This window comes from Zingiber officinale, chromosome 4B (genome assembly GCF_018446385.1).
Source record: "Zingiber officinale cultivar Zhangliang chromosome 4B, Zo_v1.1, whole genome shotgun sequence".
Taxonomy (NCBI): Eukaryota; Viridiplantae; Streptophyta; class Magnoliopsida; order Zingiberales; family Zingiberaceae; genus Zingiber; species Zingiber officinale.
In genome coordinates this window covers 72,882,589-73,026,767 of record NC_055993.1, presented here as the reverse complement: position 1 = coordinate 73,026,767, position 144,179 = coordinate 72,882,589, and the positions used below count along the sequence as shown (strand labels likewise).

General features: G+C 37.5%; 1 protein-coding gene and 1 long non-coding RNA gene across 3 annotated transcripts; one reads left to right on the top strand and one right to left on the bottom strand.

Annotated features, from left to right (window-relative positions):
• Window positions 1-33,859: 33,859 nt before the first annotated feature.
• Window positions 33,860-88,931, top strand: LOC121975144 (acyl-CoA thioesterase 2-like). Of its 2 annotated transcripts, none has more exons than XM_042526583.1 (17): window positions 33,860-34,002; window positions 34,079-34,171; window positions 34,825-34,892; window positions 35,223-35,298; window positions 35,859-35,905; window positions 36,027-36,152; window positions 64,669-64,746; window positions 67,808-67,895; window positions 78,831-78,943; window positions 80,652-80,714; window positions 80,780-80,835; window positions 83,100-83,198; window positions 83,306-83,362; window positions 86,428-86,529; window positions 88,296-88,344; window positions 88,424-88,492; window positions 88,582-88,931. In XM_042526583.1, exons 1-17 carry the CDS (start codon window positions 33,987-33,989, stop codon window positions 88,657-88,659), a joined length of 1,278 nt encoding a protein of 425 aa, XP_042382517.1. In that variant the 5' UTR covers window positions 33,860-33,986; the 3' UTR covers window positions 88,660-88,931. The 2 variants fall into 2 exon arrangements, with proteins under 2 accessions (XP_042382517.1, XP_042382516.1); XM_042526582.1 differs by having other exon boundaries at window positions 35,223-35,304.
• Window positions 88,932-105,690: 16,759 nt separating this feature from the next.
• LOC121977612 lies at window positions 105,691-106,908 on the bottom strand. Its single transcript, XR_006110970.1, has 3 exons — window positions 106,211-106,908; window positions 106,020-106,066; window positions 105,691-105,750 (listed from the first exon to the last, which is right to left on the bottom strand). It is a non-coding gene; the product is annotated as an uncharacterized LOC121977612 (long non-coding RNA).
• Window positions 106,909-144,179: the final 37,271 nt, after the last annotated feature.

The window sequence follows — 144,179 nt, the reverse complement described above, 5'->3', positions numbered from 1 at the left end:
TTGGAGAGGGCTCGATAGCTCGTTCTCCGGACTAGGTCAGAGAGGGCTCGGTAGCTCGTTCTCTGGATCGGATGAAGTCGGAGAGGGCTCGGTAGCTCGTTCTCCGGACTAGGTCAGAGAGGGCTCGGTAGCTCATTCTCCGGATTAGGTCAGAGAGGGCTCGGTAGCTCGTTCTCTAGACTAGGTCAGAGAGGGCTCGGTAGCTCGTTCTCTGGACCGGACGTGGAAGTCGGAGAGGGCTCGGTAGCTCGTTCTCCGGACTAGGTCAGAGAGGGCTCGGTAGCTCGTTCTCTGGACCGGACATGGAAGTCGGAGAGGGCTCGGTAGCTCGTTTCTCCAGACTAGGTCAGAGAGGGCTCGGTAGCTCGTTCTCTAGACCGGGAAGGCTTTAGGATTTAGGGCTGGGAAGCTCTAAGGCATTGGATCGGTCTGGTGACCGATCCAGTGATACTCAGGTTTATCTGATCGGTCTGGTGACCGATCAGTAACCAAACAGTGGTTCGCTGTAGGTTATCTGATCGGTCCACAGACCGATCAGAAAATGATCAGGAAGCTACTGATCGTTGCCTGATCGGTCCACAGACCGATCAGGCTTTAAAGCCAACCCTCACAGAGATGGTTGACCGGTCTGGGGACCGATCAGCCTAGGGCCTGATCGGTCCACAGACCGATCAGATGGCTCCCAGACCGATCAGGGTGGAGCCTGATCGGTCCAGGCCTAGCCGTTGCGACACAACGGCTAGATTTCTGTGTTGCTCTTTGTCTTCTTCACAGGTGCAGCAGGTGCAGGATATATATCGAGGTCGAGGGCCTCTACAGAAACAGTTCTTGCTCTTCCTCCTTACTGCGATTTGAGCTTTGCTGAGCTCCTCTTTGCTGAAGCTTCGTGTGAGCTTCCCTCGACTGGTTGATCAGCTGCTGTTGGCATCATCCGTGAAGTTGCTGCTTCATCAACGGACTCCAGTCGATGAGAAGAAGGCAAGCAAACTTGGTAGAGTGTATTTACATTCATATTATCCATTGTTTCTTGCTTTATTTCTTGTACTCCTTTATTGCTGTTGCAAAAGAGATTGTGGCGAGGTTTTCCACCCAGAAGGAGTTTTTATTAGCCGGTTCTCCGGGGTCTCATCCACCGACGGATTGATAGGATTTGTCCACCTTACGGACACGCCGAGGAGTAGGAGTATCATCTCCGAACCTCGTTATATCATCACGTTTGAGGTTTGATCTTCTCCATTTTCGTTTCTACTTTTTATTTCCGCTGCGCTAACTCAAATTGTAGGAAGAAATGAGAATTTGGGGTCAGCTATTCACACCCCCCCTCTCTAGCCGCTATCCGAAGGTCCTAACACTTGGTTGTAACCAAGTCAATTGCTGAGTTCTTTTTCCTTCTTTTCTGTTATTGTTGCTATTTTTAAAGGTTGAAAGCACGAGGAGGGTAATTTTCTCTTGCAGGCAATTCACTCCTCCCCTCTTGTCGGCCCCGCTGCACCAACAATTCCTAACTTTGATTCTGCTACTCTACATGACTCTTCTAGTTTTTTATACCGTGATATTATAGTTGATTCTGATATTATTGCTGTTGATAATATTATTGTTCCAGATATTCTTGATGTTACAGGTGTTATTGATGATGATGAAAGTGTAAGGGAAACCCAAGAATCGCTTCCTTTGACTATTCTATCACCTGAGTCAGCTAAGCCAGTTAAGCCTGTTATTCTACTTAGTGATGATGGAAGTGTAGGGACAACTCAAGAATCACTTCCATTGATTGTACCTGATCCAAGGCCAGAGGCTTCACTAGTCCAAGAGAATGCCACATTCACTGTTTTACATCTTCCAGGTACCTATCAGGATGGTAAGGTCAATATTTCTTCTGAATTTTTAGGAAATTCCATGGAGGTAACTCATTTTGATTGTCTTGAATGTGATACATCTTTTGACTCGTGCTATGTTAATATTAATATTATTTTTAGTTCATCTTACTCAGCATGTGTGCAGGAATTGCATTATTCTCTTTTTAGCGTGTAGGATATTTATAGGCAGCTCATTTGCAGTCAATCATGTAAGGATGCATTCTACCATTTGAAAAAGGCCCTAACTCTGTATGCAATAATGAAGCTTCTGGAGTGGACACTCCAACTGAACCGTCTTCGGCCGCCAGCGAAAATTTTTTAGGAGACGATGGTGAAGGAAGAGAGCCTTACTTCACCTACAACCATTCCACTTCTAGATTGGCTTATAGAACTGCATTGACTCCAACCACCAGCAATTCAGGAGAGTCTGTTCCATTTCACATTCTCTTTTTGTCTTTTGCTTGTATATATCTTTTTACTTTCTTTGCTTTGTTTGCTTTTGCTTGGTTGCTCATTTTAGTTGTCTTGTCGGTTTTCATAATAAATTCCCTATGCATTCTTTTTATAATCTTAGAAATTATGAAAGCTAGTTAAATTTGATTATCAAGTTTGATGATTTATTATCATGATTAGATTCTTGGATCACATATGGTTACAACTTGATAATGGATTCTATATGGATAGATTGGGATGATAATTTTTTTGTATACCTAGTGAGAATATTTTTAAGCCTATTATTCTCATTTATGTGTGATGTACTTATAGTTAATGTTACTCTAGAACTTTCTTGATTATTTTGAGATCACATTATCATAGAATTGCATGATTTTTATGAATACTATCTCACTTACTTTTATTTATTCCTTTTGTTATCACATGTTTCTTTAATAAATTCATATCATCCGTCATATCATTTATTTCTCTTTCATTTACTTCTCTCTATTCTTCTTTTGGATGTAGATAGTTTTGGATGTTGCATGATGAGTATTTTGTCCGGGACGGACAAAAGTTTAAGTGTGGGGAGAGAAATAGCTTAGTAGAATTTAGGGAAAGCATAGGTGAATCATGCTTGATCACCATTGGTGAGTCATACTATTTATCTTTTTATTTCAGCTACTGATGATGATGTATAGGGAAGATGCACAACATGTTGTAAGAATTAAAAAAATAAAAAAAATAGAAAATGAAAAAAAATCAGAAACAAAAAAAACAAAGAAAAAGAAAAAAAGAGTTTTAACATGTTGTGCCATTTTATATTCATGTGATAGAACTTTTTGAGAGTGATAATTTTTATTATAGCAATATTTAGATTTTATTGTATATCATGAATGATACTTTTATTAAAAGGCTATAGTAGAGGTTGTCTACATGTTTATTGGATTTGTGGAAAGCTAGCTTCGAAGTTTGGATGAGATATCTTTTAGGCATTAGTTTCTTGTACTCATCTATTTAACACTCCATTATGTCCATGCCTTCCTCCTTTACTCTGCTTTATCTTCCTCATTTATTTTCTTACCACTATCATTTGCTGTGATTATGTTTTTCTTACCTCATAAATAAGTCTTCATTATTTTATTGTGCACTCTTATGTATATAGTGGTAGAATTAAAAGCAAAGCAAGCATATGGTAGTGTGTAAATCATGAGTAGCTTGAGTGAGCTTCATTATTACATATATATGAGAGGAGAGCCACCATCACTTTCCTTATGAGGTTATTTTATTATCATTCTCAGTTTATCAATTATGGATTGAAGTTATCATGTTTGTTAATTATTATATGAATTGAATCCATGAATACTTTGGTCATATGAATTGGGCAATCCTAGGTAACTTTCTTTCACTATTTTCTAAGCATGATTGAGAATTGCCAGGGGAATGCATTTTAGTTATTTTCTTCTTTTATTGATTTGCTCGAGACGAGCAAGAATAAGTGTGGGAGAGATGATAATGAGTATTTTAGTGCATTATTTTGGCTATTATACTTAGCATTTTTACCTTCTCGCATGCTTAATTTTGTTTTTATATTATGTTTTATGAGTATGATCGATTTTGAACTTAATTGTAACTTTTCTATAATTATGACGTTATCTCTTATATTTTGAATTTGATTTTATAGGAAATCCAAAGAGTCATGGATTAGGGTCGAGCCGGATCGAATCTGGCTTCATTTAGAGGTCAAACAGAGGAGATCAAGCAGAATCAGTGTGAACCGTTAATCTAGGTCAAGAGAGATCTTATTCCTTCATCCAGATCAAAGCATCTAGCCCTTGATCCAGATTTGAAATGATATGCACCATTGGATCCAAGCAAAAAGGCAACTTGATCCAGACCACTCATCTCTTCATCAGCTAGATCAAATGGCCACATCTTCATCCATCTCCTTCAAATAGATCTGACGACCAGATCTTCATCTATCTTCCTCATCAAAATCAATGGCCTAGATTAAAGGAGGAAAAAACCCTCCCCTATACTCTTGACACGGACGAATAGAGAGTTGTCCACTCTTCTTCGCGTTTGTTTCTTCTTCGCTAGGTTTCATAATAAACCCATACCAGCGCAGCTCTTCTTCTTTTTTTTTCCCCCACCGGCCGGTGGCTCTACCCTTACCTTTACTGCCATCCGCCGGCCATCCACAATCCATATCTCTTCTTCTAGATTTCAATCGGAGACAACAGTAAGCATCCTTAGCGGAAGCTGTGAGTGACGGCAATGATAATTTGTAAAATACCGAAAAAATGACGAATAATCATAAGGGAATTTTCCAGAATTTTTAAAAAAAATTCTGGAATTTTTTGGAGCTCGTATGGATGAAGTTACGGGGATAAAATTTGGGCCCCGGAAAAGCCTGTTTAGGCTACCCCATTTTAACGAGGAAAAGTTAGATTTTTCTTTTCCTTTTTATTTCCTTTTTCTATTTCTTCACGCCGATCTTCCCTAACTATTTTTTTTTTCTCTAATCGACGCCTCACCTCTTCCCAATTCTTCTTCTTTCCCCGAGAGCTGCTTCTCCATGACACATTCCCTCTCTCCCTCCTCGCCAACACCGGAGCAAGAGCCGGCTGACTCCCTCTTCTCCCGGAGCACGCGACACGCCAACCCTTTTTCCCCTTTCTTCACTCTGCAGTGCCCTAGATTTGCAGCGTGCCGTCGTTGCACGAAACGCCAGAACGACGCCGACCGTCGCGGGAGTGCTCGAGCCTTTCCTCTCTCTGTGCCCCTAGTTCCTCTTGCGTCGCCTGCCCCTGATGTCACCTCCGCCGTCAACCCAGCAGTCGCGAGGCCTTCTTGCCCTTTTCCGGCTGCAGATCCAATCCAGACTTGACCTTGCTGTTGAGTGTCCTATTCTTCTTCTCCGATCTAATCTGAGCAACCGTGGCAATTGCTGTGATTTGCATTGCTTCTATTGGGCGTCGCTCGATCACATCAGTGACCTCCTCCTTGATCCGATGGTTAACAGTGAGGTAAGATTAGGTTGTAAGATGGGTTGTTGATTGTTTTGTGATCTCATTTATTGAACTCAAATTGATTTGATCAATATGAAGGATTTCAGCAGGGAGTTTCGGTTCTATGGGGTTGTCTTGGTTCCGGCAGCATGCCTTCCAGCAGCATCTCTTTGGCTGCGAATCAAGAGCAGAGATTTGAGATTGAGGTATGGTGTAAGGTAATGGATCCTTGTTGTAGATTGGTTTGGTTTAAAATTAATCTAATGGAACGATTAGGGTTAAGACAATTAACCCTAGTCAGTTGTTGGATTTAATATAGGTAGGCAAATGGTTATGTTGATTAGGGTTTTTCCTAATTTAATCTCGTGGATTTTATTTAGCTATTTAAATTCTTATGAATTTTAGCTAAATAAAAATATATATTGATTGGTACAGGACTTTGATTCGAGGCGGTGTATCGACGAGGGATCTATTTCAGATTTGGACCTTTCTATTGGAGGCAGGTACCTCTTGACTTATCTTTTATGATATTGTCAATTGGATATGCATAGTATTTTATAGCTACAAGCAATGATCATGTTTGCCTTTGGTATGTCACTGTTTGATACCCATAGCATGTTCTGTTTATCGCTGGTTATGTATCCATGTTTACGCCTTGTGATCATTGCCATGAGTACCTTAGTTCCTAGAGTAAGTGGCATACCATGCTTTACTGATGTAGGACTAGATTCTGGATTTTCATTATCTGATATGTGTACCTATATTTTTATATCATATCTGATCTGTATACCTAGACCCTTTTGTTTTGATCCATGTACATTGTTGGTACATATTTTATGGAGGTGGATATGTTCAGGACCTAGGTTGTTATACCATAGAGGACCTGTATACCCTAGATCTGTGGATTCGACTTACTGGTACTAGGGTACACATTTATATATATATATATATATATATATATATGGATTGGTTCAGGATATGGTCATGCTTAGTGTCATGCACCATTCGCATGATTGCATACTACGTGATAGTCTGCTCCATTATTGTAGAGCATATCGCCAGTTTCATCACTGTTTGGTGCTCCGTTGGTCCGCTCATGGGTAGCGTGACGCAGCGTGGCACCACGTCAGTTTTACTCTGTTCGGTGCTCCGTTGGTCCGCTCATGGGTAGTGTGATGCAGCGTGGTAGCACGTCAGGGATCCCTCCCCGTCATGGTGTACCGGGAGTTGAGAGCATTGCGCTCCCCCCATTTATGATTTGGGATAGGAGTATGTGTGTACTCCGACAGCATCCCGTCCATTCGGTCACTTATCAGGAGCAGTGACGTCAGAGTGCACGGTTGTCACAGCCCTACCCGCTCAATCTCACCATTGTGTGTGAGATGACTGACTGGCGTCAGTGGTGACCATGTCATTGGCGACTATGTCATTGGCATCATATGCATTTATTGCATTTATTTGCTTGTGTTTGCTGCACTTATATGCTGCATTTTGGTGAATGCATTTGTTTGACATGCATACAGGAGGCATATTGTGTATCTGGTTTGATGACCCTTTTTGTTCTGGATAGGAGTTCCTGGTGAGTACAGCTTCCTTAGTCATCTTTCAGTTTTTTTTGCATATTTCCTATATATGATTAAGAAGTTGTATTCCATGTTTATTGTTGTTAGATATATCTTACTAGGCATGTCTATTGGTATTCGCTGAGTTGTTGAACTCACCCCCGTTGACACTATCTTTTTCAGGTACAGGTTGTTTATGGTGTCGCTTGGAGTATCCTGTCTGCTAGTCCCCACGTCACCTCAGAAGATCTGTCTCCGCTTGTAATTATTTTGTTTTGATATACGAAATTTGTGTATTTGGCTTTATGTTCCGGTGTTGTGCCTGGAGTGTTTGTGTTATTGTGTGGTGTAAGCCTAGCCGGCTAGCAGTAATGTATTTTGGATTTCTATCATTTTTCTGCCGTGTTTTGGTTTTAGTACAGCCGAGTGGGTTGTAAAATATATATATAACTGCGTGGTTGTTGTATATTTTGTTCCAGCCGAGTGGGCTGATGATATATATAACTGCGTGGTTGTGTGTATATTCCAGCCGCCTGTGGCTGATGTATATTGTGTATGTAGAAATGCTTCAGATTATCACCCGTACAGGGGAGATGTTGTCAAAATTTCTTCGGACAGAGACTCCCCCAGGGCATGACAATTTAGTGGTATCAGAGCAGGTATACGATGTTGGAGCAATCCCAATGGTCCGCGGGACCATGTGTTTTGGTGTTTGGGCAAAGGGTTTAAGTTAGGTTCACCCTTGTATTTGATATGTGTATTTGAGTTGTGCAGGTTTGCAGGATACACATATGACTCAGGTTGATGGCTTCGGGTCCGGTGAAGGATGGAGCATCCGAGGGACCGTGGACAAGGCAGCGAGGACAAGGGCCGAGGGAAGCGACTTCGAGGCATACGCGAAGGATGGCATTGGGTACGAGCCGCGGGCTTGAATGCATCCGAGGGACGAGAGCCAAAGGAAGTAGGCTTGAAGGCAAAAGGTCAAAGCTGCAAAGGAAGAATCAAGTGAGTCATAAGGGTGAGGGAACGAGTGCACGAGAGATTGTACTGGAGTAAAATCCTAGTTTTAGGGTTTCTTGTGGCGATCTTGTAAGCGCCATCGTAGCGATCTTGTAGCGATCATTGCATGTTTTAGCGATCGTGCGATCGGGCGATGGCGTGAGCAGAATGTGTGGAATCGGCCGTTGGGATGTAGCGGTCGAATTTCCACAGAGGGCGATCGATTGCATGTTTTAGCAATCGACTGGTAGGCGGGTTTCCAACCCGTGGCCTATAAAACCAAAGCTTGGGAGCTTGGTTTGAGTTGACGAAATAGAGGTGGTTAATCTCTATTAGTAGTCTACTTGTGCCCTAGCATCAAAAGAGTTCTTGTGAGGGTTGTGGTGAGGTTTCTCCACCCACAAGGAGCTACGTGAGCTAGCCGGAGTTTGCCGGGGAGTAATCCACCGAAGGATCGGGATCGTCCACCTCAAGGACAAGCCGTGGAGTAGGAGCCCTAATCTCCGAACCACGTTAAACGAACGTGTCATTGGTTTGCTTGTTCTTTCCTTGTCTTTAGATTAGCTTTAGTATTCGTATTTGTATTCTTTGTATTCCGCTGTGCTAACGAATACGTAGGAAGCAACGATTTGGGGGCGCCGTCTATCCAACCCCCCTTCAAGCCGGCCGTCCGATCCCCAACAAGTGGTATCAGAGCGAGGACGCTCTCCGTTGGACTAACCGCCAAGGAAGCACAAGATGACCGGCTTGATAGAACCGCCAAAATTTGAAGGAGGAAGCCTTGGGGAGATCACGTATTGGATGATGAAGATGGAGATCTTCTTTAATACAGATTGGGACATCATGATGATTATCAAGGACCCATTCGAAGCCCCAAGAGACAAGAAGGGAAAAAGACTCCGACCACAACATTGGACGGAAGAGCAAACCTCACGATCGGAGGCAAACTCAAAGGTAATATCAATCTTAATAGATATATTGCCGTTTAATGTGATAAATGGTGTAGGTGAGTATAAGAACGCTCACGAGTTGTGGAGCAAAATAAAGAAGGTTCAATGGGAAGAACTCATGCCTACACAAGAAGAAGAAGAAAAAGAAAAATCCGAAGAAATGGATGTAGAAGCTCAAGTAGAGGAAGATCAACAAGAAGTTGAGAAATGTTCAACATCCGAGGAGGAGAAGATAGATGAAGTGGTCCAAGAGGAGAAGAATGACCATTTGGATGTGGAGACCAATTCAACATCAAAAGAGGAAGAGGAAGTGAATTCTATCACATCCAAGGAGAAGGAGGATGAAGAAAGGCCATCCACAAGTGTGGATAAGGAAGATGAGGCATCATCAACATCCTCAAGAAGTGAAGAAAAATCCAAGACAAGTGAAGAGGATGAAGAAGAGGTCTTGGAAGTGGCCAATATAGCAAGCACCTCCACCGAAGTGAAGTCAAAGAATAGCATAATTTGCTTCGGTTGCAATAAGAAGGGACACTACAAGAGTAGATGTCCAATGAGTAAGAAGAAGGTATCTCCTAAACTCAATTCAATTCCTTTAGAATCTAATTTGAGTTGTAGGAAGAAGAAGGAGAAGAAGCACATTAGATGCTTCACGTGTGGAGAACTTGGACACTACCACACAAGATGCTCAAGGAAGGGAGAGTTCAAGAAGTTGGAGCATCTAAGGATGTGGGAAAAGAAGTGGAGGAAGAATGGAGGCTCATGTCAAGGGGGAGCTCCAAAGGTAAAGGGTAAGGTAAACCCTAATTTAAATTTGAAGTCAAATTTAAATTCTTCCATGCATGTTAGGAAAAATAATGTTAATCATTATATACCCATGCAAAATTTTGGTTTTAAATATCATGATAGGAGTAGGGTAATTGTAGATCAAACCCTTAGGAGACCCTTTCATGATAAACCTAGAAATGGTAGACCTAAGGAGACCCAAGGCATTAATCCCAAGAAGGGGAGACACATGCCTAAAAAGGGTAGGTCTAGGAATGTCCAAGGTGGACATGTTGACTCTAGGGTTAGGAACTTAGAAAGGGAAAATCAAGCTTTGAAGTCAAAGCTTGATAATTTGGAGAAATTCCTTAAGAGATTCACTATTGGATCTAAGGGATTAAATATGGTGTTGGGTAGTCAAAGACCCAACAATGATAGATCGGGCTTGGGATACCGATCTAGTCCCTCCAAGGTTAAAAGAAGATCATGTGCTAGGGTGGCACATGATAAGTGCAAGAGAGAGTCCTCCAAAGCTAAGGGAAAGTCTTATGCTAGGGTTGCATATGACTATAGCAAGGAGAAACCAATAAATGACAAGGGAAAACCATTTAATGGTAAGGAGAAATTAACCAAGGACAAAGTGTCCAAGGTTAAGAAAGTTAGATTTGTAGGCCAAGTTTCACCGGGGGTGGACCGATGTGGCCTAGCCATTGTGGATGAGTCACCTAGGGAGGTGACTAAGGTTAAGAGCTCTAGGGGGAGCTCAAAGAGTCAATTTGGGACCCATGGCCAATGGATCTCAAGGGGGTTTTACTTGGGAGTCTAGACAAGCCATGGAATGTGCCAAGTGGTTTGGAGACGGACTTGAGTCTCAAACCTAGGGTTTTGGCACAATTAGTTTATGTTTCATGCAACAAATATGACAATTGGGGTCATATAGCATGAAAATTGGTTTTGGATGTATAAATGCCATATAAACCAATGCTAGGGATGCATTGTGGGTTAATATGGGCAAATACATCAAGAGGAAGCCAAAACTAGGACTTTAGGTCAAGGTTCAATTGAACTTTTTAGCTAGTTTTGTGTTTTGTGTCAATCTTGGGATTGGTGATAGATATATTTTTATATATATTTTTCCCAAGTAGATATTGATATAATAAACCTCTCCACAAAATTTGGGGATTTTTGGAGGTCTGTGGAATTTCTGGCGCATTTCTGAAGTTGGCCAGAAAAGGCTGATTTTTTCATGAATAGTGTACCAGTCGACTGGTACAGTTACCAGTCGACTGGTAACACTGTTCACGAGCACAGAATGTCTCTGTAAGCTCGTTTTCATGGGGTCAGTCGACTGGTACTTCTTGCAGTCGACTGATATCAGTCTGAAAGTGTTTTCAGCACTAGATTTTGACCGGGTCAGCTCATATAGATGTATGGGATCCATGGGTGATACATACATGAGTTTAGGGTCATTTGGATGACAAGGTTTCAATAATTGGGATATTGTTGGAGAACTTTTTGGATGTTAGGCAAAGGGGGAGAAGTAAGGTTTAGTTAGGAAAACCTGAAAGTACCTTTGTGTAGGGGGAGCCTTGGGATAGGTTCTTAAAAAGCCCGTTGTAAAAATCCTAGCTCAATGGAGAGCTTAGGTAAAGGGGGAGCCTTGGGATAAGTCCTTCAAAAGCCTTATGTGGAAAATCCTAGCTCAATGGGAGCTTAGGTGTAGGGGGAGCCTTGGGATAGGTTCTTAAAAAGCCCTGTGCATTGTTACGGCGGTTGCCAAGTGTGTAGCCTTGGCAACGTAAGTCCATTCGGCAGTGTAAGTCCAAGTGTGTAGCCTTGGCATCGTAAGACCATTCGGCGGAGTAAGTCCAAGTGTGTAGCCTTGGCATCGTAAGTCCATTGTATGTATTAGCATGTTTATTTGCTATTTGTTTTCCCTAACTTAAACGTATTGCCAAACACCAAAAAGGGGGAGATTGTTGGAGCAATCCCAATGGTCCGCGGGACCATGTGTTTTGGTGTTTGGGCAAAGGGTTTAAGTTAGGTTCACCCTTGTATTTGATATGTGTATTTGAGTTGTGCAGGTTTGCAGGATACATATGACTCAGGTTGATGGCTTCTGGTCCGGTGAAGGATGGAGCATCCGAGGGACCGTGAGCGAGGACAAGGGCCGAGGGAAGCGACTTCGAGGCATACGCGAAGGATGGCATTGGGCGGGCTTGAATGCATCGAGGGACGAGAGCCAAAGGAAGTAGGCTTGAAGGCAAAGGTCAAAGCTGCAAGGAAGAATCAAGTGAGTCATAAGGGTGAGGGTATGAGTGTGCAGAGATTGTACTCGGAGTAAAATCCTAGTTTTAGGGTTTTGTGGCGATCTTGAAGCGCCATCAGTAGCGATCTGTAGCGCCTCGTAGCAAGATCTTATGCGATCATTGCATGTTTTAGCGATCGTGGTGCGATCGCGCCGATCGGGCGTGACGAATGTGTGGAATCGAGCCGTTGGGATGTAGCGGTGAATTTCCTGAGAGCGATCGCATGTTTTAGTCGACTGGTAGGCGGGTTTTCCAACCGTGGCCTATAAAACCAAAGCTTGGGAGCTTGGTTTGAGTTGACGAAATAGAGGTGGTTAATCTCTATTAGTAGTCTACTTGTGCCCTAGCATCAAAAGAGTTCTTGTGAGGGTTGTGGTGAGGTTTCTCCACCCACAAGGAGCTACGTGAGCTAGCCGGAGTTTGCCGGGGAGTAATCCACCGAAGGATCGGGATCGTCCACCTCAAGGACAAGCCGTGGAGTAGGAGCCCTAATCTCCGAACCACGTTAAACGAACGTGTCATTGGTTTGCTTGTTCTTTCCTTGTCTTTAGATTAGCTTTAGTATTCGTATTTGTATTCTTTGTATTCCGCTGTGCTAACGAATACGTAGGAAGCAACGATTTGGGGGCGCCGTCTATCCAACCCCCCTTCAAGCCGGCCGTCCGATCCCCAACATACGATACTTGCATTATGTCTGAATTTTTGAGATTTATCTGATACCAATTTATTTAGTATCAAAGATCGGCTTACGAGTTTTATTTTCCCTGTGTTTCGGATTTCGTGTTTTGGTCTTCTCGATGTGACTTTTTTGGTTTTGGGACCTGGCAACAGCAGGACATCTCCAAGCTATAGGAGGTATGTTGGTATACTGTTATCCTACTATGTTGTTAGTGTATGCATTATTGACTGCGATGGTTATGACATGTAATAGCACTTTGTATCTGGTATCTGTCTGATGTTGTAGTCATATTACATTAGATGGGTTAGCCATTGATGATGATCGACCGTAATAGAGATTAAGGGTTACAGTTTCTGGTGATTTTTCATATCATACACCAGTAGTTTTTAGCTTCTAGTACTACTAGTAGGAGATGGAGGCACATACCTGTCTCTGCTATTATTAGCTGTGTAGTGGATAGTATACCATGTTATCGTGGTTAATTTCATCAGTAAATATTGGTTTACTCTTGTTATATCGGTCAGTAGGAGTCTGATTTACACTTGTTGATTTGGGTAGTCGTATATTGATATACCTTAGTTGCTTGTGGAGGATTAAGGTATACTTGATTAGTTAGTAGATAGCTGATTTAGCTTTGTTGGTTTGATCAATAGAGGACAGTCATACTCTATTTTTAGATGTTCGAATCTTTTGATGATTTGTGCTTAGTTAGGTATCTAGAGTACATTTGAGTACATGACTCGTACTGACGTGGAAAAGACTGAATTAGCCGTATACCATTGTCGGCTTGGTCAGTCTATTGAGGATCGATGTATCCTATTCCATGTGGACTTTAATTTTTAACTGTATGTACCTAGTTGGATTATCTATGATTGCATTTTCCTGTATGATCTTTATGTTTGATTTTATTTAGTTATACCCCTAAACCATGTGAGTAGGTAGCATAGGGTTTGTGTGGTAGATTGGATTAAATATGCTGACTATACATATCTGTGTAGTTTATACACTTGATTATTATGTGTTGTAGGAGTTCTATGATAGACGGTCAAAATTACATGTAGTGGGTTGATACTTTTCCAGTTATGATGGTTGTGGGTTTCTAGTAAATTATACCCGAGTTGTTTGATTTATTTATTGGAGGTATTTTGTTGATTAAATTTATGTTGTGAAATGTGCACATGTGTTTGAGTGTTTTATTAGAGGTATCTTATCGACTTAATCTGAGTTGTGCTATGTGCAGATGTGTTCGTGTAATATTTGAGGTATCTTGTTTATTATATGATTGTTCTAAGTGTACACTCGTGTCGATTAGCATTTGTTGGAAGTATTACGTTGATTATACTCTTGGCATAGGTGTATATATGTCATGTGAGTGTTGTTTGAGGTGTATTGTTGATTATACCTATGTTGATATATGCACGCGGGTTCGGTATGCATTGTTAGAGGTATCACGATAAATTATACCTAGGTTGTGAGTATGTTTGGTGTGTACTAATTGTAGGATTATGTCGATCATACATATGTTGTGTATGCACGTGTGCCAGGTGTATGGTTGGTGGCATCATGATGATTCTACTTATGTTGAATGTAGAATGTTAAATGTCTACATTATGACATTGTTTGTATTACCTTGTCAACTAATTCTCCTATTAGTGGGTGACTGACCCACTAGGATGTTGATAGAGTTGACGATGACTTTGATTTGATTACTGGATTGTGATACCCTAGGCTACCCACAGTGATCTGTGGTAGAGCGACCCCATGCAGTCTCTGGCTAGATAGGTAGGTGCCTTGGGCACTTAGGTTTGTTTGTGGTAGAGCGTAGCTCCCACATATTTTGGATAGTTGTGGTGGAGCGTTGCTCCCACAGGTTATGGATCATTTGTGGTGGAGCGTAGCTCCCACATATTATTGTTTGATGTGGTAGAGCGTGGTTCTCACATATTAGGAATTGTTTTGTGGTGGAGCGTTGCTCCCATATATTGCGGATTGCTTGTAGTGGAGCATTGCTCCCATATTTATTGCAGATACATATTTCGGAGTATTTGTGGTGGAGCGTTGCTCCCACATATTGAGGATTTCTTGTGGTAGAGCGTTGCTCCCATATATGTGGTATTTCGTGTGATGGAGCGTTGCTCTCACACTAGAGGATCTATTCTTTGGTGATTTATATCGTTGGTGATCAGATTTCCTGACTTGCTGTCGGGAATCTTATGGTTAGGAATGTCTGTGATACAAACATTATGTGTCTTGGTTTTACCATTAGGACTTGCAGAGCCTTAGATGTTTTCAGGGGCTCGATGATTCTGGTATTTCGAGGACTACGAGACCAGCTTCCAGGAGCTGAAGCGGAGATTAGTGTCGGCTCCTGTTTTGATTTTACCTTCTGGAGAGGATGGATTCGTACTCTATACCGACGCTTCTCTACAGGGTTTGAGCACTGTTTTGATACAGCACGACAGGGTAGTCTCCCACTTCTCGGCAGTTGAATGAGCATGAGGAGAACTACCCAGTACATGACTTGTCGTTGATCGCCATTATTTTTGCCTTGAAGATTTGACGGCATTATATGTACGGCATTACATTTGAGATTCTCACTGACCATAAGAGTCTCAAATATCTGTTCACTTAGAAAGAAACTAAATCTCCGACTGAGGAGAAGACTGAAATTCCTGAAAGATTACGATTTGTACCATTAGCTATTACCCGGGGAAAGCTAATATGGTTGCCGATGCACTCAGCAGAAAGTCCAGAGGGACTTTGGCTTGCCACCGAGTTACAGACTTGGTTCAGGGTTTCTCTGAGTTAGACCTTGAGGAGCAGGGACAGACAGAGTAGGGTATTCTGGTTACCATGGTTGCTCAGTCGTCAATCAGGACGAGGATCCGAGAGGCCAGGCTGGTGATCAGCATTTGCAATTTATAGGCAGCCAGATAGCTTCCGGGCAGCAGACCGAGTTCACACGAGACAAGGAGGGTATTATATACTTTCAAGGCAGATTATGCATACCTCAGTCTCATCCGGTCTTATAGGAGCTACTTCAGCAGGCTCATCGCTCACGACTTGCCATCCACCTAGGCGGGAGCCGCATGTACCGAGATTTGAGGCATTCCTATTGGTAGAACGGTGCGAAGGAAGACATAGCGGATTTTGTAACTAGATGTCTTGTCTGTCAGCAGGTGAAGGCTGAGCACTAGATACCTGCCGGATTATTTCAGCGGATTCCTATTCCTGAGTGGAGATGGGAACACATTACCATGGACTTTAAGGTGGATTTTCCTAGGACACGACGAGGTTATGACACGATTTGGGTACTCGTTGATTGATTAACCAAATTCACGCACTTCTTAGCGATCCGGAGGACAGATTCCCTGGATCGATTGGCAGATCTGTATTGCCGAGAGATCATCAGATTTCATGGTGTCCCTTTGAGTATCATTTCGGACAGAGATCCTCGGTTCACGTCTCAATTCTAACAGAGTCTACAGCAGACCTTGGGCACTTTGCTCCAGTTTTCCATCCGCAGGCCGATGGACAGTCATAGCAGACCATTCAGACTCTAGAGGACTTGTTGAGGTCAGGTGTATGAGATTTTTAGGGGTAGTTGGGAGGACCACTTGCCATCGGTAGAGTTCGCCTACAATAACGGTCTGCATTCGGCTATCCAAATGCCACCGTTGAAGCGTTGTATGGTAGGCCTTGTCGGACACCCACCCTCTGGGATGAGGTTGGGGAGGCCTAGTTGTTGGAACCTCATAGAGCTCAGCATGAGGCAGAGTTGGTCTGTACTATCAGACGAAGGATGTCTGAGGTGTAGGACCGCTAGAAGGGTTATGCAGACCGGAGTCGGAGACTCTTAGAGTTCTCTGCAGGCGACCATGTATTTCTGCGAGTTTCACCCACGAAAGGGGTGAAGAGATTCGGCCTCATCGGTAAGCTGGCTCCGCGATACATTGGACCTTTCTAGATCTCGGAAAGGATTGGAGCAGTAGCTTACCGGTTGGCACTATCGCCATCCTTGGCAGGCGTCCACGATGTATTCCACGTATCCATGCTGAGGAGATACGTAGCCGACCCAGCATATGTGCTGACAAATATCTCAGTTCCTATTCAAGCTAACGTCACTTATAAGGAGGTTCCGGTACGAATTTTGACCGGAAAGAGCGTCAGCTGCGGAACAAGACAATCCGACTGATTAAAGTCGGATATCAGCGTTATTTAGACGAGGAGGCTACCTGGAAGCTCAAGGATACTATCCGAGCTCGATATCCCCATCTTTTCACTTGATATATATGATTTTATTTACCGTTCAGCATTTATACTCTTTACATGTTATTAGTACTTGCTGATGGTAGATAACAAAATTTGGGGACCAAATTTTTTATTAGTGGGGGAGAATGTAAAATACCGAAAAAAAATGACGAATAATCATAAGGGAATTTTCCAGAATTTTTAGAAATTTTTCTGGAATTTTTTGGAGCTCGTATGGACGAAGTTACGGGGATAAAATTTGGGCCCCAGAAAAGCCTGTTTAGGCTACCCCATTTTAACGAGGAAAAGTTAGATTTTTCTTTTCCTTTTTATTTCCTTTTTCTATTTCTTCACGCCGATCTGCCCTAACTATTTTTTTTTTCTCTAACCGGTGCCGCACCTCTTCCCAATTCTTCTTCTTTCCCTGAGAGCTGCTTCTCCCCGACGCATTCCCTCTCTCCCTCCTTGCCAACACTGGAGCAAGAGCCGGCCGACTCCCTCTTCTCCCGGAGCACGCGACACGCCGACACTTTTTCCCCTTTCTTCACTCTGCGGTGCCCTAGATCTGCAGCGTGCCGCCGTTGCACGAAACGCCAGAACAGCGCCGACCATCGCGGGAGTGCTCGAGCCTTTCCTCTCTCTGTGCCCTAGTTCCTCTTGCGTCGCCTGTCCCTGATGTCACCGCCGCCGTCAACCCAGCAGTCGCGAGGCCTTCTTGCCCTTTTCCGGCTGCAGATCCAATCCAGACTTGACCTTACCGTCGAGTGTCCTATTCTTCTTCTCCGATCTGATCTGAGCAACCGTGGCAATTGCTGTGATTTGCCTTGCTTCTGTTGGGCGTCGCTCGATCACATCAGTGACCTCCTGCTTGATCCGATGGTTAATAGTGAGGTAAGATTAGGTTGTAAGATGGGTTGTTGCTTGTTTTGTGATCTCATTTATTGAACTCAAATTGATTTGATCAATATGAAGGATTTCAGCAGGGAGTTTCGGTTCTGTGGGGTTGTCTTGGTTCCGGCAGCATGCCTTCCAGCAGCATCTCTTTGGCTGCGAATCAAGAGCAGAGATTTGAGATTGAGGTATGGTGTAAGGTAATGGATCCTTGTTGTAGATTGGTTTGGTTTAAAATTAATCTAATGGGACGATTAGGGTTAAGACAATTAACCCTAGTCAGTTGTTGGATTTAATATAGGTAGGCAAATGGTTATGTTGATTAGGGTTTTCCCTAATTTAATCTCGTGGATTTTATTTAGCTATTTAAATTCTTATGAATTTTAGCTAAATAAAAATATATATTGATTAGTACAGGACTTTGATTCAGGGCGATGTCTCGACGAGGGATCTATTTCGGATTTGGACCTTTCTATTGGAGGCGGGTACCTCTTGACTTATCTTTTATGATATTATCAATTGGATATGCATAGTATTTTATAGCTACAAGCAATGATCATGTTTGCCTTTGGTATGTCACTGTTTGATACCCATAGCATGTTCTGTTTGTCGCTGGTTATGTATCCATGTTTACGCCTTGTGATCATTGCCATGAGTACCTTAGTTCCTAGAGTAAGTGACATACCATGCTTTACTGATGTAGGACTAGATTCTGGATTTTCATTATCTGATATGTGTACCTATATTTTTATATCATATCTGATCTGTATACCTAGACCCTTTTGTTTTGATCCATGTACATTGTTGGTACATATTTTATGGAGGTGGATATGTTCAGGACCTAGGTTGTTATACCATAGAAGACTTGTATACCCTAGATCTGTGGATTCGACTTACTGGTACTAGGGTACACACACACACACACACATATATATATATATATATATATATATATATATATATATATATATATATATATATATATATATATATATATATATATATATGGATTGGTTCAGGATATGGTCATGCTTAGTTTCATGCACCATTCGCATGATTGCATGCTGCGTGATAGTCTGCTCCATTATTGTAGAGCATATCGCCAGTTTCATCACTGTTCGGTGCTTCGTTGGTCCGCTCATGGGTAGCGTGACGCAGCGTGGTAGCACATCAGTTTTGCTCTGTTCGGTGCTCCGTTGGTCCTCTCATGGGTAGTGTGATGCAGCGTGGTAGCACGTCAGGGATCCCTCTCCGTCATGGTGTACCGGGAGTTGAGAGCATTGCGCTCCCCCCATTTATGATTTGGGGTAGGAGTATGTGTGTACTCCGATAGCATCCCGTCCATTCGGTCACTTATCAGGAGCAGTGACGTCAGAGTGCACGGTTGTCACAGCCCTACCTGCTCAGTCTCACCATTGTGTGTGAGATGACTAACTGGCGTCAGGGGTGACCATGTCATTGGCATCATATGCATTTATTTGCTTGTGTTTGCTGCACTTATATGCTGCATTTGGTGGATGCATTTGTTTGACATGCATACAGGAGGCATATTGTGTATCTGGTTTGATGACCCTTTTTGTTCTGGATAGGAGTTCCTGGTGAGTACAGCTTCCTTAGTTATCTTTCAGTTTTTTTTGCATATTTCCTATATATGATTAGGAAGCTGTATTCCATGTTTATTGTTGTTAGATATATCTTACTAGGCATGTCTATTGGTATTCGCTGAGTTGTTGAACTCACCCCCGTGGACACTATCTTTTTCAGGTACAGGTTGTTTATGGTGTCGCTTGGAGTATCTTGTCTGCTAGTCCCCACGTCACCTCAGAAGATCTGTCTCCGCTTGCAATTATTTTGTTTTGATATACGAAATTTGTGTATTTGGCTTTGTGTTTCGGTGGTGTGCCTGGAGTGTTTGTGTTATTGTGTGGTGTAAGCCTAGCCGGCTAGCAGTAATGTATTTTGTATTTCTATCATTTTTCTGCCATGTTTTGGTTTTAGTACAGCCGAGTGGGTTGTAAAATATATATATAACTGCGTGGTTGTTGTATATTTTGTTCCAGCCGAGTGGGCTGATGATATATATAACTGCGTGGTTGTGTGTATATTCCAGCCGCCTGTGGCTGATGTATATTGTGTATGTAGAAATGCTTCAGATTGTCACCCGTACAGGGGAGATGTTGCCAAAATTTCTTCGGACAGAGACTCCCCCGGGGCGTGACATAACAAGCATTCACCTTGCCAGAGGGGTTCTCCGGTAAGATCCTTCACCTTCCGACATTCTTCCTTCACTCCTGCCTTCTGGGGTTCAGGCGGTAGAGCAATGAGAAGCACCGGCAATCCATTTCACAACCCAGTCAACTTCCATCCGAGGGGGTTCTTCGATGGAAGATTCGTATCCATCGTTGTTGTCAAAGTGTGCAGCAACCAGTAGAGTACTATTGTTCACTAGAGTTCGAGGTTCAATTGTCGGGTCCTTGTGTGACGACGAGGGTAGTCATTGGAATTAAAGTGGATGTGTGGATTGTGACTTGGATTACTTAGTTTTATTCATGTTATATTAATTAATTGTGTCAATTTGCTTGTGTTGAAGTTTCTTATTGAATAAAAATATGGAACCGCTACATCAGCGGCCTTCCTGTAATTGGTCCCATGGATATGGAGGGAGGTAAATACAGGTACACAGCTGAAAGGGCATGACCGGGATGCTAACCCCTGGTAATGAAACCCCGACGATCAAACCCTGGACCTCTCGGCCATGAAACAATGGGCCATAGCTATGCTATGCCCTGGGGGCACGAAGTTTCTTATTAAATGCTTGTATTGAACTTGATTTTCCATGTTTGAATTGCACACATTTAGTTCAACTTAATTCATGTCTATGATGTGTTCGATGAATTGCTTCAATCAATAGTTAGGTCCAATTTGATGCATTTTAGTTTGTTTAATTCTTGCTTTGCATTTTTCTTTCAATTTCGTTAAGTTCTAGTTTTGATTGAATTCAATTAGAATAGATTAGTTTAGGCTTTGTTTCATGCTTTAGGTTTCATTATATGCTAGTTTTGTTAAGGTTTTACTTCATATTGCCCTTTTAATTTCTGTGATTGTAGTTAGGTTAAACTTAGCTTCCATTATTTGCATTGTCTTTCATTTACTATATTAGACTTCATTTAATACTTTGTCATTTCAATCCTTATAAGTTTAGTTGTATTGATAGTGAAATCCATAGCGTAGAGTGACAATGCATTGTGGATTATTTATTGGCACTTAGTTAGATTTCATTCCAGCATTAGATTAGTTTCCTACTTGCTTCACTTTTCATTTGTTAGAATTAGAATTAAAATCCAAAACCCCCATTTCCATATTAAAAACCTCAAAAATAGGAATAACAAACAATCCTAGATTACCATCCTATCGTTGCATTCGTTGGAAGATGACCTGAGTTAATTCTATACTGCATTAGTGTAGTTAGAGGGGATTCATAACAAAAATTCTTTTGATATCATTTTCACGATAATCAATATTCTAGTGCTTTTGACATGACAAGTAAGTGGCTACCAATTGGGCAGCGTCAACTTGCAAGGTGGGCCAAAAATACCCAAATAATAATATCTTTCGAGCAAGTGTTCGACTACCTATATGACTTCTATAAGAACATTGATGCACCTCTTATAAAATATATTGTACGTCATCTGGTCCAATGCACTTAAGTAAAGGGCAAAAAAAGCCTGTTTGTAGACATTATCCCCGATTAATGTGAACTAGCCGGTTCTCTTCTTGATTATGCGTGCTTGTTCTCGATCGGCTAGTAAATTGCCCTGTTGAAGAAATGTAATCAACGATACTCGACAATCACTTTATAGCTTCAGGTCAGCCTGTCTCTCAATGTGATCTACTAGTAGTGTTTGTTCCACCGGCTTGTCCAGGGTCCATGGAACTATAGAGGAGGTCAGTTTAGCTAGATCATCTACTATTTGATTTTCTATCCGCGGGATCTTTTGTATAGTTACCTCCTGGAATTTGACTTTTATCTTTTCAAATGCTTCCGCATAGAGTTTGAGTCATTCATTATTAATCTTAAAATTTTCTGCTAATTGCTGAGCGACTAATTGGGAGTTCGAATAAATTAAGACTCGGGTGGTTCCCACATGTCTTACGGGCCTGCAGACCAGCTATCAAAGTTTCATATTTTACTTCATTATTGATAGTTTGATAATTCAACCAAACGGACAACTACATTCTGTCCTCATGGGGTGATAATATAAGAATTCCTATTTCATTACCCTACCAGGTACATGATCAATCTACATATAATTTACAAGTTTCTTTTGGCTCAGAATTTTATATTTCTATTATAAAATCAGCTAAAACTTGAGTCTTGATGGCTACTCAAGGTTGATATTGTATATCATACTCACTAAGCTTCGTGGTCTACTTGATCAACCTCTCTGCATCCTAGGGGCTGACAAGAACTCGACCCAGGGTACTGTTGGTTAGTATAATGATTAGGTGAGATAAAAAAATAAGGATGCAATCTCCAAATGGCTAAAACTAGTCCATATGCTAATTTTTCGGGTATGGTGTATCAACACTCGACCCCCTTTAATAAATGACTTAAAAAATATACAGGTTGCTGCTCTTTTTCCTCTTGCCTCACTAACATTGACTTGGCAACATATTCATTTGTAGATAGGTAAACCCACAAAGGTTCACCTATTATTGGCTTAACAAGTATAGGCAGGATATATAAATAACTTTTTAACTCCTCGAACACTTTGTCACAGTCAGCATCTCATTCAAATTTGTCGTCCGACGAACAATTTTGAAGAAAGGCAAACTCCAATCTGTCGATCTTGATATGAAGTGAGATAATGTCGTGATCTGCCTGATCAGCCTTTGTGCTTCCTTCAAATTGTGCGGGGGCACCATGTCTTGGAGAGCCCACACCTTGCTCGAGTTGGCCTCTATTCTCCACTCGGTGACAATGTAACCAACAAAACGCCCGCTCTTAGCTCCAAACAGACATTTGATAGGATTGAGCTTCAATCCGTACTGTCTTAAAGTGTGGCAAGTCTCCTCGATGTTGGCACAGAGATCAATTACTCAGAGAGATTTGATAAGAATATTATATACATAAACCTCCATATTACATCCAATTTGCTCCCGGAATACTTTATTAATAAGTCATTGGTAAGTTGTATGTACATTCTTTAATACGAACGACATAATATTATAGTAGTAAGTTCCTTCAATGATTATGAAACTAACTTTTTCTCAATCTTCCTTGGTGAGTGGGACTTGGTAATATCCCTGATATGCATCCAGTATGCATATTAGTTCACATCTAAAGGTAGAATCCACGGCCTGGTTGATGCGAGGTAGGGGATAGAAGTTCTTGGGGCATGCCTTATTGAGATCTCTGAAGTCGATACAGACCCTCTATTTATTTCCTGGCTTAGCCATAGGACCACATTTGCTAGCCAGCTCAGGAACTGTACCTCCCGAATATAACTGACTTCTAGTAATTTGTGTTGGGGTTTTTCGGGCCGCAAAAACCGCTTTTTGCATTGCAGAAACCCTGAAATACCCATGCCACTAGATCCGTGCGAAGATTAAAATTTCGTAAAAACTTTCACGTACGAGTTTTCTAAGCCTAGATCTACTTTAGATCTACAAGATAAGAATTTACCCTTGATGCGAAGCCCTTCGTTTAATCCCGCTCGTCCAAGGTTCGCCGGATCTCGAAAGTGTCAAAGTAGATACTCCTCTATGTGTATCCACACAAGCAAGAGATGGAGAAACCAAACAAAAAGGTGTGCTAGCACCTTTGAATGGTTCGGCCAAAGAGGAGGAGAGGGAGAGAAGAAATCTAGAGAGGAAGAAGAAGGAGTGAATGAGAATCAATTCTCACTAGTAACTCCCAAAAAGTGGTCGGCCACCTTCAAGTAAGAGGTTATATACTCCATGGGATTTCAAGAGTCAAAAACTCTTGATCTCCCTCATGAGGTGGCACGCCATGAAGTGGTCTTGATGATGTGGAGCATCATCATTGGCCCACTCTTTGCCAACTCACCAATAAGATGGCAAATGGTCAAGTCAAATTTGACCCTTCATCTTTCTCTCAAGTCAAGTCAAACTTGATCACTTCTCTCCCTTGGTTGATCTAATCTAACCATTGGTTCAAGTCAATTTTAATTTAATGAATCTCTATTCATTGAATTAAATTAATTAAATGAGTCTAAGTCCAAATTAGACTCACTTAACACATGAACCAAATTGAGTCCAACTCAATTAGCTTAATTTAGATTACTCTTAATCCAATTTGGTTCATCACATGAACCTAATCCTTTAGTTTCATCAAATGAACCTAATCTCCATCTAATTGTCCTTTGTGTGTGACCCTATAAGTTCTTATAATATTGGCAACGCTCCTAAACTCATTTAGAAGCATAAGTAATGAGCGGTATCTAGCAACACATCATTACTACCCAAGTTATAAGAATGTTGAGATCCAACATCACCTTGTGACTACTAATTGTGACTCTTCACAATATATGACATTGTCCTTCTATCCTAGACATCTAGATTGATCAATATGAGGCATAGACTGTGTCATCCTCTAATCAATCTAAATCTTGAACTCCAAGTAGACTCACTCAATCAAATGAGCTCAATATCTCATATTGACTCATTTGGGCATGGTCATGCACTTAGTGGTATCACTCTATCAAGAATATCGATGTCACTCCCGTTATATAGGAGGGATAGATCTCATCTACATCACTCACATCCCTCCGCATAATTTGTTACATACCCAGTAATCGCCTTTATAGTCCACCCAGTTACGGGTGACGTTTGACGAAGCCAAAGTACGTAACTCCTTATGCAGGGAACCATTGTGACTTCAGGTCCAAGGACTAGTAGTCATACTAATAGCCACATGAGAAAGTATATGACACTCATATAACGATCCATGATACTTTCTCATTGCGAGTCATTCGGTATACATTCTCCAATGCATACCCATATGTCAACTTGATATCTCCATATCCATGACTTGTGATATCAAGTCATCGAGTTGACCTACATGCTAGTCTTGTCGCATTAACATTGTCCCTGAATGTTAATACTTGACTAGGAATGATTAAGAGTAGTGTTCCCTATATCATCTCACTATCGATTCAACCAATCGATTGATATAGGTAAGAACCTTCTACTCAAGGACGCTATTATACTTAGTTATTTGGCACCAATACAAGTAAGTATAATAACCAAAAATAAATTCCTTTATTTATATACAAGATTATGATACAACGAGTCCATACAACAATCATCAAATGATTGGCTCTAAGGCTCTAACTAACAATTTGTTCACCTCCGCCTAGATTATTTTATTCTGTTCGATCTTAAAATTTCATTTTCTTTGCTTGACTGGCTGGGAATCTAGATAGACATGGAGTACATGTTCCATGATTGTAGGTGAGATGCCTGTGATTTCCTTGGGTTCCTAGGCAAAGACATCATTATTATGCGTTAGACATCCAACGAGTTTTGCTTTAAGCTCCGAGGATAGATCAGCCGCCACTTGCGTAGTAGCCTCCAGTCGGCCTGGTCGAATTTGCACCTCTTGTTTTTCTTCATAGATGAGTGTAGGAGGAGCTTCACGGATAGTGTTGACCTCCGTCCACTGAATCTTTCAAGCGGCGTTGGCCTCCGTCTTGACAATATCAACGTAGCACTTGTGAGCTACCAGTTGATCTCCTTTAGCTTCTCTGACCTGATCATCCATGGGGAACTTTATTTTTTAGTAGAAGGTTGACACAACTGCTCGAAAAGTTGATCGATGCATTTTCATTAAAGGCTCCTCCCCTAAGAATATTGTCAGCTTTATTTGGCCGTGCGACTAGGCCTTATTGCCCGTGAATCTATATAACATAGTCATCATAGGCTAGAGCTCACTTCATTGATCTGCAGCTGTTTGAATTTTTGTTTGAAGATGATGTTTAACGAGCAAATTGTATCAACAAAGATGTGATAAATGTTATAATTGACTATAACAACCTTATTTATTAAAGTATCGTCGTGGAGTACTTCGACCCCTTCCAATCTTTAGGTTCGAAGCTTATTTCAAGTCTCCTTGCATGCTCTTGACTACAACCAACCGTGTGGATCTCCAGTCGGCGGGCCTGTAACTTTCTCGCCTGATTGGAGTCTCTATCAGTCGGGCCTCCTGCGATCATGCCAAAATCCCCCCCCCCCCCCCCCCCCGAGTGGTGTTATTGCGATTCTCCCCTTATCGTGTTAGGGGAGGTGCTCCTGTTGGACCTGGGTAGGAGCCTGGGCCCGGTCTCCTTATAATTGGGGTGTTCTTTGACGTCATTATGTGCCTTGGTAGTCTCTTCAGGATGGTCCATTTGGTCGCTAATAACAACAATGAGTGGGCGACGGTGAGCGCTGATGGAACCCTTGGTTGGCTATCTGCTGATTCCCCATATCATGATAATCCTGGTGATCATGGGTATCCGACCAGTGATATGTGCAAAACCTTCACAGAGCCCATCTAGGGGGATTGGGGTATCTTGCTCGCTTGACCTCCACGTGTTGTACGTCATAGGGTCGCAATACTTGATGATGAGGCTAAGGGCATGTTCGGGTCCTTTATGTGGAAGAGAAGGTGGTGCTTCGCGTTTGGGAGGTGAGGCCTGCGCAGACATGGAAATTTCCTTCTTTCGGGCAGATTACGCCTCTTCGATATTAATATACTTAGTCGTTTGACCGAGTAGATGGTCGAAGTCTCTGAGAGCCTCCTGATAAGGAAGCGAAAGAAATCATTATCTCCGAGCCCTTGAGAAAATGCACTCATAAGAATTTTCGGGATGGATGAGAGGACATCCATGACTACTTGATTAAATTTCTTGATGTATGTCCTGAGCGTCTCTTTGGCCCTTGTTTGAGTGAAAAGAGACTCAGGAGGGTTTTGTGGTAACTGCGATCGCTAACGAAATGATGAAGGAAAGTCTTGAGGAAATCCTTAAAACAACAGATAGATTCAGCCGGAAATCTCTTGAATCACCTCTGTGCTGAGCCAGAGAGTGCAGTGAGGAACACTAGGCACTTCACGTCGTCCGTGTATTAATGAAGGAGGGCGGCGTTTTCAAACTTGAGAAAGTGATCTTCAGGGTCAGTTGACCCTCCATATTCCCCTATCATCAGGGGTTGATAGTATTTTGGCAGTTTGTCTCCTAATATTTCCTGGGAGAACAACATACTTGCTTCTTCGGGAGAGTCGTTGACTCTTGGGGATTTCCCTTGTGTACATCCCGCACGGGCACATCCTCAATAGGCAATATTTAGGGCCTTTCCTCTCGGCCCATTTCCCCAATCGAAGTGTAGAATAGTACCCAGTGGCGTGCTATTGGGGAGGGTGGCACAGGCGGTAGGTTAACCCGCTAAATAAGTGGTTGTGCAAACCTCATCGCTGGTGGAGGAACTGGATGAAACTCAACCGAGCCTTCTACTTGAGTCCTTTCAGTATGAGGACATGTCTTGGATGTAGCCAGATCGTGTGACAACGTGCCAACGATGGCTGCTTGCTATTGTTGTATCATCTTTTGAGCCCGGGTTGTGACCAGCAGCTCAAAATCTTCTTGAGACAAGGTGATGGTAGTGAATCGTCCAGCTTCTTCCATCTCTACACTTTAGATTCAGGTAAAAGTTACCACAGACGATGCTAAATTTGATCATGTCTGAAAACTAGATAGATGACGCGCTGGGTAGGTGTCTGCGCTGTTGACTGTGTGAAGACTTTGAATTGGAGAAAAAAGGGGCTTCCTCTTCCTCTCTGCACACACTAAAAAGGGAAGATAAGATGTATGTTCCCAAAAATCAGGGATGAGATCCCTAGTGAAGGTCCTTTGACACTCAAGTTAGTATGATGTCCGAGCAAGAAAAAATAGAGAGAAGAATAGTAGAATGCATGCATGTAAGTAAGAATATTATAAGGCGTGTACCTTGCCAACGGAGAAGATCCCTTTTTGTATACCACCTCTCATAATCTCCATAATTAAGAGGTAGCAAAGAATGTTAGAGGTTGCTGAGTAAGGGAAGACATATAACCTAGATGATGTACAATAACCTTTCGATGAATCTTCCGTTACCCATATGTGCACTTCTTTTATCTTTTATAACTTACGCCAATAATAAGACGATTAAAGGAATATGCTGTCATAAGTTGTCGGCCGATGAGAAGTGCAATCACCTTCGAAGAAAGTTCTAGTGACTCATATTATAATAGAGAAATATTCTCTAACAAATAGTTGTTATTCTGACAGGTTATTGTGATTCTCTAACCATATTGTCTGCTAAGTGTATCTCGGCCGAATCTATAAATCAGCTGATTATATATCCTTCCTTCCCTTAAGTTTCTCAGTTATGTATTGGGTGGTGCTGGAGATCTGATATGGAAGTAATATGAAGCTAACTCCCTTAGATCTGATCTGTTCTTTAGCCGACCGGCCACGTACTGAGATACTTGTCTAAGGAATTGGGAATTGAGTCCTTTGAAATTCAATCAGTACTTTAAGTCGATCACCCCATATGAGAGAAGATTTGCCTTTGAAATAAGAACCTGAGATATGAAAGTTCAACCAAGTTTCTAAGGAGAATTGGTTTCCTGTATGTATAAGAGACGAGAATGCTGAGTTGTCTAAATCTGATCGTAGTTATTACCGACCGACTTTATGAAGAAGAACTGACATGTGAAAAAATCTATAGGGTCGACCGATTATATGATGAAAAATTTGTACTGAGTGAGAAGTTGGGTCTCCTTATTCTGACTAGACATATGACCGGTCGGATCTGTGATAGGTCAGACATCCCTTAAACTCGGTCGACTATCAACTACTCGAATATATAGTCATCTCTATACTAAAAGTCTTAGTGTTTGATGAATAACAAAGTCTCATAACAAAAATAACACGCTGAATATTATCTTCGTTTGACTTTAATTAATACATTATCTTAACTTTGATTTACTATATTATGTCTAATATTCCATATCAATATGTGTTTAGTTTCTTGAACATCTGCTTGCTTTGAGTGTCGGTTAGAAATGGCAAGATGTTGATGTTTTGTTTTTTTGGGAGGAGGAGGATTGATGCACAAATGGATAATGTTCAGATCGTAAATGTCTTATGTATGGTTAACATTTTTCACCGATATATTTTTTTATTGATGTTTTTTTTATATTTTTCAGTACATATATACTTAGAGGATTAAAATAATATTTCAAGTCAAATTTTCTTTTAATATTGATATTGTGATCACGAATTCAGTCATATAATTTTGGCTTAAAAGAATAAATTAAATTAATTTTATAAAATTACAAGTATTTTTATCAATAAAAAAAGAATATTTAAGACATAATGCATCAAAGTGTTTTACTTCTTACTATTTTATTAAAAAATCTTCCCTCTTTACTAACTAACTTTGGTGAAACCTAAAATATATTTACGTTAATATTCTTTTTTCTATTTACACTAAAAATAATTCCAAGATTTATTAGTAATTCCACAAGCGAAACAATCAGTGATCAAGAGTTCGAGACTCAGCTACAGCGTATTATTATGAATTTTTTTCATCATTAATTTTTTTTCTGGTTGTTTTATATAAAAAATATAGTTCTCTTTAATCCCATATCTTAAAATTGACAACACTATGTTCAAAGAAGTTTCTATAAATATTTTAGACTAACGATGTTAAAAAATATATTTTTCTTAATTTTTTTACTAAAACAAGTATAATATTAAATTAAAATAATTTTTTGCATAGGGAAGCCTGTTATAGTAGTTTGTTGCTGAGATTCTTTAGTGTCCTTGTTTTTTGCATCAAAGTGTTTTTGCATAGGGAAGCCCATTATTATATTACACACGCAACGCGTATAAATTTGCCCTTGTTTTTTTTTTCGGCGTTTTATCACACGGCACATTAAAAGTTTGGAATTTTCAAAAGGTGTTATTTATTCTATTTAAGATCAATTAAATATTCATGTAAATTACTATATCCTACTCCATAAAAATTTTCTATTAATTATTAAGATAAATTAAAAAGTATAATGATGAGTGATCCGTATCATTTAATTGTATATTTTATTTAAAGAAATTTTTTTTATAAATTCGTCATATCTGAAATCGTGGGTATCTGAATGATAATTTGAATGCCCTATCGTTGTACAATAGTCACAGAGATAAAAAATAATAAATCCAACTGGCCTTAGGATGACAGGCCCGACCCTATAGAATTTTCAAAAAAATAGTATTTACTCCCTTTTAAGATCAATTAAATATTCATGTAAATTACTATTATGTTATCCACAGTGATTTATCTATATGATAAATCTAGTTAGCATAGATGATGGATCCGACTCCATAAAAATTTTCTATCAATTATTAAACTAAATTAAAAAGTACTAATGGCAGGTGGTTCAAAAGTCTAACATCCTTTAGTTGCTTATTCTATTTGAAAGAAAAATTTCTACAAATTTACCATGCCTGAAGATCGAACTGCGGATGCCTGAGCGATAATCTGGATGTCCTATCATTGTATCATAGTCCCGGAGATAAAAAATGATACACCCTGCTAGCCCTGGGGTGACTGGCCCTACTCTATAGAATTTTTCCATTTGCCGCCAGAATAAATCAGAAAGTGCTAGTAGCGAGCAGCCAAAAGTCCAACATCTTTTGATTGCATGTCCCATTTGAAGAAAAAATTCTTACAAATTCACCATACCCGAGATAAAATCGCGGGTGCCTAAATGATAATCTGAATACCCTGTCGTTGTATCATAACCTTAGGGGCATAAGAATTTATCTATATGTATCTTACTATGGGGTCGATAATACTAAATCATTTAGGAGGAACGATACCACATTTTACTCTACCTTAATTTCCAAAGGCACTTCATTTCAATTTTTTCCAAAGAACCCATTTAATTTTAAAAATATTTTTTTCCAGCTTTTAACAGTAAATTAATGTAAAAAACTAAATTTATTTATTTAAATCGAATCAAATTAAATCGGATCGAAACAAATTAAAAATAAAAAATTAATTTTTATACAAAAGTAAAAAACTATGTATATATCTTAATTTTAAAGTTTTAATAAAAAACGAAGGTTAATAAAAAATTATAAAATAAAAAAACATTAATAAAAGCAATAAATAAATATCTTTTTAATGTTATTGCTATCTATTTTAATAGCTAATTACAAAAGAAAAAAAATGAAATAAAATTTAAAAAGGAAAAAAAAGGAAAATTAAATAACTAAAAATATAAAAATTTACTTTAGTGTGATTTTGGTTAAAGCATCATCATTTTAGTATTGTTTTAGTCAAAATATCACCATCTTGATATTGATTTCGTTAAAACAATACTTTGATACTAATTTCTTCAAAGCATTACCATTTTTGTGATGATTTGGTCAAAGCATCACTACCTACGGAACCATGTTGAATTTTTGAAAATAGGTTGTGTAAGGCTATGAAGTCTTTGAATCTGAGATTTTAAGATACGTTGACATTAAGGAGCACTGGAGAAATCTACTTAGATTGAGTTTTATCAAGCTATCTAAGATCATCAATAAATTTTGTAAATTCATTGATGGATATAGAAGATTTATAATTCTAAAATCTTGACGTGGAGTGGAAGAGAAGAATGTAGAAAAGATAGATATTATATATAATTTGTTGGTGCAAGGTGTACCAGAATCAAATCTGAGTTTTGATATTGTTAAAGATTCAAGTTAAGTCATGTTGTAATATGATGATTTGACTAAGTGTGTAGGCTATTTACTCAAACAGGAAAGCCTTGATCACGAGTAGGCAGTAAAGTCCAAACATGTTTGGAGGACTTGAAGCTTGGCATGTAGGTTGAGGTAAGCAACTGGAGTGGAGCGACGGGAAGGTCGTGTTCCGAGAAGGGGCAAATCTTAGGTCGCTGATCCAACTGAAGAAACCAATGGAGGTTTCTAAGTTGAGATTAATACAGTTCTAACTATCATGCTCATGCATATTTAATATCTATTATCTAACTTTGTTTTGTAAGATCAATATCCATTATCTAACTTTGTGTTACAAGATCATATGACCCCTTGAACTTTAAAGGGTCATAATTTTTGACTTAGAATCAGAATCAGGCTCTATCAGTGGCCACGTGTCCATAACTCAAATATCTTCATTTTCACAAGGGTTCGATCGACTGAAGGGAGGTTCAGTAGATTGATCAGAGCATTTTATCAGTCGATCGAACAAAGGTTTGGTCTACTGAACAAGCAAAAATAGAGAAATAGATCAGGCTCGCAAACATGGTATCACAACATGATCGATCAACCAAACCTAAGGATTGGTCAACAGAACAATAAAATCATTAATGACAAAAAAGGTTCAGATCGAAGCGAAGAAAGGCAATTTGAGGGATCGGTCAACCAAATAAGCTGATTAGTCAACCGAACAATTAATGTACTTAATGCAACAAAGATCGGATCTCGGCAAAGAAGGAAATCCAGGTGTTTAGTTGATCGTTAAAGAGATCGGTCGACCGAAAAGATTAGTCAACCGAACGTCTTTTCGGTTGACCGAACATGGCTTATAAAAGAACAGCTCGAGGTTTGAGCCATGTCAACTTTTCTGATCTACTCTCTGCTCGTTGTCTGTGCTACTACTACTCTACTACGCTTCAACCTTATGTACAAGCTACGACACCAAAAAGTCTCTGACGATCTACACCTTCTATTCTTTGTCGGTATATTTATTTTAGCTTACATTATTATTATTATAACAAGATAATAGTGTGTTACTATCGTTCCTACTCTTTGTACGAATTATATCTTTTCTGAAGATTTCAGAAAGAGAAATCCTAGTATATTAAGGATCGCGGGTCTTAGAGTATGAGTCGACACAGACTCTGAACTAAGTAAATAATTGTCTCTTTTGTACTGCTTTTATTTTATTATTTCCACTGCTTACTTTGATTCAGTTTTACGATAAAGAAAAGATTTTTAACTGACGAGATTTACCACTCCTCTCTCTCGTCTATCCGATCCTTCATAATTCTAGTTTTGAGCCTCTTACATAAAGTTATGGGTCCGTGCCAATTGACACACCAATTGAATTTTTGTAAACACATTGTGCACAGCTAGGAAGACCTTGAATTTGAGACTTTAGGGTATAATGAGACTGAGGAGCACTACAAAGACCTACATGACTTAGATTGGGTCATATCAGAGATGGCTAAGAGTATCAATAGGTTTTGGTTGAAACTCATTGATAGACATAAAAAATTTGGAATTCTAAAACCTGAACATGAAGTGGAAGAGGAAAGTATAGAGAAGGTAGCTAGATATGGTGTGCAACCCTGGTTCTGAGTCTCCTGCACGAAGTTATGGGGTTGGTGCCAATTGACACGCCGACTGAATGTTTGAAGACAAATTGTGCACTACTAGAAAGATCTTGAATATGAGACTATAGAGCACATAAGATTGAGGAACACTTTTGTCCCATCAGAGCTGACTAAGACCATCAATTGATTTTGGTCGAAACTTATTAATGAACCTAGCTAGAAGATTTGGAAATTTCAAACTTGGCCATGGAGTGGAAGAGGAGAATATAGAGAAGGCATAGATGATATTTAATTAAAACTTTAGTGCTATTTAATTAAAATAGCACTAAAGTATTTTTTTTTATTTTTTAGTTTTTTATCTTTTCTATAATTAACTATTAAAAAATAACAATAATAAAAATTATTTTTTAATTTTTATTAACCCTATTTTAATTTTATATTTTTTTATTAATCTTCTTTTATATTTTTAATTTTTTATTAAAATTTTAAAATTAAAAAATATGGATAAATTTAGAAGATTATTGTGAATTTAATCATATATATATATTTTTAAAACAAGTTATTTAAGGGTATCAATTAAAACTTTTTGATGAAATAATAAAGTTTTAATTTTTATTTTCTTAATTCGTTTCGAATCGGTTCAATTTGATTCTATTTAAATAAAAAATTACTTTTTTTTTTACTTTAATTAAGTGGAACGGCGAGAAAGATATTTTTGAAATTAAGTGTGTCTTTTAAAAAATTAAAATTATGATGGGAGGAATTTCAGAATTTTGCGCCTTTAGTAAAACGCCGTTTGTTTCCCCACGACTTCTTGATCTCTTTTTCCCGTACTAGCGCAAAGCGAGAGCGACAAAACTGCTCCGATCCAGCCTCTGCTCCTGGATATCTTCATGGATCAGGAAACATGTACGCCTCCTTGGCTTCCTTTTTGTTAATTTTGGATTCTTGATGCGAAATTTCTTGGCCTCCGATCTCGTTTCAGTGATAGAGTTCCTGGGGCAAGTTCCTTTATTGCAGCGGCTCCCTAGCTCGTCGCTTCGCAAGATCGCAGACGTCATCCAAGTTAGGCGTTATGGTAGTCTCATTTATGCTATCTTACAATTTGGATTGACAAGGCCCTTTGTGGGACTGTTTTACCCAAGCATACTGTGGATACAACTTCATGATGGAGAATTAGTGTTGTTTGAGCCTTATTTTATGCTGCAATTTCGATAATTCTAGTTCTCTTTTTGAGCGTTTCTTTTGTGCACCCCAATTCTCTTTTCTTTGGAGTCGAAACTTAAAAATTCCTTCTCTTTGAATGTTGTTGCAACTTTTGATGACATTTTGATAGTTATGGGATTCTGTTCAAGTACTTTGTTTGGACAATCTTCTCTTGTTTTTAGTAAACGTAGTCTTATACTCTTGCAAATTTCAGTAATTTTAGATTGATTCTATTTGAGCACCACTTTGGAATCCTTTTTGAGTTAAAGCATAAGGTTTAGCGCTCTGTTAATATTATGACGTATTTTGATAATTCTAGTGTTTTTTCTTAACGAGTCTTTGGCATTTGAAATCTAAAAAACTACAAATTTCTGCAAAATTCTCTTGAACTTTGGAGCTCTTAAAGTCTCAGTTTACTAGATTTTGTGCATTCAAGTGTACTCTGGCTAGAGGATCTTTTCCTGTGAGTAGAAAACAATGCTCTTTATGGGTATTTTGACAATTTCATACCTCATTTCCTTGTAGAACCTGGTGACTATGTTGTTCGTGAGGGGGAATGTGGATTGGGCCTTTACTTTATCTGGGATGGTCAGGTATATCTTTGTCATTTGAATTATTTTGAATTCTAAGTTTCCTATTTGCTTGGTGAGCTTGCTCTTATGAATTGCAAAATTCATTAATTTCCAGTTACATGTTATAATCCACACATCCTTTCAGTTAAAATACCTTCATTGTTTCACAACATATGTTTTCTTGTGGCTTATGATCATTCTGCTATGGAAATCAACTCAATTCCTTTTTCTTACCTGTTTCTGCTTCTTATCATATCTAGAATTTCTTAGTATTCTTTTGAAATAATTGCCTTGAAACTGTATGGTTCCAGTGTAATAAGAAATTTGCACATCAATCTTTTCTTCTATCAGGCTGAGGTTTCTAGATCTAGTACTTCTGAGGAAGGAAATCGTTCAGACCTTCAGTTGAAGCAATATGATTACTTTGGTAATGGTATGCTACCTATTTTAATGCATATATGACTCAGTCACTGTATTAGCTGATCCATTTGTATAACAGACTGCATAGTTTTCCATATCAAGGTAGCAAAGCACAGTTCCATTGTTATTTAGAAGCTGCAAAAAACAGATACAAGACAATTTGATGCAGGACGCTGTATTATTTGATTCATTTATTTGACACATTACATAATTATACATATTGAGGTAGTGAAGCACTTCTCTATTGTTGTTTTTGGTAGTTGTTAAAACTGCTATGCAATCAACTATACTGTCACTTAAGGATGTCATGAACATATTTCCATACAATATACCTTCACAAACTTACTGAATATTGTTAGCTAAACTAATTCATTTCCTTCATCATTTCCCCATAAACATTAAATAAGACATATTTTCCAGATGATAGGAACTACATGCTGTTTCAAAAGCATTCTTCTATAAATGATCTCTCTTTAATGAACTAATAGTTGCTCGTGCTATTATAAATTTGATGCTTATAGTGCTTCTATTAAATTTTTATCTCCAAATTCTAACTTCATGTTTTAGGTATTGGTGGTTCCATTAATCAAGCTAATGTGGTCGCATTGTCTAAGGTATTTCCAATTTTAAAAGGCTTGATCAAAATTTCTAGCCTTTTCCAAAGAGAGTTTTTCCTCCCTTTTTATGTGGCATACAAGTTCTAGGCTTGATTTGCTGATTGCTAGAGAATTGCAGCTGATCTGCTTAGTACTGCCAGATGGATATAGTAATTTGTTGCAACCAAAATCAATTTGGAATGCCGAGGGTACCCCTAAAGATTTCTCTCTAGTTGAGCATATATTGCAACTGGAGCCATTAGATGTAAGCCTAAAATTACATATCTCTTACAGTTTCAACAAGTTTTATGCTGTATTCCAATAGACTCTTGCTTATCTCTTCTTAGCTGTTCTTTGAAATTTATGTAATCCCTGTCCCCTCTATTGATATAATAACCTAGCAGACTAGCATTACTGCATATTCCATGTCCATAAGCATTTGTTGAGAGCTTGTTGTAAAGCCTTGTGAATTATTGGGGAAGAATCATGAAATCTATTTTCTAAGTAGTCCCCTCTAAGTCTCTATATACCTTTTTTTTTGGATAAGTAAAAATTGTATAGCATGTATCAAAATGTAGAAAATGAGGCTTTAGGAGCTATTCACGTCTCACTAACTCTCTCTTTATCTTTTTTTTTTTTGGATACGTAAAAATTGTATAGCATGTATCAAAATGTACAAAATGAGGCTTTAAGAGCTATTATGTCTGATAAAGTATCATATCTGAATAGACACCTAAAAACCTGTATACATGGATTTGCACACGCTGTATATCCTCTTAACATCTAACCGTTCCTCACCAAAGAAACTACAATTACGGGCCCTCTATACATAATGGATCATAAAAGACAAGGCAAGATGACGTGTCTTTGTCAAAGTCCTACTCCCACGGTAATACTGCCCGAAGACTCGCATCGTCTGTCGGTAGGTGGACATCTCCTAACTCATGTTAAGCCAATCTCTGATCCTCCTCCACAACTCCACGATAGGGGGGGGGGGGGCACATGAAGGATAGGTGCTTCTGTGTATCCATCATCTGATCGCAAAAAGTGCACTGCTTGTCTTCCAGGTAATCTTGCCAATCTCTAGTGGAGAGTCAACCATGATTGGGCTGTAAGTAAGCTCTCCACATTATCTGGGCCCACACCTTCTTAGGACTAGACTGCCCAAAGAAGTCGTAAGCTCGAGCCACTCCATCATCATGTACCAACCAATCTGTCGGTGCGAGCAGCCTATAGTGACTCGACACCCACTAATATGAGATCCTGTATCCATAGTAGTCTCTTAATCAGAGGGGAATCCAAATTAGCTACTTGCCATGCCCAAGTCTAGATGTGACTCAAATAGGTATGATGTACCCACTTGATTTGGAGGACGTCCTCCTCCCGTATGCACATTAATACCTTTGCTAAGAGAACTAGATTCCAGGCTTGCAAGTCCCAAAACCCCAATCTGCCTTCGTCCTTTGGTTTGCATCTGCCCATAATAGAGGAGGATGCTTGGGCGGTCCACATGAAAGACTTACATATATTGTAAATGCAATCAATGATGCCCTGAGGTAAAGGCAGAATGGATAACTAGAAGCATTCAACGTCCTGAAGTTCAGATGTGATAAACTGCGCCTTGCCCGTGCGTATGATGTCTCCCTGGCCAGGCGTTGATCCAATGGATCAGGGAGTTCGACAGAGGGGTGTAATATGATATCCGAAGATGCATTGCAGCTAGCGGAATCCACGGATATCGAAAAAGTATGGTACCCTCTAGAAATCCAATGATGGAGATAAGCCTCTAGCGCTTCGTGTCATCAACTCTCGCCAGATAGATGCTTGACTTCAGGCGATTAACATGAACTCCAACAGTCTCCCTAAAGTCCTGCAAGCATGTGATTAGGGTCCCAACGGATGTAGCATCTCCTCTGCTAAAAAGTAGCAAGTCATTCGGATACGCCAAGTGGGCTAATATGAGGTGGGCACACTGTGGATGATAGCCAAAACCTGGCTGGGATGTGTGCTGTTGCAGCTGCTTACTAAAGATCTCAATACATATACCAAATAGATAGGGCGATAGTGGACCTTGTTGTAGCCCCCTAGCTCCTCGAAAATGTCCACAAGATCCACCATTGATAGCCAATGAGAAAGAGGTAGTGGTGACACACTCCATAATCCATCCAATAAAACGCTCCACGAAGTTCAATCCAAGGAGAGCCTCATGTAGAAATGCCTAATGCGCCGAGTCAAAAGCCTTTTGTAGGTCGATCTTCAAAATATTGTGTGGTGAGATGCGCTTATGACCATATTTCCTGAAAATCTCTTATGCTAAGTGAATATTTCCAGTAATAAGTCTACTTGTACAAACACGAAGACTAATGGAGAAGGTGACCCAACATGTCAGAAAGTCGTCTAATATCTTAGAGATAACTTTATATAACACTATACAATAGAAAATGGAATGATAATTAGTCACCTTACTAGCATGGGCGAACTTGGGGATGAGGGCTATAAGTGTATGATTCCATTGGCAAAGTAGTCTTCCATGATGGCAGCAATAAAATCTGCACTAACTATATCCCATGTATGCTTGAAGAACTTCGACTCATAACCATTTGAACTGGGTGGCCGTTGATCCCCAATGTCGAATAAATCATCCTTGATTTCTTCAGCGGTAGGTAAGTGGGTAAGTTGTTCAATTTGATTTGGAATGATGGTCCGGCCATATTGGAATAGCTGCTGTGAGAGGTTGCTGGCAACTCTCTATATACCTGTATGTACATATATATGCGTGGGGGCGTGTGCATTAGATTAATAAAAAAAATACATTTAGGCCCTATATATTTTTTGTACACCTTGATACTCGCCTTTAATCTAGCTCAAGGATATTATAAAATCTTAACCTATTACACATATGTTCAATTCTAAGATCTCTTATGGACTTAATTAATTTGCCAATCCATTGTTGACACTAAGAATAGATATGATGAACTCCTTAGATTGCACATACTGAAACAAAATGTCAATTTATTTCTATGTTCTTTCCTCTTATAAAAGATTTGTTAGAGGCCATTTCAGAATATAACTAGTGGTTAAATAGGATAAATATCCACCTTCAATATTAATTGCTTAGAGCCGAACAAGCTTTTCTATGGCAGTTGTGGTGGTGGTAATGGTCTTATATTCTGCCTTTGCACTTCTCTGCCTTTTATTTTTCAAAGATACTAAATTTCCTCCCACAAGAACAACAACAACAATCGAGCCTTATCCCACTCGGTGGGATCGACTATATGGATCCTTTTACGCCATTGATCTCTATCTCCCGCTATATCATCATCTATGCTTAAATAAATTTTATCTTGTTTTATTGTTGCTAACCAAGTCTTTTTTGGTCTTCCACATTTGATATGCATATTTGCCATAATTTCACATCGCCTAACTAGAACATTTATTGGTCGTCTAAGTACATGCTCGTATCGTCTTAAACGTGTCTTTCGGAGTTTTCCCTCAATAGATGCAACTCTGACTCTCTCTAATGTTCTTATTTCTTATTTTGTCCATTCTTGTATGTCCACACATCCTCCTTAACATCCTCATTTCGGCAACTCTCATCTTTGCTCATGTACTTGAGTCATAACAGCTCTATATAACATAGCAAGTCTAATTGCGATTTTGTAGAATTTTCCTTTAAGTTTTAGAGGTACTTTACTATCACATAAAACACCTGACACTCTTCAACATTTCAACCATCCTGCTTGTATTCTATGTAAAATATCTCTCTCAATCTCTCTATCATTTTGTAAAAATGATCTTAAATATATAAAGCTTTCGGTTCCGGGTAACTCGTCATCTCCTATCTTAACAATTGTCTCATTATGTCTAACATTGCTAAATTTAAATTCCATATATTCTATCTTTTTATTCTATTAAGCCTAAAACCTTTCCCTTCTAGTGTTTCCTGCCAAAATTCTAGTTTATTATTTACTCTTTCACATGTTTCATCTACCAAAACAATATCATCTGCAAACAACATGCAATATGTATAGTGAGTTCGTCTATAATTAGTATAAAAAGATACGGATTTAGAGTTGATCCTTGATGTAACCTTATTTTTATTGGAAATGCTTCAGTTACTTCCTCTCACAAAAACACAATACTTAAATAGATCATCTATGAAGGGGGGAAAGTGCCTAATTGCATTATATTGTGTAATTTGAAAATGATCTTAACAAAATAAAGGGGGCCCTTGTCTAGAGCAATCTCTAAATCATGGTTGATCTTGTATCGCGTTTACTAGGCAACACGATCCAAACATATCATTCTAATAGATTATAAATCTCAATATTACTTGACACAAACAATGTTTCTCGTGTTGCTATATCAATCATGTTGATGACAATTGTTCATGCCGACACTTGACATCCCTTAGTATGCTATAAAATATATCAAGATGAATTAAGATATTATCTTTATTTTTTTAGCTTGTGTTGTCAAAACTATAATATTCTAGATGAAACACAGATTGAATTTAAGTATATAGTTTTGTTATCTTTTTTTTTTTCTGGTTCATCTCTTTACTCCTTTCACTCCCAATTCGTCACTAACACCATACATCAAAATGTCAGCACAATATTAAAACAAAATATAATTTCAGTTTGAGATAAATATCAAAGAATCTTAGTGTTGCCATCCAATGATCTCGATAAAGAGACTCAAGGAACTATTAACCACACTCGTTATGTCTAGTAATTGTGAAATAATTCAATTTTTGAACTAATATATAATTTCTCAGATTAGATAATGACTAATCTTTTGTGTTTGTCCAATGCTTAAATGTATAAGAGTGTTATTGAGTTTGGTGTAGCATATCCATATCTTTGAGCATATCAGTACATATTTTTCATATGATACATAAATGTCTCTCCTTGATTGTGCAATTGCAATGCTCATAAAAAACCTTAGGCTTTCCAAGTCCTTAGTCTAAATTTGTTGATTGAGATAAGATTTCAACCTTTTGATTCTTATGGTGTCACCTTATGTGACAATAATGTCATCTAAGTCAACAATGAGAATTCACTTCTCAAACTAAGGTAATTCGTAATATTGAATCATTAATATTTTGATTCTATTAGATTGAATAATACGGAACTGAAATTACTAAAACATGCTCTAGGAGACAAGACTGCTTTAGTTGATATCAAGGTTTGAAATCTTGAGTTGTGATGGTGTTGGTTTTTGACTTATCTTGAGCTGTGCTGGTGTTTTGGTTTTTGATTGACATGATACTATTGTTGTATCGTGCTGGTGTTTCAATGTTTGGTGTCAGTGGTAAATTAGGAGTGGAAAGAGGAAAGAGGAAAGAGGAAAGAGTTGAAGAAGAAAAGAAAAAAGATAAGATAACTATATATAGCAAAGTTTAATGTTTATTTTTTATCTGTAATGCTATGATTTTGACATTATCTTATATGGAGACAAGCTACTTAATAATAACAATATTATCTGAATTTTTGAATGTCAAGGAGAGTGTTGACATGAAATGATACTTGTCGACATGATTAATGTCTCTCGGTGCCGAGTAATATCAAATTTTGATAATTTATGAGAATGATACGTTTCGACCATTTCACCCGGAACGGTATGAGATTTCAAACCATGATTGATATATTGATTTTTTCAATTTACATATAAGGTGATGTAGATCTCCTAATAAGATCTCCATGGAGGAAAACCTTTTGATATCCAAATTGAAGCAATCTTACAAATAGGAGGAGAATATGCCCTTTTAGTCAATCCGATGTATCTGCTTATACCCTTTTACCACTATTGAATTTTAGACTAGTCAATCAAACCATTAGGGGCTGCATACTATTTGCATTCAGTTGTAGATTTTTCTAGAATGAAAATTCTATTTCCAATATATCATTGGAGTGCAATAGTGCCATTCCATCAAGCATAGTTTGCCTCTATCTTGGATAAAAAAAAACAGAATTTTTTAGTTATAAGCATGGTTTAAAGTACCATACTGAGACGGTCGAAACGGGTGATCACTAGACCTGCAATAGCAACGACATGTTGTGCGACCCCGTGGCCGCAGCGGAGAGGTCGCATAACCCTTCCGCTGCGCTCGACCCTGCGGCCGTTGCAAAGGGACCATCGTGGTCATGCCAGAGGAGTCACGCAATTTCCGCGACTATGGTTGAGGGGTCATGTAATCCTGCGGCAGCGCCAAAATCGCGCGAGCTCGCGAGTGGTGTCGGATTTCGGATTTTTTTTAATTAAACTTAGGTTAATTATTTTAATCAACTCCTAGCTACGATGGAGATAATCTAAAAAGACTTTATTAAACCCTAATAACATTATCTAATTAATTTTATTTTTTTATTTTAATTTAAAAATTATAATAAAATATTTATTTATCTATTTTCATATCTTTTTCTTTTTTAAAAGATTATTTTTTATATTATTTATTTTTTAAATATTTCTGTTAAATATTTTATTTTTTAATTAATATATTTTATATTTAGAAAATACTGAAACTATATCAGCACGACACAATATGGTACCGAAATCGTTTCATTCCGGTCCAAAATCGAAACCTCGGCACGGGTCGAAATTTTAAACCTTGGTTATAAGAAAACATATAATATGTGATGGGAAAGATGATCTAAGGTGGTGTGTGCGCTTTTCCTTATAACAATAAGGATGTATGGTTTGAGATCTTGGAGGGTTTTGGTAGGTCAGCAAAGTCTTGCAGAATTGCTATATTAGGCTTGGATTGTGTTTTGTCCATCGTGAATGGGAGCCTTGGTGTAATTGTAAAGTTGCTGCCGTGTGACCTTGTGATCATGGGTTCGAGTCGTGGAAACAACATCTTGCAATATAGGGTAAGATTACGTACTATAGACCCAATGTGGTCCAACTCTTCCTTGAGACCAGCATTAGCTGGAGCTTCATGCACTGAGCTGCCTTTTATTGTGTATTGTCCATTGTAGGTCGACATTGATAAAGCTTTTGTTGAGTCGTTCTGAATTATAGATCGTGGGATAGGCAATGGAATAGGATATAAAGTAGCTTAACTACTTAAGCATGAAAAGTGAGGTGGAGAAAAAGGAGGTAGATTAAAAAAATGCCACCTTGGTTAAAACAAATGTTTATGTAATTTCGGAGAATAATAACACACACCTTTTAGAGACAATCATCTTTAAGAAACACACAATATATTTATGAGACAATCATCTTTTATGGTGATAAGATTTGGACAAAACAACTAAACCTAAACATATGATGTTTAAGATTGAAAATGGCATAACATGTAAAAGATAAGACAGAAGGAAGTTGACCATGAAAAACAAAGGAAAGCATGCAATTATAAGATAACATTTTGTGAGAAGTACATCATCCTAAAATAGTAGAGGAACTCCCAATAGAGAAATAAAGTTCGTGCAGTCTCAATCAAATATTTATTCTTTCATTTAACAATACTATTTTATTGAGGTGTATAAGAACAAAATAATTGATAAAGAGTACCTTACAGAGGTGGAACCAATGTATGGAACGATAAGACATGTGTGCTATTGTAATTTTTAAACATATAAGAGAACCACTATAAATATATGCAATTCCTCATTTCACAAAAATTTTTATTGACTTTTGTGTAAAAATGAAAAAGTTTTGTTCTCTAGTTTTCCTTGATCACAAAACAACTTCCCATTATTTTGCAACCATCTCCATTTCTCTACAACACCAATATCTAGCGGACCAACAACCCTTCCCCCCTCACATAGGGCACCTCCTACACTTGGAACCTCTCACCTGCACTCCTTTATTTCCTCTCAAATACTCCTCTCGGGCATCTAAAAGCCTGACATCCTGCGACCCACTCCATCCTTGCATGTCTCCCCTCAATCTTCTTCCAATTGTAGCCCCTCTTCTCTTCTCTCCTCTCCTCCTCTCAGACCTCTCCGTTATTGGTGTTTCGTGAACACCCTCTTGCAATCCCCTTCATGGCCCCACATTTTTTTCCCAAGTACAACCCCCTTAAGCGAATACAATCTCTTTTATTTCCTAACTCCCTAAACCTTGCATCCTCCTTTTCAACAATTTATTTCCCTTCGGTCTTCTTCAAAGGCGACCACCATTGATATGCAAACAATCTTTCCTCTCTTTCCCATTTTTTTATTTGTATATTAAGAAGTAGTGATTTTAATCCATAAAAAAATTGTCATACATAAATATAGACTAGTGTTAGCATAATTTACTTTTTTATTCACATAAGATATAGAAAGATAAATCTCAAAATCAATCTTTAGTGGTGGTTGCATATCAATTTGAGATGATGAAAATACACAACTAAAGTTTATGATACTAAGAAACAATAAGAATAACCAAGTCTTATCCCACTAGGTGGGTTCGACTGTATGGATCATTATGTGTCATTGGCTCTATCCTTTGTATTTAGATAAATTTGATCTCTTTTTATTGTTGCAAACCAAGTCTTTTTTGTTCACCTCCTCCTCGTCTTATATGCACATTTGTCATAGTTTCACATCGTCTAACTGAAACATTTATTGGTCGTGTAAGTACATGTCTGTATCATCTTCAACGTGTCTCCTGGAGTTTTCTCTTAACAGATGTAATTTTCTCTAATATTTTCATTTATTATCCTGTCCATCTTTGTATGTCTGCACATTCACCTTAATATTGTTATCTTTACAACTCTCATTTTCTGCTCATTTGCTCTAGTTATAGCCCAATATTTAATTCCATATAATATAGCAGGTCTAATTGTCATTTTGTAAACTTTCCTTTAAGTCTTAGTTAATGCTTTGTTAGACCCTTTGTTAATGCTAGCAATTTCAAGTTACAATATGAATGCTCAAATTCTAATAAGAAGACATTACTTATGGGAGGGTCATTGCCAATCTATTGGTCAAATTCTCACCAACTAAAATTGAAAAGAAACATTGCCATTTTAGATTTCAGTTGTAGTCACATGAGATCATAAATTTGCATCATTATAGGTTTAAATTATCTAATATAATTACTAATTGGGTATTGGATAAGTTGAATATGGCTTAAAATGAAATCAATATTGAGCTGTTGGTATGTTTCACTTTTGTTAAGTGAGAAGCTTGCTTCATTTAATCAACAGAAGTTGTTATGGTTGTTATATATTGCTGGTTAAAGAAGTTACAAACTGGGAATTCATGGTGGCACATGCTGAGGAGTCTGCTATAGAAGTAATCATAGACAATCAGAATACTAATTTAGTTCATCTTTGTAAGTAGCGATCCTCCCTATTATTATAATACGAAAGTGACAAGTAGTTGATTTGAATAATGTGGATCAGGATTAATATCAGATGATGGAAGTCCTTGTTCGAGAAGGAGATTGTGGATATGATGTCTCTGTTGCTTGGGGAGAGACACTAACTACAATCAAAGGAATTTTGTATGTTATAGAGGGAAACTCCCACATATAAGAATACTTTGTTACTCTGACTCGGTACATACACCACCTGTACATCTATCAACATGACACAGCATGGGCATAAGTATGAAAAATGTGTTTGTTGTTACTCATCTACAAGAGGAAGAGGAAGAAGAAAGAGACCTAGGAGTGGATTATAAAATGGGACTAGTAATGTAAAACAATGATGGAGATTGACTTAGATAATGGACAGGAACTATAGATGGATAATACCAAGGTTTAAACTTTCTAGCCGTGTTGAAATTTTGATTTGTGACCAAAACGATGTGATTTCGGTATCATATTGTGTCGTGTCAATACAATTTTGATACTTTTTTAAATATAAATATATTAATTAAAAAATATTTTTATTAATATTTGATTGTTATTGATACTTATCATTGAGTTATATTTGAGATGTTTAATGTTGAGTTCAAATTTTGATATTATCTAAATATTGGATGCTTATCGAGTAAAAGTCAATTTAAAATTAGTTGAAGTCCAAGTAGGCATGGTAGGATTAAGTAGGTTTAAACTAAATTTAAGTTTAAATTTATATATACAATAATTAAATTCATAGTTGTATATTTTATAAGGTTAGAAATTATATTATATATATATTTTTGTTTTCCTAAGAATCTATTTTCTCCATTTTATGAGGGTTTTTTTTTTCTCTATTTACCTTATGAACTGATGAAGGAGGGAAAAAAATTAACCACCCTTTAAGAGTTTTTGGTTGACTATTTATCTCGTGGATGGATGTAGTGAAAAAATTAATCATTATATTATTAAAGAGGTAAGGAATATTTCTCTCTGTTTACCCACGTGGACGGATGAAGGGAAAAAAAATTAATGATGTAGGAGGAAAAAGAAAAAAAACAATGTAGGAGGACAGATGAAGGAAGGAAAAAAATTAATGATATATGAGGATACACATTAATGATGTTAGAGGAAAAAATTAACGAAAGAGAAAAAGTTAAGAGATGGAAAGGACTTTGATAGGAATTGAAATTACCGTTGACAAAACAAATTGATAATTAAAAAAAAGACAAGACCTCCTACTGCTTGCGAGGTCGTGAAGCAGCGACCTTGTGGTGGCTTGGCAAGGTTGCCAAGGTAGCTGTGAACCTGCATCCTATTGTTGGCGAGCAGAATAGTAAATTCCACCTGTACTGATCTGCACGACTTGGTATTGTATACCATATATAATACTAAATAAAAAGGGATAGAGAATGTCACTGCGTGTGATAATGCCAAAGACAGACTCAAAGATACTTGTAGAAGTTGAGATGGCACACTCGAGGATTTTTTGCCACACTCGAGTAACAGGTGATAAGAACGAGAGTTTGAGATGAACTCAAGAAGTTGACAAGCGACATTTGCATTCAACATGATTTTACAATTAGTGCAAGCTTCTTGAATAGAATGGAAAAACTGAAAAGTCATGGGGTAGATTAATTTTGAACATTAATAAGGAACAAAACAAAGGCGGCCAAGACGCAAAATTGACTTCCCAAGTATAGGAAAATTGAGAACCTTAGGCAACGTTTGGTTTGTAAATTTTTTATTTTCATTTTCTAAGAAAATAAAAAATATTATTTGGTTAGCAATTTCCACATTTGTTTTCTAGAAAAGGAGATATCATTTTATGGAAAAATAAAAAATGTTTAAAAGTCATTTTCTAAGAAAAAAAACGCTTGTTTTTCAAAAAATGAAAATATAAACCAAACGCTCCGAGATTCTCCTATTTCCAATGTTTGCATCATCTACTTTCCAATGTGTGCTTGTTGACTAAGTTCACTTTCTTTTAAAATTATATGTTGAACTAGAATAAAGTAGTTGTAAAGTTTACGTTAAAAGCCTTAGACCTTCCAAAAGCTTAATAGTTTGTTATCTCTCAAGAAAAGAATTAAAACAACGTTGGTAATTGTATCCAATTAATAATTGTAATTAGATGGGTTGTTGGCTGTTGACTCAAGTTTCTTTCACAGATCTGAATCATTCAAGTGTCATAATCTCCTCTAATGTTGAAATTGGAATTTTCTTTCATAATTCTTGAGCTAAACCAACCGTATATGCATCAATTAACTTGTTAAATACACTTTATAATGATAATGATCCATTGGTTAGGGTGACATTGGCAATAAGTTACTAGTGTAAGTTTAGAAAAATAGCAAATACGATTAGATATATGCTTAAAGACACTCAAATCTAAAATCTTAGTTTTTTCCTTATTGGTATACATTAAATATGCGATCGAGGGTTCACTATAAACTAAAAAAATCACAAATTTCGAATGTTACACATTGAGGAGTCTTCTATAAAAGGAATCATACACACTCCTTAATTGGTACACTAATTTGATACATCTTGGTATGTAGAGACCTACCCTTTTCTTATATGATGAAGGTGATTAGCGATTAATTTGGAACAATGCAGATCAAGATTTGTAGCATATAATGGAAATCCTCGTTCATGGATATAGTGAATTTCTTTGCTGCTTGAGAAGAGGCACCAATTGTAAATGTTGGAAAAATTTTGTAGGTTATGCTGGGAAACCCATACATTGGAATGTGTTGTTACTCCTTAACTTGGCAATATACACGTCTAGGAACTATGTTGACATGACATGACATGACAAATGAGTACAAATGTGAAAAAGAGTCTGAGCAATTAAACTTGTCTATGAGAGAAGAGGAAGCCTAGCTTGGGCTTTGTAGGTTGCTCATGTCAAAGGGAGAGAAAAAGGAAATTTAATGGCTTTGTGTGTGGGGAGGGAGAGAAATTTGACAGTTTCAAGGAGAAGAGTCTAGCTCACGTCGTTGGAAAAGGAAGATCGAAACAACCTTGAGGTTGCGCACATCAGCAGATAAGGAGGGGGCTCAAATTGGGGGCATGGGGAAGAGGAAACACTATGTGGTTGTATCTATTAGTGTCAATTGGTTCGGGCCTTGACCTAGCATAGTCTAGGCTATGCCCAAAAAATAGAACCATGCTGTGCCAAACTTGGCCTAGACTGTCAAACTAGTTGGTAGAGTCTCAGCCTATGTGCTAGGTTAAGCTAGACCCCATGCCGAACTGGGCCCACGCCAGGATTAGGATAAGGTTACTTGCAAAAAGACTAAAATAACCCTTGATCTTAAATAAAAATGACTATTTTAGGGCTTTTTGATTAACGTTAGCCTAAAATACCATATTAACCTCACAACATTCTAAATATTTCCTAAAATTGCCCAATAAATACTCTCGAATCACACCCCTCACCCCTTGTGCAAAGAACTCGCATTCTCTCAATTCGCAATTCATCATGCCTCATTCTCTCAACTCATTCTCTTTAGTTTTCTTACTAATATCTCAATTTTATTGTTTTATTATTTAATTTATAATAATCTCCCTATTTAATGCTCATAATTGCTCATAGGGGTGCCACTAACGTTGTAAGCATTTCTCCACCTCGACAATGCATCTTTTCACATCAAGATAAAAATCATTTTTTAAAATTTTTTTATTATTGCATTAAATTTATTAAAAATATCTTTCATTAACCTTTTTTAAAATTTATATTAGGATATAATGAAAAATTGTAGTTGTGGTTCTCATGCATCACCTGTGAAAATTATAATTGTAGGACAACATGAACCATCTTGCTCTAGGGCTAGAACTGTTGGGTCTTCTTAGGTCTACAAGTACACATCTCAACTTATTTTGTATTTGTATCATTTAGAGATCCAACAAACTTTACCTAGTGGCTAGGTCGGTGTATCCCCTTTGATGTTGCTACTCAAGTTGGCATGGGGGCATGACCTGAAGGCTACAATTACCAATAGCTCCCATAGAGTCAATGACAACCTTATCCTCATCATCATGTCGAAGGAATTGTCGCAAGCGTCAAAGTGAGAGATGAGCTTGAGGCTACTCACAGAGCATATGAAGATAGGAGCCTCTTCAAATAACGTTAACATAAACTGTAATTATAAGCTTTACACCCAACTTTTGGATCAATGCAACATCATCTTTAGGATGGTGAAGAAAGAGCATAGTGCAATAGTTATAAGAAGGTTCTTACTTGCAAATCTTCTAGTGGAATTGACCTCCTTAATCACCACATAAAGTTACAAGGTTCTAGGATAACTGAAGGTCATTACTAGTGGAGAGCATGCATACCTCATATTTTCAAATGAGGAAGTGAGAAAAGATATTATAAAATTTATTATGGCATTTGCATCACCATTTTCATTGGCCGACTCAAGTCACTTTTGAATATTTTTGTGAGACATTAACAACCTCAATGTAGAATAGTATCTAGGAACATAGCGAAACCTGATGTAATAAAAATATTCCATGAGGTAAATTTAATTAATATTTTTGTATCTTAAAAATATAAAATAACACTAACTTCTAATATTTGGATTAGTTGTCATAATACAGTTATATATATATATATATATGTATCTTTGGGTGTGTTGTGTTGCACATTGGATAGATGACAATTGGTCCATTGAAAAATAATAAATTTTAAAGGTTTTGAATTTTCTTATATTGACCTTATTTTTATCCATCTCTCATGTTGCCCATTGTTATGGCATAATTGAAAAGAAAGAATTGATCATATTTTACGATGCATTAAATAAGAATTAGATTTAATGTTATCATGGAAGCTTGATTTTTCCACATTCATTGTGTTTGTTACATTTTATTTACATCTTGAATCTTTGTATACCAGCTGAGCTTAGAATAATATATGAAAATATTGTACAAATTATGAGCCAGATAGATTTATTTAGTTATCACTCTCTAACGCATAATTAAAAAAATTAGATGATTAAATTTTAAAAGATCATATGTACTAAGGAATTGCATAGGTTGAATTCAGCATACTTTATGGTAAAATAATGTTCAGTATTGACTCATTAGAACATAATGATCGATGTATATTGGGAATCCGTGTAACATATTATAATTTTTTTATTCTTATACAAACAAACTTTTGGTAACTAATGCTTCATGCATTATGCACCATTATTGATTTATTTAAAAATTATACACATATCACCTATTTCATAAAATTATCATTGTAGAAATTTTTTAAAAATATTATTATAATGTTTCTGATATTATTTATAAAACCATTATTTTAGAGCATACAATTAAATATATAGGTTATAATACTATAAATGAATACTATGAAAATTTAGAATTAGAAAATTCATAAAAAAAAATAAAAATGAGATATATTTTAAACGAAATGTATTCAATGAGAAATATGATCACTGACCAATACCACAACCTTCGGTAACATCTTATTGAGGAAGTTAGGGCACAATGCTTATATTTTGTAGGAGCTTTTGTTGTGCTAGTGCTATTTCAAATCAACCAGTTGGAGTTTCAGAAGTTGAACTTCACATTGAGGTAAACAAACTTAATTTCTACCTACCTAGCTTATTTAAATAGTTTGGAAAATTACAAAGATTTAATTTATTAAAGTGGCGAGAAAGACATGCATTTATATAGCTTAGCTTAGCTGAACTTGTTTGTGATGTACTAACATGAATATACCTAAAAATTAAGCTGAAAATATTCCATAAATCATGGTATCATAATTCTATAAATTATGGGATATGAAAGCGTAGCCAGTTTCCGTAGAAAGGTTGGTTGTTTATTTTTTAATGAAGTTTATTGAGTTTTTTTATAAGGGGTTAGGATCCCATGTATTCGATATGTTTTTGAGTTAGTATTTTTTTTCAATTTTTGACATGGTATCAAAGCCAAAACTTTGTGATTTGGTATTAGTACTAGTTATCCTTTCATTTTCCATCATCCTTAAGTTTCAGTACTGCCTTCATTGACAAATCTTTTGTATTTCGCAACTTGGTTTGGTTCCGTGCATCTTTTTTTATCACCACTCTTTATTGTGATTTCCCTCTCTTTTCATCATTACACATTGTTTCTTTTATTGCATCCTCCGTACATCTATTTTCATCTCTTTCATCATTTTGTTCCACCACCACCATTACTCTTAGAACCTAACTGTTTTATTTTACCATCATCACCTATCACTCATTATTTCCTTCATCACATCCTTTGCACCTCTATTGTCATCTCCATCGCTTCCCAATTTCCTTATACCGACTTTCGTAGTTGGATTATTTTCTCTAGTCTTCATTGGTGGTTTATCTTTGTTGTTCGTTTTCATTGTCTATTTTCCCTTTTACTAACCTTTATAACCGGATTCCTTTTTCTTGTCTTCATTAGTTAGACATCATTGTTAATTTCTCTTACCAATTTTTTAGTTAGTTTTGATTTATAAAAATATTAGAAGTTGTGGAAACAATTGCTACAACATAGTCAACAAAATCAAGAAGTTAAGATCTCTTATTGGTAACCTTAACAAGCTTTTAAGTACTTGTTCATTGGTTTACTTGGGACAAAGGTTTGGGGAAGATGACTAGACTGGCCTAAAGAACATATGAGCTTTTTTATCTTGAAACATCGGGTTATTCCACAACTCAAAAAGGATATAGGTGTTATTATCCTCCATTAAATAAGTTTTATGTGTTTGTGGACATTACTTCACCATTCCTTATTTTTAGTGGTGAATTCAAATACTAGAAGATGGGTATTTCTTGCATTATCTATCATTACTTCAAATGTCTAAGTCAATATTTGGGGCATTGCCAAATCTTTGTTATTTCTAATTATATCAATAGAAAGTTATAAGTCAAGGTTGATAGCTAAGGGCTACACTACAACAACAACAACAACCAAGCCTTTTCCCACTAGGTGGGGTTGGCTGTATGAATCCTTTTACGCCATTTAGCTCTATCTCCTATTATATCATCATCTATATTTAAATAAATTTTATCTTATTTTATTGTTGCTAACGAAGTCTTTTTTGGTTTTCCTCTTCCTCATTTGATATGCATGTTTATCATAGTTTCACATCGCCTAACTGGAGCATTTATTGGTCGTCTAAGTACATGTCCGTACCATTTTAAACGTGTCTCTCGGAGTTTGTCCTCAATAGATGCAATTCCGACTTTCTCTCTAATGCTTTCATTTCTTATTTTGTCCATCTTCGTATGTCCACACATCCACCTTAACATCCTCATCTCTGCAACTCATCATTTGCTTGTGTGCTTGCTAATACCCAACATTCAGCCATATAATATATCAAGTCTAACTGCGGTTTTATAGAACTTACCTTTAAGTTTAAGAGGTACTTTATGTCACATAAAACACTTGGCTCCCTCCATTTCACCCATCCCGCTTATATTCTATGTAAGACATCTCTCTTAACCTCGTCATCCTTTTGTAAGAATGATCCTAAATACTTAAAGATTATAGCTAACTCGTCCTCTCCTATCTTAATATTTTGTTTCATTCTTCTAATATTGCTAAACTTAAATTCCATATATTTCGTCTTTAATCTACTAAGCTTAAAACCTTTTCCTCTAGTGTTTTCCTCCAAGATTCTAGCTTAGCATTTACTCCTTCACGTGTCTCATCTACCAAAATAATATCATCTGTTAACAACATGTACCATGGTCATCTCTTGAATGTGTCCGGTGAGTTCGTCCATAATTAGTGTAAAAAGATATGAACTTTGATCCTTGATGTAACCTTATCTTTACATAAAACGCTTCAGGCGAGAGTTTTTACTCTTATCATTATATTGCCATACATATCCTTAATTTCAATATATGCTTTGTTAACTCCTTTCTTTTCTAGAATTCTCCATATAATATCTTTCAGGTCTCTATCATGAACTTTTTTTAGTCAATGAATATCATATGTAAGCCTTGCTTCTTTTCTCAATATTTTTGAATTAGTTGTTTGAAAAGATATATAGCTTATATCATTAATCTTTCAGGTATATCATGATTTTCAGTCATCGTTGTCTCCTTCCTTAATGCTTTTTCTATTACTCTTTTCCAAAGTTTCATAATATGACTCATTAGTTTAATACCCTATAGTTTGCACAATTTTGTATTTCTTTTTATATAAGGAAACTAGAGTACTTATCCTCCATTGATCAAGCATTCTTTTCGTTTTCAATATCATGTTAAATAATTTTGTAAGCCATTCAATACCTTGTTTCCCTAAGCACTTCCATACCTCTATCGAAATATCATCTGGTCCAACAACTTTTCCATTGTGCATCTCATTTAAAGTTTGTTTTACTTCTGAAGTTTGAATTCTACGATAAAAATTAAAATTTCTATTCTCATTTGACCTAATTAAATTACCTAAGTTAAGTTGGTCACCTAAACCTTCATTAAAAAGTTGATGAAAATACCTCTTCCACCGCTCTTTTATTTCTCCATCATTTACTAATACCCTATTACATTCATCTTTAATACATTTTATTTGGCTAAGATCTATTGTTTTCCTTTCTCTCACTTTAGCTATTCTATAAATGTCTCTTTCCCTTTCTTTTGTATCCAATTTTTGATATAACCGTTCCAAAGTTTCATTTTTTGCTTCACTCACTACTTTCTTAGCTTCTTTCTTGGCTATTGTATATTTTTTTAAGTTTTCCTCGTTCTTACAAATATATAATTCCTTATAAACTATTCGTTTTTCCTTCACTTTCTCTTGTACTTTCTCATTCCACCACCAAGATTCTTTACTTAGTGGTGTATGTCCCTTTGACTCACCAAGTACACTCTTAGCTACTATTTTTAACTTTGATATCATCTTATCCCATGTTGTATTAGAGTCATCGTATATTTCACCTAATGCTTGTATTTCTACCTTCTCCTTAAATATATTTTGTTTCTCATCCTTTAACTTCCACCACTTAATTATAGGAATTGTATATATTTTCTTTCTATTGATACTATGTTTAAGGCGTATATCCAACACTACTACCCTATGTTGGGTAGTTAAGCTTTCTCCAGGGATGACTTTGCAATCTTTACAAATCTTTCTATCCTTCTTCCTAACCATAAGAAAGTTAATTTGTGATTTATTATTCCCACTTTTGAATGTGACTAAGTGTTATTCTCTTTTCTTAAAAAACATATTAGCTAATATAAGGTCATATGCTATCGCAAAATCTAATATAGTTTTCCCTTCCTCATTCCTCGTTCCAAACCCATAACTCCCATGTACTCTCTCATATTCCTCATTTTTTACTCCGACATGCCCATTTAGATCACCTCCTATTAAAATCATTTCATTTAGTGGAATATTTTGTAATATTTCATCTAAGTCCTCCCAAAACCTTGATTTGGTAGCTTCATCTAATCCTACTTGTGGTGCATATACGCTAATTATGTTCATAGTTTCTTTTGCCACTGTTATCTTAAGGGCTATAATTCTATCCCCTTTTCTAACTACTCCTACAACTTCATCCTTTAACAAACTATCTACAATGATACCCACTCCATTTCTTGCTTTACTCTTTCCAGTGTACTATAACTTAAAACCCGATTTCTCTATCATCTTTGCCTTCTCGCCTGTCCATTTTGTCTCTTGTACACACAAAATATTAATTTTTCTCCTAATCATCATATCTACTACCTCTATTGATTTACCAGTGAGAGTTCCTATATTCCATGTTCCAAATCTTAGATTATTAGTGTTCCTATCATATTTGTTCTTATCTAACCTATGGTGTGAGAACTCTTGCCTATTTAACTCTACACCCAAGTTCTCATAGAGATGTAGCGGTTCTTGCTGAGACGTTACAGTCGGACCCTGTAACGCGAACTCTTGCATATTTATCACTACACCCGAGTTCTGGAGATGTAGCGGTCCTTGTCGAGACGTTACAGTCGGACCTTGCAACGCGTTCCTTCCGGGGAACAACCTAGTATTAGCACAATAGTTTAATGGATTCATTCATTGAATATTTGTCATAGTTTGACGCTGGCTGACAACCTAATGCAACCCTCCTTTATCCGGGCTTGGGACCGGCCATGACCGGTCATCATGAGCGGAGTTTCTAAGGGCTACACTCAATGTTGTAAATAGCGGTAGGCGGTGACAGGGCTGCCACCGCTTACCACCTCGGCCTCTGGGCACCAGGCAATGCTTAGGCAGCTGAATTTTTTTACTATTTTTTTGTACATAATAATATAAATAATCATTATTGTTTATAATATTTACTTTTAATAAAATATATTAATTAAAATTAAATATTTTAAAATAAAAATATAATTTTTAAAAAATATATATATATTAAATTAATGGGATAATTTCATTAGACTTTGATTAAGTCTATTTAAATTATCTCAATTATATCTAGAAGTTAATTAAAATTATTAACTTAAAATTATTTAATTAAACCCTAACTTACAACTTACTCGTGTGCCCTATTTTGGCTTGGCGACGAGTCTAAAGTGTGGTCGAGACCAGGTGATGAGTCCGACACATCGCCGAGACTGCGTGATGCCTCTTGACCCGTCGCCGGACCCGGGCAATGACTTCGGCCCGTGGCCGGGCTTACACAACATTTCTGGATGCTTTGCCGGGCTCGCGTAACGCATATGGATACGTTGTTGGGCCCGGACGACGCATCCGGGGCAGTGGCTGGGCTCGGCCGACACTTTGGGCTTGTATGACGGGTTTGGACTCGTCATTGGACCCAAGCGACACGTTCGGACGCTTCGTGGTGGCGAAACGACAATAGCCAGCACCCCCTATTTCGGTTGGGCGATGAGTCTGACACGTTATCGAGATTGCGAGACGAGGTTAGATTCTTCGTCAGGACTGTGAGACATGTCAGGGCCGTCGTCGGGCTCGGGTGATGCCTTCGGGCCCGTCACTGGGCTCGTGTGACGTGTCCGAGCTCACGCGATGCGTCTAGACACGTAGCCTAGCCCAGGAGACAGCCCGGGTGATGCGTCCGAGCCCGTTGCTGGGCTCGGGCGATACTTCTGGACCGTTGCCGGGCTCGCGCGATGCGTTCGGACTCGTTGCCGTGCCCAGGTGATGCTTCTAAACATGTTGCAATGGTTAAACGGCCACAACAGAGGTTCCAGGTGTGGCGGTGGTGGAAGGAGGTGAGCTACTGCCTAAAGTACTGCCTAAAGCAAAGATGGTGCGGTTGATGCCCGCCTCCCACCTAGGCGGCTGTCTCGACTGCCATTTAGAACATTAGCTACACTCAAACCTATGAAATTAATATGTAGTGTTTTTTTTACTCCAGTTGCAAAAGCGAGTACTTTTAGAATTCTACTATCATTAGGAGTTCATAATAGTTAGAAGTCACAATAGTTTAATGTCAAAAATAGATATTTTTACAAAAAACTAGAGGTTAATTTATTTGCTCATACTTTATATAAATTGAAAAAGACTTTTATGGATTTAACTTTAAGCACTCACCATAGGTATGGATTGATAGATTTGCAAGAATTATAATTGGCATGGGGTATAAACAAAATCAAGGGGATCACACATTGTTTATTAGATACTTTTCTTCACAGGTAGCGACAATGCTCTTAGCATGTATTTGATAATATAATTGTGATAGGAAATGATGATAAGGAGAGAACTTTAAAGTTCTAAATCAATGTTTGGTGAAGGAGTTTAAAACGAAAGTATTAGGATGATTGAAATACTTTCTTGAGATTGAGGTGGCTCATTTTAAGAAGAGTATTTTTATTTTTTAACAAAAATTTATTACAGATCTAAAAAATAGGCAAGACATCATGCAAACCAGTAGCTACTTCAATAGACCCAAATCTCAGACTTAGAATGACAAAGGAAGATATTGCAGTAGATAAGACAATGTATCAATTTCTGGTAGGAAAACTTTATTTATTTTACGATCGGATGTAGCATATGTAGTTAGTGTGATTAGTCAATTTATGCATCACCCTAAAGAAGCTCATTTACAAGCAACTTACCAAGTATTATAGTATCTTAAAAACTACTAGAAATGAAAAGTATATTCTGTTTAAAAGAAATAGAAGTTTGGTGCTATAGGCATATACGCTGGGATTAATGGTCGATAGGAAGTCAACTACTAGATATTGCACCTTTCTTGGTGGTAACTTTGGGACATAAAGAGCAAGAAACAAGATATGGTAGCATAGTCTAGTGCAGAGGCAATATTCCAAGCAATGATTGAAGGTGTTTGTCAACTACTTTGCTTTGAAGATCATCTTAAAAGTGGGATAACCTGATGAGACTTTGTTGTGATAATAAATCAACAATTAACATAGCTCACAATTTGATACAACATGATTGAATGAAACACATTGTAATTTTCAGACACTTTGTCAAGGAGAAGCTAGAGAGTGAGAGTAGGTTGATTTGTACTTCTTACGTATCTACACTTGGACAACTTGTAGTTATATTGACTAAAAGAGGGTTAAGTAGTCCAGTATTTTATTGTATTCAAGCTGGGATCTATTCACCATCTTGAGGGTGATTGTGGGAAAACATATTTTGTAAATATAAATATCCCTAAAAATTAGGCTGAAAATATTCCATAAACAATGAGATCATGATTCCATAAATTATGAGATATGATAGCATAGCTAGTCTCTATAAACAAAAATTGCCCAAAGGACGCACCCAAAGTTTGGAATTAACCAAAAGGCATCCCTAGGTTTGAAAATGCCCAAAAGGTGCACCATTTTCCCGTTTTACTCCTATGCCAAATTGGACTATTTTTCTCTCTCTCTTCTCTTTCCTCTCTCCTATGCATGCATCTTCTCTTTCCTCTCCTCTCTCTTTTGCATGCATGCATAACTATTATGGTGTTAATTTTTAAAAATTAGCACTACAACTTAATTACATTAACACGATGGTGCTGATTTGCACTATCACGAGCTGGTCTAATTCAAATTAGGCCCAATGTGGGTCTTATTTCCCGGAGACCAGGACCATGCTCTAGCTGATTATTCTAATAACATTTTAACACTTTCGGAGAGACCTAAATAAGTAATGGAGGACACCGTTGGATAATTTGCAGTCTCAGAAATCCACAGGGCATGAAATGAGTCCAATCGGATCTGTCTAGGTCCATAAGTGGATTTTTACGTAGACATTGGTGGACCTAGACAGGTCCGATTGGACCCATTTCGAGTCCTGTGGGTTTCAGAGGCTGTAAGGAGTTCAATGGTGCCCTCTATTGCTTATTTTGGCCGGAAGAATCGGCTAGACCGTGATCCTGGTCTCCATAAAATCAGGTCCACGTTGGGCTTGATCTGAATTAGACTAGGCCCGTGGTAGTCCAAATCAGCACCATTAGCAGTGCTAATATAATTAAGTTGTAGTGTTGATTTTTCAAAATCAACACCACAATCGTTATGCATGTAAAAGAGAGAGAAGAGAGGCTGCGTGCATAGGAGAGAGGAAAGAGAAGAGAGAAATAGTCATATTTGGTATAGGGGTAAAATAGAAAAAAGTGTACCTTTTGGGCAATTTCAAACCTCGGCACTCCTTTTGGGTAATTCCAAACTTTGGGTGCGCCCTTTGGGCAATTCCCGCTCCATAAAAGGTTGTTTAGTTTTTCTTAGAAAAGTGTGTTTGAATGTTTTAGAGTTTTATTAAAGTCTCTTATTTTATAAAGAATAAGTCATGTTATCAATATGTAAAAAATTGCTAAGATCCCACGTAATGGATAATTTTTTAAGTTAATTATTTTTCAATTTTTGCGACTAACCATTCCTATGTCTATAGTAGTATTTGATTTGTGTCATGGTTTGAAATCTCGTGTTGTAACGTACGACACATGCAAAATATTTTGTTTTGCCCATCGATTGGTACAATGCAGAGATTGGCACGCCTCGCTAAGGCATCGCACGATCTCTGAGGAGGGGTCGCGCGACCCTCATGGCGAAGGGATCGCGGGACCTGCGGTTCTCGACGGAAGGGTCGCGCGATTGCTGGTGGGGTTGGATGGGTTGTGTCAGTGTCGTGAGGTTGTTCTTAATTTTTAATTAAATTTAGTTTAATAATTTCAATTAAATCGTAACTATAGTAGGGATAATCTAAATAAGTTTAATTAAAGCCTAATAGAACTATCTCATTAACTTAATCAAATCACCCTTAACTGTTTTTAAAAATTATTTTCCCATGTCTCACTTATATTCTGATTTACCTCTCAAAGTGTTTGGTTGTGTAGCCTTTGTTTGTGTGCATCATCATAATCGTGATAAACTAGACCCTCGTGCTATCAAATGTGTGTTTCTAGGATATTCCCCTACCTAAAAGGGGTATAAATGTTTTGAACCCCATTCCAAAACCTTTTTTGTGTCTATGGATGTTACATTCTTTGAATCTAAAATTTTTTTCAGCACTCTTTTTCGGAGGGAGAGTAAGTTGGAAGATTCGTTGTTTGATTTCGAATCAGAGAATGTAGAAGGAAATTCAAATTCTGAATTTAGTACCAAAATTGATACACCTCAGGTAGTGTTAGAGCAGAATCTTGATACTCGAGCACGAGTTGATGATGATAAGTGGTTCATGCAAGTTTACAAAAGGAGACGACCCTAAAAGTAGCAAGACTCCACAACTCCACACGACTAAACGTCTGAACCTGAAGTCTAGACTCATTTGAATCTAAATCCAGGTATTGTACCCAACTCCTCTATGTCATTAGAACTTCCTATTGCACTTAGGAAAGGTGTTAGAACTTGCACTCAACACCCACTCTCAAATCATGTGTCTTACAAAAATTTATCTACATCGGATTCAAGTTTTATCTCTCAGTTATAAAGTGTGGATGTTCCTAAGAGTATACAGGAGGCTCTAAGTGTTCCAGAATGGAAGAAAGCTGTCTTTGAGGAGATGAATGCCCTTAACAAAAGTGGAACATGGGAAATAATGCCCTTACCAGAGGGAAAACGTACAGTAGGATGTAAATGGGTATTTAATCTGAAACTTAATTCAGATGGATCGTCGGAACGTTTTAAAGCAAGACTTGTATCTAAGGGTTTTACACAAACATATAGAATTGATTACTAGGAGATCTTTGCGCCGGTCACAAAACTAAATACCTGCTTTCTTTGGCTGCAAATCTTGATTGCCTTCTATATCAGATGGATGTAAAAAATGCATTCCTAAATGGAGAATTGGAGGAAGAAGTGAATTCATCTCCAGGCTTCGAAAAATAATTCAGGGGAAAAATCTGTAGATTAAAGAAGTTTTGTATGGATTAAAACAGTCACCACGAGCTTGGTTTGAAAAATTCTTGAAATTTGTAAAGAAGCAAGGTTATATTCAGGGGCAATCTGACCACAATGTTATGAAGCATACTAGAGAAGGTAAGATGACAATCTTGATTGTGTATGTTGATGATATAATTCTCATATGAAATGATGATGAAATAACCCATTTGAAAGGTTTCCTTGCCTTGGAATTTGAGATAAAAGATTTGGGACTCTTGAGATATTTCCTAGGGATGGAAGTTGCTAGATCAAGAAAGGGAATCTATGTATCCCAAAGAAAATATGTTCTAGACCTACTAAAGGAAACATGAAGGATTGGATGCAGGCCCAGTGATATACCCATGGACCCAAATCAAAAGCTAAATGAAATATCTAAAGGAGCCAATGTCGAGAAAGAAAGATATCAACGTCTTGTAGAAAAACTTATATACCTTTCTCATACAAGACCTGATATTACTTTTGCTGTCAGCGTGGTTAGTTAATTTATGCATTCACTGCACGAGGAACACATGGATGCTGTCTACAAGATTTTGAGATATTTAAAGAGCTCTTCAGGAAAAGGTTTATTGTTTCTAAAGAACAACCAGAGAAGTATAGAGGCATATATACAGATGCAGATTGGGCAGATTCTATTTCTGACAGGAGGTCTACTTCAGGGTATTGTACTTTTCTATGGGGTAATCTTGTGTCATGGAGAAGTAAAAAGTAGATTGTTGTGGGTTGTAGTAGTGCAGAAGCTGAGCTCATAGCTATGACGAATGGTGTATCCAAGTTACTATGGCTAAAGCTAGTTCTCGAAGAGTTGAAGTTAAATTGGGAAGTGCCAATGATGCTATTCTGTGACAATAAGTCAGCAATTAGCATTGTGAATGATCCAGTACAACATGATCGTACAAAACATATAGAAGTTGACAGACATTTCATCAAAGAAAAGCTCGAAGGAGGAATAATTTATATGCCCTTTGTTACATCTAAACAACATATTACTGATGCCTTAACAAAGAATCATTTCTAACCCAAGTTCGAAGATTTTATTTACAAGTTGGGCATGATAGATATCTTTGCTCTAACTTGAGGGGGAGTGTAGAAAAAGAATTAATTTATTCAATTAATATTAGAATATTTGATTGATATTTTATTCCTTATGGTGTGTCTACTAATTATGGCTAGGATTGGGGATACAAATGGAAATAAACTTTATATATATAGTGTAGGGTTGTACTATGTTAAAGATATACAAAAAGGGTATTCTTACACTACGTATTTAGTTGCTTATATCATTTGTGTTAATCTTCATACTGTTCCGTGCCGGGCGACATAAATGGTTTTTATCGTTCCGACTGTGGAGCGAAACCGACACTGTGTGATGAACGATTTCGCGGTCGTCACGCGTGTGTGTTGCGCGTGAGGTGGGTTGTTGGAGTCCCGGAGACATTGCGGGATGCCTCCAGTGTTGCCGGAAGCATCCTGCGATGCTTTTGGCGGCCCCAGAGGTGTCACAGGATGCCTCTGGCATGGTTTAAAGTGTCGTGCCGAGATGGTCGAAACGGGCGAAACAGCTCGTTCCGCTCGGCGACTGGCACCGGCACGACCTCGACACTAGACCTACAATAGCTACGACATGTTGCGCGACCCCGTGACCGCAGCGGAGGGGTTGCTCTACCCCGCAACAGCAGCGGAGGGGTCACATAACCCTTCCACTGTCTCTGCAGAGGTATTGCGCGACCCTGCGGCCGTTGCAAAGGGACCACTGCGGTTGCGCCAGAGGAGTCACGCGATCCTTGTGGCCATGGCTGAGGGGTCATGCAACCCTGCGGCATCGCCGAAATCGTGCGAGGTCGCGAGTGGTGTTGGATTTCAGATTTTTTTAATTAAACTTAGGTTAATTATTTTAATCAACTCCTAACTATGATGGAGATAATTTAAAAAGGCTTTATTAAACCCTAATAAAATTATGTAATTAATTTTATTTTTCATTTATTTTAATTTAAAAATTATAATAAAATTTTATTTATCTTTTCCTTAAAGATTATTTTTTATATTGTTTATTTTTTAAATATTTATGTTAAATATATATTTTTTTAATTAATATATTTTATATTTAGAAAATACTAAAACTATATCGGCACGACATAATACAGTACTGAAACCGTATCGTTTCGGTCCAGAATCGAAACTTCGGCATGGGTCGAAATTTTAAACCTTGGCCTCCGACGTCGCTGCCAGCGTCCCGCGATACGCGATGCCGCCGGAGGGCGTTCCACGAGTGCGATGCTCCTATTCCTCGATGAAAATTAAAATTAGATTTAATTAATTAAAACAATTTCCAACTTAAGTATGATAGTTCGAAGAGACTTTCATAAACCCTAATTAAATTATCTTAATAAAATATATAAAAATATATTTAAAATTTTCAAAAAATTAGTAAATTTTATTAATTAATAATCTGAAGTTTTTTACTGTTTAAAATTTTATTTAAAAATTTTAAAAAATTCTAATAAATCAAATTTATATTTTATTTTTTAATTTATTTTTTATTGTTTAATTGATATTCTGATATTTGTTTACTATTTTAAATATATATTATTTAAATTAATAATTAATTAAATTATATAATTACTATATATAAAATAACATCTTTCTATTGATTTATATAATTATGATTATTTAATCCGGAGAATCAATGCTTTCATATGATTCACACCACTATTTTTTGGTATTAGTAAAGTAACATGATGATGTATCAATTTTATTTCGAGTTTAGATCAATTTTCTTTAAAGAAAATTATATTTAATTATTTTTTAATAATATTAAATTATTTAGTAATGGAGAACTTATATAAAATCAATATACAAATTATTTTTAAATTATATACTATAAACATATTTATCTAATAATTACTATATATAAATAAAAAAATATTGAAACCGTGTTGGCAAGACACGATATGATACTAAAACTGTATCGTTCCGCCATTCCGGTTTAGACCGAAACCTCGGCACGGATCGAGATTTTAAACCTTGCCCACAACATTTTGATGCTAATTTTTCTATTGCAACTCTTCCTTTTTCATTCAGGCTTGTGCTATGTATTTGTGGTATTTTATTCAAACATTTGTTAGCATATCAAAATATTCAAACAAAAACATGATAGTGAATTATAAAATAAACAAGAAAATACAAGATAATGAAGAAAAAAAATCTTAAGCAAGGGAAAAGGATGAACAAGATGTCAGGCACTTTGTTTAATGAAAATTATCCTCTTGACGAAAATGGTGTCATAGTATTTGCATTTGAAACTATTTGAAAATTATCTCATGATTGTCAATTGTTGTTGATGACAAATATATACATGGGTAAATAGAGAATGCATAGGCCAACAAGTGACTACTAGGGCAAGTCTTATTTCTAAATGTTTTTATTTTACATATTTGATAAATAAATGTCTTCTTTTGTATTTCATATATGCATTCATGTCCACTTTCCAACTTCTGACTAAGCATTGCCCAACAGTTTATCTTACTATTGAGTAATTGGTAAGTAGCATGTATCACTTGTGTTGAGTTCTATGCTGCCTGTATCAAGCTTGATATTGCGCTCTTCCTTTGCATCATGCAATATAGCCAAAATGTCAACTATCACCAGTGCTAGTGATGTATGTCTTGACATGTTGGAACAATGTCTGGCTCGTATAGTCAATATGGGACAATATTTATATTCATTATTTTGGCATTAAACAACTGTTTTATTTCTGAAGTAATCCATAGTACTTAGAGAGGTTTTAGGTGATAACTGGTATTCTATAAATCAAGGCTCTAGTTGTTCCAGTCCTAATGTCACCTCATGCTACTTTGGTATACAATTCTGTTGTTTTCGTTTTTGTTGGAAAAAGATTTGGGTAGTAGCAATGATGTAAAAGTAGCTTTTATTCACAATGAAGGAAGATTCATGTAATAAATGTCCTCTTTCTCTCTTTGTGCTCCTCTGGCTTTGAACTGTGTGAAGTGTTGATTGTGTATGCTAATCTTACATACTGTTGTTTGGTTATCTCAGAGCATCTTTTGCACGAAACTTTGTTCTCTACTTTATATGCAAACTTTATATCTGCAGTGTGTCCTGCAAATGTAAATACAGATCCTAATTTTGTGGTTTTTAAACTGTCTCCTCTTTGGTAGAACTAACCTTGTCTTCAATGTACAGGTTGATATATTTAGAGGTTTTACGCTGCCAGATGCTCCATCATTTGGACAAGTTTTTGGAGGACAGCTAATAGGACAGGCATGCTCTAGGAATTTGCCTCCTCAAATCTGCTATATGGAGAAATATTTGATTCTCTTTGTTAAAATAGAATATGATAAGCTCTATGTGTAATGACAATTACTTTAATGTGCATATAACTTAGGCGATATACAATCAGTCACCCAAGAAGCTCTTGAGGATACCTCTGGGGCAGTAAGCCTCCTAGGATCCGTTGGGATACTTCGGAGTTAGAGGAGGAGAGGGGGTTGAATAGCTCGCTCGCTTCCTCGATGATAATGATCTTTTGTTGCGGTAATACTCGACGCGAACTCCTCAATGTTAATACAAAGAATTTACTTGGTATCCACCTCAAGATGAGATGACTAATCCAAGGATCCACACCTGAGCACACTCTCTACTATGAAATACACTCCTCGGAACAATCCACAAGTAGAGAAACCTCGTACAACTCAAGAACAAGATACAACTCGAAACAAGGAAACAAATATAAATACATATCAAAACACGACTTAATACTTTGAACCTTGAATCCCTTGAGCTTTTCTTGCTTTGAATGCCTCTTGAAGATGATTGCGGCACATTGTCTCCCAAAACTTCCAAGAATTGGCGGAGAGGAGCGTGTGAGAGTTGTTGCGTTTGAACTCGCCGTCGACTTTATATTAGCATTTTTAGGGCGCCTAATCGATTAGGCCTGCTCTCAATCGATTGCCACGTCTCGATTGTCATGTCAGATTCAAACGATCCCAACCGTCCAAACCTCGCATCCTACACAATGGTCATCTCCCAATTGATCGACTGATCGATTGGGAGTAGTTGGATCGATCGGCTGATTGATCCAGAAACCTACTGTGCTCTCATAGAAGACCTGGAATCGATTAACCAATCGATTCTGGCTTCCTCGCGTCATCGCGAGAAATCCAGCTCGATCGATTGGAAAACCCTTTGTGTGTGTGCAATAAACTCCCAATCAATCAGGAGTAGCACAATCGATCGGCTGATCGATTGGGTCGCCTTTGTCGCGATAGTGCTCCCAACTGATCGATTGGGCTTCGGGCCATATCTCGCCAAACACAAGTCTAGGGTTCCCTTACCCAATATCCAGTCAATCTTGACCTGATCGGATTTCCTCGTGCCTAGCATTTGGTCATCCTTGACCTGCTGGGATTTCGTTACCAAGTGTCCAGTCAATCTTTTGACACACATGAACTTTTTTTCTAGTGTCATTTGCCCAGTCAACCTTGACCCACTTGGACTTATCGTCTAGGTTGACTTACTTGGACTTACCGTCTTATACCAAGTGTCCGGTTCTCCATGACTTACTTGGACTTCCAAACACCAGGTGTTCGGTCAACCTTGACCCACCTAGATTTCCACATGTCTTGCTTCACTCACCAGAGCTTTCTTTTTGCCTAGCTTCACTCACTAAGGCTTTTCACCTGACTTCACTCACTAGGATTTTCTCACTGCTTAGCTTCACTCAGGGCTTTTCATCTCTGTCCGACTTCACTCATCGGAACTTTCCAGCTGCCTGGCTTCACTCATCGGAACTTTCCAACTGCTTGGCTTCACTCACCAGTACTTTCTAACTGTACTCACCATGACTTTTCAACCGCCCGACTTCACTCACTGGGACTTCTCAACTACTTGGATTCACTTACCAGAACTTTCCACGGCCTGACTTCACTCACCGGGATTTTCAACAAGTGTCCGATCAACATTGACCCACTTGAATTTTCTTCTTCTGCCAACCCACTCGTTGGTCTTGCTTTTGCCTATCCTCCAGTTAGGATTTCCCAGTCAAGTATTCGATCAACCTTGATCTACTTGACTTTTGGTCAAACTTTGACCATCAATCTCCCATATGGATAATTGCACCTGCAATCTCTATATATTGTCAAACATCAAAACTCAAACATCACGACTCAAGCTTGAGCCAACTTAAGCCTATTCAACCTGGTCAACCTTGACTCAGGGAAAATTGCACCAACAATCTCCCCCCTTTTTGATGTTTAACAATACTTTTAAATTAAGCTAATCCCATAGTCTCAACTTCTTATTCATGCCGAAGCAAGAATGAATATTTCCTTCATTCTCCCCCTTTCCAAGAGGGTAACCTTCCCCTTTGGGTAATGAAGGTTTCTTAACTTAAACTCTACATTCTCTCCCTTTGACACATATAAAAAACTCTTCCCATAAAGAGTTATCCAAATGTTGTTCACAACCTCACTTGTTGCTGACAACATCATAATGAAGGTCCCGTACCCTTCATTGTCTCCAAATGCTCACCCTTGAGCATTAATCCATTACAATGAATATTTCCAATCTTCTATTGTTCTCCAATGCTCAACCTTGAGCATTCACAATAATGAAGGTTTATAACCTTCCAATAACAACTAGTCCGAGATCATGAATAGGATGTTAATGCTTATGCTCCTTATGTTGTTGGGAAACATGCAACTACCCTTTCATGCTGCATTAAAATAGCCCTTTGCCCTTAAATTGAAGAGTCAATGTACAAGATGAAACCTTCTCTACAGAAGGAAGAGCTAGCATTGATGCAGTTACTAATCTCCACTTGAGCTCTTGAAAGCTCGCCTAGAAAGACCCATCCTAAATGAACTTTACCCCTCTTTTGTTAGATGGATTCGAGGTGTCACGACTTGGAATCTATTCAATAAGCGACAACAATATCCTGCTAACCTAAGGAAGCTGCAAACCTCCTGCACATTCTTTGGCTGACTCCAAAAATTTATAGCCTCTATCCTAGTAATATACTTGAGTTTTGGTTACCCATTTATTTTCTTAGTGAGTAATTGGACATGAATGCTTTAAGGTTTGCCAGTAATATACTCCTTTGTTGCAAGAAGCTTACATCTTTCCTCATTTTCATCTTCATTCTCTGATGGTCTCCTCTCACTAGAAGTGGATAAACCTTTGTTAGGCGTGGTTCTTCTTGACATGCTCACTATTTTTTTTTGTTTTGATCTATGATCTTCTTATACCATAAACAAATGCCAGTAATAGCATGTTTTTTTTTTACAGTTTTAATATAATTCTAAACTGTTTTTTGTTCTTGCAGGCACTGGCAGCAGCTTGTAAAACAGTGGATTGTTTTAAACTTGCACATAGTTTGCATGCAGTATTTATTGTCTCTGGTGATATCAACAGTAGAACTCTGACTCTCTTTTGTTTACGTATATGTATTTAACATACATTGTGGTTCAGTCTTTTATACTATTCTCTGATTACTTAAGGATGTAATATTTCCATGTTTTTCTTTACACAATGGTAAAGTTGTTGCCGTGTAGCTTGGAGATCACGGGTTTGAGTCTCGGAAACAATCTCTTGTACAGTAGGATAAGATTGCGTACAATAGACCATTCTCCGAGATCCCGCCTTGGCGGGAGCTTTGTACACCGGCTGCCCTTTTCTTTCTTGTTACCAATTATAGAAGCATGTCATGGATAAATTTTGATGATACTGAGATATGAAAAACAAGCATCTTATTTCATGATTGAATGGTGGAAATATCAATTGTCTAAAAAAACATATACTATGAAATTGCAAATTTAGCTGCATGATTAACATGTTTGAACCTTATTTCAATCTCAATGCATGCAATATATATATGTGTGTGTTGTGGTTGCAATTTGCAAACCTATAGATTGGATTGTAATATTAGTTGCCAAGATTGTCCTTGAATGCTTCATGAACAAACAAGCATAAATCTCTGAAATTAAGCTAGGGAAACAATATCAAAATTTGTCTTCTTTGCAACTTGGCAAGCGCAACTAAAAACTAACTTTGATTTCTCAATTTATGCGTGCCAATGCTTCAAATGTTACAATTTAATGTATCTCCTATAATGAAAAGTAGGTTTGTAATATTAACTCAAAGATTACAACCCATGTGTATATATCCTTTAAATATGAAGGTAAATCCATTCTCTCTTAATATATTGCTTCCAACTTTCCCCTTAAACGAGCGCTTAGATATCAATCATGACTAGCTTCTGATAAATGGTATGGAAAAAATAGTAGAAATAGGTTCCTCTAAAGAAGTTTATGCCATGATGATACAATGGTTGTCAAAGTCAACAAGTTTAATGCAAGCTTGCAATACTTTGCTTCTTGCATATTACTAAATAACTTCAACATGAAAACAGATTTGCAAAATGAACTTTCTATGGTAGGTCCAACATAATCAACAATAGAGAAATCTTGGTATTTAGATGTCTATGTTTTTTACTGGCCAAAATTGTTCACATTACTTTCTAATACTATTTTATATTGGCTTACAATTTAATGATGAAAGGGATATCTTGCATAGTAAGTGACACGTAAATGTGCTTCTCCACAGGTCTTTGATAATTAGAACAATCTTCAATGTCATAATTATCTTCTCATCATTGTTTTTAATTTGAGATAATCATTGTTAATTTGGATGCATTTCAAGTAGATAGATATCTTGCAAAAGATAGACATGTTTTCTATTGGTGCAATCCACCTCCAGGGCTTTGTGTATTTGTTTGAACAATATGCTTAAGTGAATTTGGTCAAGGGTGGTCAAATAACTTGATCATGGTTGATCAAGTTGAGTGTAGAGTCCAAGCAAAGTCAAGGTTGACTTGAAGCTTGAAAGTGAGAGAAGTCAAAGTAGGACCAAATACTTGGTAGGTTGGTGGAAAGACCTAGTGGGACTAAGTAGTGCAAGTCCTAGTGCGATTAAACAATGAAAGTCCTAGTGGGACTTGGCAAAAGGAAGGCCTTATTGAGACATAGCCTTGGACGTAGCCACCAGGGGCACGGGGAGGGTGGTGTGAACCAAGTAAATCTTCCGTGTCTATTGTGTTCTTTCTTTTATTGTTTCAATTTTTGCTACATATTACTAACGACTCTGACAGAAAATAAAAGAATGACGAATAAGACGAGTTTGCAATTCACCCCCCTCCAGCATCAATTCAATCCTCCATTTTCTAGATATAAATATTTCTTCAAAACCATAGGCAACTTCCACTTCAAAAAAGTAATGTGACTTTTCTAAATTTTGTTAAGCCACAAATGAGTATATGAGCAAACATCATATATCATATGAACAACATATAGATATTAAAGGTATTAGGAATAGAACAAATGAGTTGGAATATAATTGATCATAATTATAATTAGTGAGATTATGTAGGAAATTAGTAGACAAATTATGTTGTATCACGAGATGTATCTACTTTATTACAATTACATAGCCCATATATATATGATAAATCATATAAGTTACATAATTAGTATACACTTAATAAGACTTAAAGTAATACGCTAAAAAATAATACATTTTTTTTTGGACAACGGTAAAGTTAATGCTTTGTCACAACGGTAAAGTTAATGCTTTGTGACCTAGAGGTCATGTGTTCGAATTTTGAAAATAGTCTCTTGCAAAGCAGGGTAAGGCTGGTTATAATAGACTCTTATCCGGGACCCTACATTGGCGGGAGCTTCATGCACTGGGCCGCCCTACATATCTTTTAATGCTTTTAAAAAAATGTGTAGTTATTTTTTCCATGTAAATCAATTTGGTAGTATAAAAGCAATGTAACAAAATCATCTAGATTAATAAAAGACATCACAAATTCCATTTAATTAATTAACTATTTTCTCAAATTTAGTCTAAGACCACAATTAATCTTGGTGCTACAAGTCCATAATTGTCCCCTGGGGCGACGGTGTAGAGGAAGGACACCAAGTTGTCACACAAGTACCTACGGTTCGATTCTAAGTTACGATGCATTTGTAAGAATTTTTCCTCCAAATGAGACACACAACCACGGAATGATGGGCTTTTAGCCGCTCGCCGCGAGTGCTTCCTGATTTACCCTAACGATCGATGGAAAACTTTCGTGGGGTCGAGCCGATTGCTCCAAGTTCGGTGTTACCTAGTTCAACATTTTTTTAGAGGTCCATAACTATCACATTGAAGCTTGGCGACTGGTCTTGGAGTATATAACACTACTAGAACTAGTTCCATATAACATAACAAAATCATGTTAACTTGTCCAATATATGATCCCATTGGTTGGTCTCGATGATAGCCTTCACGTTAAAACTAATTAATCAATTATAGGAATTTTCAAGTTTAATTTTAATATAATAATTATACTAATCAATACACAACATTTTCAATAGATTTATCATTTTATACTCTATCAACTAAATATGTAGGGTAGGGGAAGGCTGCGTACAATGGATCCTTCCCCGGGACCTCGCATGGCGGGAGCTTTCTACACCGGGCTGGCCTTTTTATCAATTAAATATCAAATGGTGTATATATATATATATATATATATATATATATATCATTCAAAATACCTTGTGGACAGGACTTCGAAAATGTTTCTATTTGAGCCTTATTTGTGATTCAGTCACATAAAAAAAAAAGAGCAGCCCAGTGCACAAAGCTCCCGCTATGCGGGGTCCCAAAGAAGGATCCATTGTACGCAGCCTTACCTTGCTTTTTGTAATAGGCTGTTTGGTCACAAAGCAACAACTTTATCGTTGCGCTAAGGCTCCCCTTCATTTAGTCACATCCTACAAGATAAATATAACAAGCTATTAAAATATATAACACAAGAAGGAGAAACCCTTGATATTTTGACAGCTCGAAGATTAGTAAGGGACCATATATTTACACTATAGATAACAACTATTCTCTTTTTCCCTTTTTCTTGTGGTAGGCTTTTCCTAACTTTCATTCTAACAAGAGATGCACCATCCCTTCCTAATTTCTTTTCTCCTCTTCTTTCTTCTTCAATTCCTTCCCCTTTTCTTCTTCCTTTCCACTTTCTTTTTTTTTTCTTTTCTTTTCTTCTTCCTCTTTCTTCTTTTCGCAACTCTCTTTTCTAGTAATCATTTTTTTGTCAAGATTTTAGCAAACCCTAATCTCTCTCTCCCCCTTCTTCAAGTTTGAGTTATTCTCCAAGTTTCCACAATCTAGAGCATAAATAGTCAAATATTACCGTCTTATCTCTTTTTAGCACCATCTAATCTTATCTATGTGGCTATACATGGTCAACTTCCATGTTCTTTTAAGTGTCGCCTCATCTTCTCTAAAAACTATACCAAGTTGAACAAAGGAAAACCATGCCTTTATCCTTACAAGAAGCACATAACTTTGATGGATTGCGGATGGGGATCCTAATTGGTTGAACACTTAACCTCCAATCCTTACAACACAGTTAATAAAAATTTAACTTTCATATATATTTTGTTTTTTGCAATATCTTGTACATCACTACTTGTTAAAAGATTGATGATCTATTCCAATACGTTGAGAGAAATATTGAATGATCTATTTTATGCAGTTTAAACCAACTTGAGTGATTGCTTAACAAATGTACATACATTATATTTGAGTACTTTAGTTGAAATTATAAACTTTGTTTTTGAATTTGCATTCTATCCCTTTAAAACAACGTAGCGGTTGGATTATGTAAACTATTTCAACATACATATAGATATAGTTACATATCTAAAACATCTGGGAACTTTAATTAACCTCCAATAGGCGCATTAGTTTTAGAAATCCCAAAGAGGGTGCTTTCTCTCGCATTTTATCATTTAAATACCTAAACTACCCCTTAATGTTATAAACGTTAAACTTTTTCATTCCAGATTTTTTTGACAGCCTAAATGTTATGATTTTGGATAAATAAGAATGCTATTGTATTTGTGAGAATGCAATGTATTTATTTATTTATTGTTTGATTTGACCAAATTACATTGATGGTCTTCCCATTCATAAAATATAAAATAAGAATATATTGTGTTATTAGGACTATCCATCAAAATTATTTGACCAAATTACCTTTGATGGTCTTCTTTTGCATGAAATACAAAAGTAATGTCTTGGATGTGTTCTTGCGATGTTGTTCCCAAATATAGTCTAACCTTTGCATTCTAATATGCTTATGTTCGTCAAGGTGATTTGACTAAATTATTTTGATGACTCAATGTATGAGTTGGACTATGAGGTTATTATTGGTATCTAAAAGACAAAAGGTGAGATAATGTATGCCCTTTAGGAATTTCTAAAATTAGGTGTACTTGGTAGAAAATTTCCAACTTTAGGTGTGCTCTTGGGAAATTTGCCAAGAAAATATAAAACAAAAATGACTGAGTGAAGCAGCAACTAGAGAACTCATAGTAATCTACACTTGAAGTTTGAGTGTCTCATTTGGCAACGAATTAAGCTTGGTGTTGATCAACTCAGTCATTAGGAAGATAATTATAAACATCCAATTTCCACTGGCAAGAACTGGACTACAATCAGAGGAGGGAGGAATAAGCTAGCTTCTCTCTTGATCACAAAATCATGTCTATGGCATGTATATGGGTGGGATCTCCAATGTTTGTGTGGTTCAACTTTGAAGCATCATAGTTGACAAAGTCAAGGAAAAGTTGAGAAAAGGCCCGCTCAATTCATGGTTTGAAATCTCGTACTATATTGGGACAAACATATCGTTCTATAGTAAATCACTGAAACTCAATACCATTCAACACTAAGACTCAAAATTTTGTTCTGTGCCACCGTTTCAATCTTTGATTGGAAAGGTCCTATTCTAGTATCGTGCCAATGCTTTGATGCATGGTGGTTCGACTCCACCTAGTGGGATAAAGTTTGGTTGCTGTTGTATATGTTTCGATCATTTTGTCCCGTATGGTATAAGATTTAAAACCATACTCGGACAATGTCTCCTTTTTATTCTTCATTTCCTTCTTCAACCTCAATCCATAACCGACACCATTTATCTAACCATCGCCACAATGCTGAAATAGTATGTCAAAGATCGAACCTTCGGTATGACTTGAAATTTTGAATCTTAGCTCAAATTTGTGAAGGAAACAATATGGCCAATGTAAAAAAAAAAATTATAATTCAAATAAGCAATTTGAAACAATTTGTCCAAACACTACCATTCAAACTGCAGTATAAATATGTATCATGCTCAACTTTTTAATCTCTTCTTCTAAATAAATCTCTTTATAATTTCTCACTAATGAATTAACATGACAACAGAGCATGACATAAGTAAAGATATTTCTTGTTGCAAATTTGCAATTGTGAGAGGCAAAGCCAATCAATTTTTGAATTTCAATCAGTCTAAGCTTACTTGATCTATTTGAGTCTAAATGTGATGCAGGTGAATCATATAGGTTCAACAGGATACACTGTATATTGACCTTGAAGCAGAAAAAATATCTATCTTGATGTTGATGCGATGGCGAGGCACAAAAAAACTTCCATTTAGATCATCAATTCATGGTGCTTGATAGACTGAGAAATAGATTGCAAAAATACATCACAAAGACACTAAGCCTTATGATTTTTGAGGGGTTTATGGCAGTCGCAGATCACTTTGCAATCAATTGCTTTGACTGGAATGATATGCAAATTTTTGAAGAACTCCTATCCAATACATTGGTAGTTTCCTTCATTAGAAGGTTCATCGTTGATGTTCTCAAGAAGATTTTAACATTTTACATGCTTCCTTGTCACATGCTTCCTTGTTAATGAGATTGAGATGTGACAATGGCTACTCTTCAGACTACCTCATTTAAGGCACAATCTCTCATAGCTAGTGAAGTTTGATGAGGTTGTGATCTATGGTTGTAAAACATCGATATAAATTTAGATGGCATGCTTGTGAATCACATGCCTCTTTCTAAGATTTTTATCAATGGTCTAACTTGATGGGATTGTCACAATTTAGAATGTGATAGATTATAACAACATACAATTATACATGGTGTGGACTGTGGAGTTCAAGAAAAGTGTCAAAACATTAACATCATGCATACAAACAACACAAGGAATGAGTTGTTATGTGCTGTGATTATTTCTCATTTTATAAAACCACTAACAAACCAAGATAACCATGATGAAAGCCAAAAAATTTGTAGTTCTCATTTTATAGAGCATGTAAGCTTCAATTTTTTTTTTTATCTAAAGACCAATTAGCACACCATAGAGAGAAGAAGAATAAAGAGATATCCTAAGAATCATTCTCGAGTAGGCTTTTTGCAGTGATGCATACAACAACACTTGACAAATAGAAGAAAGAGAAGGAAACCACATGAAGAGGTGAATATAAAGGATGAGATGAGACTCTTAGTTGCATATCTCACAATAGGACTTCACGTCCTGTGCCTCTTATACTGGAGACAACAATATTGAAGATGGGTGTTGTTGGTTGCTACTCGGAAAGCCTAATGGTTCCACTGTACACAAATTTTGTACAAAGGTCTGAACCTTTTCCTAGCTACCATGTGTTCTTTTAAATTAAACTTGGATCGCCTGCGGAACTTAACACGTTTGATCCAAAGTTTAATTTATTTGTTCTTTTAGGTTTAGACTTGGATCTCCTACAGAACTTAACACTTTCGATCCAAATCACCTAGGTTATTAATTCTATTAAATATTAATTTCCAAAATTGGCTTCCAGTACTGACGTGGCGAGACACATGACCTTCTTGGATATGGGAGCAACGACCACCGACTAGACAAAGCCTTTTAAGGAAAACTAATATTTAATTTCCTTAAATAACTTTAGGTCAACCGAAAAGAACAATCAAATCACAAGGAAAAGAAAAACAAAAGAACACAACATCGAAAACAAATTCGAAATACTAGAATCGCATGCCTCTTGTATTTGGTATTTTTACAAAGAAATAAAACTAGCATGATGCGGAAAAACATTACTAGTTATACCTTTCTTTTGAAGACAAAGACCTCTTGATCTTCTACCGTATTCCTCTTCTAACCTCGGACATTGTGTGGGCAACGATCTTCCGAGATGAGAACCACCTTTCCACCTTCTTTCTTCTAGATTTCGGCCACAATAAATTTCTTCAAGGATGAAGAATTTCGGCCACCACCAATGCTCCAAGGGATGCTAGAGACGAGGCTTGCTTTCTCTTCTTCTTCTCCTTCCTTGATCCGGCCACAAACAAGAGCTCCACCAAGAAGATAGGTTTCGGCCAACAAGAGGAGAGGAGAGAAATAGGGCCGGCCACCAAAACCAAGGAAGAGAGGGAGGAAAAGAATAGAGGTTGTTCACCCATGAAGGCTCCTCTACCTCCTCTTTTATAATCTTTGGTCTTGGCAAATAAGGAAATTTTAATAAAAACTTCCTTGATTCTTTTGCCATGAAAAGGAAAAATTTATTTAATTAAAAATAATTTTTCTTCTCATTACTATAATGGCCGGCCACACCAAAACTCCAAGCAAATAAAAATTTTAAACACAAATTAAAACTTCCTTATTTGCTTCCGGAAATTTTATAAAAAATTTCTCCAATAATTTTTATCCCTTCATGATTGGTTAAAAGGAACTTTTATAAATTAAATCTTTCTTTAAACATGTGGATAATTTCCGGAAAGTTATCTATAAAAATTAAAATCTCCTTTCAATCTACAAATAAGGAAAGATATCAAATCTTTTCTTAATCTTTTGTAGAAACTAATAAAAGAGAATTATTAATTTTTTTTAAACTTTCTTTTAAATCATGAACATGGTTAAAAGGAAAGTTTTTATCAAAATTAAAATCAACCTTTTAATCTACAAATAAGGAAAGAGATTTAGATCTTCTCTTAATCTTTTGTAGAATCCTATAAAAGGAAAGATTTAAAATTTTAAACTCTCTTTTAAATCATGTTATTCACATAAGAAAAATTAAAAATTAAAAATCCTTTTATTTTAATTTGGGCCGGCCACACCAAGCTTGAACCTAAGCTAGGGCCGGCCACCTTGAAGCACCCATGAACTAAACTTTGGCCGACCCTAGCTTGGTCTCCAAGCTAGCTTGGCCGCCCCCTATGGGATGGGTAAGAAGGTGGGTATAGGTGGGTATAGTACTCTATAATTAAGAGGCTACGATAGGGACCGAGAGGAGGAATTGGTTTTGGTCTCCCGATAAAATTAAGCATCCCGTGTTCGCCCCGAACACACAACTTAATTTTATCAATAATAATTCATTCCACTAGAGAACTATTATTGAACTACCGCACCAATCCCAAATTACATTTTGGGCTCCTTCTTATTATGAGTGTGTTAGTCTCCCTGTGTTTAAGATAACAAATGTCCACTAATTAAGTAAGGTACTGACAACTCACTTAATTAATATCTAGCTCCAAGAGTAGTACCACTCAATTTCATCGGACTAAGTCCACCGCAGGGTTTAACAACAATCCTCATGAGCTCCTCTTGGGGACATTCTCAACCTAGATCACTAGGACACGCTTCCTTCTATAATCAACAACACACACTATAAGTGATATCATTTCCAACTTATCGCTTATTGATTTATCGAACTAAATCTCACCCATTGATAAATTAAAGAAATAAATATCAAATATATGTGCTTGTTATTATATTAGGATTAAGAGCACACATTTCCATAATAACTGAGCTCTTTGTTCCTTCATAAAGTCAGTATAAAAGGAACGACCTCAAATGGTCATACTCAATACACTCTAAGTGTACTAGTGTAATTATATAGTTAAGATAAACTAACACCTAATTACACTACGACCTTCCAATGGTTTGTTCCTTTCCATCTTGGTCGTGAGCTACTGTTTATAATTTATAAGGAACCGATAACATGATCTTCTGTGTGTGACACCACACACCATGTTATCTACAATATAAATTAATTGAGCAACTACATTTATCGTAAATGTAGACATTTGACCAATGTGATTCTTATTTCTAGATAAATGTTTATACCAAAAGCTAGGCTTTTAGTATACATCCTAACAGGTGTGACAAGAGAGAGCTGACATTACGAACGAGGTGTTGCATGTGCCAAAGATGTAAGTTTGCGACTGCCATAGAGGCAGGGTAGCAAAACATGGAGGTCATGACAGCGATTGCGATGCATGTGATGAGTAGGAGGCTGTGAGATGGGTTTCTTCTTCATGAGCTGACAATGGATGAAGAAGAGAGTAGTAGTAGGTGATAGTGATTTTGCTAGATTTGATTGTGTGGAGAAATCACACACGAAGGAAGTTGTTCATTGGTTTTAGCAGCACGAATGATTACACTAGCATATGGCTCGTGAAAAGATTGTGGCATGTAAGATCGCATAATGTCATGAGGTTTAGGCTGAGAAATTGTGGTGCAGGAAGCTCGCTTGACCATGGGGTAAAGGAGATAGGTATCAAGCGATGAAAGAATTAGATGGTTAAATGAATAAGCAATGTGAACCTATTTATTCTAACATCAAGTAAGAGAGGAAAATAGCTGAAAAAAAGCGAAAGGGGTTGTAAATTGTAAGAAGAAGAAAAATAGAAAAAAAGTTGAGGTGATAATTACTTGTCAAGTGTTGGAGATAGATATCAGGAGATTAGGGCAGCTATGCTTGTGTGATGAATCAGGGAGAGGAAGAGAAATAAGAGGAGATAAGATATGTGAATTTAAAATGTTGGTGCTATATAGTTTCGAAAAAGCTAGAAACTATTTTTCCTAATGTAGATTAAGGATATGTGACTAGTGGAGTTTTTGAATTTTTGATCAGCAATAATGACTTCCATGACAGCATTAAACTTCTAACCCATTTATGGCTTCATATGTTGTTAATTTGGATAACTTTTTTAAATCAAGTTTTTGGTATTCCAATGGATATATGAGTGCATGTATATTGCAGCAATAATCAGTTTGAACTAGATTTTGATAGTTCTTATGCTTAAGCAAACTTTAGTCTCTGATTTTGGACCATATATTTCTATAGTTGCCATATCGCAGTGGGTTTATTCCAAAGCTTAAGTGTGACCATGAAAATATATTGTTTTTGTCTTAAGTTTAGCCTAATCTTTTTACTAAATCATTTTAATATACTTATAGTTTATTTAACTGTTGGTTATATTGTTTGGATAACATAAGATTAATTATCTTCTTTTTGTTCTTTTTTTCTTTTCCATGCTCATGTTTGCTTCACGGGTCTTCAGTGTTGTGCTTTAGTTTTCATATCATACTATATTAATAATCTCCTGACAAAATACAAATACCTTTTTGTGTTCACCCTTCTTGCTATTGTAATAATGTTCTATTTGCAGTGCCAATAATATATCAAGTTCAACGTGCACGTGATGGGAAAAGCTTTGCTACTAGACAAGTTGAGGCAAGACAACGTGGAACCACTATATTTACTTTACTTGCTTCATTTCAGGTAATGCTTCTTTAGCTTGTCCATATAATCAAAATATTAACACAATTTGTAAATTTTGCGTGGTAGTCGTTTATTGTTCTTAGTTCTTTAGATAAAAACATTAAACTTGACTTACCAACTATAGGAATTTCTTGATTTGAAATTTTATGTTGTGTCACCTAGCATGCTCAAAATTTACCATTTTAGTAAATTACCGAAACTTGATGCTACTCGACATTGGAAATCTCACTCACCTATATTGTTTGTGTTGCTTGGTACCAAGGAGTACCATTACCATATAGACACTTGACACACTTCATGGTACACGTGTCGAAACAACTTTAGTTGAATTCACTTATCATATCTCCAATGTTTTAGATCTAGTGTTATCTCGTCTAATAAGAACAAGGCTTAGTTTTAAATCTGATTTAACTTATTTAAAATTTGGTTTGACCACAAATTGGCCAAAATAACTCCAAATTGACCTTGGCTTGAATTCACGTAATCCTAATCACCACATCTACTCTATGGGTTCAATCCGAACTCAATTTGACTTCAACTCAATGCTCAAATTCTATTTTTAAAGATTCAGTTCAATTTATATTTGCCGGTTCAAAATTTCAGAAAATATTTTTTTAATATGCAAAAAAAATCAGTATTTAATAGTTTGTCTCTTTCATATATCTTTTCTCTTGGAGACAGTGTCACTCCTAGCATTTTTTTTTCTTCTCTAGAAGTAAAAAATGACCAAAAATTTGGTCCTTCCTGTATTTCTTCCTCTTATGGTAGATGTAAGAACCCAAATCATTCTTGACAAAATTTTAACCTTAAAAGATTGTGCTTTTGTCACTTTTATTATCCTTCTACTACTGAGTAGATGCCAGATTTACTGAAACTAATCTATCTTGTAACCTTCACAGTTTGTCACTTTATTTTCACAAACTTTAGGATCCTATGTTATTTTTAGTTCAAGAAGAATTGAAGAAGAAGATTACACTCAAGAAGATTTAGCTCATACAAAGATTAAATCAAGTTATCTTTGTCAAGTCCAGTCGTCATATTTTAGAAGATCTACTCAAAACGTTGCATCAAGTCTCTCAACCATCAGTAGTATTGTGCTATATGCCACATTTCCTTCGAGCATACTAGTTAATTATATATATATATATATATATATATATATATATATATTTTGATACATTTTCTGTTGTATGTAACAAATTGGACATAAATATAAGGTATGCTCTTTAAGGGTGAATGTTAATATTTCTTTGTGTTATTAGACCTAATAGTTATACGCTATGTTACTCTAACTCAGGTACAAGTATCTGACATCATTATGGATCCAAATGTCTAACATGGTTATTTTTAAATTTTTTACACGTGATCAATAAAAAAACAAAATTCATTGTCCACTTAGAGCATTGGTGACCAAGTGTCAGATATTCGATGGGTTAGATAAAGGGTCCAAGTACGAGAGGTTATGTGTTATGACTCTAGCCCAACATGAGATATTTAGTGTTTGGGTGTTATATCTAGTCTCTAAATATGATTTAAGTATATCCACATATAAATTTTTATATAAAATTCTCTCACTTAACTGTAAGCACATGATTTCAGTCAGCTTATCTATGTATTAATTGCTGTGTAAGAAGCTACATAGTAGTTACAAAAAGAAAACAACTTGTAATTAATTATGATTATGGTTTTTTGTGTTTCATTGTTGCAGAAGGTAGAGTCAGGATTTGAACATCAGGAAGTCCTAATGCCTTGTGTGCCTGGTCCTGAGACGGTCTGTATCTCACTACTTTCCTGATGTTGATTGATTTGAAACATAATTTATGATTTCAATTTCAGCTCCTCTCAATGGAAGAGCTACGAGAAAGGCGAATTACAGATCCTCGACTTCCCATGTAAAATTAATGAGCTTGCAATTTCTCTAAAAAATGCCTATCTCTTAAGCATTGTTCTCAAACAGTGAAAATGCCTTCCATTTCAAAACAATTTCACAATTTTTTTATTTAGAATAGAAAGATGTTTGTGACATTGGTAGTCTATATTTATTCAATGTACAGTGGTTAATTGATTGTGGAACAATAAATAGTCATGTCAGTGACTTTCACATGCACTTGAGTTGAATGGACCATGATAATAAGTTGGGCATGTCTTATTTCCTTTCCGTGTGTGTGTGTGTGTGTGAGAGAGAGAGAGAGAGAGAGAGAGAGAGGAAAACACATTATTAAGAGCATAAAAAAAACTTGTTAAACTCTTTATGGGAAGAATTTTTCATAAGATATTATGCAGACACATTTGTCAAAACTAAGTGAGTTTCTGGGGTGTGTTTTTCTATGAATATGTTAGGAAATTAGTAAAGGAAAAACTTGCCAGTTCAAAATTAAGATTTTATATAAAAGGGACCAGGAGAAATATTTTGCCAAATTATATGGTCTAGTCTTAGAAAAGACAAGCACAAGATACAATTTTTATTCCCCTTGTCCTCGTTCCTAAAACCATGATGTTCCATGAAGCTTTACTAATTCATGCCTTGTGTTAAGAAATATAAATATAGTTTGGTCCTTTGGGCTTTTGAGATAAACAGTGAACACTACTGACATGGCATCAGATTATATGTTCCTGTGTTCCATTCCTACCAGTCTCAAGAAAACTAATATATTCCTGGTCAATCTATTATGTCCTGCACTGGGGCTTAGTTTAGTTGTGTATATAATGTGGCCTCATATTGCTATTTTGACCACTAGAAGACCATCAAAGTGTTTTTCTAAATATACCTTGATGGGCTTCATATATAAGAATAATACATTTGTGCATAAATGCAATAGTCTTCTAGTGGTTGAAATGGTAACATGAGACACTATTGCATTTAAGGTGCTCCTAAAAATCCAATGATGACCTTTCTGATTTTGACCAATAGAAGGTGTCTCTTGAAAACACCTTAATAGTGTTTCAGTGGTTAAAATCACAATATAACCATCGTTTCATGGTTCTCCTAGGAATCTATATCCTTATTAATTGATTTAGACTATTTGAAGGCCATTAAGTTGTTTTACAAAATTAGAGTTTTTTTTGGAAATCACTTTGGTCATTAAGTGGCCAAAAGAACAATATGAGTCCACTGTTGCATTCCTGGTGCTCTCAAGAATCTATTTATGACTCTTTGAAAAATAAATAGACCACGAGGTCTCTTTGAAAAAATAACTTAAATGTCTTTTAATATCAAAATGACAATACGAGACTATCATTATATCCATGGTGCTTTCAGCATTTCATTCATGCATTTATTATTCATCTTGTCCACTAAAACCATCTAGATTTTTTTTGAAAGTTTAAAAGGTGTTTAGGCAAGCTCAAGGGGATTTTTGGAATATCATATGGGGAGGTGCGTTCTTTGGTAAATTAGGAAATATGATGCCTTTGTTTGTAAATGTCAAACTTTAGGTGTGCCCATTGGTAAAGTGTCAATGAAAATTTGCAACATAGATCATTGTTCATCCATGGTTGTATTTGCCCCAAAATTAATCTACAAGCATCCATGTAAAAGTTTTTTCGATATATTATTTAACATATCAATTTAAACAAAAGAAATTACAAATTCCATAAAAGTTTTTCTGCTGAATCAAAACCTACAACATAAAACACACAAGACAATGTTAATCTATTCAATCTATTTAACGTGTGTTTTATTTGGTTGGAACTGATTTGAGCAAATATGTGGTAACTTGGACTAACCAACTGTGGATTATTTGGCCACAATAATCCTTATGGGGCCTGTATAAGCATTATGTGACATTTTGTGCATACCACCTAAGTGGCAAACCACAAACGGTTACTACATTGCATAGCGCATATACCATCCCTCATTATGCAGCCACATGTTGTCTATGTGCTGTATGTGCTTTTAAGGAAAATAATATCATTTTTATGTTCGAGGTGATTTTGGTCCTTTAGGATTTAGGTTCTGAGTTCATTCCTTTTTTCCTCTTATCCTTGTGATCTGCTTCCATTGAAGTTTGACATTCCATCTTCCTAATATGCCTACATAGTCACAATCAATGTTCTCAATTAGTTTCTTCTTTTAGTTTCTCTATGCTTTTGTACGTGTATGATGTTTTCTAGTTTTGCATTATTATTTTTGTTACATAATGTCTACTACCAACAGGCACTACCGAAATAATGTTGCTCTGACAAAGTTTATTCCATGGCCTATAGAAATCAAATTTTGCGACACAAGTGACTCGTCAAAACAGTCGCATCCAAGGTAATAGTTCAGTTGTGGTTCATGCTTGTTGATTTTGATGTGATGCTCAAGATAATGTGATCCTCAATTTACACACTACAACTTTTTGTCTACCTCTATCATCACAGTTTGAAGTATTGGTTTAAAGCTAGAGGAAAACTTTCAGATGATGCAGCGTTGCATAGGTATGTTGCAGCAAATTGTACAACTATTGACTATATACTGCATGTGTACATGATGACATATCATACAGTTCTACTTCAAGTTGTTATGCTTATGTGATTTTATGTTTTTTATCAGACAGTGCTACATGTAAGCATTCCTTGTAGCACTAAACAACATGGTATAACTTTCTTGTAGCAACAAGAATCTAGTGTTTACATAGTACTACCACTTACGCAATTAAAATTTTGGATTCTACACTATGATATGGGTATTTATAGTTAGGGATATCTGTGCTCATAGAACGACCTACAGAAATGGTCACTCTGTTCAACAAAGGGGAGAATATTAAAGCTGAACCTTGGGAGGAACAATGATGTAAGGTTAAAATATTGTGGTAAAGTCAATTTCTGAAAGCGTTGTTCTATTTGATACTTGGAATTAATCATCTTGAAAAAGAATCAAAGAGTAGAGTTTCTTTTTCTTTGAAACTAAAATGTAAATGTTATTCACTTAGTCTCCTTTAACTAAAAAATTGGTGGCAGACCAAGGATTTTGAGTTGAAGGGGAAAAAATTAAGATTAATTTTTCTGAATCTTAGTTAAGGATGCAAATAGTAATATGATTGATAATTTTGAAAAGAAAGTTTGATATCCCACTTGACGAGTCCTTACCAACGCTAACAATGTGAATATACTTTCCTTTGAATAATGACCCTGATACTAGTGATATTTCCTTTGAATAATGACCTTGATACTAGTTTTGAACAAGTAATGCAGTCTAACCATAGTTTAAAATTTCGTTAAGCCCGTCGTCCGACATCGACACCGAGGGCCATTGAGGGATTGTGCTTGAGGTGCCCTTTGCGAGGTCACAGTGTCCTCCACGCGGTCGCGGCGTGGGGGTCCGAGGGCGAGTGAATGGGATGAGAAAACTTATCTAGGTTAATTAAACTTAGGTTAATAATTTCAATTAACTCCTAGTTATAAATAGGATAATCTAAATAGCTTAATCAAATCCTAATAAAACTATCGTATTAATTTAATATATGTATTATTTATTTTAATTTCAAAAATATATAATAGTTTTTTATTATTTATTTTTCATATAAAGGTGCCGTGATCCCATATTTTTTTAAAAAATATTTTATATTTTTTTAAAAAATATTTTATATTTTTTTAAAAAATATTTTATATTTTTTTAAAAAATATTTTATATTTTTTTTAATATTTAGATTAATTTTTTTAATTAATATATTTTATATTTAAAAAATAAACCATATCGACACGATATAGTATCGAAACCATATTATGATGGGAGATGGATGACCAAGAGGGGACTTGACATGTCCATATGGTCCACTTAAATGCTCCCTTCATTCTCATTGTTGGTCTTAGGAAGTGGTATGATCTCTGCATTGGAGTGTGCTGGTTCAGTAAGAGGCCAACAGGTATACTCAAATAACACCTTGACATAACAAGTAGATTTTCTTAGTTTCTTTGGTTGTTGTCAAAAGAGATAGAAGATCTGTTATTGCAACATCTGCGCATTAGCAAAATCTGAATCCTCAAGAATCAAGCTTGGGATAACAATTCCATCAATATCCCATTCATCTTCTTTGACCTATGCTGCAAAACAATTCGAAGAGGGATCCATTGGTGGCAAATGAAAATGATTTTGAATAGTCAAAAGGGCATAAAAATCCACACCTTCAAATAGGAATGAGGATTCTCTCAAGGGCCTTCAAATAGGAATGAGGATTTTCTCAAGTGTTGTGGTTGTGCCAGAGAATGACACAAGAAAAGGTGGATGGCTCGCGTTGCGTCCAACAATGTCATGACCAACTAGGGATGACGAATGTGGCATGGTGAAGGATGATGTGGTGCCAAGGCAGTCCTAAGATGACAAATCAACACACTTGAGGGACAGAGCCAAAAGGATGTCTCATGCTAATAATTGAGGGCCTCACGCAAAGAGATGGATGTGTAGATGGCTGAGTTGTGTGGATCATGGTTTAAAATTTCTAGCGGTATCAGAGTTTCGGTTTATGATTGAATGATATGGTTTCAGTATCGTATCATGCTGATACGGGTTCGATACTTTTTAAAATATAAAATATATTAATTAAAAAATAATATTATAATATTTGATTACTATAAATACTTACTATTAGGTTATTTGATTACTATACATTTACTATTAGGTTAAACTAATATTTTTAAAATTAGGATTAAATAAAAATTAATTTAGGATTAATTAAAATCTAGATATAATGATTAACAACCTATAGGTTTAAATTATATTGAGGAAATTTTTTCCTATGTATTTAAGACGGAAAGGAATAAAAAATAAAATTCAAATATGAGGAAGAGGAGAAAGAATTAAGAGGGGGAAAGAATTAACCATTAAAAAAAAATAAAAATTAATCGTTAAAAAAATTAAATTGAATAAAACTCAGCGACCTAAAAAAAATTAATCGTAAAAAAATATAAATATATATATATACTTTTAAATTGAAAACAAAACTTAGTCTCGCATGACTGTCGTGACCTTGCGCGAGAAGGCCGCGGGGCCTCCACGGTTTGTGTCTGTGTCGGCGCCATGCCAGTAGGAGGAATGATATGTTTGGCCCGTGTCATCCAGTACGGCATGAGATTTTAAATCATGGTGTGGATGTATGCACAAAGAGGATGGCTTTAATATGATGTTAGGGGAATTCTTCCTATGTAGCGCCTTTACCTTTATATATATATATAATGAAAGTTGAATATTATATATGGCTCATGTACCCTTTACATATTGCACATGGGCTGTTTGCCCATAACATGCCATGTGAGTTTGAGACTGAACTTCAAAGAAATGATGGAAATCACTCAATACAATGCCCATCAGATCTTTTTTCAATGCCCAATCACTTTGAGAAACAGTAGCATAATTTTTTATAGCAGGTATCTATCAGTCATAATATGATTCTTCCAATGCTATATTAAAGAGTATCCTTTTTAATATAGTTCTGATTAATTCTAGAGTACAATATAGACAACTTACAAATCTATGCTTATCAGTATTTTACATGGATATATTGCAGATGTGTTGTAGCATATGCATCGGATTTAATTTTTTCTGGTGTCAGTCTAAACCCTCACCGGAGAAGGGGGGTGAAAACAGCATCATTAAGTTTGGACCATTCGTAAGAACCTTTTCTGCCTTGAATTTAGTACTTTAGCTTAATGCTTTTAGATCTCATTAAGATGAAGAGTTTCTTTTTCCCTTATATTTACTTTTTTTATTCTTGCACTAATTTCAGAATAAATATAATGAGCATTGAACAATTTCATTCTTTTACCAACCTTTTTTTTTTCAAATATATTTTTATCTTGAACTGCTCTTTTTAATTTCATTTTGTTTCTTGTACTTGTGTGATTGAGTACTAATCTGTTCTGCACGTCTTTCTAATAGAAGGTGAGTGACCTTAAATGTCCCATTACTACAGAGAGCCTGTGACAACCTCAACCCTTAAGAATTAACTGTACATGCACTAGATGATCTACATCTATCTAATAATTAATTAATTTTATTTTTTCTTCTGATAATTAATTCATATCTTTTCACTTCGATCCCTGGTGGCATTGCGGGTGAGTGACTTTAACTCCCCCATTATTTTCTGGAATTTCACATTTTCACTCCCCTGCTCCCAACTTTTAATTGTCTTTTTTAGCATCATATGGAGAGAGAAAAGAAGGTAGAACTGCTACCTTAGCACCCCCCTATAAGTTTCATATTAAAAAAAAATATATAGATCTACTACATTAACGACCCCTTAGTGTCGGCCCCACGGATATGGAGGGAGGTAAATATAGGTACACAAGCGTTAGACGTATGGTGGGGTAAATCCCAGGTCGTCAGTTCCTAAGAATTGACTCCTGGTCATTATGCCAGAGATGCTATGCGCCCACCCTCTGCGCTACGCCCTGGGGCCAATAAGTTTCATATTAAAGAATTGACTGTACATGTACTGGATGATCTACCGCGAAAAACCACAATGTTTTATTTTGAAGTTCATAGGTGTTGCTTATCAATGAACTGTTTATATTCCCTGACCTTACGAGAGCCTTGCATTTGGCATGATGAGGGCTTCACCGACTAGCTTGTTGGTTCTATCAGGGTATAGGCCCAAAGGCAGCTGCCTTTATGAAATTTCCCTTATGTGCATTATGCACCTTGTGTACATTATCGATGACTAATTCCACTAAAGTTGTTTTGCCTAGTGCACATGGTGGTTTGTGTGATGGAAGCACATGATCTGTGTTATTGTTAAATAAAATTGCAAATCAGAATTAAGATCAATATAAAATCAGTTTCATGCGATGCTGATAATTTCTTTGATTAAAGTTGGACTTGGTACAGCCATATCAATTCTAATTAGAAAAATGTATGCATTCCATTCTTAATTCCTAACACCAACTTTCTTGGTAGCAAACTTTTAGCTTTACTTGTTCTACAACAACTTCAAATTGGTAAAAAGGAAAAAGGAAAATCCCAGTATTCATGCAAATTCATGCTTAACTAGATCAACCTTTTACTGGTATGGGACAATATGTTATTGTCCATTATTCAACTTAAGGAGCAGCTCATAGGGATCTCAAGCTAGGAGATTAATGCTTAGTCTGTCTATGCACTGCTTAACACCAACATTCATTGAGAGAAAAATGTCCTGCAATTTTTGTTACCACTGCTGTTAAGGACAGGATAGCAAGTGCCTGAAATACTTTGCTAAATTTGCATCTAGGAACATTCAGTTTTGTGCACGGGGATGCATCAAAATTGAAAGGATTATACACAACAAAACACCAAATTTAGAAAAGATTCTGAAAGCCTTTGTTGTTTTTTTTTTCTTTGCATCTATTATTCATGACGTTGTTTAATATATCTACACTGACTTTTCTACTTTTGCAGTATCTGGTTCCACAGGCCTGTAAGAGCTGATGATTGGTTGCTCTTTGTTGTGAGTTTCGGTTCAACCAACTTATTGCTCAAATAAGTAAACAATGCTTTTCTTAATGCGTTGCTCTTTTTCAACACAGATTGAGAGCCCATCTGCCAGTGGAGGACGTGGGTTTGTCACTGGTCATATGTTTAACAAGAAAGGGGAGGTGATTCTCTTTTAAGAAAAAGAAAACTCACATTGTGAATTTTGTTACCTCACTGCCTTCAAGTAATCTTGCTTCATTCCTTCATGCAGCTTATTGTGTCGTTGACACAAGAATGTCTAATTAGAAAGCCTAATCAGAAAAGCCAAGTCCCTCACGCAAAGCTCTGATTTCTTCCTCCAAATTTACCTGATCAAGTAGTATATTTTTCTGATTCAAGATTGCGAATTGATGTTATTTAAAAAATAAATAAAAAGATAAGAAAGCTGGAATCCTACGTTTTAGTTATATGAGACTTGGAGGCATGCTGCAATTCCTGTGCAGTTTCCAGCAATCCAATAACTTCAAGTATTCTCTATTGAGGAACCAACTTCTATGTTTGTTTATTGGAACGAAGGGAAATGAAATTAAGTCCTTAATTTTAATTATTTATTTGAAACTAGTGAGCAAGAAGAAATTTAATTTCTCTTTTCTGTTTTTATTTCTGTTTCAATTATCTATTATCTATTCTGTGTATGGTCGAAGTCAGCTGGCTTAAAAAATAACAACAAATAACGACTAAAATTTTCATTGCAATTTCGTCAGTAATAGGCTTACCAACAGCACAATGATGAAATTTGTGGTATCGAAAGTAATTGCGTTGAAAATATAATTTACCGACGAAAATGATATTTAGTCAGTATTCTCCGACGGAATATAAATTTCCGTCAGTATATTTTAATGATAGAACAACTATCCCATCGACAAGAAGGTGACAGAAGGTAACAGAATTTACTGACTGAATCTGATTCAGTCGGTAATATTATCGATGGAATTAAAGCTTCCGTCGATAGTTCCTGACGGAATCGTGAATTTAGTCGGCATTGTATTGAAAATTACTGTGCAAATTCGATATTTTCCAACGGAATGGAGATTTTCGTCAGAAATCATCGACGGAATCATAATTTTGTCGGTAGATTTTAATAAAAATTTTAAAATACTCCTTGCTATTTAGAACATATCCTATATACAATTTTCATATCAATAAAAATCATTACACACGATGACAACACAAACACAATCCGCACATAAATCACAATCCATACAACATATAAATACAACATGCCTGCAATATACAAACAATGAAACTATCGAAAATTTAATACAAAACACAACCATAACTGTCCAAACCTCCAATATTCATCGTAGTAAACATAAACATAACTATCCAAATATAAAATACTCACAATCATAACTATCCAAAAGTGAATGACAAGCAAAAGACAAATACAAAATATCCAAAATACTTACCATGATATATCTCCTACACATATATCCAAATATATGTTGGTGCAGCGGGGCCGACAAGAAGGGAGGGGTGAATTGCCTGCAAAATAATAACTACCCTCCTCAAAGCTTTTAACTCAAAAATAACATAAACAATAAAATAAAAAATAACAGTAAAGAAGGAAAAAGAACTCAGCAATTGACTTGGTTACAACTAAGAAGGTTGTTAATCTAAGACGGTTGAATGACGCACTAAAAGTCTCCTTCTCTAAAGGCGGAGAAGCCTTTTACACACTTAGAGAGCTCAAGGGTTGCTATGAATTGATTACAAAGTTGATTGATTAATTTCCTAGCTCCAGGGGCCTTTATATAGCTCCTGAAAAACTTATCTTGAGCCTTGAGGGCGCCTCCAACGAGGTTGAGGGCGCCTCTAGCTGAGTCAATGGATAAAACTTTATCCGAACTCAAAACGATCGAGTTGACCAGATTGAAGGCGCCTCCAATGGGCTTGAAGGCGTCCTGGACTGGTTGAGGGCGCCTTCAAGCCAATGAAGGCGCCTCCAATACTTCAGGCAGCGCAGGCGCCTTCAGCCCTTCGTTGAAGGCGCCTTCAGCTAGCTTTTCAGCTCCTTTTGACTTGCTTTCATCTTCCGAGGCTCCGATTGAACGGGTGATTGCGGCCAACAAAAATAGGGCTCACTCAAACCCAATTTCCGGCCTTCTCCTCGAGCAAGCTTCTGTCCCGGCTTCTCATCCATTGAATGCCGCGCACGTTCTTCTCGTCCACCGGTGTACTCTTCCGTAGCTCTCTCATCCTTCGGACGCACCGAGCCCGTTGACTCCCTTCCCGTGATGTCCTTCTCGCTAGTTGCATCTTCCGCTCGACTTCCTGCGCTCCTAAGTTCCTGCACACTTAGACACAGGGATCAGATAACAAACATGACTTAACATAACTTGGTTGATCACATCAAAACAACCACGGGGTCCAACAATCTCCCCCTTTTTGATGTGCATAAACCTAAGTTCAAGTTAGGGAAACAAACATACAAATAGTAATTTAAAGAAATTACAAAACTAACATTATAGGCAAAAGGTTGCAATAAAAGAATTTGCCACACTAAGTAAAGTTAACAAATTTTAAAAAATATTAACTCTCCCTAAAATGGTAACTCCCCCTAAACTTGTCCTATCTCTCCCCCTTTGATCACATCAAAAAAATAGGGTTATAATTTTTAAGTTAAAATTTTTTCTAAGTGAATATTCAAGTTTTAAGATAAATCAGTTAAAAAAAATTTTTAAGTAAAATTTTTCAAGTTTAAAAACATAATTTTCTAGGTAAACAATTCATTTTAAAAAAAAATTCTAAGTTAAGAGAAAAAAATTTAAGAATTTTCGAATTTTTTTTTTCTAATTTAAGAGGAAATCATAACTTAGGTAAAAATATTATTTGAGAATATTTCTGAAATAGAAATTTTATCCAAGAAATTTTTTTTCTAAAACATATTTTTGAAGAATTTCAAAAAAAATAATTTTTTTAAAAAAACTTTCTAAAGCATTATTTTAATTCTAATTTTACTTCTTTATCAGAAAATTAATTAAATATTTTTATTTCAATATTTTGGTTTCTAGGTCGTGGCGATGCACTAGGCCTTCTTGGTTATTGGAGCAAAACCACTTCCTTAGAGAAAGTCTCATAAAAAAATTTTAGTGTTTAATTTTCTCGCTGAAAGCTTTAATTATTATTATTATTATTATTTTTAAAGAAAATTTAGTCTAGAAGAGATTTTGGAACCTAGTAAAGGTTACTTCCTATTGGATTAACCAGAAACTTAGGGGTACATAGTTTCTAGGAACTTTTCTAAGTTGTCCCTGATGTTTTCTAATGTACCAATTTAATTTTCCATAAATTCTAAATTTTGATTTTGGAAATTTATTTAAGCATGCATGATCATTTTTCAACTTTTCAATTTCAATTTTCAATTTCTCATTTTCTAATTTTAAATTATCATACATTTTTAGGGGACATGCTTTTGCTAATTTTACCTTCAATTCAACATTTTCTTTTTCTAATTTTGTTAGATTTTTCGTAAGCACTTTGATAAATTGAAAAGACTGAGTAGGGGTGAGAGCACGTACCTTACTTACCTCACTTGATGATGCTCCCCCTTCATCGTAGCTTTCCTCTTCTGATTCTCCCCCTTGATCTATGCTCATCTTTGAGTCCGAGTCATCTGCAAAGAGATTGTTGGCCATCAGTGCTACTCCTGAGAAGGCTACTTTTGACTCAGAGGATGAAGAATCATCCAATGTAGCCTTCAGACTCTTGCGTTTGGAGGACTTTGGTCTTTGAGACTGCTCCTTGTCCCTTTTCTTTAATTTGGGACAGTCATCCTTGATGTGCCCTTCTTCGTTGCAGTTGTAGCATCAAACAATCCTTTTCTTGCATTGATGCTTTTTCGACTGCGATCTAAATTTATTAGTTTTAATAAATTTATTCAACTTTCTTACCAAAAGAGCCACTTCAGATTCGTCGATCGACGCTTCAGAGTCGGGATCGTCCTTTTCGGCTTGTAGGGCAATATTGAGATTCAGCTTCTCTACTTGTTTAGGCTCTGCAATTCGAGACTCGTGAAGTTCAAATGTAGAGAATAAACTTTCTAAGGTACTTACCTCAAATTCCTTGGAGATATAGTAAGCATCTACTAAGGACGCCCACTCTGGAGTTCTTGGGAAGGCGTTGAGCGCATACCGAATAGAATCTTGGTTCGTTACCGATTCTCCGAGATTGGTCAGTTGCGTTATCAGCTCTTTGATTCTCGCTTGGAGTTGCGCTACCTTTTCGCTGTTGTTCATCTGGAGATTTGTCAACTGAGTCCGGAGGATGTCTCGCTTTGCTAATTTCGCTTTTGAGGTGCCTTTATGGAGCTCCAGGAATTTTTCCCAGAGGTCTTTAGCGGAGTCGTAGCTTCCGATCCGACTTACCTCCTGGGGCGGCAGAACGCTGAGCAGGTGGAACTCCGCCTTTCCGTTGGCCATGAAATCAGCTTGCTCCTTCTTCGTCCAGTTGTATTCTTCCTTATCTTTACGTGTTGCAAAACCATATTTCATAATAAGAAGAATATCAAACTCTGTTTTGAATAATACCTCCATTCGACGTTTCCACGTAGCAAAGTCTCCGTCGAACTTCGAGGGATGAATGTTTGTTCCGGCCATCGTCTTGATCTTTGTGCTTCAGTCGGCGGTTAGTCCTTCTGAGGTTGTCGGGCTCTGATACCACTTGTTGCCTGCAAAATAATAACTACCCTCATTAAAGCTTTCAACTCAAAAATAAAAGCAACAATAAAATAAAAAATAACAGTAAAGAAGGAAAAAGAACTCAACAATTGACTTGGTTACAACTAAGAAGGTTGTTAATTCAAGGCGATTGAATGACGCACTAAAAGTCTCCTTCTCTAAAGGCGGAGAAGCCTTTTACACACTTAGAGAGCTCAAGGGTTGCTAGGAATTGATTACAAAGTTGATTGATTAATGTCCTAGCTCCAGGGGCCTTTATATAGCTCCTGGAAAACTTATCTCGAGCCTTGAGGGCGCCTCCAACGAGGTTGAGGGCGCCTCCAGCCGAGTCAATGTATAAAACTTTATCCGAACTCAAAACGGTCGAGTTGACCAGATTGAAGGCGCCTCCAATGAGCTTGAAGGCGTCCTGGACTGGTTGAGGGTGCCTTCAAGCCAATGAAGGCGCCTCCAATACTGCAGGCAGCGCAGGCGCCTTCAGCCCTTCGTTGAAGGCGCCTTCAGCTAGCTTTTCAGCTCCTTTTGACTTTCTTTCATCTTCCGAGGCTCCGATTGAATGGGTGATTGCGGCCAACGGAAATAGGGCTCACTCGAACCCAATTTCTGGCCTTCTCCTCGAGCAGGCTTCCGTCTCGGCTTCTCGTCCCTTGAACGCCGCGCACGTTTTTCTCGTCCACCGGTGTACTCTTCCGCAGCTCTCTCGTCTTTCGGATGCACCAAGTCCGTCGGCTCCCTTCCCGTGCTGTCCTTCTCGCTAGCTGCGTCTTCCGCTCGACTTCCTGTGCTCCTAAGCTCCTGCACACTTAGACACAGGGATTAGATAACAAACAGGATGTTACGCCCCGGGAAAGTCCCTGTCCGAAGAAATTTCGGCAGTACCTCCCCGGTACGGGTGACAATCTGAGATATTTCTACAGACACAATATACATCAGTCACATGCGGTTGGAATATGTACACAACCACGCAGTTATATGTGCAGCCTACTCGGCTGATACCACAAAAAAATACAACCACGCAGTTATATATAAATCTAACAACCCACTCGACTGTACCAAACCAAACACAACGGAATACAATAGAAAATCAAATACAAACCAAAATACAAGACTGCTAGCCGGCTAGGCTTACACCACATAACAAAACAACACTCCAGGAACAAAGCCGGAACAAAAAGCTAAATACACAAATTCATATACCAAAATACAAATAACAAAAGCGGAGACAGGTCTTCTGATGTGACGTGGGGACCGGCAGGTAGGATACTCCAAGCGACTCCATAAACAACCGGTACCTGAAAAAAAGATAGCATCCACGGGGGTGAGTTCAACAACTGAGCATATACTAGTTGACATGTATAGTAAGCTATAATAGACAGTAATAACTATGGAGTACAGTCTCCTGGACAAAAGTTGTAAAATACCGGAAAATATGTGAATATTAATAAGGGAATTTTTCGGAATTTTTGAAAATTTTTCGGGAATTTTTCGGAGCTCGTATGGACGAGTTAACGGGGACAAGAACGGGACCCGGAAAAGCTTGTTTAGGCTACCCTATTTAAGTGAGGAAATGTTTATATTTCCTTTTCCTTTTATATTTCTTTTGCTTTATTCCTTTATTTGTTTTCTTCTTCTCTTCTTCGCCGAAAGTCCTCGCGTGCTCGATTCTCCTCCGAGCCCTAACCGGCGCCTCTTCCCTTCTTTTCTTCCCCTCGCGCCCGATCACTTCCCATTTCTTCTCCTCACTTTCTCTAGTTGCCTCCGCCCGATTCTTCCCCTCATCATCTTCTTCATCGCGCCGCCGCTCGACGCCGCTTCCTCCTCTGCCTCGTGTGGGCAGTCGTTCTCTTCATCTCTGCCCAAGTGTCGTCGGCCACTGGCCTCAGCGCCGCCTCCTCCATCATTTTTGCCCTAGCCGACGCCACCACAGCAACTCACGGGCGAGCCCTAGTGCCGGCTGCCCCTTTTTCACAGAGAGGTCGTAGCGTGGAGGACAGGTGGTGCGACATTCTAGCCGCAATTAGACTGGAGGTGATTGGAGAGGCCGCACAGTGCCCTAGTTTCCCTTGCCACAGCAAGGCCATCGTCCAGTTACTGTCGCTGTTGATCAGTGCTGTCATCGTAAGGAGAAGGAGCATTGCTTAAGGGATTAGGCCAACCTTCCCTTTTCTGTGGAGTCGGGAAGAATTTGCAGATCTCACACAAGAGGAGTCCACGATCTCTTCCTCTTCACTGTCGAAGTCAGGGTAAAACTTCGATTTAATCTCTTGTTGTCTGATCCTTGTAGCTCCGACTAGAATACTTGTGATGGTTGGAATACTTGTAGGTGTTGGTGATACGGACAGAACCAGAGATCAATGAAAGGTAATGTTCTTGTTTAACGTTTGTGGATTTAGGTCTTGATGTGGATAAGTTAATCGATGATCAGTTAAGGTTGATCGATAATTAGGGTTCATGATTTAATAGAAATTTGATTTAGCTACTGAATACATATAGTAATTAGCTAAATCCGGATATATTTGATACCACAGGATTTTGACGCGAGACGAGTATCTCGATTTGTCGGACTGGACCATTTCGATTGGAGGCGGGTACTTTTGACTTATTGTCTTTGATATGCTTAGTAATGATATTAACAATTTGCATTAATTGTGTTTTCTTATTTGTTTCGGTTAATCACTACCCGATACATGCTACTGCTTGATTGATTGTTTATTTGCATCTCGTATTGATACCTATCTGATTTCACATGCTCATGGGTAGTGATATAACCATGTTTTACCATGTCGGGACCTAGGTTTGATACCTTATGTGATCAGTATACCTTGATATGATTTATTTACTTTGGTGCACATTATCATATGTCCAGAGATTGATTTAGTATATTACCATGCTTAGTGACATGCACCATTCGCATGATTGCATGCTGTGTGAGAGATTGCTCCATTATTGTCGAGCACTTTGCCAGTTTTCATCACTGTTCGGTGCTCTATTGTGACGCTCATGGGTAGCGTGACACAGCGTGGTAGCACGTCAGTTTGACTCTTCCGGTGCTCCGTTGATCCGCTCATGGGTAGTGTGACGTGTTAGTTAGAGATTCCTCCCGTCAGCGTCTGGGAGATGAGAGCATTCGCTCCCCATTTATAATTTGGGGTAGGAATGCGTATGTACTCCGACGATTCCATCCACTCGGTCACCTCGTCGGGGTAGTGATGCGAGTGCAGTTATCACTCTACCCTCGGTTCCACTTTTGTTGTGAGTTGGCTGACTGGCGTCAGGGGTGACCATGACATTGGCATCATATGCATGATGCATTTATTGTTTGTGATTGTGTTTGCTGCATTTATATGCTGCATATTGTTTGGATACCTATGTTTGACATGCATACAGGTCTTCTATACCTTTCGGACAGTTTGTCCTTATACCGGGTCTTGGTTAGTACAGATTCTCTCCTGTCTACTTCGGTTTGTATTTATCTTTATTTTTATCAGGAGACTGTACGCATGATTAGTGCTAGGTGTTATTTTTTTACTTTGCATATCAATTGTACCTGCTGAGTGTTGGACTCACCTCGCCTCCATTGTTGTTATTTTCAGGTTGATGCTGTCCGGAGGGAGTTCCAGTTGCTAGTCCTCACTGCACGTAGTGCTAGATCCTTGCAGACCTCGAGGATTTATTTACCATTTGGTTTGGTTTTTATTTGCTTATGTGGGTACTTGGTTATTTGGATACTTGGACATCGTATGTTTTTCTTTTGATATTGATGGATGTTCTATTCGATATGTTTTTACTACATGCCTGTCTGGACGGCAAAAGAGGTAAGTTAATCTTATCGTCGGATTTTGAGATTTACGAGTGTAGTTGAGTAGGGTTGTTTTTGAGTCATATGTTCATTGTTACAGTGTGTTTATTATTAACTGCGTGTGATGGTTATATATATGTTTGTTTATTTCTGTTATTATTCCAGCCGCATGTGGCTGAGGTTTGTGGCTATGTAGAAAGTTTCAGATTGTCCGCCGAAATTTCTTCGGACAGGGACTCCTCCGGGGCGTGACAATTTAGTGGTATCAGAGCAGGTATACGATACTTGCTATGTGTTTTGGATTTTCGAGATTTATTCTGATACCAATTTATTTGGTATCAGAGGGCAGGTTATACGATCTTTTGTTTTCGTATTTTGGATGTTTGGGATAACCTGATACCAATTTATTTACTTGGTATCAGAGCGCCAAGTTTGGCGATACTTGTTGGATTTTTGTATTATGGATTTTCAAGATTTATCTGATACCAATTTATTGGTATCAGAGCGGGTTATGATACCTGCTTTTGGTGTTCTGTATTTTTGGATGTCTATTTCGGTTTGTACGGATTTCCGTTATGGTTATGTTTCGGATTTCCGTTTCGGATTTATATGGATTTCCGGCGATTTTCTCGTTCGGAATTTTGAGGTCAGAAGTTGAGGACTGGACAGCGATGGAACATCTCCAGACGTCATATAGGTATGATGTTTATTTTATGATAGTTATGACATGTATTAGCACTTTATCTTTAGTACTTGTCTGGTTGTTGTAACACACATTACGTGTGATAGGTTAGCCATTGAGCATGATTGACCTTAAGAGAGATCAAGGATTATAGTCTCTGGTGATTTTTCATATCATACCAGTAGTAGTTTTAGCTTCTATTACTACTAGTAGGAGATGGAGGCACATACCAACCTCTGATATTGTTTGGTGGGTAGTGGATGATACCTATATATTCCTGTTGACGTAGCCAGTAGAGTTTTTATACTCATATCTTTAGGATATTAGGGTACCTGATACGATGAAAATTGTTTCATTGGGAGTTACCATGTTTGATCATTGTTGAGAATGATTTGAGGTTGAGGGATATTATGAGATCAGATATTGTGATATGTTGATTTCTAATGATTTATGAGAGTAAATGTTATATGGTTGTCTGATGATCTATTACTAGATATTTGTTTAGATGATCTATTAGTGGATAATTATTGTGATGATCTATTATTTGGATTGTCGTTGATGGTAACATAGTGAGTGTCATGTATGATATTCACAGGTTTGATGATTATAGTTGGTGATCAGATTATAATCGGGTGCTAGAGAGTTTACGGTTGAGTGTACTTATGGATTTTAATAAATCTGGTTAGTTGTGGTTAGTTAACAGGATGATAAAGTTGATATTTGCTTCCTCTGATAGTAGACTATGTGGATAAATAATGATTTGATGTTTTGAATGCTAACTTGCTCTTATGGGGAGTAGAGACTGATTCATCTGATATTATGTGGGCTGATATTTTTGAGGATAAAAATGAAAGTGTCTTGATGTTCTTGAATTCTGACTTTATCTTTTGGGTCGTACACATTTATACATATGATTATTGTGGGTTTCTAGTAGATTATACCCGAGTGGATAGGCATACATGTCTGATTGTTTATTGGAGGTATTTGTCAATTAAAAACTATGTTGTGGAATGTGCACATATGTTTGAGTGTTTCATTGGAGGTATTTTATCGATTTAATCTGAGTTGTGATATGTGCAGATGCGTTTGGTGTAATATTTGATGTATCTTGTTTATTATATTTGATTTGTGGATACACTTGTGTCTATTAGGCTTTGTTGGAAGTATTACGTTGATTATACTCTTGGCATAGATGTATATATGCCAGGTGAGGTTGTTTGAGGTGTATTGTCGATTATACCTATGTTGATATATGCACACGGGTTCGGTAGGTATTGTTGGAGGTATCACACTGATTTATACCTGTGCTATGAGTGTGTTTGGTATGTACTAATTGGATGATTATGTCGATTATACATATGTTGTGTGTGCATGTGTACCAGGTGTATGGTGGGTAGCATCATGATGATTCTACCTATGTTGAATGTAGAATGTTGAGTGTCTACATTATGTTATTGGTTGTATAACCCTGTCAACTAATTCTTTTATTAGTGGGTGACCAACCCACTAGGATGATGATAGAGTTGACTATGGATTTGATTTGTTTACTAGGTTGTTTATACCTTTGGCTGCCTACAGTGATATGTGGTTGAGTGATCTCGTACAGCCTCTAGTTGGATAGTTAGGTGCCTTGGACACTTATGGATCGTTTGTGGTGGAGCGGAGCTCCCACATATACATATTTCGGATTGCTTGTAGCGGAGCATTGCTCCCATATCTATTGCAGATACATGTTATGGATTAATGTAGTGGAGTGTTATTCCTACATATTGAGGATTTCTTGTGGTAGAGCGTTGCTCCCACATATGTGGTGTTTTCTGTGATGGAGCGTTGCTCTCACACGGGTGGATCTATTCCTGGTGATTTGTATTGTTGGTGATTATATTTCAGACTTATTGTCAGGGATCTTATGGATTGGGAATGTCTGTGATACGGACATTATGTGTATTGGTTTTACCATTAGGGCTTGCGGAGCCTTAGATGTTTTCATGGACTAGATAATTTGGGTATTCCTAGGATATTGGATCAGAATTCGTTATCGTTATTGATGATGTGGTGTTTTATTCCTGATCTGAGGTGTATCACGTACACTATCTTTGCATAGTTCTAGAGATGTTTCGATGGAAACGTCTATATGTGAAGTTCAGTAGTGTGTATTTTGGTTGTCTTCTGTGAGATGTTTGAGACACACGGACATCAGTAGGAGTATACCGTGGTTCCACAGGAGATCGAGGTTGTTACCGTTGGGAGTAGACGGAGTCTATAGAAGAGGCTCGCAACTTCCTTTGTTTGGCTCGATATTTTCGGAGATACGTTGAGGGTTTCTCTCGGATAGCTATGTCACTGACACGCCTGACCTGGAAAGGCGTGAAGTTCACTTGGACTAAGGATGACAAGACCAGCTTCTAGGAGCTGAAGCGGAGATTAGAGTCGGCTCCAGTTTTGGTTTTACCTTCTGGAGAGGAGGGATTTGTACTCTACACAGACGCGTCTCTACAGGGTTTGGGCGCTGTTCTGATGCAGCACGGCAGAGTAGTCTCTTATGCTTCTCGTCAGTTGAAGGAGCATGAGAAGAACTACTCAGTTCATGACCTGGAGTTAGCCGCCATCATTTATGCATTGAAGATTTGGCGCCATCACCTGTACGGCATTACATTTGAGATTCTCACTGACCATAAGAGTCTCAAATACATTTTCACTCAGAAGGAGTTTAATCTCCGACAGAGGAGATGGATGGAGTTCCTGAAGGATTACGATTGTACCATTAGCTACCACCCGGGTAAAGCTAATGTAGTTGCTGATGCACTCAGCAGAAAGTCCAGAGGGACTTTGGCTTGCCACTGGACTTTGGTCACAGACTTGATTCAGAGTTTTTCTGAGTTAGACCTGGAGGAGCAGGGATCTACAGAGCAGGGTACTCTGGTTATCATGGTTGCTCAGTCTTTGATCAGGACGAGGATACGATAGCCCTAGGCTGCTGATCAGTATTTGTAATTTATTTGCAGCCAGATAGCTTCCGGGCAGCAGACCGAGTTCACACGAGACGGGGAGAGTGTTACACTTCCGAGGAAGATTATGCGTACTTCAGTCTCATCCGGTCTTATAGGAGTTACTTCCGGAGGCTCATCGCTCATGATTTGCTTTCCACCAGGAGGTACCCGTATGTGCCAAGATTTGAGGTGTTTCCATTGGTGGAACGACATGAATGACGACATGAAGGAAGACATCGCGGATTTTGTAGCTAGATGTCTTGTTTGTCAGCAAGTAAAGGCCGAGCACCAGAGACCTGCTGGATTACTTAGCAGATTCCTATTTCCGAGTGGAAACGGGAACATATTACTTTGGACCTGGTGGTGTGTTTGTCGAGGACACGACGAGGCCATGACGCGATTTGGGTAATCGTGGATCGATTAACCAAATCCGCGCACTCGTTAGCGATCCAGAAGACTGATTTCCTGGATCGATTGACAGATCTGGATTGCCGGGAGGTTATCAGATTACATGGTGTTCCTTTGACTAGTATTTCGGATAGAGACCTCGGTTCACGTCTCGTGTCTGGCAGAGTCTGCAGCAGGCCTTGCGAACGCAGCTCCATTTCAGTACAACTTTCCATCCGCAGACAGATGGACAGCTAGTGTGGACTATACAGATTCTAGAGGATTTGTTGAGGTCATGTATGTTGGATTTTTTTGAGGCAGTTGGGAGGACCATTTGCCATTGGTAGTGTTCGCCTATAACAACGGTTTGCATTTGGCTATCCAGATGACACCGTTTGAAGCGTTGTATGGTAGGCTTTGTCGGATACCCACCCTCTGGGATGAGGTTGGGGAGGCCCAGTTGTTGGGACCTCATAGAGCTCAGCATGAGGCAGAGTTGGTCCGTACTATCAGACAGAGGATGTCAGAGGGATAAGACTGCCAGAAGAGTTATGCTGACCGGAGTCGGAGACTCTTAGAGTTCTCTATTTGCGACCATGTATTTCTGCGAGTTTCACCCGCGAACGGGGTGAAGAGATTTGGCTTCAGAGGTAAGCTAGCTCCACGATACATTGGACCTTTCTAGATCTCGGAAAGAATTGGAGCGGTAGCTTACCGATTGGCACTACCGCCGTCCTTGGCAGGAGTGCATGATGTATTCCACGTATCTATGCTGAGGAGATACGTACCCGAACCGATACATGTGCTGACAGATATCTCAGTTTCAGTACAGCCTGGCGTTACTTATGTGGAGATTCCGATACGGATTTTAGACCGGAAGGAGAGTCAGTTGTGGAACAAGACTATCCGGCTTGTTAAGGTCGGATGGTAGTATCTTTCGGATGAGGAGGCTACTTGGGAGCTCGAGGATACTATCCGAGCTCGATATCCCCATCTTTTCACTTGAGGTATGTGATTTGTTTACCGTTCAGCATTTATGCTTTATATCTGTTGTTGGTACTTGCTGATGGTAGATAATGGAATTTGGGGACCAAATTTTTATTAATGGGGGAGAATGTAAAATACCGGAAAATAGGTGAATATTAATAAGGGAATTTTTCGGAATTTTTGGAAATTTTTCGGGAATTTTTCGGAGCTCGTATGGACGAGTTAACGGGGACAAGAACGGGACCCGGAAAAGCTTGTTTAGGCTACCCTATTTAAGTGAGGAAATGTTTATATTTCCTTTTCCTTTTATATTTCTTTTGCTTTATTCCTTTATTTGTTTTCTTCTTCTCTTCTTCGCCGAAAGTCCTCGCGTGCTCGATTCTCCTCCGAGCCCTAACCGGCGCCTCTTCCCTTCTTTTCTTCCCCTCGCGCCCGATCACTTCCCATTTCTTCTCCTCACTTTCTCTAGTTGCCTCCGCCCGATTCTTCCCCTCATCATCTTCTTCATCGCGCCGCCGCTCGACGCCGCAACCCTGCTTCCTCCTCCCTGGGTTCGTGATATCACCGACCGTCTCCTCTGTGCCGGTCACCGGTTCGACCCAGTGCCGCTGTGGCCGCTGGCGCCTTTGCCCTAGCGCCGACCCTTCTTTCCTCTTCCTCTATCATTTTTGCCCTAGCCGACGCCACCACAGCAACTCACGGGCGAGCCCTAGTGCCGGCTGCCCCTTTTTCACAGAGAGGTCGTAGCGTGGAGGACAGGTGGTGCGACATTCTAGCCGCAATCAGACTGGAGGTGATTGGAGAGGCCGCACAGTGCCCTAGTTTCCCTTGCCACAGCAAGGCCATCGTCCAGTTACTGTCGCTGTTGATCAGTGCTATCATCGTAAGGAGAAGGAGCATCGCTTAAGGGATTAGGCCAACCTTCCCTTTTCTGTGGAGTCGGGAAGAATTTGCAGATCTCACACAAGAGGAGTCCACGATCTCTTCCTCTTCACTATCGGAGTCAGGGTAAAACTTCGATTTAATCTCTTGTTGTCTGATCCTTGTAGCTCCGACTAGAATACTTGTGATGGTTGGAATACTTGTAGGTGTTGGTGATACGGACAGAACTAGAGATCAATGAAAGGTAATGTTCTTGTTTAACGTTTGTGGATTTAGGTCTTGATGTGGATAAGTTAATCGATGATCAATTAAGGTTGATCGATAATTAGGGTTCATGATTTAATAGGAATTTGATTTAGCTACTGAATACATATAGTAATTAGCTAAATCCGGATATGTTTGATACCACAGGATTTTACGAGTATCTCGATTTGTCGGACTGGACCATTTCGATTGGAGGCGGGTACTTTTGACTTATTATCTTTGATATGCTTAGTAATGATATTAACAATTTGCATTAATTGTGTTTTCTTATTTGTTTCGATTAATCACTACCCGATACATGCTACCTGCTTGATTGATTGTTTATTTGCATCTCGTATTGATACCTATCTGATTTCACATGCTCATGGGTAGTGATATAACCATGTTTTACCATGTCGGGACCTAGGTTTGATACCTTATGTGATCAGTATACCTTGATATGATTTATTTACTTTGGTGCACATTATCATATGTCCAGAGATTGATTTAGTATATTACCATGCTTAGTGACATGCACCATTCGCATGATTGCATGCTGTGTGAGAGATTGCTCCATTATTGTCGAGCACTTTGTCAGTTTTCATCACTGTTCGGTGCTCCGTTGTGACGCTCATGGGTAGCGTGACACAGCGTGGTAGCACGTCAGTTTGACTCTTCCGGTGCTCCGTTGATCCGCTCATGGGTAGTGTGACATGTAGTTAGAGATCCTCCCGTCATAGCGTCGGGAGATGAGAGCATTCGCTCCCCATTTATGATTTGTGGTAGGAGTACGTATGTACTCCGACACCCGTCACTCGGTCACTCATCAGGGGTAGTGATGCAGAGTGCACGGTTGTCACAGCTCTACCCACTCGGTTCCACTTTTGTTGTGAGTTGGCTGACTGGCGTCAGGGGTGACCATGACATTGGCATCATATGCATGATGCATTTATTGTTTGTGATTGTGTTTGCTGCATTTATATGCTGCATATTGTTTGGATACCTATGTTTGACATGCATACAGGTCTTCTATACCTTTCGGACAGTTTGTCCTTATACCGGGTCTTGGTTAGTACAGATTCTCTCCTGTCTACTTCGGTTTGCATTTATCTTTATTTTTATCAGGAGACTGTACGCATGATTAGTGCTAGGTGTTATTTCTTTACTTTGCATATCAATTGTACCTGCTAAGTGTTGGACTCACCCCGCCTCCATTGTTGTTATTTTCAGGTTGATGCTGTCCGAAGGGAGTTCCAGTTGCTAGTCCTCACTGCACATAGTGCTAGATCCCTGCAGACCTCGAGGATTTATTTACCATTTGGTTTGGTTTTTATTTGCTTATGTGGGTACTTGGTTATTTGGATACTTGGACATCGTATGTTTTTCTTTTGATATTGATGGATGTTCTATTCGATATGTTTTTACTACATGCCTGCCTGGACGGCAAAAGAGGTAAGTTAATCTTATCGTCGGATTTTGAGATTTACTAGTGTAGTTGAGTAGGGTTGTTTTTGAGTCATATGTTCATTGTTACAGTGTGTTTATTATTAACTGCGTGTGATGGTTATATATATGTTTGTTTATTTCTGTTATTATTCCAGCCGCATGTGGCTGAGGTATGTGGCTATGTAGAAAGTTTCAGATTGTCCGCCGTACATGGGAGATGCTGCCGAAATTTTTTCGGACAGGGACTCCTCCGGGGCGTGACAAAAGTTAGAAATGGACAATATAATAGGCTGAAGAGAATTGTACTCACCAGGGCCTCCTATCAGAATAGTCAGGTCGTCAGACCGAGAGTATCATAAATCCTGTATGCATGTCAAACATATGCATCCATCCAAATGCAGCATATAAGTGCAACAATGCACTTATAAGTGCAACAAACACAATCAGTATATGCATCAATGCATATGATGCCAATGACATGGTCACCCCTGACGCCAGTCAGCCATCTCACACACAATGGTGAGATCGAGTGGGTAGGGCTGTGACAACCGTGCACTCTGACGTCACTGCTCCTGATGAGTGACCGAGTGGATGGGATGCTATCGGAGTACACCTATCCTCCTGCCCCAAATCATAAAATGAGGGAGCTCAATGCTCTCATCTCCCGGTACACAATGACGGGGAGGGATCCCGGCGTGCTACCACGCTGCAGTACACTACCCATGAGCGTCCCAATGGAGCACCACCGAGCAAACTGACGTGTTACCACGCTGCGTCACGCTACCCATGAGCGGACCAACGGAGCACCGACAGTGATGAAACTGGCGATGTGCTCAACAATAATGGAGCAGACTATCGCGCAGCATGCAATCATGCGAATGATGCATGACACTAAGCATGACAATATCCTGAATCAATCCATATATATATAAAATGTGTACCCTAGTATCGATGGTCAAATCTGAAGACCTAAGGTACACAGGTCAGGTAGGGTATAAACACCTAGGTCCTGAGCACAATAAGACATGGTATGTCACTACCATATGAGCGTATATACAATCATGTGGGTATAAACATAAAATGCATAACAAGTGAATAAACAAGCATATAACAGATCAGGTAGTGACCAACCGAAGCAAAGACGAACATAATCATTACTAAAGGTTATAACCTACTAAACATATCAACATGACTATATCAAAGATAAGTCAAGGTACCCGCCTCCAATAGGAAGGTCCAATCCAGTCCAAATCCGATGTCGAGATGCTCGTCTCGAATCAGAGTCCTGCGACAAACATCATATAAATATTTTATTTAGCTAAATTCATAAGAATAGCTAAATAAAATCCCTAAAACTAAATTAGGGTAAAACCCTAATCACATCACAACTAATTATAGTCTCAAATCAAACCTACACAAGATCTACACATGTTCCAACCATATAAATCATGAAATCCTCCATATTCAATATGATCTATATTAGTATCCGATTCAAGTCCAAATTCCCAGTAGCAAGACTTAGATTAGAACATAATTTAGGTAATCAATGCTTACCCTATCCTTAAGCTTATCCAAAAATCTTCCACCATACAATAGCCACCCTATCAATAAGCACTTCTTGATCAATTTGGTAGGAATTCAAAATACTAAAATACTATGGATAAGATCTACGCCCCATATAGAGATCAAATGAATACCATCGTCAAAAATCAAATGGGAAACAGAACAGAGGCACAAATGCTCACCATGTTCTACTTATACTCGCAGCCAAATCCTTGTCGATCTCTCTACACGAACAGGGTCGGGAGAAGAGGCACCAGCAAGGCAGTGATATGGTGATGTAACAGGGTCCGGTGATAGGAGTTGCGACGTACAGTGACGCGATGACAGAAGATCAAGTCTAGGCTCGGGAAAGGAAAGCCTACAACCAGCCAGCACCTCTGTCAGCCTCCGGTCAAGTCCACCATCAGAGGAGGAAGGGCCAATGGCGACGGGTGAAGGGCAGCGGCGCTGGGATCTCCACGGCGAGTGGCGACGGCAGCAACTCACGAAGAGGGAGAGGCTCGGGCGTCGTCAGCGCTAGGGCTGAGGAAGAGCGGCACTGAAAAGGGGCGGGTCACCGACGATAGGGCAGAAGGATGGCGGCCCTGCTCGGGTCGAGAGAGGGCAGCGGCGTCGGCAGGGCACAGTGGCGGCCGGCGGCACTTCCGCGCAGTGGCGGCGCGAGGGAAAAGGAAAGTCAGCGCTGCTCGGCTGGGGCTAGGGCAGAGGAAGCCGCGGATCGAGGGCCGACGTCGCGTCGGCCAGATGAGAGGAAATCGGGCTCTCGCCGGTGGCGGCAGAGTGTTGAGGGCGTGCGCGCGAGGGAGATGGGAAGAGGATCAAGTTTGAGAGAAGAAGTAGGAGGAGGAGAAGGAGGAAACCGTCGGGCACGGGTAAGGGCACGGCGTCGGGGAGAAAGAAAAAGAAATATAAAAAGAAAAAGGAAATTAAGAAAATACACATTTCCTCGCTTAAATGGGTAGCCAAAATAGGCTTTCTCGGGCCCCATTTTTTTTATCCCCGTAAACTCGTCCATACGGTCTCCAAAAAATTATAAAAAAATTTCTAAAAATTTTAAAAAATTCCCTTATCATTATTCACCATTTTGTTTATGTATTTTACACAGGATCTAACCTAATTTGGTTGATCACATCAAAACAACCACGGGGTCCAATAATATAATCATATGAAAGTTAAATACAAGAGATTATTCAGAATAAATCGATGTAAATGTAATATATAATTCAAAAATTGTAATATGTAATTAATTTTATATGTAAAAAAGTACTTGGATTATATTTTGGATATGCAATGATGGTGAATGTATTAATACAAACTCCTGAAAAAATGTAATAAAATTTAAGATAAATATCTAATAATATTCAAATAGAACAAATATATTTTACTTAATTAATGTATGATAAATTAAAAAAAATCAAGTTGTAATTAAACATACATCAGAAAAATCTAATCACCAGTAGGGTCGGATGGGTCTGGAGTCTCCTGTGACTCAATACCATCCTGTAACTAGGGTTGCTGTGACTGGTCCCATCTAACAATGATTGCTTGCATCTGAGCCAATGTATGCTCCTGAGCAGCCCACCTTTCCTCCCACCTCTTATACATTGTAGTCATTTGAGTTTTCAATTCTTGATTTTCTTTTTTTTAATGACTCCAACTTAGAAGAAGAAGAAGAAGAGGAACTAGCATGACCCTTAGGAGTCCTCAAGCGATCAAATACCATCTTAGCCTGGGAGTCAAGGTCGTAGAGGGTGGATTTCTTTATCCTTCCACCCACAACATCATAATAAATATCATTTATTTGCCGGGTGGATAGATCCTGTGACTTCCCTTCCTCTACTGGTGGTTGAGATGGCTGAGCCACCCTACTTATCATTTCCTCCTGTGTAGAAAAACAATATACAATTTATATCTTGTACACAAATACTAAAGCTAATTAATCATTATTAATAATTAAATATAATAAAGTTAATAATTCAAACCCTAATGTTCTTAGATTGAACATCAATATATGTGTCATCCTTCTCTAGTGAGTCTTGAGAAAGATCTCCAGGCAAGTGGGTTATCTTTCTAAAGAATGCTCATGCATACACAAATAAGTTGAGCCAAAATTATACAAATTTGTTAATAAATAAAAATTTATTTATATAACTTTAAATTAAACTCACCAGATCCATAGTGTGCTCAACAATGGATTGAGATCCTGATGTATGCCGAGCGGATCTGGTACTTGGGCCATCTAACTATATATTCCTATTTTCTTGAGCTTTTAGAGCCTTTGTCTGCCATCTCTCTGCAGACTAAGTGGTTGTCCATGCACCCTAGATCTCATCTGATACATAAGCTGGTTTTGTGCCATTCTTTCTCATATAATATACGAGATCTTTGTACAATTTGACATAATAAATATTCCAAGTCGCTGCAAATTCTGGCTCGTGTCCATCCTCCAATGTATATTTTTTGCTGTAATTAAAAATCTAAAAATTAGTATATTAAAGGATAAATATATTGTACATATTCAATTTACTTACCATAAATTTATTATAATAAAAATCCTTCGTCTCCTGATCTATATGTCTCCATGTAATACCAGAAATGCAAACTCTTTTTTAAATTTCCTGCTAAGATATGTTGTTACTTGATGACCATCAGGAGTAAACCTGCATATAAAAAATATTAAGACATAAGATATATGTTATAAATAAAAAACTTGAATTACTAATAATAAAAAAATACTTACGACTCTCCAACAACCCTAAGCACTATAGATTCATGGAGTGGTATTGGATGGTCTATCATGATATATAATATCTATAAAATAATATTATAGCTTTACCCTGCCATGCGCCTATGGCCTATGTACCTGCATGAATCTCCCTCCATATCCGTGGGGTCGGCACTAGGGGGGCCGCTAAGGTAGCGGATCTACCTTTATAAAATAATATTATAGCACATCATAATAAAGTTTACTAACATGATAATTAAGCAACAAAACATGATTGAAGCATAACTTATTTTATGAACAATAATGCTAAAATTTAATCAACACTAGATTTTGGAAGCATTTCTACTCAACATTAATAGTTTCTAAGTCATCGTCGCTAGACTCTGTTAGTTCAACAAGATCCTCACTGCTGGATATCTCTCCATCATCTATCTTCTCGTAAGTGACATTAACATCTACAAGTAATTGTGATGTAGATTTGAATTGTGAATCAACTGAATGTCTCTCTACTTCATTATTCTAAAATGCATCATGGTTTTGAGCAGTGATGGTGTTTGACATTTCTATGGTTGAATGAGGCTTCATTCGACAAACGGACAACCATTCACTAGATCTTCTTCTCTTCGTAGGATATTCAAGATAAAAAACTTGACTTGCTTGTACCCAAAAAATGAAAGGTTCAAACTTATTGAACCTTCTGTTTGCATTAACTTCAACTAAATTATAATTTGGATGTATTCTGATACATGTTCTTAGGGTCGGATCATACCATGAACATTTGAACAACACACGCCTTTTTATAGGTAATGCAGGATATTCAACCTCTATGATTTCCTCAAGTCTACCATAGTAATCAAACTCAGTGTTATTGTTGTCGATAGATCCTTTAACGTAAACACCAGAATTATAAGTTAATCTCCGTGAATCTCGTTGTGCTACGTGAAATTTGAGACTATTAACATAATAACCATAGTAGACGATTATTTGACGGAGGGGTCCTGATGCAAGATTCAATATTCTATCATCTTGCACATTTGATATTCTGCGGTCTATCACCTATCAAAATAGTTATAATATAAATTAAGATCGAACTTAATTTAATGAAGAATTATGAAAATTTTTCTCACCTATCAAAATAGTTATAATATAAATTAAGATCGAACATAATTTAATGAAGAATTATGAAAATTTTTCTAACTTACATATATTTGAAACCATAATGCAAATTCAGTATCTAACTTTTTAGCTACCTCACTTGCACTCATTGATGAATTTTGTAGATATAATTGTTGTTCATACAAGCTGTGAAAGAAGTTAATTTTAAGATAGTTTGGATATCAAGAAAACAAATATAACGAGATAAATGTGTGATTAGAGAAGTCAATTTATTTTATATATGGTTTGACCTCATCATAGTTTAAGAGTATATATGTTCTTGCAGTATGGTATTCTTATTGAGTTAATTATCTAGAAATAGCTGCACCCATTGGTTTACCAGAAAATTTGAAAATAGAAAGCATCGAGGTGTCTATATTCCGAGTATCATCGAAATTTCTAGGACACTTGCGATGTTTGGTTTTAACATTATCAACAAAATATAAGAGCAAAAGGAAGATATTTTCTCATCCAGATAAGTATTACATATTGACCCCTCAACTCTTGATTTATTACGAACATTATTCTTTAATTTTCTCAAAAATTATTCAAATGGATACATCCATTTTTACTGAATAGGACCATCTATTCGTGCCTCATATGGTAAATGTACTGGTAGATGTTCTATTGAATCAAAAAACTAGGTGGAAATATGCGCTCCAACTTATAAAGTATGAGAGGAATGTCTGTTTCTAACTGAAACATATTGATCATCATAATACACCTCGCTGTCAAATCTCTAAAAAACAAACTCAACTCTGTAAGTGTTTGCCATACATTATTGGGAAGTAAAAAATGAAAAACTATTGGAATAAGTCTTTGCATGAACACGTGGCAGCCATGACTCTTCATTCCAAATATCTTTAACCTGTTCATATCAACACATCGATCCATATTCGAAGCATATCCATCTGAAAATTTGATTTCTTTTAACCAACTACATAAAGCTTGTTTACCATCTTTGTCCAATGTATAAGAAGCTTTTGGAAATTTATTAGTTGTTTTATTCTGATGCAACTCTGATCTGTTAACTAGTTTTTTTAATTCCTCACGTAATTTTTAGTATCCTTAGTTCTTTCAGACATTTTCATCATAGTGTTTAAGATATTATCAAAGAAATTTTTCTCAACATGCATCATATCTATATTATGTTGAATGAGTAAATACTTCCAATAAGGCAGCTCCCAGAAAATGCTCATTTTCTTCCAACCACACTTGCACATTCTAACAAGATATTTATTTATCTCATTGGAATTAGGCTGAGATACTGGGAGAAATCATAACTATCTATTTGTTCAATGATTTCTTTACCTGAAGTATGGACTGTTGGGGGAGGTTTTCTGACTACAACATTCTTTAGAAATTTTTTCTTATTTCGCCTAAAAGGATGATCACTGGTGAAAATTTACGATGATTATCAAACCAAGATACTTTCCCACTACAAGGTAATGAAAATGCATCGGACTCTATCATGCAATGTGGGCATGCTAATTTACCAACCAGGCTCCATTCCGATAACATTGAGTATGTTAGAAAATCACTGATTGTCCATAATAAGGCAACATGCAATGTAAAATTAGTTTTACTTGTAACATCATAAGTCATCGACCCTACATTCCATAATTCATTCAGCTCGGCAATCAGAGATTGCAAGAAAACATCTATCTTATCTTTGGGATTGGTTGAACCAGGAATAAGCACGATAAGGAACATAAATTCATCTTTCATGCACATCCATGACGGTAAATTATACGGTGTTAATATGACTGGCCAAGATGAATATTGTTGTCCCGACTGAACAAATGGTTGAAATCCATTTGCAGAAAGTCCCAATCTCACATTACGTGGTTCCATTGCAAAGGAGGGAAATACAGTATCAAGATGTTTCCATGTAGGAGAATCACAAGGATGACATATTATACCTCCTTCGTGCTCATGCTCATGATGCCACATCATGTGGCAAGCTATAACGGTAGATGCATACAAGCATTGAAGTCTAACAGTTAGCGGAAATTAATACATTACTTTCTAACCAATATTTTTCTTCTTCTTCCCTGTTATGCAAGTTCGATGCTTAAAATAAGGGTGAGTACAAATTTTGCATTCATTCATATCATTGTCTTCATTCCAAAATATTATGTACTTGTTTATACATCAATCAATCTTCTCTACAGGTAAAGCTAAACTTTTGATCAATTTCTTTGTTTCATAGAAGTTATTAGTCATTATGTTATCAGTAGGGAGTAACTCTGACATTAATTGACAAATGTTGTTGTAACATCTTTCAGAAAAATGATGTTATGCTTTTATATTCAATAACCTTGCAGTAGCTGATAGTTGAGAATGACTAGAAGGAATGTCTTCCCACACTTCTCTTTTACTAGCTTTTAACGTTTCATATAGTTACTAATATTCAGGTATTGATATTTCATCTATATTGGAATAATTAACTGCATTCATTGCATTGTGAACTATTGATTGCATTATAATATCAATATTAGTTGATGCTTCAGGAGCAGTAATAGTTGCCCCAGATGACGAACCACCAAAATGCCCAATTAGTTCATATAAATAAGACTTTCCGTAACAGTACCAATTGTAGTAATTTGACACAAAATCATTTCTACATATATGCATTTTTACAATATCCTCATCACGGAAAACTCTATTTTGATATTTTTATGATTGCATGGACATCGTAACTCGGCACCATTCATATATTTTGGATGACCTTTAACAAAGTTCACAAATTGTTCAACTTCAGAAATAAAATCATTTATGATAAATCCATTTTCTAATCGATTGTACATCTAAACTTTGTTCATATACATTGTTACCTAATGAGAATATAATTTGAAACATTATTAAACTTGTATAATTTGAAATAAGCTTAAATAAAACATTATGAGCTTAATTTCATCTCATGATCTTCGTATCATATTACCAAAAATATCCTCTACACTCAAGCAAATGAATGATAAATTTAGAATATAATGGTATTGCTTAGGGTATCATTACAAATTTAAAATTTCATGTTATTGCTTAGGAAATCATCATAAACTTAGACTTTCTAATAAACACATGTTGCTGCTTAGGGTATCATTAAATGGAATAGTAATACATATAATGAAACTAGCTCTAATAAATAAAAGATAATGCAAGTAAAACAAATCTAATCTATAGAACTATGGACATGCAAACTATCAAATCCACCTAAACATCACATCTAAGTTTTGTTTGTCTCAAATATTTGAGGTCCTCTGCATAAGTTTAAAGAGGTTTAAACAAATAGATATTAGTCATAAATATGCAATGAAACAATTAAGGAACTTTAGGCTGAGAAAGCGCCTATGACTGGCCGCGAGCAGCCCCTGCGGTGGTCGGTCGTGGCCACGAGCTAGCTCCTGCGGTAGTCAGCAAAGGCCGTGAGTAGGCCCCTACGGCTGGCTGTGAGTAGGCCGCGAGCAACACCCTATGGTGGCCGACCGACCGCGAGCAAGCCCCTGCGGCGGCGGGCCGACCACGAGTAGGCCCTTGCAGCGGTGGGCCGGCCGCGGGCAGGCCACTGTGCCGGTCGGCCGGCTGCGAGCATGCCACTGCGACGACCGACCGCAAGGGCCTGAGACCGCTCGTGTGCGCGTGAAACTTTAAGGAAGAGACAAGGGAGAAGGAGAGGAGCATACTCCGAGTCGTCGGTTGCCGATCACCGAGAATAGGAGAGGACACAGGCTGTTGATCACCGAGAAACCTCGAAACCCTAAACCTGTAAGTCTCGTTTTAAGATTTTTCGACTGAATTTAAATTCCGTTGGTAAATCCCGAAACTCTAAACCCGTAAACCCCTAAACCCGTAAGCCCCGTTTAAGATTTATTGATTGAATAATAATTTCAGTCGATATTTGTCGACTGAATTAAATTTAGTCGGAGATTCCGTCGTTATTCGCATGATTTTTGTAGTGCAATTAGTCAATGTAGTTTATTCAAATATGTTGCAAACTCAAATGAATTAAATTATATAAACAATTAAGTGTTGAAGAATTATTTTGTGCGGAGATATTGATATCAAGACTCAACTTTATTATTATTATCATTTATTTATTTTTTAATTCATATCATATATCTAATTTATGCTGATTAATCTTAGTGACTAATTTGATTTTATGAAAAAATTTTATCGATTATCAGGATAAATCAAAAAATATTCATAGCCGATAGTCTATCGATATTTTTAGATTAATTGTTCATTAAAAAAAATTTATTAGTTAATTCATCAAAGTTATGATTTGATTTATTAATATTTGGGAAATCGAGCCGTGTTTTGTCGCTGCACGATGACACTCATTTCCTAGGAATGCTTTATGAATCATAACAACCATGTATTAGTATTGATATCTTACAATTATTATATAATATAACCTTATTAATGTTATAATATTAATATATCTTGAATGACAGTGAATATTACTATAGAATAAATATTAATGTCTTACAACTCATAATTATATACATTAATACTAACAAGAATAGTATTAATTAACTTATAAAGATATATTAATTGAAATTAACACAATTCCTTATAAATATTAGTTAAACAAAGTACATCATATGACTTTTAATCTAATGCAAAATTCATCTAGGATTTGAGTAGGGAAGTTGCCATGAGTTCATTATGGACAAGACAAGGTGCTGAGCATTAAGTCATGACTAACCATGGAGGTCGCAAGGTAGCAAGCCGTGGCAGTCACATTTCAATAGGTCGGTCAGGGAAGATTTGAGAGGTCTAGGTTGGTTCTCTTGGCCTGGTGGCATTTTGGACTTCCACAACATGAGGGTGAAGTGAAGAAAGAATTTTGCCCTCCTAACTACTCGTTGGATTAGAAGAGCTTGTGTTTCATTGGAGCTATTAGGAAAAAAAAAAAGTGGAATTGCCATATCAGGAGAGGCCCCGTAAGTCGGTCCCACGGATATGGATGGAGATAATACAGGTACACAGGTGGAAAATGTATAGCAAGGACTACCGCAGGCAGTGACAGCTTGGGGATATATACCTGGCCAATCTGGGCATACTACCTTGTGTTCACCATCTATGCTACACTCTGGGACTTCATTGGAGCTACTAGTAGGCCTCTAGTTCATGTGGATCTTCATTGGAGCTACTAGCAAGCCTCTAGTTCATGTGGATCTCATGTTTCCTCCTTTGTGTAAGGATTTGGCTAGGGGAACAATAACATATTGCCTTTTAACAGATTGAGGGCAACCAAATCAAAGCACTCTTCCAGTGCCAATGTAGATCGTGTTGGAGGAACATGATTCATCACAGAGATAGTTTGATTCCGGTTTGCAAATGAGCACTCAGTTAGAAGCTTGTGAATATTTAAAGGGTTTAACCTCCAAATCAAGCTTGGATATGCTTCATAGTTATTCTATTCATTTCTAATCGACTTAAATCATCATCATCATCATCGATTAAAATGTTGATCATAGGATCCTTGTCTACAAATTGCTCATTTCGATTGACTCAATACATGTCCGGTTGACTCAAATCCAATTCAAAACTTGTCAATTAACTTGAGTTGGTAAGAACCACTCAAAAAATTCAATAATTTACATTCCAATCACGGTTCAATCAACTACATAGTTGACTCAAGATAATTCAATTGACTAAAATTTCTTTTAGTTGACTCAACTCAAAATAAAACTCTATTCACGAGTAGAACGCTTGAATTAGCTACTTAGTCAACTCAACTACTCATTCGATTGAAATTAACCTTCGATTGAATGAATCATCGACTATAACTCAAAAAACGTATTGTTTATTCGATTTCATGTCAAAGTAAAATTTACCCCAAAGGCAAGATTAAAATTCACTTGTATAACTCTAATATCTCATATATAAAAGTTTTTACCTTCGAGTCTTCTCCAGCTACAAAGATCCTCTTTGACTTGCCCTCTGCCAACATTTATTGAATTTCTCCATATGTCAATTCTTGCTAAACTTATTTGTCATTCAAGTATCTTACTCTCTAATAGTGCTTGTTGAACTTCTCCATTCTCCAAGTATTTGGTCTAATTTTTGATGGATTTCTTTGTCTGTCAATACTTGTTATTTATTTGTCTAAGTATTTAATCAATCTTAATTTGAACTTTTTCAACCACTATACTTATAATTACTATCAAATATTTGTACTTAGACACTTGACAAAACTCATTAACCTAACTTAAATTCTGTCAAATATATCAAAATCATTTGGTCAAGCTCGACTGAGATATAATTGTACCAATGATTTTCCTCTTTTGATGTTTAATAACCCATTTAGATTAGGGTCATAAAATAGAAATTTCTAAGTTATGTTGGGTAGAACAAAAGGTTTTAACTTAAATCTCATATTCCATCCTTCTTTGATACACATAAAAAAATGATTATAAATAGAAAAAATTTAAAACATTCAAATTAATTCTAAAAGTATATAAAATGTTAAAATGCATATTAGAGTATTTAACTAAATACAAGTTGGGGGAGGTCCACCTTAGGTATTAACCTTCTTTCTTAGGAGAATTCTACCTTAATTATTGCACCAACAATGGTTCTTAAATTCTTAATACAATAGGGGTGGTCAATTTTGAATATCAAAAATTCAATCTTAAACCTTAACCTCCTATCAATGACTAAATGTATCACCTTATACATTTTTTTGCTCAATTAGGATACTCTTCCTAATAACGAGTTTTACCTTGAAACTAATTTCTATTGCTAGTAGAAGTATGTCTTCCCTTTAAGAAATCATTTTCTTCAATCCTATGTGAAAACTTTAACTCTCCCTCCAGATTTCTTCATTTTCCATATCTGTTTTCAACACTTCCCCCCTTAGTTTGCGCCAACAAATATACCCTTTCAATACTTACCTAGGTATACTAGAGGGTTAAGGGTGACTACATATCAATAGGATGAGGTAAAAAGTATAAAATGATTAAGTTCCTGTTGAAATTTTATAGTGTTTCAACATTATGTCAGTCGACTCATAACCATTACCAGTTGAAGTCATTCAATTAATTTGTTTCCCACTTGAGTCCATTGGCTAGTTTACTTGACCTCTAATCGACTAATACTTATATTAATTGACTGATACTTCAATTATAACCTCTCTGGGGCTAAATTTGTGTCATATCAGAGACTCTATGTCTATAGAACTCCCTCACCTTCCTAACACGAGTCAACCTCGATTGACTAAAACCTCTACTTATCTAGCCTTAGGCTAATTTAAACATTCTAGAATTTTTAATTTTCTAGAGTTCACTTTTTTAGAATTTCTTAATTGTTTCACATCTAGTCAATCTTAAACTACCAATAGTTCATCACTTGCTAATATCTAGGCAACCTTTACCTATTTGAACTTTTATCACCATCAAACATTCGATCCCTCTTTACATGCTTATAATTTCATCATATGCCTAACATCCAATTGTTCTTAACCATTTAGGGCTTCCATTACTAAGATCATATATAACATTTAATCAACTTTAACTTGTTAAAACTTTACTGTCAAGCATCTAATCCTCTTGATTTATTTGGACTTATATTGTCAACCCTTGTTGAACTTCCTTATCTGCAAATTTCTTATTGGATTTTTTTTTTTAATCTACCAACACCTATTAAACTTAATTATTGTCAAATGTCTAATAGACCTCGATCCATTTGGACTTCATCACTATCAAATATTCATCCACCCCTTCTGGACTTATCCAAACATATTACTTAAACATCAAAATACAACTTTGGCCTATGAGGAGGGCCTCCTGATTCCACCAATAAATTTTAAATTCATAGAATTTTAGAAAACAACTTGTTGTGTCACATTCTTATAAAATCATTGCTAATGCAGCATCTACGATCACTTGACTAAATTGTTGGTTGCTACTCGGAATACCGTCCTAGTTTCCCTGTACAAAAATTTGTACAAACATAGAACTATCCTAGCTACCCATGTGCTCTACTAAAGTTAAATTTGGATTGCAAACGATATTTAACATTATTAATTCAAATTTCCCCTTTAGAAGTTAAACTTGGATTGGGAACGAAACTTAACATTCTTACTCCAAGTTCAATCGATGAGATCTTCCTAAGTTAAACCATATTACAGAAGTTATCAAATATTTATTTCTAAGATCGGCTTCCAGGTTAAACATGGCGAGGCACTAGGCCTTCTTGGGTATGGGATCATCCACCACTTCCTAGACAAAACCTCACAGAGAAATTGGATATTTAACTTATTATAGTAAACTAGGTTTAACTATAGAGACCTCAATAGAAGCACAATATCGAAACATGAAATCGAAAAGAAAATGGATAACAAAATGATAACTAAAACCGAAAACCTCTTGTGTTTGGTTTTACAAGATCTATTCAAAAGGATGAACTAGTCATGATGCGAAAACTAATAACTAGTTATATCTTTCGTAGCTTATAGACCTCTTGATCTTCTATTATATTCCTCTCCTTCTCTTGAACGTCGTGTGGGCGATGATCTTCCAAGAGGTAGTCCACCCAAGTTTCTTCCAAAGCTTCCAAGATCCGGCCACCAACTATCCTCCAAGGGATGCTAGACAAGAGAGCTTCCTTGTCTTCTTCTTCTCCTTCAAGCAACCGACCACCAAGTACTTCTCCTCTTCTTCTTCTTCCTCTCCAAGTAACCGGCCACAAGGATTTTCAAATCCTTGATGCCGTCGACCCTAAGGAAGCAAAAGAGAAGACCATATGAAGAGGTGCTGCCGGCCTAAGAGAAAGGGAGAAGGGGAGAGGCCAGCCACACCAAGGATAGAGAGAGGAATAAAATAAGTGTTCTAGGGTGAGGCACCCCCCTCCTTATCTTTTATATTCCTTGGTGATTGCAAAAAAAGGAAAGTTTTGTAACAAAAATAAAACTTCCTTTTTCTCTTATGACATGGCCGACCATCTGCTTATTCTCCAAGCAAGGAAAGATTTTAAACAAAATTAAAATCTCTCTTTTAAAATCCCTTTTGTGGATAGTTATAAAAAGGAATGTTTTATAAATTAAAATCTCTCTCTTTTAAATCCTTTTATGGATATCTATAAAAGATAAGATTTAAAATAAAACATGATTACAAAAGGAAAGTTTTATCAAAAAATTAAAATCTTTCTTTCACATTATAGATAACTACAAATAAGGAAAGATGTCAAATCTCTCTTTTATTCCTTTGTAGAAATTTATAAAAGGAAAGATTTTAAAATTTAAAACTCTCTTTTAAAACCAACATAAAAGGAAAGTTTTTAACAAAATAAAAACTCCCTTTTATTTCCTTTTATGATCGATCTAAAAAAAGAAAGTTTTATATTAAAATCATCCTTTAAAATCCTTTTTATAGATATCTATAAAAGGAAAGATTTTACAAAATAAAACTTCCTTCTTTTCATGATGTGGCCGACCACTTGCTTGGGCACCAAGCAAGGCTTGGCCGGCCCTAGCTTGGGCTCCAAGCTTAGCTTGGCCGGCCCCTTGCTTGGTCTCCAAGCAATGCTTGGCTGGCCCTAACTTGGGTCTTAAGAAGCTAGGCTTTGGGTGGATATAAGGCTTTATATAAGAGGCTACAATAGGGACCGAGAGGAGGAATTGGTTTTGATCTCCCGATGAGCTTGAGCTTCCCATGTTCGTCCGGAACACCCAACTCAAGTTCATCAATAATATCTCATTCCACTAAAAAGTTATTATTGCACTACCGCACCAATCCCATATTACTATATGAGCTCTTTCTTATCATAAGTGTGTTAGTCTCCCTGTGTTTAAGATATTGAATGCCCACTAATTAAATGAGCTACTGACAACTCACTTAATTAATATCTAGCTCCAAGAGTAGTACCACTCAACTTTATCATCATGTCGGATTAAGTCCACCTGTAGGGTTTACATAACAATCCTTATGAGCTCCTCAAGGGGACATCATCAGCCTAGATTTCTAGGACACAGTTTCATTCTATAATCAACAACACACCATATAAATAATATCATTTCCCAACTTATCGGGCCTATTGATTTAACGAGCTAAATCACACCCTTTGATAAATTAAAGAAATAAATATTAAGTATATGTGCTTGTTATTATATCATGATTAAGAGTACATACTTCCATAATAACAGAGGTATTGTTCTTTTATATAGTCAGTATAAAAAGAAACTACTTCAAATGGTCCTACTCAATACACTCATACTGTACTAGTGTAATTTATTAGTCAAGATAAACTAATACCTAATTACACTACAACCACTTCAATGATTTGTCCTATTCCATCTTGGTTGTGAGCAACTGTTTATATTTTATAAGGAACTGATAACATGAACTTCTGTGTGTCTCCTCACACCATATTATCTACAATATAAATTAAATGGACAACTACACTTAGCATAAATGTAAATATTTGACCAATGTGATTCTTATTTCTAAATAAATGTTTATACAAAAAGCTAGGCTTTTAGTATACATTCCAACATAAATCTCTTCCCTTTGAATTACATTTGTCTACCAATATTACAACTAAAAAATAGTGGAAGTATAGTATAGAGTAATTGTTAATCTAATTTTTATACATACCAAAAAATATGTGAAATTGATTTTCACTTCATTTGGGAATGCATGGCGAATTAATTTTGTTAGTCTTATGTATTTTTAGTCTTAGCATAATGATAAAATTATTATCATGTAATCTAGAGGTCATGAGTTCGAGTCTTAAAAATAACTTCTTGCAAAACAAAGTAAGGTTGTCTATAATAGACCTTTCTTTGAAATTTTTTATTGGTGAAAATTTATGTACCGGACTATCCTTTGGACATGTATGATGAATTAATTTTGTTAGTCATATGTATTTCCACATACAAGCACTTTGCTGATATTTTAATCAAACCATTAACCAAAGAACATTCAACATGTTGACGATCATGATAAAAACATACCATTGGATTTATAGGGGTAATAACAAAAATAGTAGTACAATTCAATTTTAAAAATTTACCATTTCAATTGAATATCATATTTAATGATTACAATATTTATAAAGAGGAGATGTGAGGATATGCAGAGTATCGACTGATGCTAACATTACGGATCCTTTCAAGGCTTTGTCACAGAGGAAGTATGATAGTCACACTAGGTCAATGAGTATTAGATATTTTAGTGATTGAAACTAGTGACTTAATGAGATTATTAATATTAGCCTTAAGAGTCAATCAAGAATTCATTGACTTAGGACATTTTGTATCATATTTCATTAATAAAAGGTAAAGGTTATGGTTATTATATTACTTCATATCTGTGCTAGATGAAAAGTATAATGATGTCCTTAGGTAGTAGATTTTAATCTACAGCATATCAATTGGTTAAATTGATAGTGGGAGACTGTAGATATATTTAGACACTACTCTTAACTATTTCTGTTCAAACATTAATATGCAAGAACAATATTAATACATTGAGACTAGCATGTAAGTCAATTGATGACTTAATCCCACAAGTCATGTGATATGGGTAGTAATTTATGGACCTAGAAGATAACGAGGCAGTCAAAGTCAAGACGACGTAGTGGTGAAAGTTATGATAAGAGTGTACTCCCCATCTAGTCTCGCCACCAACTCGGCATCAGAGTGTTAAGCGTGGCCTGATCAGGGTATAACCCACACGGGTAAAAGATGGTCGGGCTTAACACCCTTAGCCTCATAAGGGTCTTAATACACGATCGGTCGGATAAAGGCCGATTGAACATAAGACTTTCTGTATACACCTGACCGAGCAAAGGCCAGCCGGTCTTTAGCACTCTCAGCCTTATAAAGCTCTCAATATACGATTGGTCGGATAAAGGCCAGTCGAATATAAGACTTTTTGTGCATGCCTGGCCAGGCAAAGGTCGGCCGGGCTTAGTGCCCTTAGCCTCATAAAGCTCTTTTAATACACGATCGACTGGATAAAGGCCAGTTGAACATAAGACTTTCTGGGTATGCCTGGTCGAGCAAAGGCCAGCCAGGTTTAACACACTTAGCCTCATAAGGCTCTAAATATACGATCAGTTGGATAAAGACTGGTCAAACATAAGACTTTCTGTATATGCTTACCCAGGCAAAAGTTGGCAAGGCTCAGCATCTTTAGCCTCATAAGGGTTTTGATATACGATCGGTCGGATAAAGTCCGACTGGGATCAAAGACACTCAGCCTCATAAAGCTCTCAATATACAATCGGTCGGATAAAGGCCGGTCGAATATAAGGTTTATTATGCACGCCTATCCGAGCAAAGGCCAGCCGGACTTAGCACCCTTAGCCTCATAAGACTCTTAATATACAATCGACTGGATAAAGACCAGCTGCATGGTCGGGCAAAGGCCAGCCAGGTTTAACACACTTAACCTTATAAGTTTCTTAATATACGATCGGTCGAATATAAGGCTTTCTGTATATGCTTGGTCGGGCAAAGGTCGGTCGGGCTTAGCACCCTTAGCCTCATAAGGCTCTTAATACACGATCAACCAGATAAAGGTCAGTTGAACATAAAGCTTTATGGGTACACTTGGTCGGGCAAAGGCCAACCAGGTTTAACACACTTAGCCTTATAAAAAGCCTTCTTCAAATGTTATTATGTCTCTCATAAGCCAAATAATCATGACAGCATATTCCTTTAACTGCCTCAATAATGGCATGAAGCATAATCGACAAAAGATGTACATCAATGGGTAGATAAAAGATTCCTCGTATAATTATTTTGTACTATCTAGGTTGTACACTTTTCATCACCTAACAAACTCTGATAATTTAGGTCACCTCATGATCAAGGAGGTTATAAGAGATGATATATAAAGGGGGTCTTCTCCATTGGCAAGGGAGGCAATTAGCATCGTCCAAACCTTACGCTCGTGTGTATCCTCTACGGTTCTCTATTCACCCGCTGGAAATTGTATTGACTTATGCATCGGAGGGCCTTGCTAGGTACCTCTTCCCTGGTCTTTGGTCACTAACACTTTGTCAGATCGTCGGATTGTGTGCAGGATCGAAGGAAAGTTTCACTCCAAGCTGAAGAAGTCTCCCACCACTCAACAAATCATCCACCAAAGCCAGCGCGCCATCTCCCTATCTTTCAAACAAGATCATCATGGATATGAGATATCACGTTGACATATGACTATACATTAGAGAATATATACTGTAAAATATCGAAAAATAGGCGAATATTAATAAGGGAATTTTCTGGAATTTTTGAAAATTTTTCAGAAATTTTTCGGAGCTCGTACGAACGAGTTAACGGGGATAAAAACGGGGCCCGGGAAAGCCTGTTTAGGCTACCCAATTAAATGAGGAAAAGTTTTATTTATTTATTTCCTTTTCCTAAATCCTTTCTCTTATTTTTTTTTCTTTCCCCCGATAATGTGTCGTTTCCCCGCGTGCCGCGTGCTGGAGCCCTAACCGCCGGCCGCTGCGGTTTTCCTCCTCTCCTCCGCCGCTGTTCCGACGTCGAGCCCTAGGTGCCGATGCCGCCGACGCCCTCTCTGATCTCCTCACGCGCGCCACCGCCGTTCCGACGCCGAGCAGTGCCAACCTTCTTCTCCTCTGCCGACACTGAGACCTCCTCTTCCTCCATCTCGAGTGCCCTAGCAGACTATCTTCCCGACGCCCTCTGCCCTAGATTTGGGCCACAACCGCTTCCACTTGGCCCTAGCCGAATTCCTTCCACCGCCGGCAGTCTGAGTTCCCTTCTGGTGTTTGTGCCCTAGCCATAGCCTACACTGCCGCGACTTCCTCCGCTCTAGGTTAGGCCGACTCCCGACTTCCTCTACTTCCTGTGCTCACGACCCGCCGCACCTCTGTACAGTGCCAACGCCGCTGCCTAGTGCCCTATGCCATTGATCAAATCCAAGGTGAGGTTTAGTTTGGTTGGAAATTCTGAAGGTTCAAGGATCTTGATGAATTGTTGATTTGGTTTGTTTGTTTTGATGCCGGCAGCAACTTTGTTGGATCCTAGGTCATCACAGGCAGTAAGAGGGAAGAGGTAATGTGTGTAATTATTGCTAGAAATTTGTTGGTGTTAGATTATCTGGTTGAATTTTTGATCTCCTATTTCGTTCAGTGAAGGGTTCCAGGAAGTGTTGTTCGGTGGGTTGTTCTTGGGTTCCAGCAGCAATCAATCTGTGCTGGCAGCAACAGTCTTGGCAGTGGATCAGTGATCACGACTGTGGTTTTGAGGTAAGGTGTAATAATTTGGGATTTCTTAATGTGATTAGGAATTCGAATATGTATTATAGTTAGATCATCATGAGGAGATTAATTCTGATAGTATGGATGATGGTAATATGATTAGGGTGTTGCCCTAATTTATGATTGGAGATTTTAATTAGCTATTTAGAAGAATTGTAGCTAAATAAAAAAATATGTGTATTGGTGACACAGGACATTGACGCGAGACGAGCATCTCGACGTTGTATTTGGACCATATTTGGACTTTTCGATTGGAGGCGGGTACTTTTGACTTATGTCATTTGATATACATAGTAGTGAATATAACAAGTTGCATTAATTATGTTCTTATTTGTTCCGGTTAATCACTACCCGATAATTGTTACATGATTGATTGATTGTTTGTTTTGCATCTCATGTATTCCTTACCTGTTGATACATGCTTATAGGGGTAGTGATATACCATGCTTCACCATGTTCAGGACCTAGGCTTTATACCTTCTGTGTACCTTTGATTTGATTTGATTCGTTGACCTATGATGCACTTTTATATATATATGGATTAGGTCAGGATATTTTGTGGTTAGTGTCATGCACCATTTGCATGATTGCATGCTGTGTGATAGTTCGCTCCATTATTATTGAGCACATCGCCAGTTACATGGATCTGCACACACCACCACTCATGGGTTAGTGGTCGATTCAGGCAGAGTGTGTTGCAGCAGGGACTCTGTTAGGCACCGTTGGTCCGCTCATGGGTAGTGTGATACAACGTGTTATCCAGCAGGGATTCCTCCCCGTCATCGTGTACCGGGAGTTAAGAGCATTGCGCTCCCCCATTTATAATTTGGGGTAGGAGGATAGGTGTACTCCGACAGCATCCCGTCCACTCGGTCACTCATCAGGAGCAGTGACGACAGAGTGCACGGTTGTCACAGCCCTACCCACTCGGCCTCACTATTGGGTGTGAGATGATCGACTAGCGTCAGGGGTGACCAGGACACATCATTGGCATCATATGCATGATGCATTTATTTCTTGTGTTTGTGTTTGCTGCATTTATATGCTGCATATTGTTTGGATACCTATGTGTGACATGCATACAGGATTTCCATATCACTCGGACTGTTTGTCCTTATACCCAGGTCCTGGTTAGTACAGATTCTCTCCTGTTTACTTCAGATGCATTTTTATCCTTCTTATTTCAGGAGACTGTACGCATGATTAGTGCTAGGTGTTATTTCCTTACTTTGTATATCAATTGTACCTGCTGAGTGTTGGACTCATCCCGCCTCCATTGTTGTTTTTTTTTCAGGTTGATGCTGTCAGGAGAGGGTTCCAGTTGCTAGTCCCCTACTGACCACGAGGGTTTAGTAATCTTTTGGTTTTCTTCTTTATTAGTCTATGTTCAGACTTATTCTGTTTTTGATTCTATGGATTTTTGATACTATGGATATGGTATGGATTTTGTGATGTCGATGGATTTGGTTTGGTTTTGCTTTTACTACATGCCTGCCTAGACGGCAGAAGAGGTAAATTGATCTTATCGTCGGATTTATGTTTTATGAGTGTAGTTGAGTAGGGTTGATTTTGAGTCATGGTATTACTGCTTTAGTTTACTTGTTATATAAACTGCGTGGAATGTTTGTGTTGTATTTTATTTACTGTTATTTTTCCAGTCGTATGTGGCTGAGGTATGTGGATATGTAGAAAGTTTCAGATTGTCCGCCGTACAGGGGAGATGCTGCCGAAATTTCTTCGGACAGGGACTCCTCTGGGGCGTGACAATTTATTTGGTATTAGAGCTCAAGTTTTACGATCTTTGTTTTCGTATTTTGGATATTTGGGATAACCTGATACCAATTTATTTGGTATCAGAGCGCCAAGGTTGGCGATACTTGTTTAATTTTCGTGTTACGGATTTTCGAGATTTGGCTGATACCAATTTATTGGTATCAGAGTGGGTTATGATACCTGCTTTTGGTATTCTAGATTTTTGGGTTAACCCAAGTTTGCGAGTCAAACTGGGTAGTTATTTTGGATTTCACGGATTTTCCATTATGTATATGTTATAGACTCTGTTTCGGATTTATATGGATTTCCGATGATTTTCATGTTCGGAATTTAGAGGTCAGAAGTTGGGGACTTGACAACGATGGAATATCTCCAGACAGCATATAGGTATGATGTTTAATTTTATAGTTTATGACATATTTTAGCATTCTTTATTTAGTACCTGTCTGGTTGTTATAACACATATTACATGTGATGGGTTAGCCATTGAGCATGGTTGACCTTAATAGAGATCAAGGATTATAGTCTTTGGTGATTTTTCATATCATACCATCAGTAGTTTTAGCTTTTGTTACTATTAGTAGGAGATGGAGGCACATACCAGCCTCTGCTATTGTTAGCTGGCTAATGGATGATACCTACATATTCCTGTTGACTTAGCCAGTAGAGTTTTTATATTCATATCTTTTGGATATTAGGGTATCCGATATGATGAAAATTGGTCATTTGGGGAGTTATCAGTTTTGATCATTGTTGAGAATGATTTGAGGTTGAGGAATATTGTGAGATCAGATATTGTGATGTGTTGATTTCTAATGATTTATGAGAGTAAATATTATGTGGTTGTCTGATGATCTATTACTAGATATTTGTTTGGATGATCTATTAGTGGATAATTATTTTGATGATCTATTATTTGGGTTGTTGTTGATGGTGACATAGTGAGTGCCATGTATGATATTCACAGGTTTGATGATTATAGTTGGTGATCAGATTATAAATCGGGTGCTAGAGAGTTTACGGTTGAGTGTACCTATGAATTTTAATAAATCTGGTTAGTTGTGGTTAGTTAACAGGATGATAAAGTTGATATTTGCTTCCTTTGATAGTAGACTATGTGGATAAATAATGATTTGACGTTTTGAATGCTAACTTGCTCTTATGGGGAGTAGAGACTGATTCATCTGATATTATGTGGGCTGATATTTTTGAGGATAAAAATGAAAGTGTCTTGATGTTCTTGAATTCTGACTTTATCTTTTGGGTCGTACACATTTATACATATGATTATTGTGGGTTTCTAGTAGATTATACCCGAGTGGATAGACATACATGTCTGATTGTTTATTGGAGGTATTTGTCAATTAAAAACTATGTTGTGGAATGTGCACATATGTTTGAGTGTTTCATTGGATGTATTTTATCGATTTAATCTGAGTTGTGATATGTGCAGATGCGTTCGATGTAATATTTGAGGTATCTTGTTTATTATATTTGATTTGTGGATGCACTTGTGTCTATTAGGCTTTGTTGGAAGTATTACTTTGATTATACTCTTGGCATAGGTGTATATATGCCAGGTGAGGTTGTTTGAGGTGTATTGTCGATTATACCTATGTTGATATATGCACACGGGTTCGGTAGGTATTGTTGGAGGTATCACACTGATTTATACATGTGCTATGAGTGTGTTTGGTATGTACTAATTGGATGATTATGTCGATCATACCTATGTTGTGTGTGCACGTGTGCCAGGTGTCTTGTTGGTAGCATCATGATGATTCTACCTATGTTGAATGTAGAATGCTGAGTGTCTACATTATGTTATTGGTTGTATAACCCTGTCAACTAATTCTCCTATTAGTGGGTGACCAACCCACTAGGATGATGATAGAGTTGACTATGGATTTGATTTGTTTACTAGGTTGTTTATACCTTTGGCTGCCCACAGTGATATGTGGTTGAGTGGTCTCGTGCAGCCTCTAGTTGGATAGTTAGGTGCCTTGGACACTTATGGATCGTTTGTGGTGGAGCGGAGCTCCCACATATACATATTTTGGATTGCTTATTGATAAGGCCTAAAATCTATATTAAATGTCACAAATAGGCTTATCAAATTAACAATTTAATATTCCACTGAACCCCTTAATTAAACAATAATGCTGTAGTAACGAGCCCAGGATCGATCCGAGGAACTAACGGTAGAATGTAATTTAGGATTGTCTTTTATTCCTATTTTTTTGGGGTTTTCGATATGAAAATGGAGTTGGGGTTTAAAAGCTTTAAATCTAAATCTACAAAATTAAAGAACAGAAAATAAGAACTAATCTAATGCATAAAGTAAACCTAACTAGGTGTCATCGATTAGTCCAATACGCATTGTCACACTACGTAATGAATTTCATCAACAACACACTAAAACTAAGGTATGAAATAGCTGGACAATAATGAAATCTAATCTTAAGCAACAATTAAAATCTTAACTACAGAATCTAAACCATTCAACAATGCTACAATTAAGCTAAAGCGGAATTAAGAACAATTTCAAACTCTATTGAAACTAAATTACCCAATGCACTTGAATTAAAACAATTAATCTAAAGAACTATGATTACTAAATTAAAACATAATAAACTGAAATGGAAATCTATCAATAGTAAAAAGAATGCAAAAGTTAAACCCTAAACCATCTCTACACCAAATCACTTTTCACGGCAACTTCTCCTTGCCGTCACACAAGGAAACAGCAGAGAACACTCCAACTGTAATCGGGGAAGACAACCTCAGCAACTGAACTCAGCTCAGCATTCACCAGCACCATCGGAGACCACTCCAAACGGAACTAATGAAGATCGAAGCTGCCAACTCCAGAAATCTGCAAATCTGCGAACTCCGTTCTGATGTAGAGTCGATGATGGATGAAATGTTGTCGGAATGGTTGAGTAGCAGTGGAGGAACACCGCCAAAGCTCTCGGATGGAAAACGGAACCACCAATCGGCGGAACACCTCCAAATGGCCAGCAGTAGAAGCAGAGTTCGCGGATACAATTCTCGTCGCAGGACCACCTTTGAGCCAGGTCAGATCGCCGGAAGCTGGTCGCAAGCATTTGAGGACATCGTCGCCGATGAAATTGGCCGGAAAACTGATCTAGAAGTGGAGATGGGGTCGGAATCTCGGAGAACGCCGCGGGACGCGAAGAACAGCGCTGTGGAGAATCGACGAAGAAGCTGGAACACTGTAGCTTCTCATTTAAACAGATCTGGATCTGATCGGACGGCTGAGATCATTCCGGGCTAAATCAACGGTGAAAAGTCATCCAAAATCCGATCCGAAGGTACTGATGTTGATCTAGGGTCTGGATCTACCCTACCGTAGGTCAGATCGATCAGATCATCACTGGATCGCCCGGATCTACACAGTCTTCATTGAACGGTCCATATTAATCCGGCTGGATCAATGGCTGGATGAACTCAGATATGGATCAAAACTTCTGGATCTTCATCAATGGCTTAGATCTGCTCCCCATTAGGTTGGATCGGCCATATCTTCAACGGATGGTTCAGATCTGTCCTATTCTTGATGAACGGTCCATAATGCTTCAAAGTTTGATCTTCTTGTTTGGACTCTGATTCGAGCCCAATTTCGGTCCAAATAGATCCAAATCTAAGATCCTTTGATGCCTACAAAATAAGAATTAAATATTAGCATCAAATAACACCAAAAATAATATAATTTGCAATTAAGTCCAAAAATACACACTATGCACAAAATGTGATATAACCATGATTTAAACTATGAAATCAACATCAAACTATGCATATATGAATCAAAATAATGCAGTAAAATCATGGTTATCAAATCCCCCACACTTAGTCTTGAACATCCCGTGCAAGTAAAGAAAACTAAAAATCATCTCCATATAAAATTCCCTAGCAATATCTAAAAGATAGTAAAAAGAATTTAACTAAGATCATCTTAAAGATCACAAACAATCATGAATACAATCCAAACACTAATCAGTAGATATGGTAGTTTCAATCCAATTGAAAAATTAAGCAAGTTGCACTCTCACAAGGGATTTACCTATTCTAACTCTCACACTCAAACATGTGTATAAGTGGAGCTCACTCAATGCAACTCACAACATTTCACTACCATAAGCTTGCTTATTTTCTAATTCTCCACCACTATAAAACATAGCATACATGAATTAAAAGGATTTAATCATGAATTGAAATGGAAGCAAGAGGAACAATAAAAGTGAATGAAATAGGCAAAAGAAAAGTATTCAATGAAAAGTTGAGGAGATTAGAATATTGGAGGAATATACTTGATGAGTTGACCATTTTGATGTAAAAAGAGATGAATACCATTAGTCATTACCACTTCAAAGTATCAAGCTAACCTCCCTTTCAATTTGATGGCAAACCAAAATTTTTGATACTCTTCTTTCACACTTGATACTCTTGATTTGCCAACAATTTGTTTCTGTTTTTCACCATTTTTCCACTTAAATTTCAGCATTTGAAAGCTCAAATAATCAATCAACTAACAAAGAACTCACTCCCCCACACTTAAAGCATTGGCCGTCTCGGACAATGAAACTTATCATGCTATCCAATTACTTAACACACTACAACCACTGTTTTATTCCTTTCCTGCTGCAGATTTTGTTCTCTGTTTCTTACATTGGCAGATTCAATAAAGATGTACATCTCTATTGCATTGGCAGAAGACCAAATCAAATTCCAATAACCACCAATTGCAGCTGTGATCACAAAGGGAAACAGAAATTTGAATCTGCAGAAATGCTGCTGAGGACAGATTCCTTTTCTGCTCTAGTTTTCAGATTCAGAAATAAAACTGATTTCGAAATTCAACAACCATGACTTATACTAGCAATGCAGTGAAGGCACATCCACAACAGGCACAAAACATTTTTGTTAAAAATAAATAAACAATCTACTGATTCCTTGCACTGCAGTGCAATTGAACAATTCCAGGTTTTGCATCATGGTACAGGTTATCAAAGATTGCAAGAACATTAGAATGTAGCTCTTGAATTCCACTCAAAAGGACTGCTTCCTGTCATATTTCTGTAGAGCGACTTCATATATCTTTAAAGAGTTCCTACAAAATTTCCTGCAACTTAGTCTCATAAATTTTGCATCCAGCAGATTCAACTTCTGGAATTTCTGTGCTCATTGCTTCAAAATCAGAAATCCATTCCCAGAATTGCAGCGCTTGAATCTTGACTCCTTTCATTGACTTCCTTCTGCTCAGAAACTTCTGGCACCCATATAAATCAAAAGGAACTGCTGAATTCTGATTTTTCAGATTTCAGTTCAGCAATTGGTAAAGTGCTGCTGCTGCTTCAGTAAATGGAATCTGGATTCTAACATCTGCTGCCACAAATTCTGTAAAGAATATCTTAAAAGACTGCAAGGGCAATACCAAATCGAAACTCCATTGATACTTCAATTTCAGAAATGATATTTGCTGTAATTAAGTTGCAGTTCCTGCAACTTCAACTTCAAAACCTAACTGATATGATTCTGAATTCTGCAAAATTCAGATTCTGGATCCATTGGAGTTACATGATCTTGTGCTAGCATTTGTTCCCTCAACCTCTTAAAAGGTGTATCCACTCTACACAAATTAATAACCACTGAAAACATCTCCAAATTCTTAGCTGAAAATTTAGTGTCAGATTTGTGAAACTCAAAATTGAATTCTGTGAACAGATTTGTTACTGAACATTGAATCAGTGACTTCTATAGAACTTGCAACTTGATAGAAAATTCTTAAGTTCAGTGAATATGAATCAGCTAGTTTATATACTCTATTTCTATAGATTTCTATATCAGAAATCAGAAGCAGATTGAATTACAAATACTTCCAATAGTTTCAACAAATTCTATTTCTGCAGTACCTGATACTTTTCTCTGTGTCTGTCTCTTTTTTTTTCTGTGGTTTCTCTCAGTTATAGATTTCTAAAAAATACAGCAGAAAAGTTCAAGATTTCAGAAGTTAAGCATTCAAATAAATCTTCACTTCAACTAACATTCCAAGGCTTTATCAATAATAACCTTTCAAGTCCAGTAACTCTGTTTAAGAAGTTCAGAACACAGTTCGCCTTGCTATCCTCAAACCTTCTCTCTGGGATTACTGATTTCAGACAACAGAATCTACTTCCAGAAATTCAAAACAGAACTGGTTTCTATAATCTGCTGTTAAAGATTTCAGTCACACGAATTGTGAGTCAATGAAACTCAAATATCACTCGGCCAGAGATGTTCAACTATATTACATTTGTAGAAAACCATATTGATCTTCATTTAACACCTGCAGCAACCTTGATCATAGAATTCAGCTTGGAAAGATGAATCATTTGTCACTTCACACTTGAAATCCATCTCTGCCTTCACAGTTTCAGAGATTGCAACTTGGTAACAAATTCCCAAGTTCAGTGTATCAAGTTTAAATGTGCCAATTCAGATCTTCACTTAAGACTTCAGCTTCAATGCAATCGCAGAAGCTACACAGCAAAATCCAACTAACTTTTCACTGATTCAAAAGACTGCTTATGGTCCAATTCGCCAACAAATTCCTTAGTTACAGATTTTGTTTTTTTTTTCTTTCCACTGATTAAGAAGCTGTACAAAAATTGAGGTTCAATTTCTAAAAATTTCAGAAACTGTGAACTCAGTTTCTAGATTCCATGTTTCAGAATTTGTATTGATCCAAATTCCAATTTGTAGAACACTTGGACAATTGGAAACACCATTTGTTTGCTCCCTCTTCCTTCTCGAGATGTTTAGAGCTTCACTTGGTTCTTGAATGATCAGAACTAGGACAGTATAAACTTCTTCCAGCAGCCTTCAAATTCAGAAAATTTGATACGCACATTTTCTTCAAAAATTTTTTTCTGTGTTGCAATTTCTTGCATCTTCAATACCAGGAGCTCATGATCCCTTTTTCTATCATATGCGCTTCATTGAAAGGAAGTCTCAACGCTCATCACAGATTTTAAATACTGAAACTCACATTCAATGAGTTTCTCAATTATTAACAGCATCAATAAGCTGCCCAGAATTCAGAAATTGGTCAATCAGTAACTTTTGAATTACAACCTGCTGTGAGCAACTATTTCCAGCAACATCTGAAATCAACAACATAGAGAAATTCCTAAACAACAGCTTAAATTCACTTGCAGGATCATGGCTCCCATCAAATGCAGAATTACTTCAGTAAGTTTCAGTTGCTGGACTGAGTTTTAAAAACCATTCTAGAAATTAAACTGCCGGCTAGACTAACCTCGGCTACAACTTTGATTTCAAAAATCTCAATTCAGAATTCAAGTTTCTGGAATTGACAGACATTGAATCAAATCCCAGAATTGACATCCAGCAAGTTCTTCATCAGCTTATTTTCCTTAACCAACAATATTGAACCTCTTGACTGCTGTAAAACATGGTTTATAGACTCTGAAATTCCATAGTAGAAGTGTAGGAACATCCTTTAAAAGTGTTGTTATCAAAGTTTGTAATAACATTTGGTTGCAGCTTAAGCATTCTAACTCCAATAATTTGATTTAGCTGCCGATCAGATATCAATCTCAAAGTACTTCTGCACTCTTGAATTCAGCAATTAATTCAATGTATCATTCCAAGTTTTCTTCAAAAATTGCTCTTATCACTGAAATGAAACACTAAGAACTTCCTCATCATCAGCTCATCCACTATCAGCTGAATTCCAGTGTTTCTGTAAAATCTGCAAAATTCTGCCAACACTTTATTCACATTCAATTGAACTCATCTCTTCTGCAATATTGTACGGTTAAACAATTTCATAGTCAGATTCACAATTAAGTTCAGAAAGACAGCACTCTTGCACTTTTGTTTCAAACTTCAAAGAATAAATTTCAGAAATATGAAATTCCAGGTTATTCATTGCTGCAAGTTTCTGATTTCTTTATAACAATAATTGAAACCTATCCCTTGATTAACAGAGTAAGTAATCTCCCATTGTGTAGTTGAAGGAATAACTAAGTTGATTTCAAATAGCAACAACATGAAACCCCAATTCCAGAATTCAGATTTTTTTTTCAAACAGAATTTCTGCAACAACTAATAGCTTCAATTTTTTTTCTCTCATGAAATCCTCTGCATAAACTCTAATCATGCACCAATAATACAAATAAAAATTACTGTTCTGACCATAAGATTAAGCTTCTTTGTTCCATATCAGAAACTGGATTGAAAGGTTGGCACAAACTATCACATCTCCTATATATTTCCTCTTTGCTGCAGCAAATAACATTCTTCATTCATGTGTCATTTCAGATCTCAACTTAAGGATCATGCATCAATTTTGAATATTTAACTTTTGATCCTTGATTCAGCAACAGCAGATTCTTAATAGATCATCTGATAATAAGTCCTCATTCCTGCTCAAAAGGATGTTAAGTCTTGTGTATAGAATTTAATGTCTTAATTTTGTGTTGATACACATTCTTTGTATCACTGTCCATTCGGAAATCAGCTACTCTTGCTCCAGAATTCCAGCAGCAGATTGCAGAAATTAGCTTCCTATCCCTGCTGCAATTACAATTGCGAAACCCAAACTGCCCAATTCTTGCACTGCAATTTCAGGTCCTGGTTCTTTAATCTCCTAGCAATCTCTGAATTCAAAGACTTAAGTCCAGCAGAATCTCACAGGATTGAAGCTCCAACAGAAATCAGTTTGTTTCTGCATTCTTTTCTACAGTCTCAACGTTTCAGAATTCTGCATTTGGAGATATTTGGGCTTGGTTCGGATGGAGTTGGAACTAGGTATGGAACTCATTTGGCACTCAATTGTTTTGAACTTGAATCCAAAATTTCTGTAATTCAGAAATAGCACAAAGCGTTGGCACAATTCAGCATTCCATATCTGATTTCTTTGAATTCACTGCACCATCCAGTACTCTATTAATTCAACTTTGAATTTTGATCCTTACTATTCAAATTTCCAGCATGTCAACCATTAAATCTGCACCTTAAAATCTCCTATTTTCATAAACTTGATCCTTCTAATTCCTCCAGATCAGCAACTTCAAATTCAGAAATCAGATTCATCACTCTTCAGATAATTCAAAGCTGAGTCATGAAGTGTTTAGCTTGGAATGAGATCCCACTAAGCATCGAATTGACAAGGAAGGAATTCAATTTGTGTTCCGAATATAAACAACAATCTTAATATCACTTGACTTGAGCTCCTCACCACAGATTCTCAACTTAAACAATTCCAGAAGTCAAGTTCAAAGATACTAACAGTAGACCTTACTTCTTGTTATCAGCAATTCTCTGAAATTATTGGCAACATCCCAGCAGCAAAGTCTTGGCTTCAGATTCCAATCAGATAACTAACCAAAAACTTGCATGCTTAAACTCCACTTAATACACTATCTTTGTGCCACTGTTTCTCCTAGAAATCAGTAATCAAAACTAAATTGAATTTGATTCTGAGTTGCCAAACCAGGAAACCAGGATTTCTGAAATGCTTGCTTCTAAATCAGCTTCAGCAATCTACAGCCACCAGCTAGCTCTTTCAAGAATCCAGAATTTAATCTTAAGTTTAGCATTGTATTCAGAAATCAGCTCCTATTCTGTGCACTTTAATTACTGTCCAGATTATGTATCAGTTCTGGTTTTTGGCGCACACATGGCCATATAATGCTATCTTGATTACTCCCTTCCAGATACTGAACAACAATCAAATTCTAATCAGCTTCTCTGTTATTTCAGACAGCCTTTAGTTATTAATTCTGTAAGAAATTCCTGCTGATTAGGTTTCAGCAGATTTGGCTTTGCTTTAGCATATGAAATGAAAGTGCACTTCACTGTTATGATATCAAATAACCAAAATTGTCTTCATTTCTTCAAAACTACTGTCTCAATCTGACTGTACAGATCTTTCAACCACCCAATAGTTACAATTTTTAAATTCTGCAACAATTCAGAAATGCACTGATTTTTAAATTCTGATTTCCCATCATTTCTTGCACGATACTTAGTTTCAGAATTAAGAACTTAAAAGACTTTGTATCACTATTCTTTAAGATGCAATGAATCACTTCAAAATTGCTTCCCAACAACTACACACGTTCATTAAAATGTGCCTATCAATAGAGCACACTGTCCTAAGCAATTTGAATAAATCATACAAAGAAACTCTTGTCACTTCCATGTCATGCTCAATAATCAACGGTCAATTCTCATGAAGCCATCAAAAACCTTCAATCTCTTCAAATGTATACCAATCCTCCCCCACACTTAAACCTTTACCCATCTTAGCAATCTAACTCATCAAGCAATTAATCCAAAACTCTCAATGAAATAAAAGAAATATGACAAGCAAAGAGAATTAAGAATTAGAATGCTAGATGAAAATGTTCTTAGAAAATTATGGAGAAAGAAATGGGAAATAATAATGGAATAAGAATGACAAATATCCTTTATCTCCATGCACACAAATGTTATTGTGACCTTGAAAAGAAACTAAGCAAGTTCTAGAGTTTCAATTGCTATGAGTGCATGCCACACAAAAGAAAATAATATAGGCTTAAAGTGGTCCTCTCTAGGTAATTTTCATGCAATCAAGCTAAATCGATCAACATGGAATCCACTACCATTTTAACCAAAATTATGTAAGTAGAGTATTCAATCATGTCAAATGACATAAAATTGATGATCAAATTTAAGAGACTTTTACCATCTTAAAAATATTACTAGAAAATTCCCATGGAGGCTTTTATTAAAAATGACATGCTATGTAACTAAACAAAATGCAAAGTATGAAAAGAAAATGCAAATGCAAAGTATGAAACTTAAGAAACGTATAAAGAATTTATTAACAAAGCGTGAATTAAAATGCAAGAAAAAACAAAATTAGAACCAACTCCCCTTGAATTCCCGGTGGTTGAAGAAGGTTTAGAAGAAGAAGCCACCCCGGAAGTGGAGTAATCAAAGTTCGGCTCAAATTCTTCTTATTCATCCTTTTTCCATTCAAAATTCTCTCTGGAGGTCTAAGGCGGTTCAGTGTAAGCATCCACTCCGGAAGCTTGGGTTCTCCTACAACATCAATAAAAGAAAACGCCTCCCACACACATGTGGGGTAAAAAGAAAATAGGAGAATGTTAGTGTGGGTAAAAGATATTTCAAGAAATGATTCACATCTAATAAAATCAATAAATGGTACCTCTATGAAATTTTCTGATGTATCACAAACAATACTTACCTTATCATGTTGAAAGGTACCTGGAGTGGTGATTGTTACCTCCTTATCATCAAATAACGACTCAACCTCTTGTTCTGGTGAAGGTTCAACTTCATGTAGTGATTCTTGGGTGCTTGGCTCCATAGCACAAGTCCCTACACTTACATCTTCAATTCTTGGTGATTCTTGAGGTAATGCTTCCAGTAAGCATTCCCCTACACTTAAATCATCTTCTGCAACAATACCTGCATCATTCACATCATCTAAAGCAACAACATCAGTAGATTCAGAAATTTTAACAACTACATCATCATCACAAATAAAACTAGAAAATTATTGTGAAGAAATGGAAGTAGGGTCAGGCCTGACAAGCGCTCAACAATCCACCTCTTCACTGGCTCTTTGTGCTTGTAATTGATTAATAGATGATGCTATCTGATGTGCAATCTGATCTAACTGACTCTGAATATTCTGTATCCTTGCAAATTGTTGCTCTTGATGCTCTCTCATTTGTTGCATAACTTCATTGCATTTCCACATTGATTCTTCAATTTGTTCTTGTGCATCCTCATACCTATTCCGTTGCTCCATAGGTAGGTAGGACTGACTCTCCCTCCAATCTCCAAAATACGGATAATATGGATCCATGGTCATATGAATTTCCTGTTCTTACACAACAACTAACAAATAAAATCAGAAGACTCAGGAACAAATAAAATCAACACATGAATATATAATCATGAAAGCAATTAAAACAACAATCCTAAAATTACTAAACATTGCATATTAACGTTTCCCCGGCAACGGCGCCAAAATTTGATAAGGCCTAAAATCTATATTAAATGTCACAAATAGGCTTATCAAATTAACAATTTAATATTCCACTGAACCCCTTAATTAAACAATAATGCTGTAGTAACGAGCCCAGGATCGATCCGAGGAACTAACGGTAGAATGTAATTTATGATTGTCTTTTATTCCTATTTTTTTGGGGTTTTCGATATGAAAATGGAGTTGGGGTTTAAAAGCTTTAAATCTAAATCTACAAAATTAAAGAACAGAAAATAAGAACTAATCTAATGCATAAAGTAAACCTAACTAGGTGTCATCTATTAGTCCAATACGCATTGTCACACTACGTAATGAATTTCATCAACAACACACTAAAACTAAGGTATGAAATAGCTGGACAATAATGAAATCTAATCTTAAGCAACAATTAAAATCTTAACTACAGAAACTAAACCATTCAACAATGCTACAATTAAGCTAAAGCGGAATTAAGAACAATTTCAAACTCTATTGAAACTAAATTACCCAATGCACTTGAATTAAAACAATTAATCTAAAGAACTATGATTACTAAATTAAAACATAATAAACTGAAATGGAAATCTATCAATAGTAAGAAGAATGCAAAAGTTAAACCCTAAACCATCTCTACACCAAATCACTTTTCACGGCAACTTCTCCTTGCCGTCACACAAGGAAACAGCAGAGAACACTCCAACTGTAATCGGGGAAGACAACCTCAGCAACTGAACTCAGCTCAGCATTCACCAGCACCATCGGAGACCACTCCAAACGGAACTAATGAAGATCGAAGCTGCCAACTCCAGAAATCTGCAAATCTGCGAACTCCGTTCTGATGTAGAGTCGATGATGGATGAAATGTTGTCGGAATGGTTGAGTAGCAGTGGAGGAACACCGCCAAAGCTCTCGGATGGAAAACGGAACCACCAATCGGCGGAACACCTCCAAATGGCCAGCAGTAGAAGCAGAGTTCGCGGATACAATTCTCGTCGCAGGACCACCTTTGAGCCAGGTCAGATCGCCGGAAGCTGGTCGCAAGCATTTGAGGACATCGTCGCCGATGAAATTGGCCGGAAAACTGATCTAGAAGTGGAGATGGGGTCGGAATCTCGGAGAACGCCGCGGGACGCGAAGAACAGCGCTGTGGAGAATCGACGAAGAAGCTGGAACACTGTAGCTTCTCATTTAAACAGATCTGGATCTGATCGGACGGCTGAGATCATTCCGGGCTAAATCAACGGTGAAAAGTCATCCAAAATCCGATCCGAAGGTACTGATGTTGATCTAGGGTCTGGATCTACCCTACCGTAGGTCAGATCGATCAGATCATCACTGGATCGCCCGGATCTACACAGTCTTCATTGAACGGTCCATATTAATCCGGCTGGATCAATGGCTGGATGAACTCAGATATGGATCAAAACTTCTGGATCTTCATCAATGGCTTAGATCTGCTCCCCATTAGGTTGGATCGGCCAGATCTTCAACGGATGGTTCAGATCTGTCATATTCTTGATGAACGGTCCATAATGCTTCAAAGTTTGATCTTCTTGTTTGGACTCTGATTCGAGCCCAATTTCGGTCCAAATAGATCCAAATCTAAGATCCTTTGATGCCTACAAAATAAGAATTAAATATTAGCATCAAATAACACCAAAAATAATATAATTTGCAATTAAGTCCAAAAATACACACTATGCACAAAATGTGATATAACCATGATTTAAACTATGAAATCAACATCAAACTATGCATATATGAATCAAAATAATGCAGTAAAATCATGGTTATCACTTATCGCGGAGCATTGCTCCCATATCTATTGCAGATACATGTTATGGATTATTTGCAGTGGAGTGCTATTCCTACATATTGAGGATTTCTTGTGGTAGAGCGTTGCTCCCATATACGTGGTGTTTTCTGTGATGGAGCGTTGCTCTCACACGGGTGGATCTATTCTTGGTGATTTGTATTGTTGGTGATTATATTTCATACTTATTGTCAGGGATCTTATGGTTAGAAATGTGTGTGATACGGACATTATGGGTCATGATTTTACCATTAGGGTTTGGGAAGCCTTAGATGTTTTCAGAGACTTGATGATTTTGGTATTCTCAGGATGTTTGGATCGGTTTCCATTGTCTTTGTTGATGATGTTGTGATCTATTTCGGATTTACGGTGAGTCACGCACATCAGCTTTGCATAGTTCCAGAGATGTTTCGGTGGAAACGTCTAGATGTGAAGATCAGTAGTGCATATTTTGGTTGTCTTCTGTGAGATGTTTGAGACACACGGTCACCAGTAGGAGTATACCGTGGTTCCACAGGAGAATGAGGTTGTTACCGTTGGGAGTAGACGGAGTCTATAGAAGAGGCTCGCAACTTCCTTTGTTTGGCTCGATATTTCCGGAGATACGTTGAGGATTTCTCTCGGATAGCTATGTCATTGACACGCCTGACCTGGAAAGGCGTGAAGTTCACTTGGACTAATGATGACAAGACCAGCTTCTAGGAGCTGAAGCGGAGACTAGTGTCGGCTCCGATTTTGGTTTTACCTTCTGGAGAGGACGGATATGTCCTCTACACCGACGCATCTATTCAGGGTTGAGCGCTGTTCTGATGCAGCACGATATGGTAGTCTCCTATGCTTCTCGTCGGTTGAAGGAGCATGAGAAGAACTACCCTGAACATGATCTGGAGCAAGTCACCATTATTTTTGCCATGAAGATTTGGCGACATTATTTATATGACGTTACATTTGAGATTCTCACTGACCATAAGAGTCTCAAATATCTGTTTACTTAGGAGGAACTTAATCTCCGACAGAGGAGATGGATGGAGTTCCTGAAGGATTATGATTGTACCATTAGCTATCACCCGGGGAGAGCTAATGTGGTTGCCGATGCGCTTAGCAGGAAGTCCGGAGGGACTTTAGCTTGCCACCGAGTTGTGGTCACAGACTTGATTTAAGGTTCCTCCGATTTGGGCCTTGAGGGGTAAGGACAAACAAAGCAGGGTACTCTGGTTACCATGGTTGCTCAGTCGTTGATCAGGACGAGGATACGAGAGCCCTAGGCTGCTAATCAGTATTTGTAGTTTATTTGCAGCCAGATAGCTTCCGGGCAGCAGACCGAGTTCACACGAGACGAGGAGGGTATTGTATACTTCCGAGATACATTATGCGTACCTCAGTCTCATCCGGTCTTACAGGAGCTACTTCAGGAGGCTCACCGCTCTCGATTTGCGATCCACCCAGGCGGAACCCGTATGTATCTAGATTTGAGGCGTTCCTACTGGTGGAACAGTATGAAGAAAGACATCGCGGATTTCGTAGCTAGATGTCTTGTCTGTCAGCAGGTGAAGGCTGAGCACTAGAGACCTGCCGGATTACTTCAGGGGATTCCTATTCCCGAGTGGTAATGGGAACATATTACTATGGACTTTGTGGTGGGATTGCCAAGGACACGATGAGGCCATGACGCGATTTGGGTAATCGTTGATCGATTAACCAAATCCGTGCACTTCTTAGCGATCCGGAGGACTGATTCCTTGGATCGATTGGCAGATCTGTATTGCCGGGAGATCATTAGATTACATGGTGTCCCTTTGACTATTATTTCGGATAGAGACCCCGGTTCATGTCTCGTTTCTGGCGGAGTCTGCAGCAGGCCTTGGGTACGCAGCTCTGTTTTAGTACAACTTTCCATCCGCAGACAGATGGACAGTAGAGTGGACCATTTAGACTCTAGAGGACTTGTTGAGGTCTTGTGTATTGGATTTTAGGGGCAGTTGGGAGGACCATTTGCCATTGGAGAGTTCGTCTACAACAACGGTTTACATTCGGCTATTCAAAGGCCACCGTTGAAGCGTTGTATGGTAGGCCTTGTCGGACACCCAACCTCTGGGATGAGGTTGGAGAGGCCCAGCTGTTGGGACCTCATAGAGCTCAGCAGAGGGCAGAGTTGGTCCGTATTATTAGACGGAGAGTGTCAGAGGCACAGGACTGCCAGAAGAGTTATGCTGATCGGAGTCGGAGACTCTTAGAGTTCTCCAGTTGCGACCATGTATTTCTGCGAGTTTCACCCACGAAAGGGGTGAAGAGATTGACCTCAGAGGTAAGCCAGCTCCGCGTTTCATTGGACCTTTTCAGATCTTGGAGAGGATTGGAGCGGTAGCTTACTGGCTAGCCCTACCATCGTCCTTGGTAGGCGTGTACTATGTATTCCACATATCTATGCTGAGAAGATACGTACCTGACCTGACGTAATGTGCTGACAGATATATCAGTTCCCGTTCAGCCTGACGTGACTTATGAGGAGATTCCGGTACGGATTCTGGATCGGAAAGAGAGACAGTTGCAGAACAAGACTATCCGACTGGTTAAAGTCGGATGGTAGCATCATTCGGATGAGGAGGCTACTTGGAAGCTCGAGGATACTATCCGAGCTCGATACCTCAATCTTTTCACTTGAGGTATCTGATTTAATTTACCGTTCAATATTTATACGCTTTATCTGTTGTTAGTACTTGCTGATGGTAGATGACGAAATTTGGGGACCAAATTTTTATTAGTGGGGGAGAATGTAAAATATCGAAAAATAGGCGAATATTAATAAGGGAATTTTCTGGAATTTTTGGAAATTTTTCGAGAATTTTTCGGAGCTCGTACGAATGAGTTAACGGGGATAAAAACGGGGCCCGGGAAAGCCTGTTTAGGCTACCCAATTAAATGAGAAAAAGTTTTATTTATTTATTTCCTTTTCCTAAATCCTTTCTCTTATTTTTTTCCTTTCCCCCGATACTGTGTCGTTTCCCCGCGTGCCGCGTGCCGGAGCCCTAACCGCCGGCCGCTGCAGTTTTCCTCCGCTCCTCCGCCGCTGTTCCGACGCCGAGCAGCGCCGATCTCCATCTCCTCCGACCACGCCACACGAGCACCGGCCGATTTCTCTTTTTGCCCTAGCCGACCTCCTCTCTCTTTCGTTGCCGCCGACGCTATCTTCCTCTCCTCTGCCCTAGATTTGGGCCACAGCCGTCGCCACTTTGCCCTAGCCGAATTCCTTCCACCGCCGGCAGTCCGAGTTCCCTTCTGGTGTTTGTGCCCTAGCCATAGCATACACCGCCGCGATTTCCTCCGCTCTAGGTCAGGCCGACTCCCGAAATTCCTCTCCTCCCTATGCTCACGACCCGCCGCACCTCTGCACAGTGCCGACGCCGCTGCCTAGTGCCCTATGCCCTTGATCAAATTCACGGTGAGGTTTAGTTTGGTTGGAAATTCTGAAGGTTCAAGGATCTTGATGAATTGTTGATTTGGTTTGTTTGTTTTGATGCCGGCAGCAACTTTGTTGGATCCTAGGTCATCACAGGCAGTAAGAGGGAAGAGGTAATGTGTGTAATTATTGCTAGAAATTTGTTGGTGTTAGATTATCTGGTTGAATTTTTGATCTCCTATTTCGTTCAGTGAAGGGTTCCAGGAAGTGTTGTTCGGTGGGTTGTTCTTGGGTTCCAGCAGCAATCAATCTGTGCTTGCAGCAACAGTCTTGGCAGTGGATCAGTGATCACGACTGTGGTTTTGAGGTAAGGTGTAATAATTTGGGATTTCTTAATGTGATTAGGAATTCAAATACGTATTATAGTTAGATCATCATGAGGAGATTAATTCTGATAGAAAGGATGATGGTAATATGATTAGGGTGTTGCCCTAATTTATGATTAGAGATTTTAATTAGCTATTTAGAAGAATTGTAGCTAAATAAAAATATATGTGTATTGGTGACACAGGACATTGACGCGAGACGAGCATCTCGACGTTGTATTTGGACCATATTTGGACTTTTCGATTGGAGGCGGGTACTTTTGACTTATGTCATTTGATATACATAGTAGTGAATATAACAAGTTGCATTAATTATGTTCTTATTTGTTCCGGTTAATCACTACCCGATAATTGTTACATGATTGATTGATTGTTTGTTTTGCATCTCATGTATTCCTTACCTGTTGATACATGCTTATAGGGGTAGTGATATACCATGCTTCACCATGTTCAGGACCTAGGTTTTATACCTTCTGTGTACCTTTGATTTGATTTGATGCGTTAACCTATGATGCACTTTTATATATATATGAATTAGGTCAGGATATTTTGTGGTTAGTGCCATGCACCATTTGCATGATTGCATGCTGT

Excerpts from the sequence above, each read along its gene's own strand:
- LOC121975144 (XM_042526582.1), top strand. Across the intron at positions 35,305-35,858 it reads ATATGATTACTTTGGTAATG|GTATTGGTGGTTCCATTAAT; the intron begins GTATGCTACCTA and ends TTCATGTTTTAG. Across the intron at positions 78,944-80,651 it reads CTTTACTTGCTTCATTTCAG|AAGGTAGAGTCAGGATTTGA; the intron begins GTAATGCTTCTT and ends TCATTGTTGCAG.